The sequence below is a fragment of the Salvelinus fontinalis genome, chromosome 25 (genome assembly GCF_029448725.1).
Source record: "Salvelinus fontinalis isolate EN_2023a chromosome 25, ASM2944872v1, whole genome shotgun sequence".
NCBI classification, from domain to species: Eukaryota; Metazoa; Chordata; class Actinopteri; order Salmoniformes; family Salmonidae; genus Salvelinus; species Salvelinus fontinalis.
In genome coordinates, this window is record NC_074689.1 from 11,248,021 (window position 1) to 11,392,199 (window position 144,179).

The following is a 144,179-nucleotide window of genomic DNA, read 5'->3' on the forward strand; positions in this document are numbered from 1 at the left end:
GAGAAATAAGCTTTTTGTGCAAATGGAACATTTCTGGGATATTTTATTTCAGCTCATTAAACATGGGACCTACACTTTACAAGTTGCGTCTATATTTTTCTTCAGTCTACATTTCATACAGGTACTGGATATACACACGCATAAACATACACGTGTTATTTTGTCTGAAAGAACAACGTACCGGACTTACCCGTTTAATGCATGTCATTTTCAGGGTTTAGGCATTGTATGGAAGCACGGTGTCCCCCCAAAATGGTACCCTATTTTGTGCACTACTTTTGACCAGGGCCCATAGGGTTCTCTACTCAAAAGCAGTGCATTATAAAATGGAAAAGGTTACGATTTTGGGACATCCATTTAGACAAAATGTCCCATTTCAGGTGATAAAGAGGCAAAACAACTTCCTCAGATTTACTTTAAGTGTTTATTTCTCCAATATACTTTATATCACAAAGGGAGTCTTTATAACACAGACTACCGTCTTCCTGTATATAAAGTGTACATCAAAGCAAGGCACTATACATTGTTGAATTCAAATAGAAAGATCCTTCTCCTTTCTCTTTTTATTTCTGTCAATTCATGCCCGTAAAATATAACACTTCTCTTCAATCTGAGCACCTGACCGATGCAGGACATCCTCATAGCAATAACAACAGATACAACAGAATGCACTAGATACAGGATTTCTTCAATAAAATGGCGACATGTACAGTCTCTGGGGGAAAGGAGCATTATTGTCCCACTATTAACATATGACAACCTCAACATGAATAACACAAACATTTATTTCATTTCTTAGCTCACCGACTGAATACTCAAAAGGCTTTTTTATTCCTATTATATATGTCAATATAAATATAAATTATTTTTGGAAAGACAAACACACCAAAGAAACAGCTTACAGAAAGAGTCTGTTCGGAGTGTGTCGAGCAGAGTGGTTTTCCTGCTCCCAGAACAACTGACAGACCCTGTATGGTTGATACTGTAAAGGCATGGTCACACACACACACACACACACACACACACACGGACAACCACACATACTGTGTAGATTTAACAAGCCGGGTGCTGACATTACATAAACATCCACTCAAGAGTCCATTCACTCACACACACACACACGTCTCTGAATTATCTCCATTTATAATTATAATACAAATCAACAATGGGAACCAACAATACCAATAAAAGAAAAAAAGACTACAAGAGGCTTGCACACCTCTGCTGATCTTTCACTCCCTCCACCCACTGCATCTCTCCTCCTTCCTCCCTCCATCGTGGAGAAGGGTACTCAGAAGAGCCTGTTTCCGAGCTCTCTCCAGTCCAGAAGTGAAGGCGTTCTTGGTCAAACTAAAGAGTTCTCAGTGGCGGGTCCTCGTTCCAATCGAACCCCGATGCACCTCAGCGACCGACCGTCGCTTGCTGATGATGATGCTGCTGTCCGGTGGTTAAGCGTTCTGTCCAACGTACTAAAACAATCCTTTGGCTTTCTTCACATTCACCTGCTTCCAGCCTGGCAACAGCTCGTACTCATCCCTTGACATCTCCAGCCCTTTCTGCGAACATTGTGAGCACACAATAAAGACGAAATCTACCAACCACCATAACTCCTGTGTGAGATCACTTCAATGTGTGAGCTGCAAAAAACAAATCCATCATTCATCATAGGCCACACCATGATCAGTGATCCAGTTCATCACTCCAGCAGCTTATATTGAAAATCCACACAGCTATTACTTTGCGAGTGGAAACTGACCAAACCATGCAAGAGAGGTTCAGAGTGAGAGATTGTGTTGATCCACACACACAGTGAGGAGGGAGGTGAGACAGAAAGCAACACACACAGGATTATGATTCATCTAGTTCATCAGTCAAAGTGAGGATGCTGTGTACGTGTCTGGGACCCGCTGTGCTCTCAATTTAAAGAACTCACCTTCCCATAAGCCCCTACACCCTGGAAGGTGAAGTGAAGAGTTAAACACATGATGAGTCAGAGAGAGAGAGAGAGAGAGAGAGAGAGAGGACAGAGAGGGATGAAGGAGGACACATTTACACAGACAAAGTTAAAGACTGAAAAAAGTTAGACTTTTCTGGATTTTAGAGAGGTCCGTTTTAGACTCGTTTCCCTTGACTACCATTATACAAAACTCCATTGTGATCCATTGTCAACCACACATTGGAGAGGCTCATTAATTGTCCGCAAACAACACAGAACCACAGACTAAGTGGACATATAACATGACGGAGCCAAGGCACACCTAGAGAGGAAGCCGTCATAATTCTCCAGGGAGTTGGTGGTAGGTGTGGGAGTGGCCTCACCTCAAAGTCATCATTGTCTAGGTAGATCTCCAGGCGTAAGGGGTCCACTCCCTCGGGTAGGGGCCGCGCCAGCAGGTCCGCCAGGGGGTAGGTGGTCTTACACAGCCGTGCCAACACGTCCTCTACCAGGATGATTTGGTTACACACCTCCGCCTCCTGGGACACACAGCGATATGAATAGAACGTCACGCTCAGTACACACACTTTCCAAATCAATCCCATTGGGGTTGGCAGTAGCCTCGAGGCAGGCCAGTACCACCCCGATGGTGGCCGGGTTAGAAACATAGGGCTGACCGGGGGACAATCTGTCTGAAATAAGCCATCAACAGGAGGAGTTGGTGTCAATGTAGAATCTAGTTCTAATGGCCATTGAGGTTTATTTAAGGTGGGTGTAATAGGTATGGGATGGGAGACAGCCAGGTGACCTACCCTTTCAGTGATCTCAGCGATGTCCTCTCTGTGTTCCCAGCAGGGGAACATGTTGGTGAAGGTTAGAGGTTCAAGTCCCGCATGGATCAGATATGACTTGGGAGGCTTCTTCTCATTCTTCTCTGTGTGTGTGGGGTGGGGGGTGGGGGTTAGTATCAATGTAATGGTTAGTATCAATCAAGCAATTCCACATTTCCCCCCTCTAGAGGACGTACCGAGAAACACTATGCCAACAGTAACACTATCTTATAAGGGCTTATTTGCTTTCTTTCGGCATCTTGTCCATAAAGCAGTGTAACTAACTACCTCCTGACAGCTGTGGTGCCCAATACCTGTGCAGTACTGCAGCACCGTCTCCATGGCACACTTCCTGTCCGCGTCCCAGCGGATACGGGCAGAGCCGGGGCTCTCGCCATCCTGGGGCCACCAGCCCTGCCACAGGTACACCTCATGGTGGTTGTCTACCAGGAACAGGCCTTCATGAAGAGGAAGTGATGTCAAAACAGGGCTACAGGAAGTGACTCGGTGATATACACATACGGACAGAGGTCAAACCTATGTGGATTGTAGTAGTAGTCTCTAGTCATGCATACCTATGTATGTGTGTGTGTGTGTGTGTGTGTGTGTGTGTGTGTGTGTGTGTGTGTGTATGGTACAGTACCTGGTTGTGAGGCATTGTAGAGGTCCTCCTGTAGGAAGGGCAGTGAGTTGACCGCCTCTGTTACTCTGGCTGGGTAGAAGAACTCCACAGCTACAAACTCTCCAGACGTGCTGCTCAGCTGGTAGAGACGAGGGGTGAAATTGAACTTCCCTGGATCTGGGGGTCAAAAGGTAATCAAATCACAACACTTTCCTATTCTAATAATGCTATTTCTATATATACAACAATCAAATTATTACAGTCTACTAGCAAACGAGTACATTGCACTTACTCCATTGGAATTCAACATCAAAGACAGATTTATGAGTAAGCTCAGAATGAAGTCATAGGCTTTCCTGTGCGCGCGATTCCCACTAACCTTGTATCATGCAGTCGTAGGCTTTCCGATCTCTCCTCCCCAGAGCCTCCCAGAATCCCGTAGGCTCTGTCCCCTCGTCACACTCATGGATGGTCACCTTGCTGCTGCTGTGGAGGCCCGCCTCCAATGGACACCTGCAGACACACAGGCACATGGACCACTGCTATCATGCTGTTTGAAACACTTCTGACCCCATTCTGAACACTGACTCATACAGAACATTGTTAAACTTACTCAAATTGATCAGCAATAATACAAGTCTATACACTTCAAAACATTCCTAATCAATAATATCTGCCCTTATACTGACCCCTAAAATCAACTGGACAGCAACATATCTAGGACATAAACATGTCTTCTTATGCATCTAGTTATGAATGTGTCACCGCTCACTGCTCTTTGATCTTGTTGGCGGTGGTGCTCCCCACGTCGCGGGTGTGGAGCTGAGCCTTGCAGCCGTGCCACAAGTACATGGTTGCCTTGGAGACACTGAGCAGCACCATAGAGGTGCGGGAGCGCAGGCTGCTGCAGTGACACGCTACCTCCAGCAGGTGACCCTCCACAGGGACCTCACCACGCACACAGTACAACCGCCAGTCATCTGATGGGGCAAGAGGGGTTAGAGGTCAAGTCAGACAGATGACATTTCTCTCTATGAGGAGAGAACAGCAGGAAACAAATGGGACATAAATCATGCATTTGGAGAAAAACATGTTTTCATGGGATCCATTGGTGTTCCACACAGACACAGAGAGACAGAGAGAAAGAAAAGGAAGAAAAGAGTTGGATGATGGCAGGAGAAAGGAGGATAGTATTGATGAGAAGGAGAGGTAAGGATGGTGAGAAAGTGGATGGTAAAGATTTACCATCTTAATTTGACCCTGCTTATCACAGCAGGACAATAACAGAAAAAGTTAATGATGTGGATTATATTGAATGGACATTTTTGTAGGGGTTGACACATACTTCGTTAAGGCAAATCAAGTCAGCGATTTTAAAGGGGAAATTACAAACTTTAGAAGCCTTTTTAAATCAATTGAATACACTCCAATTAGCATTTTCCAGCGCCGCAGGAAAATTCTGCGACAACAGCGTGATTAAATGATGATAGCAGATCTGTACGCAATAAGTATGGACAGTGCAGCTTACTCTGAGAGTTCTCCTCCTCCTCTTCTCTCTTCCCTGCATGGACCACCATCCCTCCATTAAAGCACTGCAGGAAACATGGAGGCTCTTTCCCCTGCTGCACCTGGACCTGTAGGAGCAGAGGAGAGAGTGGTTACGCGCACAGACACACACACACACACGCGCGCACACACACACACACACACACACGCACACTACCTGCGCTCCTCTCTCCTCGTCCAGTTCGACAGTCATCAGAGCGGACGTTCCCTTCTCGTTGACGGTAGAATTCCGTCCCTGCCAGAAGAAATAGGAACACTTCTCCTTCCCAGCTCCTGCACTCCTCACTGCGTCCGGATTATGTCTCTTCCCAACTAAGGTCAGACAGACACACACACGGATTCACAAACGCCAATAAACAACTTTTCACATCATGAATAAACACCAGGGAGATCTATAAACAGCTGTGACACTTCTGGCAAACCAATAAATGATGGGGTTTTGAAAAAAAAAAAAAGGGCAAAAACAAAGCAGGGAGTTTCAGTATTTCCTGCCTGTCTGCCTGTATCAGTGTCTTATGTAAGGAAATGTGATACCCCATTGCTGTAATCAGCTATCCTCTTCTGCAGCCCATACTTTGGTACTCTGTGCAGAAGAAAAGTAGCCGTACTGCTGCTAACCAGTAGAACTCATCCCAGCTTCTCATCTCCACTTCTGTCCTACTAGTAATGATAGTTTGTTTGAAGTCTGAAAGAACATGGATTACTACAGCGAGCGAGGCTTTGGAACAGCACAGTCTGTGTCTATGAGTTTAGGTAATGGTTAATTATTACCCTAACGTAGCGAGGTAGGAGGGGCGGAAGAGAAGCGGGGAGGAAGGGTGATGGGGGCTCTCTCCTTACATGGTCTTCACATGGAGAAGATGGGTGTTTAAAATCAAGGAGGATAAGTCCCTCTGCTAAATAACGTAAAATCCCTACCTGCACTGCTTTAGGTGTGTCAGAGAGGGAATAAGCACGATGGAAAGAGTGATAGCAGCAAGAGAGTGACCGATAGAGAGAGAGCACGCTCTGTGGTGTGTGACAGTGTTGAGATGTCGGTCAACGGTGGCTCGAAACTAACCTGCGGTGCTCACCATGTACTTCCATTTCACCACGTACGTGTCTTCCTCATGGAACTGTCCGATACTCTGCTTGGGCAGCCGGCTGTAGGATAGAAGATAAAGTTTATTTCACAGTAAACAAATTGACAACAGAATTTCAGCATGCTTATAGGGAAGGACACTCAACAAGCACAGCACTTACACAAATGACTGATGATTGGCTGAGAGAAATTGATGATAAAAGGATTGTTAGACTTCAGTGCAGCTTTTGACATTATCGATCATAGTCTGCTACTGGAAAACTTGTGTTATGGCTTTACACCCCCTGCTATAATGCGGATAAAGAGTTACTTGTCTAACAGAACACAGAGGGTGTTCTTTAATGGAAGCCTCTCAAATATAATCCAGCTAGAATCAGGAATTCCCCAGGGCAGCTGTTTAGGCCACTTGCTTTTTTCAATTTTTACTAACGACATACCACTGACTTAGCAAAGCCAGAGTGTGTATGTATGCGGATGACTCAACACTATACACGTCAGCTACTACAGTGACTGAAATGACTGCAACACTCAACAAAGAGCTGTAGTTTCAGAGTGGGTGGCAAGGAATAAGTTTGTCCTAAATATTTCTAAAACTAAAAGCATTGTATTTGGAACAAACCACTCACTAAACCTCAACTAAATCTTGTAATAAATCATGTGGAAATTGAGCAAGTTGAGATGACTAAACTGCTTGGAGTAACCCTAGATTGTAAACTGTCATGGTCGAAACATATTGATGCAGTAGTAGCTAAGATGGGGAGAAGTCTGTCTATAATAAAGTAATGCTCTGCCTTCTTAACAGCACTATCAACGAGGCAGGTCCTACAGGCCCTAGTTTTGTTGCACCTGGACTACTGTTCAGTCATGTGGTCAGGTGCCACAAAAAGGACTTAGGAAAATTGCAATTGGCTCAGAACAGGGCAGCACGGCTGGCCCTTGGATGTACACAGAGAGCTAATATTAATAATATGCATGTCAATCTCTCCTGGCTCAAAGTGGAGGAGAGATTGACTTCATCACTACTTGTATTTATGAGAGGTATTGACATGTTGAATGCACCGAGCTGTCTGACTAAACTACTGACACACAGCTTGGACACCCATGCAAACCCCATAAGACATGCCACAAGAGGTTTCTTCACAGTCCCCAAGTCCAGAACAGACTGTGGGAGGCACACAGTACTACATAGAGCCATGACTACATGGAACTCTATTCCACATCAAGTAACTGACACAAGCAGTAAAATTAGATTGAAAAAACAGTTTAAAAAAATACCTTATGGAACAGCGGGGACTGTGAAGCAACAAACATTGGCACAGACACATGCATACACACACACACGATAACATACGCACTACACATACACATGGATTTAGTACTGTAGATATGTGGTAGTAGGGGCCTGAGGGCACACAGTGTGTCGGGAAATCTGTGAATGTATTGTAATGTTTTTTTAAATGGTATAAACTGCCTTAATTTTGCTGGACCCCAGGACGAGTAGCTGCTGCGGGATCCAGAATAAATACAAACACACTAAAATGTGTCTTTTTCCTTTATCACAACCCCACCACAACACACATAATATGCATCCCAAATGGCATTGTGTTCCCTATACAGTCCCTAAAGGCCTTGGTCAAAAGTAATGTACTATGTAGGCAATAGGGTGCCATTTGTATAGGGTACTACACACCCACCCACCTGTAATCGAACTCCAGGATGTGCCATACGTCCACGGCAGTGGTACTGATCTCAAAGTGCCTGCGGTCGTCCCCCGCCACAGGGCCGTAGCCCCGACCCACGTCCACCCCATCCAGCACCGTGCGCACCGGGGTCTGGAGTAACGGCAGCATCAAGGACGCATCGTAGGACCGCGGCGTATTCTGTTCCGAGCTCTGTTGCTCCTGGAAAGGAGAGGAAAGCGGGTTGAAAAACGGGTTGAGGAAGCCATCGGGACGTTGAGATGCGTGTGGTGGAGGAGAGGGAGTAGAGGGGGAGATGGGTAATGGGATGTTGGAACAGAGTGAGGTTTTGTTCCCTGTTGTCTAATAGTGTATAATTTGGCAAGTCTTATAAGGAATTCTTGAGAAGCTACAGGATAAACACTGAAGAGGAGATGAACAAAAAAACAAAACTATTAAAAACTATTTGGCGCTGTACCTTGTGTTCGTTGAGGTGTTCGTGGCCGTTTTTGGTTGTGCCTTTCTTCTTGGAGTCTGTCCAGTCCAGGAACTTCTCCTTGAACAGGGTGGTCTCATTGTGTTGTGTCAACCTCCCAAATACAGCCCAGTCCGGACGGCCCTGGCCCTTCCTGTACACCACAGAGGGAGAGAGAGGAGAGGTAGATAGGTAAGAGCTGGTTGGAGCCTTTTATATTTTATTGAACCTTTATTTTTCAAGGCAGCTCAGTTTAAAATTGTTTGCAATGACCATCTGGAAAGTCTGTTATTATTAAAGAAGCCTACAAACTGTCCATGGGCATAGAGGCAGGTTGTTTAGAGTAGAGCGGAGTGATGACATCCTGCCCATGTACGGCTTGTGTTCTGCTGAGCCTGGCCTTCGAGTTGTTTACACATACTGTAGTGGAATACTTATCTAGGCTCTCCACAGTAGCGAGGTATATGGTGTTGGCCCACCTGCGCTAACCGGAGCGGTTTTAATACGGACCGTTTGAAATTACCTCGCAACTCAAGTAAAATCCTAACCCTCACAGGGTCGTGGAATCACACTCTCAACCATACATGAGAAATGTGTTACGTTCCAGTACGTGCAACCTACATATCAGGATTTATTGTCAATACTCTGTATGTGAATTGGCTAGCTCACTGTACGGTTTGGCTTAGTGTGTGTGTGTGTGAGAGAGAGAGAGACATAATGTGTGTGAGCCACCCAGTACCTGGGTATGAGTGAGTTGCACTCTCCAGGGTCCAGGGGGTTGATGTCACAGCAGGTGTAGTCGAAGGTTCCGTTCCACAGGTGTTTAGCCAGCTGGAAGGCTACTTTCCTCTGGGCCAGAGTCACCTCCTTACCGTGCCAGACATACACCTCACTGCCAAAGTCCAACACCAACACCTGCAGGCCAAGGGTCATAGAGAGGGGCAGTCAGCACCAGTACAATGATGTACTTTCACTTTCAGCTCTGAAAATGGTCATTTGAAAGTGAGGAACTCACAGGTCAGAGTAGTGTACCTTTCATTGTCTAAATCTTGACTTACAGCAGTTTGATCAACCAGGTTTCTTTTTCCATCTCGGTCTTAACTTGATTGGAATCCAGTCAGAATGAAAATCTATATCCTCATACCAAACAATGTTAGTAGTAGTAGTAATGTCTAACCTGTTTGGGGCTGAGCAGGGTGCATCGGGGAACCTTCCCCCAGAAATCGTCATCGGGGACCAGTTTGTCATCCACTAGGCGGTAGATGCAGTTGGTTTCTACGATGGCGCTCTCATACAGCTCATCCTCGTCTGGCGTCCCCGCGGCTACAGGAAGTGTTCAAAACTGATGATGCATTCAAGGAATAACTGGGAATCATTTGTGGGTAACATTTCAGTTGAGGGGACCCATAACACATTCAAAATAAAATAAACTTACCTACATAGCCATGAATGTATCAAGCAAAAAGAAGGGACCCCAAAACATGACTGATTGAAGTATGTTTGCCAAACTAACCGACAGTTTGCCGTACACCGGTAGCTGGTAGGTAAAATGTTAATTCCACAGTTATAACCCATTAACTACTTCATCCTTACACTGGTAGCTGGCCTGTCCGCCCAGAATCTTCCAAAACTCCTTGGCAGCATAGCTGTGTGTGTTGATGCCCTCCTCGATCAGCTCTACATAGTTGGCACGGCAACCCAGATCTCTCTTGGTCTGAACGAACTGGGCCAACTCAGCAGCCTGAGAAGGAAAGACAGAAAATAAGCAAATTGTTAATTCTAGGCCCAAATCAAGTGCAATTCATTGTGCTACATAATTAATAGCTCAATGATTCCTGAAATGGACAATCTCTTTTTTCCCCACAAATATTTGTCTTAATATTAACATTTGAAATGTATATTTTGACAGTTTAAGCATACGTTGCAGAACATGGATTAAAATATTTCCGAATATTAATGATGGCGATACTCAAAAATACATTTTTGCCTCTAAAAATAAAAGATCAATACAAACATTTGTAAAATACGGAAAATTGTTAATTTGAAAATCCCCAATACAAACATAAGCATTCTAATCTGATCTTTCAACATTCTGACGAGTGGACATGGTATATTCAAGTGGTATAAACAGTAGCAATTGAGTTATTCCTTAGTTGATTTAACTCTAAAATCTAATTAAAATGAAACATATTTGAACCAAAATGCATATTCTATCAGGCAGATCGAGTTGACAGATCACAGTTGTGACCATGGTGATTCCAATATCGTTTGTTTAAATCTATCAAAAGTAGAGAACTTTCCAGACCATCAGTGGTCTTGTTGGACTACATGTAATGAGGATATGAACAAGGGGTCCTTATGGTATATAGCTGACCCTTTGCATTCCAGATTCATTTAGGATTTTAGACTAATCTCAGGACACATCTTTTAGGAATCACAGTTTTGGGAGAAATATTATTTAAAGTCAGAGGGATAGTGCACGAAACTACATACGATTATTGTTCAGTTAATATCCCATGACTTTTTGGGAGTTTGAAAGTTTGAGTTTGAAATTGGGATCTTTTTCTCCGGACAAGGGCATTTCCAGGCATAGAAATTAATAATATTTGGAAAATTCACCCCCAAAATATTCTCCCTCATAAAATTCCCCTAAATGTAATTTTTAAACTCAAAAAAAGCTATAACATCATTTGTTAAAAAAATAATAATAATTCCCTGCCGCACAAGGATTTTCCCGACTTTCAAGAATTCATGAGCTATTAAGAGTGAGGTGAATAGATGTCATCATAAAAAGCATATCCTGAGATAGACCTCTTATGCAAGTGTTGTGAACAAACCCCCATTGGGTTTTAGTCTGAATTATCCAGTTTATTGAGAGAGAGAATTTCAGAATCAGGTCAGTTTTCTTTCTGGTCAATCAGAGCTAGAGTCTGTTTGAAACAATAGCTGTAGGTCTGCGTTTGTCCCAGTGAGAGGCTTCCTGTTACGGCAGCTGTTCTCCCCTCACACACACCACTTCCTGTGTTGCTACGCCAACGCACCTTCCTGCACGTGACTTGAAGCAGCACACGCCTAATATTAACAGACCTTTAAAAACCCACTGACAGGGTTACACGCGTTCATCTGAGCATACCTACACAACGCTAACACTGTGTGGACAGCACTGCTTACAATTACATGTAACCTATGACAATGTGAGTGTATTTGATGCGTTTGTAATAGGTATGTCTAGCTGCTGAACACAGCAACAAGATCAACAGACCTACCTTAGCCTTCTCGATGACGTTGGCGAACTCTCCAGTCCAGACAAAGCAGTGATGAGGAGTGATGAGCAGAAAGCAATCCCCGCTGTTCAGAGAGGACACTCTGGGCTCCACTAGTCTGGTCTGGACGTGCCGTCGGCCTGGTTAATATAACAGACGGACACGGATAGATGTGGTATATTAGTGGTTGTTTTGATTTTGAATGGCAGTTAAGAGGCAGTTAAGAACACATAACTTTATACATGAAGAATGCATCCAAAATTGTTTATTGGATTTGGTTTGCCCAGGGTAGAGAGGTGACCTGGGTAACATGATTAAGCACCACAGCTGCATGGAAGTGGTGTGGAGGCTTAAAGGAACCAAAATAACTACAACAAACACCGCCTGTTTTTAAAATATCCTCTGAAAAGGAAAGGACACCCTGGAAGAGCATCCTTCGTGGCTTTGTGTAAAAATGTGGCTATTTTCCTCTGTGGACCTCGGCAGCACTAGGAAATGGGTTACTGTTGTGACAAATACTGTATGCCTGACCCACATGCAATAAGCAGCAAATAGGCACAATACAACAGTTTCTTCCTTTCCCAGACAACAAAAACTGGCAGAACAAAATAATAAGCTAATTTGGACGATTAGCGTGCAGCAGTCAGACAACGGAAGCACAACCAATTCCCTACACAATGGACTACTTTTAACCAGGGCCCATAGGGCTCTGATGAAAAGTAGTGCACTATATAGGGAATGTTTTGCTGCTTAGTGTTCTGGATGGTTAGCCTTAGCATGCTCGTTACAGTGTGTCTCGGCGATTCACGGAAGACGGAGGGCTTTCCTCGTCGGTCTATTCCAGGAGGCTGCTCTCAATATCTGTCTAATCTAGGCCATCCGGCATCCCAAAACGGCGCCCTATTTCCTACATAGTGCACTAGTCAAAAGTAGTGCACTACATAGGGAATAGGGAGCGATTTGAGACACAGACCAAGAAATTGGTCTCCTTAATGTGACAGTACGGTGAGAGAACGCCTTCGATCTTTGTGAAGGTAAACCATCGTCAGTATGCTGCAGATAAATGAGTGTACTATTGGAAGCACTTGTTGTAAAATACTGTCAGAGAGACTGTTGAGTATAATGTATTTGGGATTCCAGCTTAGCGCTTAGCCTATTAAACTGTTCCGTTTAGCATTGTTGATATGCATGTCTCTCCTAAGAACTACTAGCAGATGGTGGTGGGTGGTTAAAAGGTGAAAGCAGCATTCGTGTCACCATCTAATCATCTCTTTTCAGAGGGGTGTGTGTGTGTGTGTGTGTGTGTGTGTGTGTGTGTGTGTGTGTGTGTGTGTGTGTGTGTGTGTGTGTGTGTGTGCAGCCAACCCCATTCTTTCCCTGGGTTTCTTATCATGACTGATCCCAGAGTTGACTTTTAGTGAGCCAAGAGGTCACGAGAGGTCATCTGTCCGTCTCACCTTTGACCTGCATGAGCATGAGTTTCTTGTAGGGCACGGCGCTGTTGTTGGACATCTGCTCGGAGATGTTGACGCTCCGCAGGTTGACGCTGCTAAAATTCTCTTTACTGGCCAGCCCAGCCAGAGCCACCTCCGAGAATCCACTGTTCTTACTCACTGGAACAGAGACGGACCCGTCGGTTAGAGGAGTTATACACAGAAGACACAACTTTATGAACAGCGACAAAGACTGACCAGGTGAAAGCTATGGTCCCTTATTGATGTCAATCAGTGTAGATGAAGGGGATGGGACAGGTTAATGAAGGATTGAGACAGTTGAGACATGAACTGTGCTTGTGTGCCATTCAGAGGGTGAATGGGCAAGACAAAATACTGAAGTTCCTTTGAACGGGTTATGGTAGTAGGTACCAGGCGCACCGGTTTGAGTGTGTCAAGAACTGCAACGGGTTTTTCCACGCTCAACAGTTTCCCCTGTGTATCAAGAATGGTCCACCACCCAAAGGACATCCAGCCAACTGTGGGAAGCATTGGAGTGAACATGGGCCAGCATGCCCTGACTAATTGAGGCTGTTCTGAGGGCTGTGGTTGCAGCTCAAAATGATGAAGATGTTCCTAATGTTTTGTACACAGTGTAACACACACACAGTGCCACCTCTGAGAAACCAGAGTTCCTATTCACTGGAATACAGAGAGACCGAGTAGGAGGAGATATATAGATGCATCATATACACAGTAGACTTATAAACACACATATTGTACATTACACACAGAGACCGACTGCACACACACACAAACTACAGTTGAAGACTTTATACATACTAAAATGTAATGAGATTAAAGGCAACACAATACTCTCGACCCTGAAATACAAGAGTGTTCCTAACGTTATTAGAACAACCCCCAGAACCGCTCAGGGCCACCGGTCTCATGGAGTGTTTTTATTATTCTCCTAAGAGACGGGAAGAGGAAGTTGCGAGTAACGCGTCTTTCAGTTTGTAGCTTTAGTGACGCTGTTATCCCCGACACAGCCCGCTGCAGAGGTTACCCTACTCACAATGGTAGAAAAACAACAGTGAACTCTTGAGGATTGCTTTGAACAATACCAGGAAACAAGGCTGCGTACCGAGGCAAGGCTGCGTACCAAATGTCTATGGGCCCTGGTCAAACGTAGTGCACTACGTAGGGAATAGGGTGCCATTTGGGATGCAGAAACAATGCGTTTAAATGTCGATCCCCTTTTACAGCTTTTACGTCTGCTATCCCAGGATTCATTGTGTTGAACTTATTTATAGAACAGAACTACAAGCCCTGATTTGAATCAGTTTAAGCAGTGTGCTCTGGAGAGCTGGCTGTCGTGGGACGTACAGGAGAACACTTTCCCATAGTGCTGTTGTGGTTGTGATAACGTGAGTGTCAGTCACGCATATTGTAGAACAGCCTCCCATAGTACTACAAAGTCCACAAGCCACCTCTGCATAGCCTGGTTTTAACTTAATATACAACCGAAACGCCAGGCTTCTTTTTTTCCTCATCTTCACAGACAGCTGAGCCTCTTGCCAACCCTGCTCTCATTCTCAGGACCACTAGCATGACCTAGGCTACGGGTTGTTGTGCTGACTCACTCTTCTCCTCCTTCATCCTCTTGCTCTCCAGCAGGCCGATGTTGAGTCTCTGCTCCGTGTACTCTTGTCTGATGTCGTCTCTGGCCGCCAGCATCTTCAGAGGGTTCCTGGACGACTGGACGTTGCGCACCGGACGCACGGACCGCTTGTGTTGCACCATGGCGGAGGTCAGCCTAGGGAGGGGAAAGGAGAGCGGTCAAAGTTCAACAGGAGCCGGGTTTTTACAGTGTTGACTCAACCCTGACCTCTGCACTGTGTGTGTGTGTGTGTGTGTGTGTGTGTGTGTGTGTGTGTGTGTGTGTGTGTGTGTGTGTGTGTGTGTGTGTGAGCGCGCGCACGGGCGTGCTTACTTGGGCATCTGTGTACCACCGAAAATGTCGTCAAAGTCATCGTTGATGTCCACCTTGCTGTTCATGTTCAGGGGCATCTCAGCCACTTGGCGGTAGAACTTATCAAACATCTCATCATCCAAGTTCATGACCTCTTTGACCGTCTTCTCCGTCACCGTGATGGTGGACTCCCGCAGGCCACCCACTGACAGGACAACACGGAAGACGTGTTATCTAAGGCCTCAAAAGAGAGCCAGTCGGTGCCAATTCGTGCTTCTCCCCCTTGGCCCTAACTCTTCCATGTTTGCAGATCTGAAGGGTCTGGATAGGTATGAGCAATGTAGAGGTGGAGCTTCCGCCATATTGCTTCCACCTTACAGATCTGCAAACATCACAGGGTTAGGGTCAAGGGGGAGGGGCGTGTATACTAGAACAAGACACTGACCTTTACTGTTCAACCTGCCCAGGAAAGACTCCAGCTTATCCAACTTCCTGTCTGACTCCAGGTTCATGTCCGGTTTTGCCTCGATCTCTGCAAAGCAACATAATAGCAGAGTGACAGATGTCTACACTTAGTCACTGTCCCAAATGGAACCCTATTCCCTACATAGTGCACAACCTTTGACCAGAGTGTGCATTTAAATGAATTTAGAAGAGATCCATCCATAGAAAAATGTCAATCACAAGCACCAGAAATGTGTCAACTTGGAAGTGTGTGTGTGTTGATTGCAATGAAGTTGAAATTTAACTCTCGTGCATCAATGCTTTTCAGTTAGTGAGGACAACCAAACACTATCCCAAGGTTTACATTCTATTAGACATTGGTTGCCAGACAGAATTACAACGATCACAGTCACACCAATAATTACTGTCGCTATAGTGATTACACGTGCCGTTTAGAAGATGTACCATGTATACAACAAAAGCAGCACAACAGCAAAATCATTTTGAAAACACCTTCAGTATCAGATATTTCCTTAATTTCTCATAAAAGGAAAATAAAGATGACTGATTATAACCAGCTCTCAACATCGGGAAAATGATTATGTTCTGTAGGTCAGTCCTACGTTAATTGGTACATACAGTAGTTTTGTAGTGATGGGATAAAGTTAAGTGCTATTGACTTTTCAATAACACGGATGGGATAAACAAGACTTCTACAGATTTCGTTCATGGTGTTTACATTGGGACGGCATGTGTCTAATGACAGTTAAGGACACAACCCAGTCACAACCGTTTACCCCAAACGACACAACCCAGTCACAACCGTTTACCCCACACAACAAGGTGACTCAGACCCTCCATGTCATGACTAGGGCCTAGTAAATGAATAAGGTGAGGCCTCACATGACGGCGAAAGAGAGACACAGCAGAGAGGAGAGAGAGGTTCTTGCAGAATTATGATTTTATCCCCTTCTCACTGTGAACTCGTTCAGTCCTCCTCAAGAGTTTAAACGCTTGGACTGGTCTAATAAACATGCTAAACTATCTATCGTCACCAAGCCGATGCTTTTAAATCAATCAGGGCAAGTGAACGAGTGCACAGCCACATTGGGCTACTGACCTTCTAGAGGCTTGGAGATGGCAGGAGTGGTGTTCTTGGGTTTGGAGAGGAGAGACATGACAGGGCTGTTGATGAGAGCTGAAGGAGAAGCCAGACCTGAAACAGACACATAATATAAATGGGATGTTCCACTACGTGAAACAACAGACGTAAATGAGGGCGTGACTGTGGACAGTTAATACGTCTGTGACGGGTACCGCACCTAATGTAGGTCATACTGCTAATTGGATTATAGGGGGTCCATTAAAGAACTTCCTGCACGAGTGGAAAAAAATAAGAAAATTCCAAAAAATAAAATGGTCATACAGTATACACCGGATAGGTGCAGTGAAATGTGTTTTACAACTGCCTGAGTGAAAAAAGGAACTGCAGGATTATATGGAATGGGTGTAACAGAAGTGGGAATTGACACCGTAGACCACTTTCTATCTACTGACTATACAAACCCTAGCTCTGTGGATGCGTGATCGTATGCACGCACGTGGTTTGCAGCTGGGGTGCACGCGCGCGTGTATCATACAGCATTAGATGAACCCTGACCTTTCTTGACCATGCGTGCGGCCACGGTGAACTGCGTGGAGTCGTTGGCAGCCCCGAGGCCCTTGGACTTCCAGGCCTCCTCTCGGGCCACGATCAGCTGCTTCCTCTCCAGGATAGACATGTCTATACGGCGGCTCTGGGTCTCCTCTCCTCCACCCATCCTCTGCTAGGAGAACACACGGGGTTAGGGGGAACCGGGGTGTATTCAGTGATGTGAAGCACTGGTTGTGTCCCAAATGGCTCCCTATTGTGCACTACTATTGATGGACCCTGGTCTAAAGTAGTGCACTATAAAGGGAATAGGGTGCCATTCAGTGAGGTGAAATGTTCAGAACTTTGAAGATGGTACGACACCACAACCCCACAGATATTACTAATAGATCATCTCCATTCCACTAACTGTAGCAAACCACTGAACAGCATCAAACAACCCCCTTGGCTCAGAGTGGCCGACATACTCGCATGCCTCCGCATTAAAATAAATGCCCGGTGTCTACTCTCGCAGATCCACAGGCTACCCTTTAGAAGATGGCCTTCACCATCACATGAATGGACCGGTTTGACAGAGAGAAGTGAGAGAATGTAGATGAATGAATGCACAATACTCATTTACAGTTCATCTCCTGTAGGAGAACCCGATCACCACAGAAGCAGAACATGGGAGTTGGAAGACGTCACGACCAGCACAACACAAAGAGTCACAGGCATGTCGAGCACACACACACATTTTCACCTGTTAGAATTCTTTTTCAACCACACAAATGCTAACATCCGCAAAAAGATAATTTACCATAAGTATACACACACACACACCCTCAAACAAGGGTCCCCTAGACCCCAATATTCTGTAGCCAACATCCAAGTTCCGTATCTGTCCATACACTAGACCTACTGTATGTGAGTGTGTGGGTGCGTCACAAATAGCACCCTATTCCCTTCATAGTGCACTACTTTTAACCAGGGCACCTCACTCTGGTCAAAAGCAGTGCACTACATAGGGAATAAGGTTGCCATTTGGGATGTAGCCTGTGACTGCTGACTACTGGAGTGGGTGAATGTGTCACCTTCCGTCTCCAGGGGTGCCTCTCATCCCTAGCCATAGAGGGACTGGTCACTGTGGACGTGGGGGGGCTGAAGATGCTCGAGGTGGGGGGGCTGGTAGCCTTCATGTGACCCGGGAAGATAGGTGATGGGAGGAGGAAAGGAAAAACAGAGGAAGGAAAGAAGAGGGGGTGAAATGAGAGGAAAGAGTGGAGGACAGAGGATGCAGCCTAAAAAAATAAAAATTGCTAGCCAGAAGCATTTCATTTCGCCATCCCCATGAAGCGTCAAAGCTATGAAGCGTCAACATCACTACAACGCCTCCAAAAGCATGGCTGGCACTCTAGGAGTAAGAACAACTCTGGAGAGTCCTAGAACCTCAGGGTAGCGGATTTAACAGGAGAGTTGGAGCAGAAAACAGGCCGAGGCATTTTCTGGGAGAGTATACAGTGGATATTTTTCTATTTATTTATTTTATTTCTCCGTTATTTTACCAGATAAGTTGACTGAGAACACGTTCTCATTTACAGCAACGACCTGGGGAATAGTTACAGGGGAGAGGAACGGGGATGAATGAGCCAATTGCAAACTGGGGATTATTGTGAATATAGTGAACATGCCTTCATGAAGTAGATGAGCTCACCATGGTAAGACACTGTATGCCTACAGACACATCATGATCTTTGGTATAGATACTTGGTAATAAGCACGTTATCGCAAACTAACACTAACTGCATAAAGCATAAAGGCTTTAACAGCTTTAAAAAAATAACAAAAACAGCTCAGACCAGCAGGCAGCTAGGTTGGCTATGCAAGCAGGTACAGACCAACAGGCAGCTAGGTTGGCTATGCAAGCAGGTACAGACCAGCAGGCAGCTAGGTTGGCTATGCAAGCAGGTACAGTAGGAAGGCCATTACACCGGATGCATGGTCTCACCTGGCTGTACTGATCGACACTTAGATCACCGTCAGGGAGATCAGGAGGAGGAGAGAAAGGGGTGGAAAAGACCGGCTCCTATTGAGGGAGGGCCAGGGAAGATAGACAGGTTCCCACAGATGGACAGAAAGGACATAATCAACAACAGAGGGTGATTAACAGCAGATGGGGAAAACAGTGATACCGCCAACCTTGTGTTTTACAGCTGTGTAATTTGACAGTGGTTTGTAAAATGGGAATCGCCGTCATAGCTTGCACGCACACCTTCATCCAACACATTCAACGTCACGCAGTTCATACATTTGGGTTTAATGGCTGTATGGACAGGGAATACGAGCTGGTGAATTGGTTTCAGCATCAATCCACAATGAAATCACCACTACACACACACAATGAGACAGCCTTGAGACTTGAAGCTACAGCACCAACCACAGTTAACACGACACCTGATGAGCGGCAGGACTGAATTAGAGCAGGCCACTCACACCACGGTATTAAATAGAAAAACTGATAGGGGAAATTTCCCCAAATTCCCAGGGTTTCAAGTAATCCCAGTTGGAAGATTCCCGGATTCAGGCGGGAAGAAGCAGGAACCCCAGGAATCCTCCAAACCGGGATTTCAGGAAAAGCGGAGAACTTTCAGAAGTTACCGGAACGTTACAACCCTTCACCCGTAAAGCACCACTATTAGTGTATAACACGCCAGGGTGTGTGTTAGTGGGGAACCTAACACACCGGTCTTACCCAGAGCTGATCAGACACAGCCAACTCATCGATCATCATCATCCCTTCCTCCTATAGAAACACAGCAGGGAGAAAAAAAGGACAAGTGTTCTTTCCTGAGGACTAGGTAGGTTGTCATCCGCATGGCTGACCCAGAACGTCAACCCTCACCCTCTAAAACCGGCGCTGATATTTGGATTACTGAGAGGTTGAATTTGAAATGCAAACGATATATTCCAGCAGGTGTCATTCAAACAAAGTTTGTAGGATCAACACTTTTTTCTCACTTTCAGTCCCTGAAGTTGCTCTTTTTTTAGCTGTACCTTTAAGCATTTTAAAGCAGTGACTCAGTGTAGCTCAAACTCTTAATAAGCACGGACCAATGACAACCCAGATTATAATCTCATAAAGGGGTTGTTTTTCCCTAATCTCTCCAATTCCTACTGTACTGTAGGCTACAGTACATCTCTTTTGATCTCGGAAGGGAGGTGGTCTTGATTGAGCTCACTGGCCAGGCTGAACGGGAGGATAAAACCATTTAAAAAAAAGAAATAAACAAGCGAAAACAATAATATCCATCCTTCCTCTTGATTTCCTTTGAAGCCCTGAGCCTGGCCTGTTTCAGTTAATTCACTACTCGTTTCACTTCTATGCTTTGGTCTCAACTTTATACATTTAGTTTCGTCAGTGTTCTTAGTTCAATCTACAGAGGTAAAAGATCAGGGTGGTTAACCAATGACGCATCTCAGAGTAAGAGAGCTGATCTAGGGTCAGGCCCCCCCCTGTCCATGTAATCTTATTAATTGTGATTTAAAAGGAAAAACTGATCCTACATCAAAACACTTCTACTTTGAGATACTTTATGAATACGGACGCAGGCATTAAAAACCTTTTGGTTTCATAATTATTATTATTTTTTAAATATCCTTTAAGGGCGTAATGATTTGACAAGAGCAGTGTGCATTTTTTAGTGTCGTCGCATGTGGAAAACCGGGAAATATTTTCATTCAGTTATAGTCAATAAACACTCGTGTTACGACAAAGCTGAAAAAACATGGATTGGTGAGCCAAAACATGGTGTGTCTGCTTGCATGGACGGAAAGGTGATAGATAAAGTTGTGAATAGTTCTAAAAAGAGAGGTATGTGGAAAAATCACAAACCCCCACCCTTTAAACTCACACATAACATAACTACAGTGCGCATGCAGAGATTGAAATAAAGGTTTATTTTAGATGAAAAAAAGACATGCAAACATAAGGAAAGACAAATAGAGAGAATAGGAGAAGTTATATAGAACATGCATTGATTATAGTAGGCTAAAGACGAGACACACATGCAGGTCTGAAAGAAAACAGTAGACAAATTAAAGGTTTCAAATGACAGAATTCGATTCATAGCCTCGTGTTTGCCAAATAAATGTGCAAATCTAGAAAGCACATGTCTGTCATATCAATGAATACATTTCCTGATATTGCACAGGAAGTTCTCTTGGCTAGAAAACCTGATTTAGGGAAACTATACCAACCTTACATGTATAATCTGGTCTTCTAAGTACTACATTTACTTGGAAACAACCATACAATGTCTTCAGAATACACACGGTGACCTAGCAACTTAGACAACTTAGGTGTTAATACAGTACTACATATACTATACCTGAGTAAACACCAATGACTATCATATTTGAGTGTAAGTGCAGTTAAAGATATGAAAGGCAGTTCTGGTACAATAAATTGCCTCGGGAAGCTCATCAGTGTCATAAGTAGCATGCTTTATAAGTGAAAGGACAGACACACATACACAACACCTCTGTTTAGAGACACCCACAGCTGTGACTTAATATCCATTTACAACAAGTTCATATTGAACTAATCATTCCACTTTATTTATGGTTCATTGATACAAATGAAAGGTGTCTGAAGGCGATAAGGGAAGGAAGCAACAAACTCTGCACATAGGATTCATTCATTTAGGCAAGTGTTTTTACAATTTGCCCTTTTGGATTCACTTGATTAGAAAAGCAGGCAACAAATTAAGGTTTGTGATTTCCCCAAAACGATGGCTGAAAAACAGCCTGTTTGACTTGTTTTAATCGCATCAGTGTCAGCCAAAAGGCTAAGCATGTGTAAAGTCTATAGTAGAGGTATAGCTGTCTGACTGGATGTGTGGATAAAGGACAGCATATACAGTAGTAGTCAGGTTACCTTCTTGAAGCTCTGCTCCACCTCCCATAGCTGAGCGTGGCATTCTGACACGGCCACCTTCACCACGTCCTGCTTCTTATTAATCCTGTTCCTCCAGTCCTCCTCGCCACTCTTCTTCAATAGGGCCAGCCTGAGACAGAGACAGCCACAGCATGTTAATATTGGACATCTCCAAAGTAAGCTTTGGAAATATGTACATTGTTACGTCATGCCAATAAAGCAAATAGAATTGACAGACAGACAAGAGACATACAGACAGAGAGACAGAGGCGCCAGCACACAGCCACACACACACAGCCAGACACACACAGCCAGACACACACAGCCAGACACACACACACAGAGCCAGAGCCAGAGACACACACACACAGAGCCAGAGCCAGAGACACACACACACAGAGCCAGAGCCAGAGCCAGACACACACACAGAGCCAGAGCCAGAGCCAGACACACACACAGAGCCAGAGCCAGACACACACACAGAGCCAGAGCCAGACACACACACAGAGCCAGAGCCAGACACACACACAGAGCCAGAGCCAGACACACACACAGAGCCAGAGCCAGACACACACACAGAGCCAGAGCCAGACACACACACAGAGCCAGAGCCAGACACACACACAGAGCCAGAGCCAGACACACACACAGAGCCAGAGCCAGACACACACACAGAGCCAGAGCCAGACACACACACAGAGCCAGAGCCAGAGACACACACAGAGCCAGAGCCAGACACACACAGCCAGACACAGAGCGCCACACACACACACACACAGACAGACACAGAGCGCCACACACACACACACAGACAGACACAGAGCGCCACACACACACACAGCCACACAGACAGAGCGCCACACAGACAGAGCGCCACACAGACAGAGCGCCACACACACACACACACACACACACACAGAGCCAGACACACACAGCCAGACACAGAGCGCCACACACACACACACACAGACAGACACAGAGCGCCACACACACAGACACAGACAGACACAGAGCGCCACACACACACACAGCCACACAGACAGAGCGCCACACAGACAGAGCGCCACACAGACAGAGCGCCACACAGACAGAGCGCCACACAGACAGAGCGCCACACAGACAGAGCGCCACACAGACAGAGCGCCACACAGACAGAGCGCCACACAGACAGAGCGCCACACAGACAGAGCGCCACACACACACACACACACACACACACACACACACGAGAGACAGAGCCATCAGTTTTGGTTCTGCCCGGGGACCATGGTTGTGCAACACACAAAAGACAGGTTACACAGCATGCAGTGGATCCTTTGACCCAGCTGTCCAGTAAAGGTCAACTGGAGAAATGACAACAGGCTGTGTGAGAGCTGAACTCTGCCTCATGGAGGGATGGATGGTAGAGATGTAGGTCGCCATAGATGCCCCTATGGTCTCTGCTTAGTCATACATTTACAGTCCAGAACATCTCCTTAGCCTAGACCAAGCCAGTCACTCTACAAACTAGGTCCATTATTTAGAATGAAGAATCTCAACAAGGAGCCAATCAGAGAGCGTGGAAGCTCTGACACCATGTTTGGGCCCCTAAAGCTCTGGTCACAATGTGTGCACTACATAAGGAATAGAGTGCCATTTGGGGCGCAGAGACAGAGGGATGCTGAGGCTAACCAGAGCAGGTCACACTGCAGGCTCACCGTCAGCCTCAGTCTGGACTATAGCTAAACACACTGATGACACCAACAGCACAGTCAGGCTAAACCGTACTTACTAGTGTCTGTCATGCTGAAAGAGTCGGGAGTCTGCTACCAATGTCTGAATTAGTTTCACGTCAAATGTCCGAGCAGAAGGACCCTGAGGATAACTGTGTTATTATGGCCATCAAATATGTACCCGAATGGAGGTATTAAATAGACTTCAGAGGTAGAAAGACTATATTCAGGTAAATCAAATCAAACAGGCACATACTGTATCTTCTATATATACACACACTGACTTGACACGGACAAGACAGATCTATATTTCACTGTTAGTTGAATCACAGATGAATCCAGATCAAGGCCACAGTGAGTACGTTTACACGCACAGTAAGCATTCAATATAAAACCGGATTATGGCAGTAGGCAGATTATGCAAGAGTTACGTAAAACACCTTTTTTTTTGTTGCTCATCTTAAAATCGGGTTTACGGTAAAAATCCAAGTTAATTTACGCCAATTAAAACACCTGGTTTTCTGAGCACTCTCTCAAATGATTAGGACATGCCAACAACTCAATGGGCGTTCCAGCGGTGTATTTGATCTGTGTATGAGTCAGCACCAGCCGAGTGAGCCGCCCTCCTTCAGCGCGAATCAAGTGAGTTCGGAAAAACAACTTTACATACAAACTTTATATGTCCGAACTCCGAATCCAATATGCCTCCCAGAAATAACATGTTCGCTGTAGTAGAATGTTTATTTTGAATTGACGATTTTCCACGTTTATCAGAGTGCCGTCAGGTAGCCTGATTTCAGATGTGTCCACGGAAACAGGATTATTAGGGACATCGTTATTCTTGCAATGTAAACGTTTTAATTAAATTACTACAGTGCTCAAAAAAATAAAGGGAACACTTAGAAAACACAATGTAACTCCAAGTCAATCACACTTCTGTGAAATCAAACTGTCCACTTAGGAAGCAACACTGATTGACAATAAATTTCACATGCTGTTGTGCAAATGGAATAGACAAAAGGTGGAAATTATAGGCAATTAGCAAGACACCCCCAATAAAGGAGTGGTTCTGCAGGTGGTGACCACAGACCACTTCTCAGTTCCTATGCTTCCTGGCTGATGTTTTGGTCACTTTTGAATGCTGGCGGTGCTCTCACTCTAGTGGTAGCATGAGACAAAGGCTACAACCCACACAAGTGGCTCAGGTAGTGCAGCTCATCCAGGATGGCACATCAATGCGAGCTGTGGCAAGAAGGTTTGCTGTGTCTGTCAGCGTAGTGTCCAGAGCATGGAGGCGCTACCAGGAGACAGGCCAGTACATCAGGAGACGTGGAGGAGGCCGTAGGAGGGAAACAACCCAGCAGCAGGACCGCTATCTCCGCCTTTGAGCAGGAGGAGCACTGCCAGAGCCCTGCAAAATGACCTCCAGCAGGCCACCGCTTGCCTCAAGGTCGTGTGTGTGTGTGCGTGCCCAGTGGTTTGGTTGGTCGGCACTTCTTCTCAGCTACAGCTGCAGATGTCTCTCTGTGCCCCTATCCATTTCTCGAGACGTCATTCTCTGATCAGTCCCCCCAAAAACAGGACGTCCACTCATGGTTGGACACAGAGCAGTGTTTGTGAGCAGAGGGCGCCAGTGCCCCAGGCTTTAGGACCACTATGCCTGTCTCCTACGAGGAATTTATAGTCCACCCAATTTTACCGGAGTCTCCTAGAAAGCGCCCTCTGCCCTCGACGTTACATATAGTCTGAAGCTGGAGATAAACGCTGCTCCTCTTCGGTCTGAGTCTGAGGGACCGACTATGAGTATGGTTACATGCACACAATAATGCGATTGTTGTGGCTAGTCAGATTTAATATACACTGCTCAAAAAAATAAAGGGAACACTTAAACAACACAATGTAACTCCAAGTCAATCACACCGCTAAAGAATTTGTGACGCGATGTGACGCCAATGATAGATCCTTCATGCACTTCATGGAGGATTCAAAAGGACACACACACTTTGGAAGTCATTGGAAGCACATGTTATTCCATTATGTCATCAATCAATTTAAAAGCCAATAGTAGCCTGGTGGGTTAACTAACAGCAACCACTCAATGGCCAGCTTGTTGACCAAACTGACAAACTGACTGAAACAAGCTTATGTAATTTGATTGGATGTGTGAAACCACTGGTCGGTAATACTGTTGTACTGGAAACATTCCAATTCCCTAAAGTAGATTTAAATTAATACATCCACAGTCGGCATTCCCCAATTCCTCCAGAACATGACAAAACAACAACTGGCCCCGACTACAATCGACAGCTACAGTAGTTCATAAAGAGACCAGCCATCTAGATCCACTTCTGAAAATGCTTTTCTGAATAACTGAAGTCAACGGAAACGCCTCCGTATATTGCTTAGCGATAGACCTAGTTCTAGAGGATGACGGTACATTTCGCGGAGACCGAATCTCGTCGATGAGGTTAAGAGACCTATTACGACAGAGATGACAGTAGAGCTACATTCAAATCCAATTCAAACTCAATTTCTGCTGCCACTAGTAATATCACTCCGTAGAGGTGGCTAGCTACCGTGGCTATAGCAGGTTGATTTGCAGCAGCAGCGACAGGAGACAAGCTCACTTTCTCCCTCTAAAAGAGACTAGAGGAATGTTTTTTTTTAGTTAGAGCATCTCTCTCTCCATCTTTTTCTCTCGCCGACCTTCCTCCTGGGGTGCTCGGCACCAACCAACCTAACGCCCAAAATAGATTCCTTGAACTCACGTCAAAACGAACCCAACGGTCCCTTGCTTGCTCTCGCTCTCTTTCCTTCCACCTCATTTGCAACCTACATTCCACAGTGAGAGTCAAGGTGAGGCTCTCACTCTCACCATCTCTCAAAATCAAAAAGCAGTCTTTTACAGTCCTCAGAACAAACGCCGATACAAGTCGACAAGCATTAACACACCGACTGAGTCACGAGGGTCATTATCCAACACAAGTCAACAACTCAAAACAAAAATGAAACACAGCATTCACAAAAACGACACAGCCCGTTCAGACAATGATGTAATTTGCTCTCACATGTGTACACAAAGAATGAGCAAAGTTGCCTCGCAAATAAGAATTACCCAAACAAGCTGCACGGAGACGACTACTGCCTAGAGGCTTTGCCTGGTCAACCCAGTGTTTCTTTGATGAGAAAGCGGGGCTCACCTGTCTTTGATGGACATCTGTCTAGCTGACATGGCTTCGGAGAGCTCCATGTCCTCCTGCTCCGACTGGACCAGGCTGTGTGTGTGTCCCAGACCACTGCTGCGGTCCGTGTGCGTGTCCGCTCCGCCCAGCTCCTGAGACAGCTGTGTGTGTGGAGTGAGAGACACACTCCTTAGTGGCCCTGCTGTTACTGCTGTTCTCAGCGATGACACGCTGGGCTCCGGCAGGTCTGCACACACACACACACACACACACACACAAAGGCATTAGGAGAGCTCCAAGCACAATCAATAACCAGCAGGGAGAGCAAAAGCCATATCAAACACACAATCATGTTGACATGAACACACGCACACACACACCAAATCCACTCACTTATCAAGAAGCTGGAAGCGGCTGATGAAAAGCGGCCACTAAGTGTTAAAAGCCTCAGCCTAGTTTCTCCTCTAGTTGTGTGAACACTAACAGAGAGCCTCCCTCTACAGAAGCCACAACGTAACACAGTCCACTAACCAGTAAGTGTTCTTCTCTCTCTTCAGCTAGTTCTCCCTCTGTGGACCCCTGGACACTACTAGCCCTCCTCTCCCAGTCTTTCTCTCTATGCCTCTTTGCATCTAGCAACTGGCCTCTCCCTCCCTCTGTCTGTCTGTCTTGACATATTTCTTCTGACTGGTCCGTGCCCTAGCACACTGAGGGGATAAGTCAAACGCTGATGCAGACTGATGAGACAAACAGGGGCGAGCCAGCTAGCGTCTACCCACTGTCAAATAAGGGAAAGCTTGAAGGGAAACCACAGCCAGTGTGTGTGAACATAATTTACAGACAACAGGAAATGTGTTTTTTTTAACGAGAGATCAAGCCTCTGGTACGTGAAGTGTGGTAGTATTAGCTATGTTGACATATGAGTAGTGTAGATGGATTTACTATACAACAGGAGCATAGAAGTGGGTGCACCAAGACACAGACAGCTAACATGATCTGTCGGATGACCGGAATGGGAAATTAATTCATAAGACTCACACACACACACACACACCGATGATCACTCATATGAGGGAGAGAGGAGAGAAAGAATTTCTAAGAATTTGAAGTGGATTTTTAAAAAGTATGAGTGAACAAGAGGCAAAGTGAAAGAAACAGAAAAGACATCCTTCCTACGGTCAGGCTTGTTCCCCTAGAGGCTTATCTTACCAGTGCTGATGACCTTTGACCCAAGTCTATCTGGGTCCTGCAGTTCTTGTGATAACGGTCTTAGATAGCCCCTCTGCTCCTGGTGCAGTCTCTGGTCCTGGCTCTCTGATCTCATCAACGAGCGCTGGGGCTCCACACCCTCACCTCTCCTGGCTACACGCTGCACCTCCTCCCACTCCGTCTCCCCAGACCAGGCCGGAGGCTGGGACAGGGGCGCCTGTCTGACAACTCCCTCTGGAGAGGGCAGCTTCCTCTTCCCTCCTCCCAGACCGTGCTCCTCTTCTTGGGGGAGGACTGTGGTCGTGTCAGCCTGGTGGCTTTGGAGATCCAGAGAGGCCTGGTGGTGGGGGCCGGGCACAGACTTCCAGACGGCACTGAAGGGTTCTGTGATCTGGGTGGGAGGACTGGTGTGGCGGGGGATGGAGCTCTCGTAGTACCCAGGGTTGGGTGCAGCGAGAGCGGCCTCGGCAGGGCTACCCCCGCAATCCCTGGCCAGGTGGTTGTCCCCTGCGTGGTCTGTGGAGACCGTGGCCCCAGGTCTGAGAGCTGATGAGGACAGCTGGTCGAACCTGGCTCCGGCTTGGATCTATGTGGAGGGAAAAGAGGAGAGGGAGCGAGATAACAGAGAGAGCGAGTGATCAAAGAGCAGGGAGAAAGAGAGGAAAAAAACAAGGTCAGCTGGAGAGGACGGAAGTTCACTCAGCAGAGGCGCTCGAACGCCCGGTAACAGAGGCAGCAAGGCTACCAGACAGACAATGGATCTCTAGATAATCACGCTGACTAATCAGAGTGACTCATTGCACTTCCTGCCCGTGTGGTTCAAAAGAAGTGCAGTCTGGCTAGCCAATCACAGCCCACATCACAAAGCCATGCCCGACCAGTCATGTCGCCCGCCACCCCACCCCCCTGACAATCACAAAGCACAATGAGTCCAGGGTCATATTCACTGGTAACCAAAAAGAAGCAGACTGAAACAGGGAGTGACCTAAGAACCACTTGTTTTCATTTTTGGTTGCAAAACCTTTTGCTACAGTCTGCACTAATGAACAGAACCCAGATGCAGCCAACATTCTGAAGGGCAGGATGAGTTCAGCCACCCACTCTCGCTCTCTATTCACAGAATCATGCTCCAAGAATAACGCCGAATCAGTATTTTCAAGGACGAGGGGATACTGACGCAATCATCCATTAATTTAGCATTGATCCAGAAATGTCACTTCTCAACTGACAAAAATATGATAAAAAATCAACAAAAAAATTTGATGTTACTCAAAGCAAACACCTCAAGATGTTCCCTTTTAAGAACAGTCTCATCTTTGTGGTGACATCATTTCCACATCCTGTTGTGGTCTGAAGATGTCCTACACATGAGTAGTATTATGATTATTCAGTGGACAGCATCAAGTTCAAGGACATTCCTCATCTTCTAAGTCAAAGGACAGATTTCACTAATCACTTTTACGATGGACATAAAAACCGGACATAAAAACCCGTTTCCTCCGAGGTAAATCTGCTCAGATTACAACACTACTTTTAAGAGACGAGTTTGTTTTGGAGAGGAAAGTAGTCGGACCTCAAAGCTCTGTCTGAACAAGCTGTACTCGTACCTTGAAACCATTAAAGGAGTGAACAACGATAAAAGGTCCAATGGCAGCCGCTTTTATCGCAATATCAAATCACTACTGAGTACCGTACTGTGATCGTTTCTTTTTCAACATTTTGATTGAAAACAAAGATGGCTTCTTAGCAAGAGATGTTTCTCAAGCAAGTATTTTGCTTGGACTGTCGAATTAGGGAGGGGAAAACTGAAAAACGAGCTGTTACTGGCAGAGGTTTGGAAGTCTTTCTTGATTGGTCTTAGAACTAATTTGCCGCGTGGTGATGTCACCAGGCAGGCCAAAACTCCATCCCACCAAAACAGGCTGACATTTCAGGTGATCTTTTCAAACAGCTCTTACACATCATCATTTCCACAATTGAACACTATTATTCCAACCGCATAGTGTGGAGATATATTTAAAACACAGGAAAATCAGGTTTTTGACTGCGCGGAACCTTTAAGAGTTACTGTGCTTCAACCCTATAATGTATGGCATACTAACCAGTCCAAGAAATCCATTCATTCGTCTCGCTCTTTCAGCCACAACAACCTTGTTTCTAACACAGTGACTGGTGGGAGATGAACCCTGGCTGACAAATACCTGCATTCAGTCCGTCCCTCCAGTCAGAGAATGAACCAGGGATCAGCCCTTTGTTCTCCTCTCCTCCACCACAGAGGGTTCTTTCATGCCAAAGAGCAGCTCAGTGAAATATTGGGAATACGGTGCCATTTGGGACTAAGCCATTCCCAGCCTTCGTCCGCACATCACACAACAATGTCTTCGTCACAGGCCAATGAAGAACTAGCAGCAGAACGTGAATATTGCGTGCGTATTGCAATCGGGTTTTCTTCAAAAGCTTCTAGGGCATGCAATGCCACTGTACTCCACCTTCATATGAAGCAGCCCCAGATTAAATCAGAAGAGGATCCACACTCAAAACATTTCTCTAATGAAGCTGACGTTCTAATTTGGGTCAATGCACCAGTTCTGAGTGCAGTGGTTTCAAGAACCACATGAAACGGCCTCATGATAGACTGAAATGGGACGCTTGTTGCTTTCCCAGATAATGCTATTGCATGTTCTATAAATTGTTCAACAAATCGACTGCAAGAAGCACACGGACGATGCTGAAGTGTTGCCAAGAGCCAAGCCAGTTGCAGGTAAACGCAGAGACACTGGTGAGCCAAAATGGCCGCAGTGCCACGGTAGAGCCTTACTTGTGTAATGTCACTCTGGCCCTGAGGGACTTCTACTGGGCCCTCGTCACACAGCTCCTGTTCATCAAAAGTGTCTGTGTCTGAGGGGTCCTGTTCCAGAGATACATACAGTCTCACACACTTAGGAAAAAGGTGTGCGAGTTCGAGTGAAACATTTTTGAAACGATATTAAACAGGTTGCCACAAAAAAACAATGGGTTATGTTGAAAGTGGGATAAGAGGGTTGAATCAACGTTAGAACGAGATAAGGAACAGCCATCTAAGGGTTATAGTAAATGATTACAGCAATGATCACATCACACAGATACAGATAGAACCCCTCCTACCCGCACCATTTACTGTAAATAAATACATCTCTGTTCCTACCGGCACCATTTACTGTAAATAAATACATCTCTGTTCCTACCTGCTCCATGTCTCCCAGGGTTATGGGCTGGGTCTGGTAGCGGGCGTTGGCCCTGCGCCCCCTGGTATCAGGCCTGGTCCGGGTCACCCTGGTAGCAGGCTGGGCCAGCCTGTTGAACAGAGCCATCTTCTCTGCCAGGCTGAGGGTGGACAGATCTGGCTCTGCGTCCCCATGACCCTGCTGGGTTTTTGATTCGTTTTACAATTTAAAAACAATTCAACCACACATGTCGATACAACACATTTAAAATCATTGAGGATAACACAAAAAACACATTTCCATTGTGGTCCTATCATTCATCAATACATACATAGTGCTGGGCCTGGGTCTCCTCGGGGGGAGAGGAGGTGGTCTGGAGGAGCATGGAGGTGGTGTGCTGCCCCTCCCTCTGGACCTCCAGGGCATCCTGGACCCGCCGTGCCTCCCTGGCCTGCTCCTTGGTCGCAGCGCTCCGCTGTGAGGACGCCTGCAGGCTGGGAGGAGGAACACCCACAGAGGAGGAGACGGGGGGGACCGGAGAAAAACATGAAGGCAGGCCGGAACATGCAGGCCAGAGAGCCATGCTACACACAGAGAGACAGGGTGTACAGTCCAGTGCAGAGCCCACAGGGTGGACAAATACACTATCATTGTATTGCCCGGTTGACAAAGCACAATCTCTGTGCTACATCTTTTGAGAGGTTGAAAGAGATCTGGGATACCATGAATTTGACAACAGTGTAAGATCATAAAGGGTTAAGAAAATAGAAAATTGAGAAATGTTTGCAACAGGTTAAACATGCAGGTTGTTCCCTCAAAATACACAAGGGGGCGCCACACATCCAAAGACTACTCCAGACCTGGTGAGAACAAATTTATAGTAACGATTTCCACAAAACAAAGGTTAATATAACCAAACACAGACTCTGTTTGGACCAACTGCTAGTCCTCTTCCAAACACAACAACAACATTGAAAAACCAACCATGCATTCAACCAATGTAGCTGCTGTTAAATTGTAGCCTAGTCCCAGATCTGTTTGAGCAGTCTTACCAACTCTGACCATTTGAGTTGGAAAGACTGCATAAAACAGATTTGGGCCCAAGCTAGTGAGATTAGTGCCTGGGCCAGGTCAGGATGACCCCTAATCTCTAAAACACTATGCACACGCGTGTGCTGACGTGCGTATACCTGTACGGTGTCACAGTGCAGCTGACTAGTGTGGGGCTCGGTATGCGTGCTAGGGTCGTATCGACAGACACAGTTTGTGACGAGGGAGTCGGGACACTTTACAGTGAAGGTACAGACAGGGACAGACAGAGGGGACAGAGAGAGTCACACGGGGACACAAGTGACAACAGGAAGAGAGAGAGCACAGAAGGAGAAGAAAAGATCCAGAAAATTCTTTAAAAGGGCAAGGAAAACATAAAAATAATGGAATTCCTCTGTAAATGAAGATGGTAGACTTCACAATAGGACAGAGTATAGCGAGTATATTGTATAGTGGATATTTTCTAAGGATCAGTGGCAAGCCCGGTGACTTGTTAGCCACTTTCTCCATCCTCCCAGTATTAACCAACTGATTGGAACCAGCAGGCAAATCACATATCATGTTCTCAAATCAAAACACTGACTGTGGCAATCGATCAACAAAACGGCTCCGTCCCAAATGGCACCCTATTCCCTACACAGTGCACTACTTTTGTTTTGACCAGGGCCCACATGGTGCTGATCAAAGGTAGTGCACTGTGTCGGGAAAAGGGTGCCATTTAGTACGCATAAAAGGTGGTATATCAAATAGGAGAGATGGCCAACAGGCTAGGAATGTGAGAACAATATATTGGAACATACAGTATGCCAGAATTAACATAGCACCTGATTCACATTAACTGTGACTCAGAGAGCCAACAGTATCACCTCTCAGAACAGAGGGAGTGACACTTCCTAGAAAAAGGGCTTAGGTTTGAGGTTTGGGTTTTGACGGGTAACCCATTGCTATTGAGTCTGTTTCCTAACATGTTGACATCAAAGGTTGAGGTCACATTTGACATTTTACGGGTTCATGGATTGAGGTTTAAAACAACTAGCCCACACTCCTCTCCATCTCTTCCACCACACAGGCAGCTGAGAGAGAGGGGGGAGAGAAACGGTGGAACGGAAGGATGAGGGAATAAAGAGATGGAGGGAGAGGGAGGTGTACTTGGGACTTACGTGGCAGCAATGACCACCTCCTCAGTGGTGACTGGCTGGGTACGGGAGCGGTCCTGGATGCGTCTCAGTCGCCTCTCGATGGCCGAGTTCCGGGACTGGGGTTTGGGGGCTCCCCCGTCAGTGTTCCTCTCCAACTCCTGCGGAGGCCATGCACGGAGACCAAAGTAATGTGTCATAATTTCAACGCAAAGCTCAAACTATCAGTTAAGGGAACCCAATAGATCAAATATATATATATTCCAACATAGTTCCAATACAGACTAAAGAAACATGTTCAGTTAACCAGAGCCTCTGGAGATGCCCAAGTACCTAATCAAAAGAGCGTAAGAATTGGTTGTTGCAAGGTTTGTTTTTGTAAATCTTAAGGAAGGCATTTGCATAGAGAGTGAATGTGGACTTTGTCTTAAAATATGAGGAAAGAGTTAATAATGATGTAGCCCAAGATGTTAGCATGAGACAGATTGAAAAGAAAGCACATGATCACTGTGCTTGACCTAGCCCGAGTGCCTGCAAAGACGGTCTATCTACTGACAAGATACTAACGTCTCCATTCTAACACATGGAAATCAAGGTGTGCAAAGGCAGAAGGTGTCACCCGCGTCCACTTATATCAGTACATTCTTGCAAGCATTACAAAACGTATATTTGATCAAATAGGCCTCACATAGCAAATTAGCAATTACATGTTATGTTGACCGAACTCAAAACTCTCATTGACTTCCATACAAAAAATACACACTTCTAAAACTTCACGGTACATTTTTGGGGCGGGTCAGCTCTCTCGCTTCGCCTCGTCCCCTCTTGTGCCAGTGTGCTCTCTTGCCAACTCCTTGTGGAATTGCCATGCCAAGGACAGCAATGGAGTTGGCAAGAGCACAAAGGCTTGACCCGCTCTGCTTGAGCAAACTATGACTTCAGTTAAAAAATATGCTGTCTCTGTGTTATTACTATGACTTGGACAGCTATGCACTTCTTGACAGTATATTCCACATGCAAGTTGGCCAAAAGACGACTCCGTATGGAAAAGTAGACAGTTTCAATGCTTGTGTAGTTGATTAGTAGCATATTTCTCTCCGTCGGTATGTGTCAGGCCTAAATCAAGCTCAGAGTCAGCTGCTCCGCTCACAGCGATGTGTGGAGTAACTGAGTCACAGAGAAGGAACGCTGTGTGTGTGTCTAAAAGCTCATGTCCACGCCTTGCTACCCCGAAGCAAAGTAAACACAGGTGAGAGAAAACACCAAAGCAACATTGTGTTCTTTCGTACCCTGAAGAGAGACCGCTTGGCTGCAACACTCAACTTGGCCCTCTCATCCAACTTCTCTTCATCCGCTAGAGAGCGAGAGAGAGAAAAGACAGACAGAGAGAGAGAAACAGACAGAGAGGGGAGGAACCGAGAGAGAAAGATGAGCAAAAATCCAAAGTATCAAATAGAGCCAGATTCTGAGAATCTTGAAAACCAATTCCCATAATAAAACAGCTTGCTTGAATCATGAACAAAACAGTGACTTTAAATACCAGTCCAACGCCTAAAAATTGAAGTACTACAGGTCAAAGGTTAATAATCATCACCATCTGTAATGTGTATAAAACAAAGACAAGCTAAACCTGCACTGATGCAAGTGACCGCAGTGTGTTGAGGCAGACCGAGCAGCAGAGACAGACATACAGGTGTGATCTGAGAGGGGTACGGGGGGGGGACGACTACGTCCCAAATGGCACACTATTCCCTATGTAGTGCGATACTTTTCACCAGAGCCCTAGTCTGAAAGTACTAAACTATATAGGGAATAGGGTACCATTTCAGACACACTGCAGGACAGTATGACATCACCTTGAAAGCATCCCCTTTGACTGATGCCGCACTACACTGCTGACTGACTGAGGGTGGGTATTAAACCGTGTGTGTGTGTGTGTGTTTATAGGAACCAGATGGATGAATAGTACTCTGCTCAGTAAAACCGTAGCCATGTTATGCTACTGTGAACACCAATAATGACTCTATAAAACTAGTTCAAATGTTTTTATTTTCGACTTTTCTAAGCTAAGCTACTAAAGTCCTTTTATCTTTTCCCAGTGAAGTTCAAAAGGAACTTACCTTCAGTGCTGGGTAGATCTGGGCCCAAACTAGACCTTCAGGAGACAAGGCAAAGAAAAGGAAAAACCAGTACTGAAGCAGTGAAATTCACCAGGACTCACATATTATTAATCCATTATCAAGTGGTAAGAAATCGATGGTAAAGGACTGCTACCGTGAGTACAGCTACCAGAGAAGCAGTGGAGCGATTGAGAGCAGACAGAAAGCAGCAACCACAGGGGTAATGTGATGGGGTAGGTGGTGCTCAGAAAGTACACCGGCTAAGTCCCAAATGGCCCCCTATTCCCCATATAATGCACTACAATAGGCCTCTGGTCAAAAGTTGTGCACCATATAGGGAATAGGGTGCCATTTGAGACGCATGCACAGAAATCAGATTGCAACAGAGAGAGTTGTCCTGTCTAAGGCATTAGACAGCATTACAGAAATAAGTCTGCTGAGAGAGAGAGGACTGCTAGACCTTAAACAGTAAACAAAAGGAGTGATTCATCCGCCCGCGGGTCACATGAAATATCCACTGGCAGGATAGACTCAGCATGCAGGCGGCAGACCTTTGGGGTAAAAATCTGTTAACCCACTGTTCCCTGGGCGCCGAAGACATGGATGTCGATTAAGGCAGCCCTCCACACCTCTCTGATTCACAGGGGTTAGGTTAAATGCGGAAGACACGTTTCAGTTTTAGTTGTACAACTGACTAGGTATCCCCCTTTCCATTTCTAATCACCTGTCTAACTTTATAACCGCCTGTCTAACCCGGCTGAAGAGCGCAGAGCCTCCGCACATTCCACTGGCTTCCGGTTGAAGCTCACATCCACTACAAGACCATGCATGGTACTTACCTATGGACCAGCAAGAGGAACTGTCCCTTCCTACCTTCAGGCTACGCTACAACCCTACCCTCCAACCCGAGCCCTTCGTTCTGCCAGCGCAGGTCTCTTGGCCCTCCCACCCCTACAGGAAGGACAGTTCCCACTTAGCTCAAGCTCTTTTCTTTCCTGGCACCCCAATGGTGGAACCAGCTTCCCCCTGAAGCTAAGACAGCAAAGTCCTTTCCCATATTCCCAAAAAACATCTGAAACTGTACCTCTAACGAGCATCTTAAAATAATCCCCCCACCCCGTAAAAAAAAACACAAGTCTTTCCTGAACTAACATCGCACTTCACTTTTTTCACCTACTGATATACAAGTAGATAAAGTTGAGGTAAAGTGTACTTATTATGACTGAGATATTTGGTTGTCCCACCTAGCCATCTTAAAATGAATGCACTAACTAAGTCGCACTGGATAAGAGCGTCTGCTAAATCAGGGTTTCCCAAACTCTGTTCTGGTGTCCACCTGGCTGCACGTTTTGTTTTTTTGCCCTGGATAAGCCTGTGTGCCTATGTACATGATATGTGAACACAAACATGCTGTAGGCTAGTGTGTGTGATCCACGGTTGATTTAAGAAAACTCATGGTCTAGGGTTGCAAAGCTACCTGTAATTTACCAAAGTTACCAGAATGTTTAGTAATTTTGGTGATTAACAGAAAATCGAATTATACTTGAATAACAAACATTTTTATTCATATATAGTATACCTTTTTATATCCATGTCCATAAGTTTGTATTATATAGACTATATAGTTCAAGAAAAACTAGCCTAATTAATGAAAAAAAAACAACGCCATTATTTTGGGCTATTGCCTTTTTCTGAAACTGCCACCAGTTTGAATACATGTGATAAGGCCACACAGAGGGCCAGAAATAATTAGCCACCTGCGATAACCTGAAGTAAAGTTTCCAGTAATGTACCCTCCCTTTGCAACCCTACTCATGGTCTAAACTAACACTTCCTTATACGACCCTCTCTGTAGTATTTTCCTAAGGAAATAAGGACTATATTCGCCATGCATGAACACACCCACACGGCCTACAGTACATGCGGCCTGAGAGAGAATGCATAGGTTTCTGGATGAGCCTGTGAAGTGTGTTCCTTCACAGCAGACTACTAGCCACTCTCTCTAGTCTTCACCCATGGGAAGCGAGGACAAATTCTGTTTGTGCCATGCGTTAAAAAAAACACAGTACACACACTGTACCTATCAGACAGCTGTCTCTCAGCCGAGGTGATGGGCTGGGTCCTAAACCTCTCGGAAGTCTTTCTACTCTCTCCAGGGGAGATGTAGAGTCTGGGCCTGCGCCCCCTGTCTCCCCTCCACGGGACATCCGTACTGTCCCGCTGCCCTCTCCAGGGGACCCCCGTACCCCCCGGGTACACCCAATCTACCTCTTCCTCCCTTCGGGGCGCAACGCAGACAGGGAGAAGGGGCGATGATGAAAGGAAAGAGAAAAATAGCAAGGTGAGGGAACGAAAGAAAGAGCAAGGAAAGATATGCAGTCATTTAACAGAGGCGAGCTTCCACACAAAATCCCAACCCCTGATTTTTTACATTGGAGGAGCAGTGGAAGCCATTGGCATGCAAAGATTTGCTTGGTTGGCGACTACGTCGTGTTACACACAACACACACCCCATATTGTCCATCAGCTAGTCCAGGCACTCAGCCCAAGAGAAAGCAGCAGTCAACCCCCCCCCCCGTGAAACGCTCTACTGCTAGCGTTAGTGATTGGATGAGTGTTTCTACTATGCGTTAGTAGAAGAAACCCTGTTCAGAATAATCACACCGATTATTTCAGTCAGGAGGAGGTTGGTGTTAGCTAGGCAGGGCAGGGCAGCGAGCGAGTTCCTGATAGAAGCCAGCAGCAGCTCCTAGCAGAATGGATTGTAGAACAGCACTGTACTACAGAACACAACCACCTACAGCTTCGGTTTCCTGACGACTGGGGCAGTAGCAGTCGTAGCACCCTCCAGGTAGGAGTGGCGAAGCTTGGCTACAGATACACGAGCGTCCCTGGTCTCTGGTGGGCTCTGGTCTCCGTTACTGACCCCATCCTCACTGGCCCATTGTTGCAGGACTGCTGCCTCTCTGACCCACCCTGGCCCTGGTTCTTGGGTCTTGGGGATGGAGCCTCTAGGGGCCCCAGTGTCCGACGTGGGGCGCCTGGAGGAGACGGGAGCGTCTGTGGTCATGGCTCCTCCCCTGGTCTGAATGTAAATGGCGTCGTCATTCCACGGTTGTTGGCGCTCCTCTGAGGCTCTGACCTCTGCGGCCAGCAGGCGGGAGACATGTTCCCCTGTAGGTCTGATTGGTTCAGGGTCTGGTTCCTCCAGTCTCATCCTGGTTCTCCCTCCTCCCATGCACCCTCCTCTGGGCCCCTCCGGCTCAGCCTTCCTCCCGTGTCCTACTCCTTGCCCTTCTCGGGCCCTGCTGTAGCCAGCCTGCTCCTCCTCTCCCCTGCTGCCCCTCCTGGGGCCGCTGCCACGCGGGTCCTCTGTGCTCTTCTCCCTGCGTCTGATCTCCGATGGCAGCACAGCTTTCCTGCTCTTCAGTAGTCCCTCCGTCCTCACTTCCTGTCTGCCCTCCCTATGGGCGCCCCTCCTCTCCTCATCCACCTCTCCCTCTATCTCCTCTTCCTCCTCCGGCTGAGGCTGTTGGGGCTGCTGTGCCTTTGGACCGGGGCCGGTGTCCATGGACAGATAGCTGGGGTCATCAATCAGCCCAGAACGGGTGAGCTGAGGCTGGGGGTGAGAGTAGGCTGGCTGTGGGCCTGGAGGGTTGGTGGTGGTGTAGGGTGGAGCCTGGGGGTCATGGTGGTGGGCTGTGGGGCAGGTGGTGGCCCGGGGCTGGGGGTGTCTCCTGTACAGGGGGGCCTCAGCAACACGGTGGCCCAGCTCTGGACTCTGTCGGATTCCCTCCTCCCTGACGAGTCTCTCCCTAACTCTGATTCTTCAGGGAGAGACCGAGAGGGTTAACAACTCGCTGCAGTTTGTACTGAAACTCAGAGTGCAGCGAGAAAAGAGAAATGGTGAAAGCCCAATACATCCCTTTCCTCAGCCATAAATCATTCCCTTTCCCCTCTACCCCTCCTCCCTCTTATTAAAGTGTTTCTCAATTTATTTATTTATAGAAAACGGTCAAAATGTCAACAGTATCACAGATATCCCCAGAGAAAATACAGTCATATGAATGTACTGTAATACCATCTGACCAGTGAGATACTAATGCAAAATGCATGAAGAACTAAAACAAACAGGGAATCAATTGGCTGCAGAGCACAGTCGGACCACATGCTGAATGGTGGTGGGGGTTGGTTGGTAACATGCTAGGCTAGCTAGCAGCCGTTTCTCAGGTGGTGGCTAATGCAACGCTAACAGTAGCACTCGCATGTGATGGTTGTGGGGTTCTGGGAGTAGTCCCTCCCTCTCCTCTTCCTTCTCTCGTCACCCGTCTCTACTCAAGGTCAGGGAGGACTCTTCCACAACAGTCTTCCACAGCTGAGTAGGCCTGTGCCTGGATTCACAGAACACTTCATTTCTTAACTGCCATTTTGCCCTTACCTATAGACTTAAGAAGAAAGTTAAGCAAAGTTGCTATTGCTTGTATTAGATTGTGTTTTGTGAATCTGGTGGGCAACAGGGCCTAGCACTGACTGTGGAAGGTTAGCTCACTGCGTCTGCTTTTCTCCTCATCTTTGAACGACATTCCTTTATGACTAAATCCAGAAGTCCTCGCTAGAGGTTCAGCTGTTCTTCATTCTGTTAGGCTCACAATTCTAGACTGATATCTGATGTACTGCAGAGAATCAGACAATACGTGACTTTACTGGCATCACCCTCACTTGTGGCTTTTTTTGAACGCCGTCTATTTACAACCCATTTGGGATTTGTGGCTGATTGTAGGTTGATCTGGTCAGAAATGGATCATATATCCTACCATAATAACAAAGCCTTGTCAATTCCACGAATAAGGATTGACATACACTCAGAATCTCTTTTGGACTGCTCTGTCGTACCCATAAGAGTACTACTGATCTGAGCCCAGTTTAGGGTTGTAAAATGGGCCGGTTTTCCAGGAATCCTGGTTGGAAGATAACTTGAGTTTACAAGGGAATAAGCAAGAAATCAGAGAACCCTCGAACCAAAAGTTAACAGTAATTTTGCAACCCTAGCCAAGATCTAAGGAGATTTAGAGTAAATGTTTTGGGGTGAAAATGGAGCCAAGTCAGCAATACTAATAATAATTGCAGCTCTAATTTCAAGTTCCTCTGACTGTGTGTAGGCCTGAGGGATATAGACTGTACAAGATCTATTTGCTGAGTCAAGGCTGGGAAAGGATTGGGGGATGAGCCGCGACTAAAGGGTTTTCTCTCACGGTCCGACTCCCAGCATCATCCTTCATCCTCCCTTCTCCCTGAGACAGTCTGGCCTAGTCAGTAGAGAAACAAGAGGGAGACTCCTGCAATAGAGCACTTACTGTAAGTAACGCGACAACTCTATAAGGCATTGAGATAGAAACGGCTTTAGAGTCACTGGACAACACGAACAGGGGCGGGGAGGAGGGGGGGGGGTAATTTGGTCAGTGAAATGAAAACACAGCAACACACCCATTAATGTTGATGAGGAATGAGGTCTGATGTGACGGTGGCATAACGGGCTCGGTTAAAAGATGGGAATGTGGAGGGAAGGGAGGGAGTGGTGGAGGGAAGGGAGGGTCAAACACCCTGTACCTGGAGGGCCAGTTGATAAGGGATTGGGTGTTGCCTTCTGAATCGGTCTGGAGGAACCAATTGCTGGTTAGTTTCACCTCCGGGCTGCACCAATGGGATGGGAGACGCAGTGAGTCAGCGACACTGGGGGCGGCATCCAAAAGGGCGCCCTATTCCTTATGTAGGGAATAGGGTGTAATTTCGAACGCACCCTGGGTGAGTGAGTGGCTAGGCCGCCCCGAGCATTTCACTTGTAGCACAAACACAACTGACTTCACATTTAGCATGAACAGGAAACATCCATCCATCTGCCTTGTACTTCAGTGGATATCCCATTCTACTGGGAGCTCAGTTATCATTCTGGTATTTGGAGAGATGTCAAACTATGAAACAATGACTCCTGTCCGGGAATGTTCATCGAAATGAACAATGAAGAGACATCAAATGGGGCTTGGGAAAATGATAGGACACAAAGACATGACGCACACAGCAGCATGTATCGCAATGCACAGTACCACACGTCTATGGAAACTTTGACCTGCAGTAGATAGTTTGTGTACCGATATGTAGGCTACGTATGCCTTTTTTAAAGTGATGTACTTCTGTCCTTGAAATGTTCTGGTCTATTAAATGTTCTGTATAATGTCATGTTTCATGTGGACCCCAGGAAGAGTAGCTGCTGCTTCAGCAACAGCTAATGGGGGTCCTAATAAAATACCAAATAGTAGACATTCAACTGATGTATTGTGTACAATGTGCAGCAGTAGTCCTGCGGGTGAAAACAGCTCGTTGATGAGAGGTCGAAGGACAACGGAAAGATTCGGGCAAGCTAACAGGAGGGCAAGCTAACAGGAGGGCCACAAACAGGAGGGCCACAAACAGGAGGGCCACAAACAGGAGGGCCACAAACAGGAGGGCCACAAACAGGCAAATAACAGCATATTGCAACAGTGGTGTGCCGAACACCATTTCGGATCGCATAACTCGTCGATCCTTGTCACATATGTTGCATTGCTGCAGATAACCACACCGGGTTCCACTCCTATCAGCTAAAAACAAGAAGTAGCGGCTCCAGTGGGCATGTGATCACCAACACTGGACAACTGAGGAGTGGAAAAATGTTGCTAGGTCTGACAAACCCCGGTTCTTGCGTCATGCTGATGGCAGTGTCCGGATTTGGCGTAAGCAGAATGAGCCAAATGGACCCATCCTGCCTGGTGTCAACGGTACAGGCTGGTGGTGTACTAGTGTGGGGAATGTTTTCCTGGCACACGTTAGGTCCCTTGAAACCAATTGAGCAACGACTGAACAACACAAAACTGGCCACTGAGTGCATGTCCTTCATCTGTCCTACCAGACATCCAGAGCCATGCCCTCACCCAGCAGAGGGCAACAGCATGTGACTCAGAGGGTTTTCTAAGAGAGCGAGCGAGAGCACGAGCGCTTGAACGAGAGAGAGAGATGGAGAGCGGAGAGCTGCTCCGTGTCTTAAACTCTAAACTCTTTCTCCAGGTGGGCGGTGTGGCCTTGCTGGCTTTCATCTGTGTCTCTGTATGTGCTCATAGTTCTGACCGAGGAGTCACGGCGCGCCCCGTAACCCAACACCCATCCTGATGGCTAACGCAACACAGCCGCTGCCAAGTTTTGAAAGCGGAGAGAGAGAGGGCGGAGAGAGAGATGCAGGTGCCTTGTGGGATGTGGAATGGGAGCATGTGTCTCTAATCGTTTCCCCTCAGTGAGTCAACGTTTAGCACCAGCAGGCTACAGCTAGCTGGCTGTTAAAATTAGCCTGAGGGACTGAGGAGAGAAAAAGTCCATGTCTCCAGACTAGACACAACACTGCATTGGACCATGAATCCCAAATAAAGTATCCCTTAACTAACATCTAATAGTGTCGTTGTTGGAATTGCATTGTATCAGCAGTCTCATAATCTGGGCTTTTGTTGACTTTGGCTCAAGTGGGTTGTGCAACTGTTCAGCGAAGCAACAAATAAAGTTGCTCCTTTAGTTTGATCAACTATATCCTACAAGTCGCTTTTCAACCACCTGAATATTCTGGCACAGAAAGGAAATACATGCAGTGCCTTCAGAAAGTATTCATACTCCTTGAATTATTCCCCATTTTGTTGTGTTACAGCCTGAATTAAAAATGGATTCAATATATTCTCACCCATCTACACAAAAATGTGAAAACTTAAGACGTTTTTGAAAAATGTATTGAAATATAAATCTCAACTAAGTATTCACACCCCCGAGTCAATACTTTGTAGAAGCACCTTTGGCAGCGAGTACAGTTGTAAGTCTCAAAGCTTTCCACACCTGGATTGTGCAACATTAGCCTATTATTATTTTCAAAATTCTTCAAGCTCTCTCAAATTGGTTGTTGATCATGCTAGACAACCGTTTTCCGGTCTTCCCATATATTTTCAAGTTGAGTTTTGACAAAAATAACTCGACACCGAGGGAATTCACTGTTTTCTTGTTGAGCAACTTCAGGGTAGATTTTGCCTTGTGTTTTAGGTTATTGTCCTGCTGAAAGGTGAATTAATCTCCCAGTGTCTGGTGGAAAGCAGACAACCTGGTTTTCCGCTAGGATTTGCCTAACTCCATTCAGTTTATTTTTTTATCCTGAAAACCTTCCCAGTCCTTAAAGATTACAAGCATACCCATTACATGATGCAGCCACCACTATGCTTAAAAACTTGGAGTGGTACTCAGTAATGTGTTGTATTGGATTTGCCCTAAACATAACAATTTGTATTCAGTACAAAAAGTTAATTGCTTTGCCACATATTTTGCAGTATTACTTTAGTGCCTTGCTGCAAATAGGATGCCTGTTTCCGAATATTTTTATTCTGTACAGGCTTCCTTCTTTTCACTATCAATTAGGTTAGTATTGTGGAGTAACTAGAATGTTGTTGATCCATCCTCAGTTTTTCCCCCATCACAGCTATTAAATGGTGTAACTGTTTTAAAGTCACCATTGGCTTTAGTAGTTTCCTTCATCTCTGGCAACTGAGTTAGGAAGGACGCCTGTATTGTTGTAGTGACTGGGTGTATTGATACACCATCCAAAGTGTGATTAATAACTTCAACATACTCAAATGGATATTTCATGTATTTTTTTTGTTCTCTCACCCATCTACCAAATAGGTGCCCTTCTTTGCGATGCAATGGAAAACCTCCCTGGTCTTTGTGGTGATGGAAAGTCACTGCTGGACTGAGGGACCTTACAGATAATTGTATGTGTGGGGTACAGAGATGTGGTAGTCATTTAAATATCATGTTAAACACTATTATTGTACACAGAGTACATGAGTCCATGCAAATTATTATGTAACATGTTGAGCACATTTTTACTCCTGAACTTATTTAGGCTTGCCATAACAAAGAAGTTGAATACTTAATGACTAAAATACATTTCAGCTTTTCATTTTTAATTTATTTGTAAAAAAAAATAAAAAATGAAAAACATAATTCCACTGGCATTGTGTGTAGGTCATTGACAAAAAAATCTGTAATTCATTTAAAATTCAGGCTGTAACAACAAGAAGGTGGAAAAAGTCAAGGGCTATGAATACTTTCTGAAGGCACTGTACATGCAGCAACATCAAACACGATGCAGCAACAACAAAAACTGGACCTGGGAGGACTTCAGCTGTGTGTAAACCCTGTTGGATTGACTGAGCCTGCTGCTGCATGCACAGATTGCTCTTCCTTTATGCTATAAATTATTGTGTGCATCCCAAATGTTACCCTGTGCCGTATTTACTGCACTACTTTTGACCTGGTCAAAATAAGTGCACTATATAGGGAATAGGGTGCCATTTGGACGCAGAAATGCTCCTGCCAAGAGGACGACCTTGTGAGAGTTCTGTTAAAGGGATCAAGGAGACTGAGTGCGTGTGAGAGAGAGGGAGAGACCGATGATCCCTCTCCTTCTCTCCATCTGTTTTATTTACAGTAAGGGAAAAGATACTGTACAGAGAGAGAACCTTAACAATAGGAAGAGAAAGAGGACTAGACAGTGTAGTAGGTCGGTCCACTCACCCCTGTCTGCCGAGGATGTTGTGGGCCTGCTGCTCTATGAACAGATCCCCAGGGGACACCCCCTGTTTGGGGGAGGGCAGCGAGGACTTCCGGGTCGTCTTGGGCGAGCTGGGGGGCACCCCTGTGATGGTGTAGTCGTTAGCGACGGGCACCTTGGCCGAGGTGGGCGACGATGACGTCACATCCATGTAGCTGGCTGAAGAGGGAAGCGGCGGCTCGAGGGCACTGATGTTCCTCTCCTGCTGCCCCGCCCTGCGCTGGTTCTCCAGGTTCATCACCCTCTCCCTCTCCGTGAACGAGTCCACCCTGGGTCGCCCCTGGCCAGGCTCGCCGGAGCCTTGTGGCTGGGGGGCCACTCTCCCCACCCTGGAGCTGCCTGAGGTGTAGGAGGGTTCATCCCCCACAGACTCCGCCCTGGGGCGTGGCTTGACATTTGAGTAGCCCTGCTGCCTCACCGAAGAGATGTCAGACTCCTTGCGAACACGGGCGGAGCCAGATCGGGAGGAGAAGTGATCGGTGGTGGCGTCTGGTTCCTGGTCCAGAGACATACCGTAGCGCTCGGCCAGCTGTCGACGCCGTTCCGCCTTGTAGCGAGCAATCCGATCTGCCTTGGAGTCCAGGTCGGTACCTGCGGAGTCAGAGCTGTAAATGGGTTCAGTTGGGACGGTCTGGCCCTCAGGCCGGCTCCGGGCTCTGGACTGCCTCTCTGGAGCAGTGATCTGCTGATGGGTCATCATCTCTGGACTCTCCAGGTCCTCCCTACTGTAACACTGCACTGTGGCAGGGGATAGACAGAGAGAAAATCTTTAGACCAAATCTACACAAGTAATACACAGTGTACAAAATATTATGATAATACAATAGCTAGCAGCATTAGTTCAACGCTTTCATATCTTGACAAATTTTGAATTGACAAATGTAGGATGTTCTGAGGGCAAAAGGCGCAACAATTTTTGTAAGGTGTTCCTAATGTTTTGTACACTCAGTGTATATAATGCATGAATTCAATGCATGTCTTTCAAATGACCAAGCTCATATCCAAAAGCGTGGGTCGGGTTTCGATAATTATATACTATATGGAGCTCTAGCAATGTCAAGTTCTGTGATTCTGTGGGTCGTGCAAGTAGCTGAACACTAGGTACAATGTGTGCGGGTTAGTGATCCTCACCGACACAGGGGTCACAGGTGTCCGAGGCACGTGTGTAACGGGGTGTGTCTTCCTCTAGCAGCCGATTGGTCACTAGGCCGGGGCAGCTGGGTAATATGGCGGGCTGCACCTCACTTTCTATACCCTCCAACCTCCGGGCAATCCTCTCTTTCCTACACACAGAGTCAGACACACTGACTGACATGACAGAACACCCGTTTGAATGGCCACATGCTGAGGACACACACACACGTTGTTATTCATCACAGTCACCACTACAATAACTGCTTGCTTCATTACATGGTTGAAGGAGCTGAATGTCGTAGTCGTACCTGTTCATTTCCCAGCTAGTGCTTGGGCTGATGCTTTCAAAACGCTTCCTCAATTCTGAAACTGGATGGATGAAAACAAAGTTAGGTACAAGAGGAAAAATGTGAGAGTTATCACATCGAGTTTATCAATTCCCAATTCAGTAGTCATGATAGGAGAAAGGCATCACAGCAGATGAGGTTGGACAGTTTGAGCTCATTATCCAACAGAGTTGAATGTAGAGTTTAAACAGATCTGGGACCAGGCTACTTTCACATCTAGATCTGTTTGTTTGTGGGTCTTGTTTTTGAACTATAATGAGGTGACGATTCCTCCAGCTACTCTGTTCTCTACAACACAGTGACAAATCGCTGATAGAGACATTCACAAGGAACTGACAAAATCTGCACGCCGCCTCAACAATAAAAGATATGAAGTCCAAACTGCAACTGACTAATTGACGGAGCATAGGAAGTGGTTATACATACGTGCAGTTGAAGTCGGAAGTTTACATACACTTAGGTTGGAGTCGTTAAAACTCGTTTTTCAACCACTCCACAAACTTCTTGTTAACAAACTATAGTTTTGGCAAGTCGGTTAGGACATCTACTTTGTGCATGACACAAGTACATTTTCCAACAATTGTTTACAGACAAATTATTTCACTGTATCACAATTCCAGTGGGTCAGAAGTTTACATACACTAAGTTGACTGTGCCTTTAAACAGACATTTACATTTACATTTAAGTCATTTAGCAGACGCTCTTATCCAGAGCGACTTACAAATTGGAGCGACTTACAAACAGCTTGGACATTTCCAGAAAATTCGTCGCTAATCAGAAGACACCTGCTCCTTTTCTCATACCCTATCACATCCCCTTTCCCTTGGTTTAAAAACCCTGTCAGTTGTTTTCTTGAGCTCGATCTCTCTGTCATGCAATCTCTCTGTCAATGCCATTTCTCTCTAGATCTCTTGTGTTTTGCAACTACATGTCACTTTGTCCGTTACCCTGTGAGTATTGATTTGTTATGTTGTTTGACTGTTTGTTTGATGGTGGTAAAAGGGAGTACCAAGACAAGTCGCCCATGGGCATACACTACCCGTAGGAATACTTTGTCTAAGAACACTAGTTAGAACTGGGCGGACCACCCACTGTATTTTTGGTTAGTTAGCTAGCTGTTGTTGAAGCAGGTAGTCTAGCTTAGGGGTGTTCTTGGATATTTGTTTCTTTCCTTTGGTCCAGCTCCCTTTTCTTGCCCCCCTTTACCGTGTGTTTACCAAATAAACCTTGAGTGTTTGACGGTAATTTAGTTGTCTGTGGTTATTTCGTTCTCACTGTTACCTTTTCACTACTATAATTTGCATGAGTTATGTTACAGGTCTCGTTACCACCACCCCTAGACTGCCGGGCAAAAGGGATTCGTAACATTATGGCTTTAGAAGCTTCTGATAGGCTAATTGACATAATTTGAGTCAATTGGAGGTGTACCTGTGGATGTATTTCAAGGGCTACTTTCAAACTCAGAGCCTCTGTTTGACATCGGAAAATCAAAAGAAATCAGCCAAGACCTCAGAAAACAAATTGTAGACCTCCACAAGTCTGGGTCATCCTTAGGAGCAATTTCCAAGCGCGTGAAGGTACCACGCTCATCTGTACAAACAATAGCACGCAAGTATAAACACCATGGGACCACGCAGCCGTCATACCGCTCAGGAAGGAGACGCGTTCTGTCTCCTAGAGATGAACGTACTTTGGTGCGAAAAGTGCAAATCAATCCCAGAACAACAGCAAAGGACCTTGTGAAGATGCTGGAGGAAACAGATACAAAAGTATCTATATCCACAGTAAAATGAGGTCTATATCAACATAACCTGAAAGGCCGCTCAGCAAGGAAGAAGCCACTGCTCCAAAACCGCCTTAAAGCCAGACTATGGTTTGCAACTGCACATGGGGACAAAGATCGTACTATTTGGAGAAATGTCCTCTGGTCTGATGAAACAAAAATAGAACTGTTTGGCCATAATGACCATCGTTATATTTGGAGGAAAAAGGTGGAGGTTTGAAACATGAATACTCCTAGCTCCCATTCGAAAAATTGACTGGAAAAATAAGCTCAACTGTGTCTGCTGCAGACGTGATACCCTCTTGTCATGGCTTTGAAACGCCTGCTCAACAAAACTGCCGACAGACTGTGGTGTTAAAACTTGCAAAAGTACTCTACAAGAGGCTGTGAACAAGCGAATCGGTGGCATTCTCTCTGAGCCTCTTTACTGTGGCGCCACCATGCTCAACACTAGGTACAAGGACCACCTCTTCAATGCAGACAAACAGGGTTTTACGTGAAATGTTAGACACAGCTGGACAAGATGGAAACAGACAGTGACAGTGCGCACCGAGGAAGAGAGGCAATGGACAGACAGAGCTGAAACTTCACTGCTTGACATGCATGATAAAATCCTGGTAGAGAATGAAACCACTGAACTAATTAACAACAAAACAGCAAGTAAGTGAAATAAATAGATTTTGATTACGTATGTCCCCATTACCAGTAAAACATAAACGCCAACAAAATAACCTTTTGGTCAGTGTGTGTGTGTGTTTCAACTATTTAACTGTGCTAGAATGCTTAAAAGGCCGCAAAAATTTTTAATAACGGTTATCGGTATTGGTTTTTCTGGCAAGGAAAATATTGGATATTGGTGTCGGCCAAAAATGTCATATCAGTGCATCCCTACTTTTACCAGAGGGTTACTGCTCCTGTCAAGAGTCTTCAAACTCCAGTTCCCCCATTTGAACCAAACACAAACCTCCAGGACTACACACACCATGCCCTCCTAGCACACACACACACACACACACACACACACACACACACACACACACACACACACACACACACACACACACACACACACACACACACACACACACACACACACACACACACACACACACGCTGTTCATTTAAAACCCCACAATAATATCTCTAACTGAACCTTATCAAGGCAACAAGTGCCATCAAACAAACCTTCCAACCAACACAGTCGCACAATAGAAACCACTTCCCTCAGCCACATAACCCTGGGAAGTCTGTCAGAGAATGCATCCCAATGGCTCCGGATCAAAAGTACTGCACTATGAAAAGCAATAGGGTGCCATTTTGGATGCAGACTTTGTCAGATAGTCATGCGTTTCATGCAGCACAGCAAGCTCAAACCACGAGTCACCTTTGGGGAGTTTTGCCAAGAGCTTGACATCTATATCCTTGGTGTTCTTGGCTGGGTCGTCCTTCCCCTCGAACGAAAACTCTTTCTGGAAGCTGCAGAGGGGGCAGAAATAAAAACTGAATAACTCAGTCAGAACAGGTTACGTTTCAGTAAGGAGAAATTAACAATCTGATTATACTCTGGTGGCATCCCAGGAGACTGAAAAACAGCTTCCATCTCAAGGCCATCAGACTGTTAAACAGCCATCACTAACACAGAGAGGCTGCAGCCTACATACAGACTTGAAATCATTGGCCACTGTGATAAATTGATCACGAGTCACTTTAATAATGCCACTTTAATAATATTTACATATCTTGCATTACTCATGTATATACCGTATTTTATACCATCTATTGCATCTTGCATATGCCACTCTGTCATTGCTCATCCATATATTTATTTGTACACTACCGTTCAAAAGTTTGGTGTCACTTGAAAGAAAAGCACATTTTTGGTCTTAAAATAATATCAAATTGATCAGAAATACAGTGTAGCCATTGTTAATGTTGTAAATGACTTGTAGCTGGAAACAGATTTTTTTTTACAGAATATCTACATAGGCGTACAGAAGCCCATCAGCAACCATCACTCCTGTGTTCCAATGGCACATTGTGTTAGCTAATCCAAGTTAAGCATTTTAAACGGCTAATTGATTATTAGAAAACATTTTGCAATTATGTTAGCACAGCTGAAAACTTGTGCTAATTAAAGAAGCAATAAAACTGGCCTTTTTTAGACTAGTTGAGTATCTGGAGCATCAGCATTTGTGGATTCGATTGCAGGCTCAAAATGGCCAGAAACCAATTATTTTCTTCTGAAACTCGTCAGCCTATGCTTGTTCTGAGAAATGAAGGCTATTCCATGCGAGAAATTGCCAAGAAACTGAAGATCTCGTACAACGCTGTGTACTACTCCCTTTACAGAACAGCGCAAACTGGCTCTAACCAGTTAATGTTGTAAATTACTATTGTAGCTGGAAACAGAAGTGGGAGGCCCCGGTGCACAACAGAGCAAGAGGACAAGTACATTAGAGTGTCTAGTTTGAGAAACAGACGCCTCACAAGTCCTCAACTGGCAGCTTCATTAAATAGTACCCGCAAAACACCAGTCTCAACGTCAACATTGAAGAGGTGACTCCGGGATGCTGGCCTTCTAGGCAGAGTTGCACAGAAAAAGACATCTCAGACTGGCCAACAAAAAGAAAAGTTTAAGATGGGCAAAAAGAACATACACCGGACAGAGGAACATCCCGGAGTCGCCTCTTCACTGTTGACGTTGAGACTGGTGTTTTGCGGGTACTATTTAATGAAGCTGCCAGCTGAGAACTTGTGAGGCGTCAATTCCACCGCAATTGTCGCATAATCTATTATTTCAGACCAAAAAAAGGTAACATTGTTTAGTGCATTTTATTTCTTCAATATTGGGAAGCTTTACCGCAAATTTGCTTTCCATAAGGACTGTCGTGACTTTTTTTTATGCATCAAGTCATTCGTCCACATTAAATGGTTGGATGGAAACCTGATAAATACGTCTGCTGTTTTGATCATTAAATGGAAATAAATGTGCTGAAAACATGTTGTCTCACCATTTAAAAAAAGACTGAGAACCATCTATAGGTCTAGGATGAAAAATACCGGAGGTTTGGCGCAGGTACAGGTTTGAAGCAGGTACATGCGACTAGCGCTACCTAGCAAAAAAAGTCAAACTATCTATATAATAAGATTTCCAATATGCAACTAGCGATTCTTCCCCCCCATTCACTAATTGTCAGAGGTTATAAGGGGATCCAAATGTAAAAATGTTTAGCATCTTCAGAAGTGAGATTATTTTTGAAACATTTAAGAATCTAAATAGCGACCAGTGAATCCTGGTCCAAGTTGCTCATACTATCAACTAAAATGAAATTCTTTATCAAAAGTTTGTGCATTAATTTTTTTTATTATACTGAACAAAAATACATGCAACAATGATGGTCCCATGTTACATGAGCTGAAATAAAATATCACAAATGTTCCATATGCACAAATACATATTTCTCTCAAATGTTGTGCACAAATTTGTTTACTTCCCTGTTAGTGAGCATTTCTCCTTTGCCAAGATAATCCATCCACTTGACAGATGTGGCATATAAACAGCATTATCATTACAAAGGTGCACCTTGTGCTGGGGACAATAAAAGCCCCTCTAAAATGTGCAGTTTTGTCATACAACACAATGCCACAGATATCAAGTTGAGGGAGAGTGCAATTGGCATGCTGACTACAGGAATGTTCACTAGAGCTGTTGCCAGATATGGTAGAGAAATGAACATTACATTAAGTTGCCTCCAACGTCATTTTAGACAATTTGACAGTACGTCCAAACGGCCTAACAACGCATAATCACGCCAGCCCAGGACCTCCACATCTGGCTTGTTCACCTGTGGGATCGTCAGACCAGCCACACGGACAGCTGATGAAACTGTGGGTTTGCACAAGCGAAGAATTTCTGCACAAACTGTCAAACCATCTCAGGGAAGCTCATCTGTGTGCTCATCATCCTCACCAGGGTCTTGACCTGACTGCAGTGGGAAAATGCTCACCTTCGATGGCCAAGCTGGAGACGTATGGGGTCATGTGGGCGAGTGGTTTGCTGATGTCAACATTGTGAACAGAGTGCCCCATGGTGGCGGTGGGGTTATGGTATGGGCAGGCATAAGCTACGGACAACAAACACAATTGCATTTTATCATCTATGGCAATATAATGCACAGAGATACTTTTACAAGATCCCGAGGCCCATTGTCGTGCAATTTGTCTGCCGCCATCACCCCATGCTTCAGCATGATAATGCACGGCCCCAGTTCGCAAGGACCTGTACACAATTTCTGGAAGCTGAAATTGTCCCAGTTTTTTCCATGGCCTGTGTGATTCCCCAGACAGCGTGTTCCAGTTTCCACCAATATCCAGCAACTTAGCACAGCCATTGAAGAGGAGTGGGACAACATTCCACAGGCCACATTCAATAGCCTGGTCAACTCTACGCGAAGGAGATGTGCCATGCTGCATGAGGCAAATGTTGGTCACACCAGATACTGACTGGTTATCTGATCCACACGCCGTCTTTTTTGTGTTAAAGGTGTCTGTAACCAACAGATGCATAGCTGTATTCCCAGTCATGTGAAATCCATAGATTAGGGCCTAATGAAATTATTTCAATTGACCGATTTTCTTATCTGTAACTCAGTAAAATATGTATATTTGTGTTCAGTGTAGAATAAATCACATCAAGGTCGTAGAATCTGTTGGTCTATTCACAGACTCAAATCTACAATATGCCACACTAAGAGCTGTTAGCAAAGCATTACAGTGGGAAAAGAACATTCTTGAGAAATATCCTGAGGGCTGTTTAATGGAGTGGGTTGGACATCTTCACCACAAACCAGTTCTGGTATGAAATATACCACTAGAATATCTGAGGGAAGGGACCGTTGGGATCTAGCTTATTACAGGGCTAAGAACACACGACACACCCATTCTTAAGTAATTCATCATTTGAGTAAATTATGACAAATATACCTTATTTGGGGGTAGCCTACAATTGATCATTCCTTAACTATGAATTCAACTGGACAACTAAATCACCCTCTTATACATAGAATGAGTAGACGTATAGAACTGTAAACGTATACTGTACTCTCATACTGTAAACATATAGAACTGTAAACATATACTGTACTCGTACTGTAAACATACTGTACTCGTACTGTAAACATACTGTACTCACTAAACGTATAGAACTATACACATATACTGTACTCACTGTAAACATACTGTAGTCATACTGTAAACATATAGAACTAAACATATACTGTAAACATACTGTACTCATACTGTAAACGTATAGAACTGTAAACATATACTGTACTCATACTGTAAACGTATAGGTGTGGATGGATGCTGTATGCAGAGCTGTGGAGTCATGAATGTTGGAGGGTGGAGTACTTGACACCAAGCCAAAACGTTGACACAACGCAATCACACTAATGCTGCAGTGGCGTTCACACTAGTGACCTTATCCTTCACTTTCTCACTTCGTTTGGACACTGTCCCAACAGGCCTGCTGCAGTATAACACACACACACACACGGCAGCATAGTGGTATACACAGGCTGAAGAGACTAATAGAAGTGCAATGGTACCATACACAGAACAGATACAGTACACAAATACTGATGATATGTGACAAAAACATCTTACCCGAGAGCCGTCTTCTGTAGAAGTCTTGCGTTTCCAAGTTTGATGGGGGTCTCACTCCCAAGTCCTACAGAAGGAGAGAAACCACAAACACAATCTTCATCAGTTGCGTGAGAGAAGAGTTGACAGGCAATTTTGAATGACCAAACTAATTGCACAGTTTTTAAATCAACAAAAACACAGTGGAAGGCAGAGTGTATGAGAGGCTTCTAAAAGGTCATCCAACAACATCTGAGGATGACTCGGCACGAAGCACATTAATCAAGTAGACTTACCACACCACTGGGGATATAAATTAATAACGTGAATAAATTGGAAAACAAAAACCTTTATTGAATCATGTTGAACAATAAAAGATGTGCAGCCTTAAGGTTGTAACAGTGAGAACAATGTAACGGCGTGTGTCTCAAATGGCCCTCTATAGTGCAATACTTTGGAGGGAAGAATTTGGAGGGAAGAATGGTGTTTATTTGAAGAAACCAGGTGACAGTTCAGACAGTGGTCTCACAGGACACACTGTAAATTGCACTATGGATCCATCTAAAGTGGCTTGGAGCTCACAGCTCAAGGCAATAGAGGATTGATTGCGTTGAGACGGACGCACGCTTTAAAGTCTGATCACACGTCAAGGTCGTCTGTGTGCATGTAGTGTGTGTTTAGTGTGTCTCTGCGCAAGTGCGCACGTGTGTGGCAGCGCCAGTGAGGCCTACCAATTCCACCCAGTAGAAGCCTCTCTCGGAGAGGCAGAATACAGAGGAGCGATATAAGCAACTCTAAAATGTAAAAACACGGGTGACTAAACCCTCACACACAGGTGACCGATGAGCCTTTTCTAGCTTGTCACCACACCACATTATGCTCAGCTAGCAGCGATGCGAAGACCGTCGTCAAGCTCTGCCCTAATAAAAAACACACAACCCTCAGAGTTCCTACGATGACAGCAGCAGCCTTGGACACATTCAACACAAAATCCTAGGCATAGGAAACTGTTTAATGTCAATGTTGCAGTACCACGGCCATCAAGACCGGTCGTGAATTTTCCTTGACATAAAACAGAGACCGTTAATGCCCATCTCCAGTCTATTAGCAGGCCGATTAGAAAATGGGTAGCTATTGTGAAGTAAACGGCACACCCTCCTCAGGAAAAACCAACCCGTATTACTGCAAAGTAAAAGCCTAATATAAAAGTGGGTGCTGGATGTTACCGTGCCCTTTTAAAGAACGCTCAATGCTTTGTAGAGTTCTAGACCTCAGTGTGGTTGGTTATAGAGCAGCTGTTCACTAGGTTCAACGCTGTGGGACGTTGCCGATAGAAAACGCCACAAATAGACCTGACATGGTTCATTAACATGTCAAGTAGAACAAACATGTGTCTCTAACATATCTGGATCTGAACGTTCCCACAACACTGTGCCCCTGGGTCATATTCACTGGGTGAATCTGGAGGTGAAAGAAACGCACGCGTTTAGACGAGGTGCTGGCTAGCGGAGTAGAACAGTTGAAAAAAAAAAAAAAAAAGGAGAGCCTCACACTCCTGGAGCGCAGACGAAATCATTTAATAACCAACGTTTCGACAGACAAGCGGTCTTCATCAGGGTATATCAACGTTAATGGGTTATTCAATTATTGCATCTGAGCTCCTAGAGTGTGCGGCTCTCCTTTTCTCTTTCATATTCACTGGGTACCAAATGGAAGAAAACTGACTGAAACACTACCTGAACAATAAGAAATACTTGTTTTGTTTCCGTTGCACAAGGTTTTGCTTTATTGTGCCCTAATGAATATGACCCTACTGACCGCGGACTAGGGCTGGACTGACTGACTGACTGACTCACTCAGTGGGACAGAGAGAGAACACATGTGTTTCCACTTTGCCTGCCAGCCCCCACCCCTAACCCCCCGCCATTCCAGATCTGTTAGTCCATATTAAGGATATTTGGATGATGTTTAAAATCCCCCCGCTTTGGGAAAACATCATTTGAGAAGGGAGGAGAAGAGTCCCTACGCCTAGATGTGTTTTGGTACGAGACTAGTATTATTTCAGCTGGGGAGTATCCGGTAAACACATACTAGCTCAGGCCTTAGCCACCCTCCTTACATCGTAGCCTACAGGTCATCTTACCAGCTGATAAAGTGACAGGGATAGCGTGATATCAGAGAAGGAAAACAACAATTTATGTAGGTACACCTCCACTAATCTTGTCTATCAATGTAGGCAAGAGAATTCAAATGGACTAATATAGATATTTGTCCTTACTGCCTACCACACAGTTAGCCTAGTTTCTGGTGTTCGTGCTGAATAGCCAACTCCTGCGGTCATTGACAAAGCTTGATAACGACCATAGGAATGGGCAAGACGGCACAAACAGATCGGGGATTAGCCTTTATAACCCAGTATCCCTGTAGCGCAAAACAACACGTAGCTGTTGAGGGCATAGTGCTAAAGGTGCTGGATGAGTCAACACGTTGAGCCCTACAGGGGGAATGGAGGACCAGCCGATCAGAAGCAGCCCTACGCAATAGAGCAGAGGAACCCTTACAGAAAGGAGGGTGCTTCCTGCATTACACGTTCCACACACAGGCATAAAACCACTACAATGATCACAGATGTCCCAAACCCTTTGGTGTTAAAAGAACGTGAAACATTCTTCACACATGTAGACTGAGCTATTAAAAGCATGTGTCAAACACAAGGCCCGCGGGCCGAATCCGTGACACATTTCTATCCGTGCCGCACAATGATTTGGGTTCGTCAAGTCATTCTTGGCCCGCTTCCATACCGCCCACGATGCACTGCACTACAAGTCACAGTAAGCACTGCCAACATTGCCACACACCCCTCCTCCCAGACCCATCCAGTGCGCTGTATCATGTCATCACTAAATGGCATCTTCTACCGGACCGAAAGTTTAAACGTGTTGTAAGCGAAACGTCCATGCAAAGTTTGGGTTCCAATGGGTCAATGCTGTAGCCTACAGAAAATGTAATCTTGGTTGTCAATAAGTTAGAAGTGTGGGTATAAATTACTACTAAAGGACAATAGGACACACAAGCGAGTATAAATGAGTCAACAGCGGAGTCATCTACTTCATGAAGTTACAGCATGATGCATTTGTGTCGGTGAATTCAACATCAATTGCACTGCTTTCGTGTTACCAGGTAACTTGACAGAGCACTCTTATAGCAACGAACTGGGGAATAGTCACAGGGTATGAATGAGCCAATTGGAAGATGGGGGTGATTAGGTATGAGGGGTATGAGCCATGATGGCTATGACCCATGACGGGTATGACAACCAGATTAGGAATGTAGCCACGACACCGGGTTTAAACACCCCTACTCTTACGATAAGTGCCCTGGGATCTTCAGTGACCACAGAGAGTCAGGACACCCGTTTAACATCCCATCCGAAAGACAGCACCCTACACAGGGCAATGTCCCTAATCACTGATTTTAGGCATTGGGATACATTCTTTTTAATAGAGGAAAGAGTGCGTCCTACTGGCCCTCCAACACAGCTTCCAGCAGCATCTGGTCTCCCATCCAGAACTGCTTAGCTTCAGAGGCAAGTCAGCAGCGGGATGCAGGGTGGTATGCTGCTTTCATGTGTCCCATTTACAGCGCACAGCAGAGGGATAGTGTCCAGGCACATGTCACAGTCCTAGCCAGGCTACTAAAATGTTGCAGTCTGGTCTTCAGTTTCTAAAGCTTGCCAATGAATAACCAAAAAACAAAAAACTTGCAAAAAAATTAAATAAATAAAATATATAGGCCTATTACAGCAACATTAGAGCAGTAGCCTAGGCTGACTACTCAACTAGGCCTAAGACATTGTGAGTGCACCATACAACAATGCTGCAGTCCACCACACTGGTGATCCACGCAATGCAAAGAAAAGAGGTTACAACGTAGCTGCGTTTTTGGTATTTACAGTTATTAAAACACTTTTTGATTAAGGTGGACAAATTATTTATCTGGTTTTAATATGTTAAAATGCCATATAGAGCATCCTATGTACATAAGTGGACATTATAAAAAAGGCCATTTCCCCCCCACCCCCCTCTAATAAAACAGCCAGTTTGAGCCAGTTGTACATAAGTGTTATGTAAAAACAAACATAGGCCATGTCTGGCCCAAAAATTAGTTGTATTTTTTCCAATATGGCCAGTGTGCTGATTGAGTTTGATACCCCTGTCGTAAAGTGAAACATGGGGATCAAGTGCTTTCATTCATCAATGAAGGGGTCTAATCCTGGATGTTCTAGCAGTGGTTTGTTTCATGATAAACATACTGTATGTCACTATGAGAGCGAAATGACCGTTTACTGTTCCGAGTAAGTTCTTTCTCCTTGTCATTTACAGACTTAATACTACAGGTTCTATACACAAGTACTAATACTTGGAGAAGGCAATAAAACCACATGGGGCTGATCAATTAAGTGTGTGCAGAAATGACCATTCAAGAGCATATGTCCCTGTTTAGAGGGGATTACCCTGAGCAGAGCAGCCCCGAACTAGAGAGCCCAAAAAGAAATGTCACTAAAACGACGACGGGATCACTTACATCACAACTCTTACCACCCCCATCTTCTACCACACACACACACACACACACACACACACACACTGACCTCCCTCAGCATCAGAGATAAAGTAAGGGAAGGGTTTAGTTTAGATTTATAAATACTAGGAGCGGTAGCTAAGTCAGGTGAGCCTGAGACAATCAAAGCCTTAAACCCCTTAGCCTACGGTAGATACTAATACTGTATGCCAATCAAGACAATGGATGGCTAACCAAGCCTAGTCTCATTTAATTCGCAAGAACATTGCACTTGTATTATTATTTTTTAAATTGAACCTTTATTAGCCATGGTGGACTCGTTAGTGGTGCGCTAGTAGTCAAAAGTAGTCAAAAGTATTGGTCTGGACACTGCTGTGTGTCAAATTTATGCTAATAACACACACATCAACCCTCCAGACCCCAGTTGTGTCCCAAATGCACCCTATTCCCTAGTGCACTGCTTTTGACCATAGGCCAAACGTGCACTATGCAGGGAATAGGGTGCCATTTGGGATACAGATTCTTCTACTGGGTTGTAATGGCTGGGAACCAATGGTGTTGGGGCACCAGGAACACCTGTTGTGAATTCTCAGCCAGTTAACCAAGCAGAACCACCACTCAACACCCAGTTCCACTCTCTGGACGGATTACTGAGAGTGGGAATTGTGTACAATTGTGAGAATGAGAAACATAGGCCACACACACAGAGTTCTTGTCACACAGTCTGACGCAAACACACTCAGGCATGTGCAACTAACTACACACAAGAAAACATAATATCTCTGACATAACTGTCCAAATAAACTGGAGACAGAAAGTAGAGCCCAGAAATAACTCTCCCTCCTCCTGCAGTCAGAGAGAGTCCCTTATCAACTGTTACGTCCTTGGAGGCTACAGCTGCAGACAACGCAAGGACAACTGGAATCGGGGCCAGTTAAGAGACAATTTGCCTCACTTTCCTTAGCCTACAGCCCCATCCTCCTCCTATCCCCAGACCCAAAGCCCCATCCTCAGTCCCAGACCCAAAGCCCCATCCTCAGTCCCAGACCCAAAGCCCCATCCTCAGTCCCAGACCCAAAGCCCCATCCTCAGTCCCAGACCCAAAGCCCCATCCTCAGTCCCAGACCCAAAGCCCCATCCTCAGTCCCAGACCCAAAGCCCCATCCTCAGTCCCAGACCCAAAGCCCCATCCTCAGTCCCAGACCCAAAGCCCCATCCTCAGTCCCAGACCCAAAGCCCCATCCTCAGTCCCAGACCCAAAGCCCCATCCTCAGTCCCAGACCCAAAGCCCCATCCTCAGTCCCAGACCCAAAGCCCCATCCTCAGTCCCAGACCCAAAGCCCTATCCTCAGTCCCAGACCCAAAGCCCTATCCTCAGCACCAGCTCCATCTTACCTTGTCTGCAGAACTTGACATGGCTCAGGTAGTTTGAGATCCACGGGTTTGCGTTCCGATACATTCTTGCAAGACCAGGTAGGTACAGAGGACAGATAGAAGAGAGGGATAGAGAAAGAGAGCAGCGCTGAGGTCCGACCCGCAGGCAGGCAACTGACTGCAAGGTGATGCAGAGAAACAAAAAACGCAGTCAGTCGGTGCCCCGGGACGAGCTGCCCTCAGCACAGAGAGAGAGAGAGAGAGAGAGAGAGAGGCAGAAGGAGAAGGGAGGGAGGACCCAGAGTCAGGTAGCGATAGAGAAAGAGGGACAGGGAGAGAAAGAGGAGAGTGAGGGAGCTGATTCCCGATCAGCAGTAGTAGCGCGTGGTAGAGGCTGCAGTGCAGTGTTGGTTCTCTCTGTGCAGTCAGAGTGGAGCAGAGTCTCTAAACAGCTCCCCTCTAGTCTCCAGCAGTAACGCTAATAGCAAACTGGCTAACGGCTAATACTAAACAGACATCCCCTGCCTTCCTCCAGTGCAGCCTAACTAAAGCTGCTCAGTACCTGCTAATCTGATTACAGGCAAGAAATGAGCTAGGCCCCATGGCTATGCTCACAGATTGGACCCGAGAGGCTGGGTGTCCCTCTATCTCCTGCAGACAGACTCAGAGAAAGGTATATACTGTAGAGTGGAAGTACTGAGAATGTGCTGCTGTGTTCCCTTGGCCCAGTGACAAGGCAGCAGTGGGACGCTACAGAGCAAGGGGAGGGCGAGAGAGAGAGATGAGAAGACAAAATTACAGTCTCAGCTAGATGATAAATTCCACTCATCTCTCAGTGGTGACAAAACGAAGGAGCAGAGAGAGAGAGAGCTAGCGAGCGAGCAAAGGAAAGGGAGATGGAGAGGCTAAGAGAGAGAGACGGAAGGTGAGAGGGGCAGAGAGAATCTGAAATTGGCGATTATGGAGCTCCAGTCATGGGATTGTCCATCTGACTAACCGTATCATTATGGTAAATCTATATAGTGTTAGAGATCACAGAAAGTGAATGAGATCGTGTAGTCAGAGGGATAGAGAGGATACAAGTTCAGACATGCAGATTTACACTGAGGGTACACACACAGGGAGACAGACAATTACTTTGATTCCTCAGCCAATAAATGATGTCACCAACCCAACACTGCAGTAGCAGTGTCCAAACACATCCTACTTGAACCCAGGTGTGACGTCAGATCAGTTTATTAGAGGTGGCAGGTTTGGACTCTTCCCTCGCCCTCCGTGGTGAGCTCCTCTGGTCTGGGCACACCAACACACTCACTGCTAAGTAACACGGCAGGTGAGACAGCTATACGTTTGTCTGTAGTCTACTATACACTAATAACAGCATTAACCGCAATAAGAGATTCCATCTGACCAACACTGCCTACCTTGGAGACCCAACGTGGGAATTTATTTTTAGATAATTATCAGTTATATTCTAATATGTAGATTGAAATACAAAGCATTGAAACCAATTAGTTGTGGAAATACTTAGAGAAACATGTCTCCTACACAACAAGCATGTTCTTGAATGGGTGACACATTATAGCTCTCTACTGTCCCTAGTGGCAGCTCAGCCATAGGATAACCATAACCACCGCAAACCCATCCTCACTCTTAACATTCATCCCCATATAGACAGAGGACTGGACTCTGTCACTGGAGGAATGCAGTGTTGAGTCTGGAGAGAAGCCTGGGAAGAAGCCGACATTGTGCTCTGCTCTGATGTTCATGCCTCTCCTGCTGGGTCCAGACCTGGGTTCTAATGTTACCGTTTACTTTCCAAAACGTTTAGTGTTTGATTGAGACTCTCTGGAGTGCCAGATAGGGCAGGGATTGCACTTTTGGGACTATACCATTGGCCCCATTACATCAGGTAATCTCAATCAAGTGCCGCTGAATTAATTCAAATAAAAAATCAAACACAGGTGTGGGTGGGTCACACAGAGGGGCTTGGTGGGGCTAACAGCCTAACAGAACAGGATACCAAAGCCTTTACACAGCCTGGAGGTGTGTTTTGTGTCATGGTCCTTTTGAAAAACAAATGATAGTGGGACTAAGCCCAAACCAGATGGGATGGCGTATCGCTGCAGAATGCTGTGGTAGCCATGCTGGTTATGTGTGCCTTGAATTTAAATCAATCACAGACAGCGTCACCAGCAAAGCACCCCCACACCTCCATCCTTCACGGTGGGAACACAACATGCAGAGATCATCCGTGCACCTACTCGGCGTCTCACAAAGACACTGCGGTTGGAACCAAAAATCTCACATTTGGACTCAGACAAAATAACAGATTTCCTCTGGTCTAATGTCCATTGCTTGTGCTTCTTGGCCCAAGCAGTCTCTTCTTCTTATTGGTGTCCTTTGGTAGTGGTTTCTTTGCAGCAATCGACCATGAAGGCCTGATTCACACAGTCTCCTCTGAACAGTTGATGTTGAGATGTGTCTGTTATATGTCCACTATAACTATTTTGACAATTGGATTGGTCCCCTCTACCACACGGAACCCCACTAATCTACCAACGAAAATGCACGGGGTGGCTAAAAACCGACATCCATCTTCTGCTAGCTTGCTACCCATGGCTCGGCTAGCTGTCTGAATTGCCATGACCCCAACCAACCTCACTACTCACTGGACCCTTATGATCACTTGGCTAAGCATGCCTCTCCTTAATGTCAATATGCCTTGTCCATTGCTGTTCTGGTTAGTGTTTATTGGCTTATTTCACTGTAGAGCCTCTAGCCCTGCTCATTATACCTTATACAACCTTTCAGTTCCACCACCCACATATGCGATAACATCACCTGGTTTCAATGATGTTTCTAGAGACAATATCTCTCTCATCATCACTCAATGCCTAGGTTTACCTCCACTGTATTCACATCCTACCATACCTTTGTCTGTACATTATGCCTTGAATCTATTTTATCGCCCCCAGAAACCTGCTCCTTTTATTCTGTTCCGGACGTCCTAGACGTCCAATTCTCATAGCTTTTAGCCGTGCCCTTATCCTACTCCTCCTCTGTTCCTCTGGCGATGTAGAGGTGAATCCAGGACCTGCAGTGCCTAGCTCCACTCCTATTCCCTAGGCGCTCTCTTTTGATGACTTCTGTAACCGTAAAAGCCTTGGTTTCATGCATGTTAACATTAGAAGCCTCCTCCCTAAGTTTGTTTTATTCACTGCTTTAGCACACTCTGCCATCCCGGATGTCTTAGCAGGGTCTGAATTCTGGGTTAGGAAGACCACCAATAACTCTGAAATCTCCATCCCTAACTACAACATTTTCAGACATGATAGAACAGCCAAAGGGAGCGGTGTTGCAATCTACTGCAGAGATAGCCTGCAGAGTTCTGTTTTACTATCCAGGTCTGTACCCAAACAATTTGAACTTCTACTTTTAAAACTCCACCTCTCTGAAAACAAGTCTCTCACCGTTGCCGCCTGCTATAGACCACCCTCTGCCCCCAGCTGTGCTCTGGATACCATATGTGAACTGATTGCCCCCCCCATCTATCTTCAGAGCTCGTGCTGCTAGGCGACCTAAACTGTGACATGCTTAACACCCCGGCCATCCTACAATCTAAGCTTGATGCCCTCAAACTCACACAAATTATCAATGAACCTACCAGGTACAACCCCAAAGCCGTAAACACGGGCACCCTCATAGATATCATCCTAACCAACTTGCCCTCTAAATTCACCTCTGCTGTTTTCAACCAAGATCTCAGCGATCACTGCCTCATTGTCTGCATCCGTAATGGGTCAGCGGTCAAACGACCTCCACTCATCACTATCAATCGCTCCCTGAAACACTTCAACGAGCAGGCCTTTCTAATCGACCTGGCCCGAGTATCCTGGAAGGAAATTGACCTCAACCCATCAGTAGAAGATGCCTGGGTATTCTTTAAAAATGCCTTCCTCACCATCTTAAAATAAGCATGCCCCATTCAAAAAATGTAGAACCAGGAACAGATACAGCCCTTGGTTCTCTCCAGACCTGACTGCCCTGAACCAACACAAAAACATCCTGAGGCGTACTGCATTAGCGTCGAACAGCCCCCGTGAAATGCAACTTTTCAGGGAAGTTAGAAACGAATATACACAGGCAGTTAGAAAATTCAAGGCTAGCTTTTTCAAGCAGAAATGTGCGTCCTGCAACACTAACTCAAAAAAGTTCTGGGAAATTGTAAAGTCCATGGAGAATAAGAGCACCTCCTCCCAGCTGCCCACTGCACTGAGGCTAGGAAACACTGTCACCACCGATAAATCCACTATAATTGAGAATTTCAATAAGCATTTTTCTACGGCTGGCCATGCTTTTCCACCTGGCTACCCCTACCCCGGTCAACAGCACTGCACCCCCCACAGCAACTCGCCCAAGCCTTCCCCATTTCTCCTTCTCCCAAATCCAGTCAGCTGATGTTCTGAAAGAGCTGCAAAATCTGGACCCCCAAAAATCAGCTGGGCTAGACAATCTGGAACCTCTCTAAAATGATCTGCCGAAATTGTTGCAACCCCTATTACTAGCCTGTTCAATCTCTCTTTCGTGTCGTCTGAGATTCCCAAAGATTGGAAAGCAGCTGCGGTCATCCCCCTCTTCAAAGGGGGGGACACTCTTGACCCAAACTGCTACAGACCTATATTTATCCTACCCTTCCTTTAAAAAAAATAGATATATATTTTACCCCCTTTTCTCCCCAATTTTTGTGGTATCCAATCGCTAGTAATTACTATCTTGTCTCATCGCTACAACTCCCGTACGGGCTCGGGAGAGACGAAGGTTGAAAGCCATGCGTCCTCCAAAGCACAACCCAACCAAGCCGCACTGCTTCTTTAACACAGCGCGCCTCCAACCCGGAAGCCAGCCGCACCAATGTGTCGGAGGAAACACCGTGCACCCGGCCCCCTTGGTTAGCGCGCACTGCGCCCGGCCCGCCACAGGAGTCGCTGGAGCGCGATGAGACAAGGATATCCCTACCGGCCAAACCCTCCCTAACCCGGACGACGCTAGGCCAATTCCCAACCCTCCCGGTCGCGGCCGGCTGTGACAGAGCCTGGGCGTTTTCTACAATGTAGAATATAGTACAAATAAAGAAAAACCCTTGAATGAGTAGGTGTGTCAATTTGACGGGTACTATACAGTATATATATATTTTTTTAAACGTTATGAATATTGCTAGCAACAGAACAAACATGTTGAATTACATACAAATATTTTTTCTACTGTAGGTAATGTCAACTTTATTCCTCAACTCCTAATATTGAGCCAATGGTCGCGGTTGCATGCATCAACCAATGGTTGTGTGCCACGTCATCGACTGTGCCTTTCAGGAACCAGATTGCTATAACATATGCTGGTAGCTCATACATAAAATACCTATCCATGCGTTGTAAGATCTTGCATGCGTCAGCAACGCCTGGGCAGAGGAATGCAGCCATAGGCTTTAAAAAGGCATCCGCGTGTGCCGCTGGTTGCTAGGAAGCTTTGACTGAATGAATTTGCCAACCTTTATTTAGCTATTAGCAGAAACGTGTTCGAGTTAGCTTTTTATCTAATAGGCTACGTTAAAAGTTCAGACTTCCTCTTCTAAGGGTGACAGGTACCCTAGTGGCTAGAGTGTTGGGCCACTAACCAAAAGGTCGCTAGTTTGAATACCAAAGCCAACAAGGGGAAAAAGATGATGTCCCCTTAAGCAAGGCACTTAAACCTAATTTGCTCTAGGGACGCTATACTATTACGGCATTTCACTGCACCTATCCAGATATGGTGGGGGTCTCTGGGTCGCCGGTTTGCCTGGAAGGGGGTCCCTGGGCTAGAAGGTTGAAGGCCCCTGCTGTACTAGCTCTATGATTACAAATGCAGTTTGGAATCAGAGGCAGTCAACTAGCCCATTCCCAGATCTGTTTGTGCTGTTTAGTCACAACATGACAATGCATGAGCATAGGAATTGGCAAGACTGTACAAAACAGACCAAGCTAACACTTACCAGTATTTATGCACACACGCACAAGTATCTGGTAACCAGTCCTGTGGTCCAATGGAGAGGCACTAACTTGTAATTACATGCCTGGCTGCTGATATGGGGACAGTCAAACATTGTTGCTCCGCATTATGCAGGATTACACTCAAAAAGGTAACCAATCTGGCAACTGCATCTGCAAAACAAATCTTCAAGGTAAACCACTAGAGATTAATGTTATAACCTTTTCAGACATATGGAATGTGTTGCCTTGAAAGCGTCTCGGCTATGGCATGTTTGTTTGTCTGAAGAGTACACGAAGGCTTTTTAAATGCAAACACGAAACCGTCTCTGGATATGGTGCCACTGAATGGGCCTTTTATTTGTCTAAAAGGAATGCCGCTTCTGAAGCGGGACCATCGTCAATCACTAAGCAACCAGAACTGTCAATCAAATAATCTTGAGTTACCTGTGTGCAACCACTCTTTAATAAAAAAGTATATTAAAATTCATTTGTTGTTGTCGGGGAAACAAAACCAAACATTCTATGCCGAAGCAGAATTCTACTGTCTGAAAAATGTAGAGGCGCATGATGCTGCACATTTTTTGTTGTTGTCTGAAAGGTTATAATCCTCTCTAATAATATCTTCTAAAAAAAAAAACTGTCATTTAATCTTTGTTAGTACGGTTACTGATAAGGAGACGAGAGGGAGGAAAAGTTTATAATACTAAACAAACACCAGTAATTTGACAAATTCTGAATTTGATCAGTACTGAAAAGCCAGCTCTGAGACAATCCAAGCAAATCACTTTTTTTGGATGGTGAACAAAAACAGGCCAACGATGAGACCTCGATCATCGTAACAGCAGCATGTCCACACCTCCCCACCAATTATACACAACACAGATGCCTGGGTGTCAAATTAATTCAACATAAGAATTGAATTACTGTATACAAACACTTAAGACATCCAGTGACCGCAATAGCACTTTAAATGACCCCAGCGTCTCTCCTCAAGCCCGTTGATAGAGTGTGTATGTGTGCGTGACGTGGAGAAGGAGAGCAGGAAACGTTAGCAGGTTTCTCTCAAAATCCGGGCCCAGAACTCAACCTCTCAACCTAGGCCTCCCCCTCAGAAATAAAGCCCAGATTTACTGTTTCTCCCACAGGAAATACTGTATATCCCTCTCTTCTGGCAAATTAACTATGGAGGGGTCCAGCACGTTTGGCCATGTTGTCTCTACAGACACATAGCAGTGCTCAGCCCAGAGTCCATCGCTCAAACAGAACCATAAACGTATACAGAAGGTAGGCATAGCATGAAGAGGTAAAGGTAGTGTTCCCCTTTAACTTAGCTGCCACTGCAAAAAAAGATATATATATATTTTTCTGCTGAGACTGCTTTTAAAGGGATAGCGCAACATTTTTGTAATTATCCCACTTTCTGCTCTCATGGATTCCATTTTTAGTTCCCTGCATGCAATTTGAAGGAAGTTGCTAACTAGCATTAGCGCAATTGCTAACTAGGGTTACCATGCTAGCGGTTCTTGTAGACTTCCAGTTATTGCCCACCTTCAAGTTCATTCCAACTGCACACAGAGAAATAAAAATGTTAACCGTGAGTTGATCGGACTCTGGGTAAGAAGAAAAAGGGCTCGATTGCCAAAAGTTATCCACTTCATAGGGAATAGGGTGCCATTAGGGACAGTCCACATGGGGAAGTATTTGGGAGTGCTACATTTCCTCTGACACTTGTAGAAGGACCAAAGGTCTAAATTTACTGTCCCAGTTTGCTGTCATAACAGTCATTGGTCCTTGGACAGTCAGAAGTGCACAAGGTCAGACACATTCCCTTCATAACACGCATGCACTCTGACACACTGGAAGATAGGTTGGCCTTGTTTGTAGCCAGCTCACTCTGTTCAATCTACCCTAATAAGGTGAGGTGTTAGCTGAGTGGCTGGGCAGCAGAGGTCACCGACTGGGTATTTACCGTCACAGTTCACTGGCTGGTACCCAGGCCTGGTCTGGACTTACCCAGACCATCTCTATTGGGACCAAGGCCAGTAATACCCAAGAACAATGTGTATCAGTCCAAAAGACCAGACCATGGCAATGTCCAAGGCAGTACACACAAACTTCAAACTTTCCAAACAGATCCTGGCCTCAGCTTACTGTACAAGCCTTTTCTCAGATACAACTGCCACAAATAGGAGGACCAAGATAACTTAGTCCAACTCCATCCGTAAACACTAGCTAGCTCTGCCCTGTTGCCCCACCCCTTGACAGACTTACCCAAGATAACCCAGATAAAAGCGTCCCTAAGAAGTGGCTCTCAATGGCTCAAGGTGGAATGCTCTTTAGAGATCACTAACAATGTGTGCCGACTACCCCCACAGTGTTGGTCAACAGCGTGCAGCTCGAGAGTTGAAACCCGCCATGAGATTTGAATTTACTGTAGACCCTGAGAGAAATATTTCCATAGAAAGAGAGAAAAAGGTGGAATGCAACCACCAGCAAAAGAATACTTCACCAAACCCATTTTTTATTATTATTTTTACGCCTGTTTTCTTCACCAATTTCGATCTCGTCTCGTCACTGAAACTCCCCAACGGGTCCTCCAAAATGACCCGCCCTACCACGCCGCTTAACCCGGAAGCCAACCACACCAACAAAGCTGGGTCTGTACTGACACCTCTAGCATTGCGCCGCAGTGCCTTAGATCACTGCGCCACTCGGGAGGCCCCCACCGATCCCATTTGCCAAAGCATTCCTGGTGTTCTTCCCATTCCATTCCCACCCGGCAATCTTCCCAGGAACTGTCATCCCTTTTTGTTTAGTGTATGGGAAAAGCTGGGACTAGGACAGGTGCCGATTTTGGAACCCTTTACTTAGTATCTTTAATTTTGCAGCCACTGGTCAGCCAGAATCAAGGCCATAACAGTCAAAAGGTATGCCAGCAGGTAGGAGGTTGTGCCATTGGAAGACAAATCGACTGAAACACCAGAAGATTCTGCTGGCCAAGACCGAGAAGCTGTACCTATTCCCAGAGAAATGGTGGAAACTCAATACACAAAAGGAAAGGTTTTAGGGTAGATGCCAGAATAGTACACTAATATACCAGAAAGTCGGCATATTTCATATCCCCATGAACCTCTGACCGGTTACTTTGACACTATTTACTCAGCTCTCTTCCTATGGCGTTAAATAACCATAAAAAAAAAGGGAAGGGCCATACTAATTCAATGGGATGTAGGGCACAATAAGTTACACCAATTTAAAATGGAGAGCTCAAATAAAGCTCCATTGGAACGTAGACATGTTCCCAATTCCAGTCCTCCTCTCCCTGTCTGTTCCTAGACCTTTCTCCCTTTTCTCTCCTTGTTTGTTTCTCGAATGAATCCTCCTTTAAAAGCCCTGTGCAGCTGGTGAAACTTAGATGTATTTTTATTTTTATAGAATCACACAGTACATTCCAAATTCCAAATGACTCTAAACAGTGCAGCCATGACCCAATCAACACATATCTGGTAAGGGTCTGTTCCATTTATAAGCAGCAGGGCTGACAGTTCTGATGTTACTGTTAGTACTGGAATAAGTGCTACCAGACAGGAGGCTAAACCCCAGGGGATCCTGGATACAGAGATAGATCACGCACACTGGAAGGCCCTTCCTCGGAGCTCTGCTCTCTCCCTCCACACCTGTAGGAAAATGTATCCTAGCTTCCCGAGACTGTCCAATCTCCCTCTCTGTGTGTGTGGTGACTATCGGAGTCAGTTGTCTGTGCTATGGCTTACATGCCATTTAAATCAGTCTACGACAATTGTGTGTGTGCACGCATGTGTGCCACAGCTGTTTATAGATCCCTCTATACATCATCGCTGCTGTCTACAAGAATACAGTATGACCGCTCCCCTCAGCTATTCTACACAGCGCAATGTTGACACTTCTGCTGTTCTACGCAACCTTACAGTCCAAATGTCACCAATATGTTTCAAATCACAACACACTCACATTGATATCTTAGATTACAAACAGCTCAGTGTAACAAGCACATATGAAGTGTGTTCTACCCTCTCGTGGCTTTGAGTCTCTGACTCTTGTCAAGGAGTGAAATTTAAGTTACAAGCAAAGGACTTTGCTGATAACTACGTTGAGGAAAATTGTACTTACTATGCCTGTGACATGTGGTTGTCCCACCTAGCTATCTTAAGATGAAAAAGCTAAGTCGCTCTGAATAAGAGTGTCTGCTGAATTACTAACATGTAAATGTAGGTCAGAAAGCACAAATAAGGTACAGGTAATTAGGTGTCATGCTATGGGAGGCTAAAAGTCAAAAATTGGTTAGAATAAATTATATACACACACATACAGTTGAAGTTTACATACACCTTAGCCAAATACATTTAAAACTCAGTTTTTCACAATTCCTGATATTTAATCCTGGTAAAAAATTCCTTGTTTTAGGTCATTTAAGATCACCACTTTATTTTAAGAATGTGAAATGTCAGAATAATAGAGAATTATTTATTATTCCAGCTTTTATTTCTTTCATCACATTCATAGTGGGTCAGAAGTTTACATACACTCAATTAGTATTTGGTAGCATTGCCTTTAAATTGTTTCACTTGGGTCAAATGTTTCAGGTAGCCTTCCACAAGCTTCCCACAATAAGTTGGGTGAATTTTGGCCCATTCCTCCTGACAGAGCTGGTGTAACAGAGAATGATTTATTTCAGCTTTTATTTCTTTCATCACATTCCCAGTGGGTCAGACGTTTACATACTATTTGAGTGTATTTGGTAGCATTGCCTCATGAAGCTGGTTGAGAGAATGCCAAGGGTGTGCAAAGCTGTCATCAAGGCAAAGGGTGGCTACTTTGAAGAATCTCAAATTTGTTTAACACTTTTTTGTTACTACATGATTCCATATGTGTTATTTCATAGTTTTGATGTCTTCACTATTTTTCTACAATGTAGAAAACTAAAAATAAATAAAAACTATTGGATGAGTAGGTGTCTAAACTTTTGACTGGTACTTTATGCATGCATGCACACACACACACTGAACAAAAAATAATGCAACAATTTCCAATATTTTACTGAGTTACAGTTCATATACGCAGTGGTGGAAAAAGTACTCAATTGTCATACTTGAGTAAAAGTAAAGATAACGTAATAGAAAATGACTCAAGTAAAAGTCACCCAGTAAAATACTACTTGGGTAAATGTCTAAAAAATATTTGGTTGTAAATATACTTAAGAATCAAAAGTAAAAGTATAAACCATTTCAAATTCCTTATATTAAGCAAACCAGACGACAATTTTCTTTTTTATTTATTGACGGATAGCCAGGGGCACACTCATACACTCCGCCAGATCAGAGGCTGTAGGGATGATCTCTTGATAAGTGTGTGAATTGGACCATTTCTGTCAAAATGTAACGAGTACTTTTGGGTTTCAGGGAAAATGTATGGAGTAAAAAGTCAGATATTTGAAATCAGTCTTGCCTACTTAAACTGCATACTGTGTACTAATCGTGCTACATACTACTTAGAACATATTGTATAGTAAAATCAAATGCAGTAAATAATATACCATGCTCATCCACATTGAGAACGCATCACCTATTGCACAATTGCATGGATTCCTGCTATTCGTTCATTTTGGTACAGCGCGTCACCATATCAGATTATCAGCTGTTGTCTTCCTCAATAGTGTGCAACGAAATGTACTAGATGAATAGCCAAAATGAGTATAAGATCCTGGCATACTTAAGATGCCTATCATTTAGTATCTAGTCATTTATTAGGCTCCCCATTTGCTGTTGCCAAGGCAGCAGCTACTCTTCCTGGGGCCCAAAACATTAAGTCATACAAATTTAAATTGCACCATTATTACATTACAATACTACATTACTAAGAATAATGTGTGGGTGTGTAATGTGTGCGTGTTTATTCACAGTCCGCGGTGTGACGTGGGGTGTTTTGAGGTCATTTATTTATCAGATTTTATTGCTAGTTTGAGTTACCTGAGGTGGGAGAGCATTCTATGCAGTCATGGCTCTATATAGTACTGTGTGTTTCCTAGCCTCTGTCCCGGACTTGGGGACTGTGAAAAGACCCCTGGTGTCATGTCTTGAGGGGTAATGTATGGGTGTCAGAGATGTGTGCTAGTCGTTTGAACAGACAGTTCGGTACTTTGAATATACGTCAATACCGCTCAAAGACCAGTAGTGATGCAGTCAGTCAATCTCTACTTTGAGCCAGGAGAGATTGACATGCATGTTTTTGATTTAAGCCCTCTGTGTACTTTTAAGGGCCAGATGTGCTACTCTGTTCTGGGCCACTATAAATTTGCCTATGTCCTTATTTGTAGCACTTGACCATATAACAGGGCAGTAATCTAGGTGTGAAAACTAGGGCCTGTAGGACTGGTTTGGTGGATTATGATGTCAAGAAAGCAGAGCTTTATTACAGACAGACCTCTCCCCATTTTAGCTAGCATTTAAATCAATATGCTTAGACTATGTCGGTTTACAATCTAGGGTCACACCAAGCAGTTTAATCTCACTTTGCTCGATCGACACATAATTCATTACTAGATTTAAATGAGGTTTGGCAAATGTTTTGTCCCAAAACAATTTATTTAATTTTCATGTATTTAAGATTAACCTATTACTAACCACCCATTCTAAAGAAGGCAAGTAGTCTGACATGGCCAACGACTTGCGTGGTCAGGCCAGACAGATATGTTAAGACTCTCCTCTGGCTTTGGTCTGAGGCTTCTTCCTGCATGACTGGCTCTGGCTCAGGTCCACTTCTGTGTCATTGACCATCAGGCTGTTGGGATGTTGGATGTGTCACTCAATAAGCTGACCCTTAACCTCAGGACGGCCATTAGAGATCCTACAGTACACAGTCAGGTAGGGCAGGATCCAATTCAATAGGGAGACAGACCCACGCTTGAAACCGAGTGAAACAGGGGAGGTCCAAGCAGAACAGATTTCCTATTGTACAACATTTAGCTATTGTGTGCCACACTCAACACAACCCTGATGTGAACACGAGGCCTCCCCAGTCCCAACCCATCTTAAATAACAAGACAGACCAAAACAAATGTTGTCGGTTGCAACGGTTGGACGCTCTGTCGTCTCTGAACTTCCTTTTAGGTTGGTTTTCTAACGTTTACACGCCTAGCAGGTGATCTATTGCACATAGCAGTAGTTCTTGTTAGTCTCACATGTCCTTAAGACCAGGCGACTTGTTGTCAGTGCTCTGGAACATTCTGTTCTGCTGCCAGCCTTCTCTATGGACACCCATCGCTGGAGAGACCAAACAAGGCCGTCAAAACAAACCTCTTATTAATAACAGACCTATTGGAGTGTGTGATGACAAAGATATCACCAAGCTAAATGAAGAGAAGGTCAACAACATGAGACATGTTGGAGTACTCTCCTGTCCACAACAGTGTGTCTACTTCCTCACGTAGCTGAGAGATGCATGGTGATAGGACTCACTCCTGTTCCTGGCAGGGCCGGAGTGAACAAGCTCTACATCCAGTCTGCATCCCCATCTATCCTCAGATTGTATGGACACCTTTATTACAATTGTAGAGACATGCGACGGTCGTCATGTCAGCACTCATTGCAGTGGGAGACTATTTGCAATCTTATTGTCACTAGTATAACACACAACACATCTAGTTCTTTCTCCATCTCAGAAGGATCCATTTAAATGGACTTCTCCCAGGGTCATCACATGAAGTGATCGGTGTGTGAAGAAACAGTCTCTGCCAAGACAACAGCTACAGTATATAAGTGCTTCCAGTAAACGTCTGAAAAGATTGGATGGTCACGGAGGGTGAATCCCTGGGGCTCGGACTCTATTACAAATAGCTGATGGTAGATGCCATGGCAACAAAGTAAAAGTGGTGAAAGGCTTATTGGGGGGGGGACTGAAACCTGGATGGATGGCATCAGGACTCTCCTTTCTCACACGCAAGCCTGAAGCCACCCGGAAATTAGATCACAGTTAGCCTATTAGATAACGCTTAAACTGGGTATTTATGGAACGGTGCTAAATAGACACTTAGCCAACAGTTGGCCCCATTTAAATGACACATGTGGAAACCGTGCACAAACATACACTTAAGTACACAGGATACTACACACACTTAAGAGGTGTCTTGTCCAGACCACAGGGGATATCCATCTGAGAGATGTTAAGTAAATAATGAAGCGCCCTCACAGGTGTTAAATCGGCCTCAAGATCACATTTCAACTCTGGATTTGTATACGCAAAGCCATCTTAATGTGGTACTGATCTATGATGAGATAAAAATCTACATTACACAAATAAATGAATATTTTTTTGCCACGGTAGCGTTAGTTGGCTGTACCTGCGCTAAAACTCGTGTATTTTTCATCCTATAGCTCGTTCTCCATCTTCTTAAATAGTGAGCCAACATGTTTTCAGCACAACATCAAATCACAAAATTACAGTACCGAATCGCAATACATACAGAATTGATACTAAGTATTGTGATAACGTCGTATCATGAGGTCCCTGGCAATTCCCAACCCAAGATTAGTTTGTGTTGCCATAGTCCTATGAGCAAGCATGCGCGCGTTCCTTGTCAGGGCAGTTGTGCTCTATTTCTGTCCTGTGTATTCTGATCCTGACCGAGAGAGAGCAGAACAGGTGCAGGACAATGTGCAGCTGTAGTGTCAGGTCATGACAGAGCTATGTCCCAGTCCTTTACGGTCTTACACACACACACAGACAAACCAACTACACAAATCGCAATTTCACCTATTCTAAAGCTTTTCGCACTTCACCACATTCGTCTGTGGTATAATCCATCTGAAGCAGTATACGAGCGTGGAAATATCAACAACATCTCACGAGAAAGTGGATCGGACATGTCATAGGTCTGTCACCTTTACAGAGCATTAAGAATCTTCATAAGGATTTTATAAAACGCTATACTGGTCAACAAAAGGTGGCCAAAAGATCAGCATCAAACTGACTATGGACATTTTCTGACTTAAGCTGAAAATCTGTGCATGTCGTCTACTGCTAACGGGTCTGGGATGAAGAGTCCTGGACTAGGTTAGGTAGGTCAGTGGCTGTGCAGGTCCAAGTCAAACAGGCAGGTACCAGAATGAAATTGGGAATGTGAGGAGAGAACGAGAATGGAACAGTCCTTGTTGGAACCCAATCAACCAGAATGGGGATACGGACTATTCCAGAATACCATTGGGTTCAGCAACACCCCATTTTGCTGCAATCTCGCACTTCCTCATGGTCCATCATCAAACCAGTTCACTTCCAATAGATAGGGGTCATCCAGCCAGCGATCATATCAAATCAGACCACCTCTTCACTGAACACGTCATAAAATAAAATACCCAACGACAGCCCAGCTAGCATTCCATTCAAACCGTATAAAGGCTTTTAGAAGCCAGTCAGTATTTCAATCTTCTCCTCACAAAACCTTCCCCCAACATTTCCCCAACTCAACTCCTTACTTAAGTTTTCCTCTCAGATTAGATGTGACAGTGTATTGCCTGGGCTGGGGTAGGTCTTCTGGGGTAGGTGTTCCTGGGCTGGGGAAGGTCTTCTGTGGTAGGTCTGTTGGTAGTAGTGCCTAGGTTAGGGTAGGTCTTCTGGGGGCAAGTCCGTGGGGGTAGGTCTCTAGTGTGTTGGGTCTTTGGGGGCCGGATAGTTCCACAGTGGGTCTGGGAGAAGATCACAGCTAAGCACAGGAGGGCTAGTAGGACACGACTGACATGATGCACGAGTTGCCCGCACCGTTAGAACGACGGCCGCCTCCCCCCTCTCGCTCCCCCCTCCCGCATGTGTGGCAGTTATATCTGCAGCAGGCATGATTCAGGGAGCTGACAAATTTAGAACGGTGCTTTCCCACTCAGGCTCGATCAATCAAACACAGAAGAGAGGAAAGGGTGAGCGAGAACATTTTGAAGCAATGACAAGGGGGTAAAGGGGTGGTTGAAGAGGCTGTTAGGGATGTGCATCTTTCCCTTTCAAGATGATTGGATACGCATCTAGATACATGGGCTCCGATACGGGAAAGATGCATTTTAGTTAGAAACGATTTGGTGCTTTTCGGTTTGATTAGAGAAAGAATCGATGCAATAACATTTGTTGAATAAACACATTCACTTTCCATTCTAAATTAAAATCTGCTGCTGATGGAGCTCATGAGCTGGGCCTCTCTGAGCTGGATCTGTCTGAGCTGACGTGTGTGTAAATGTTGTATGTACTATGTAGGGACCTGAGCCATACGGGGCACACTAAGCATCTACCACCCCACTATCAGATTAGGGGGAGAAATGTAGCCTGTATCCCCCCACACTAATTCACTTGTCATTTTTGCAGATGAAGTGTTTGAGGTAGTAATGTATCCATATTCCTCAGCTGTTGAATATATAGCACAACTTCGGATCCCCCCCGCAACTCAAAATCAAAATGTTTTCAACCCTTTGGAAATTTAGAGTGATTTTTTCTTCTCTCGCATCGGCCATGCAGTGAACCTTGCAAAAGTGAATGCTGTGTTCGTTATGAAATTAAAGTCAACTTTACATCAAAAAAAATGACCATCTACACTGATTGTTCAAAGCAAAACGACCCAAACTATTGCCGATGGTGTACCTAAACAATCAAAATAGAATCTATTGTAAGCCCCGTTCAGTAGGTATAGCCAGAATAGAGTTGTCTCCGGTAACTTACTTTTTAAATCAGGTAAAAACTATTTAACATCACATAGATAACAATAACCTAGCAAATTACACAGGTTGTCACTCAACTAATAAAGCCTAATATCATACAAGCCATTTTAGCAGTGGCTTGCGTGATCAGGAACAAGCCGCCTCCCTCGCATTGGCCAGCAGGCGAAGCTGAGCACAGTGTGCAGTTTGACTAGGCTACTGATATTGCCTGGGGTTGTTCCGCATGCACAATGACATGTAGATCAATGACTGTCAACGCAGTTCGACACTGACGGAGAGGACGATCAGTTGTCACATAAGACAAGGTATTTTCAAAAGGTAAAAATAATGTACTATGAGCAGAAACACCGATGCGCTTGAAAATTAAACATTTTAAACATCGGGGAGCGATGCCTCTCCGTTGATCCTTACATCCCTTGAGGCGATCTTGATTCTCGTCCCAGGTGTATGTCTACTCAGACCATCAACCAGTCACAATCTACAGATAGAAGCCACTTGATACAACACATCTACTAAGAGTACCAGTGTCAACCCACAGCATATACACCACACTAAAATAAAAGTTAATTTGATACAGGACGTGGAAAAAATATTCAGTCAATGTGACCCCTTGACTTTAGGTGCCAGTCTGTCTTGGTATCCCGGCATTTCTATTTATCCCTGGATGTTTACCTGGCTGGGACAATACATTTACATTTGAGTCATTTAGCAGACACTCTGGACTTACAGTAGGGAGCGCATACATTTTTGTACTCGTCCCCTGGGGAAAATCAAACCCAGAACCCTGGTGTTGCAAGCACCACACTCTACCAACTGAGCTACTTGGGACAACCTGTATCATGCATGTCATCTAGGATCAGTTTCCCCTTTTAGATCACAACAAATAAGATTACAGGGAGGGGGGAGGGTCAACCCTCCTATTCGAAGACGCTTGATACATACGGCCTGGCCTTAGACCTGACATGGCTGTGGGGGTCTGGAGAGGAGGTCTGAATTCCACCTCATCGGAGGGTGGTAGCGTCCGCAGCCCAAAACCAGCAGGAGGTAACTGGAGACGCTGGCAGCCATTTATGGCCTCTTGGCTGGTGCTTTGATAGCACTCAATCTCCCAGAAATAGAAATTGACTTCACTCACTCTGTCTCTCTCAACTCACAGGGATCAAGTCAGCTGTCACAGGGCAACAATCCCCTCGGATACCTAACTACCTCGACACACGCAAACACTTTGCGCCAACTTATCTAAAAAAATAACTGTAGCTAGGTAATATTCTCTCAATGTTGCTGGTTTCGTCATTAAATAGTTGGTAATGTCGAAGGATAAGGCAGTCCCTTTGACATGCATGTATTAATGACTAGTGGAAACTGACAGGGACATTCTCCAGAAGGTGTAGGGGTGACAAAATCATGGCAGTCAAGGTTTGACATGGAGCACTAGGCTATTCTAAGATGCTCATCATATCAACATACAGTATGAGTAACATATAGGAAATGTAGTATCGGGTTGATGTGGGGAGTTAAATCTGTCCTCTGTGTCGATGACAGGGTGAGGGAATGTTCTGGATGTAGGCCAGTAGAATGAACGCTTCTGTCCTGTCAACAGGGCAGCCAACGAGCCATCCTCCATGGTTTAGGCATGACATTCACATGACAGTACATATAGAGAGCAGTTAAACACCTTGTCACTCCCACTAACAGAGAGGGGGGGGGGGGGGATTATCATCCCAATGCCATCATGTCTATATTTACTCTACTAGAATCAAGTGGATGAAGGTGATGAAATAAAAAGGAAAGATGAGCAACTGACGGTAACGAAAACTCAGTGAGGACGGCAGTTCGGTCTTCTGTGGACTCACACTGGGACAATACACCCATTGAATGAAAGACCTGTTGACCGTTATGGGTCCAAATCCCAGAAAAGATTGTCTTCAAATCAGCAACCAACACAGATTAGTCACCAGGACACAGAGCTGAACTGATTCCCATCAACTGCCACGTAAAGAGCCCTTTTCCTCAACAAACAGTACCCTCTAGTGTTTATCACCAGGTACTGACTTAAAATCCCCTATGGGAGTTGAGAAACTCACTTCAAACTCATTTATTTAGCCTTTTCTCACTCAACAATAAAATGAATAAGCTGTATATCAAAACTGTATTAATTTGTTTACCCTGTGTTACAAAAGTAAACCGTGAAGATGATAAACGTTTTGTCAGTTGGTTGGGACATGGGGTACTGGGCACGAGGCCAGAGCTTTGAGGTTGGTCAGCGGAGAGCGTTGAGGTGCTTTGTGCTTTCTTTCAGTGGATTAGCAACCGTTAACTTTGAAGACAGAGGAAAGGAGAAGAGAAGACCTGGTGACTCACAGGCTAATTAGCTGAGGGGAACCATTACCGCTTTATCAGCCAACCAAAACTATGACAACATGGTAGAGAGAGGAGCAAATGTGATTTCAATTTAGCTTTGTTGTGTGGCAAGGCAGAATGTTTATTACAAACATACCGAGTCGACCACATTGAAACAGTCAGCACAACAGACAGAAACTGTGCAGACAAAGCAACTAGCTAGCTAACTACGTTTCTGTTTTTCCATAAACACCAGCAAATAGACCACAATGCCGGAGACGATGAAGGAAACGTGGAAATATTTGCACTTGTAAAACCACTGCTACACTCCATGCAAAACCCTCCAGTGTGCGCTCTCCCACACTTGTGTGACATAACCCTATAGCGTTAACACAAAACCCCTCAATTAAAACGTTCCTCTTTGCAGGACCTTGATCTTCTTCACGTCCGTCTGGTTGTTCCATTGTCCTTGGCCCAAGCAAGCTCAACCCTCACCGCTCTCCCCCCTACTCTCCTCAGCCTCACCAAGCGCAACACACACTATTCATCACTACTGTACTTTCAAATGTTCTACTCAATAATACAGGTTTCACTACATACATGAGTGGTAAGTCAGTACTGATAAAGTAGATTTCCTTACATGAACTGTAACTCAGTAAAAGCTTATATTTTTGTTCAGTGTACATAATATTACATTGGCTTTAAATTTAAAAAAAGTAGCGAACGAAACATTTACATTTTAGTTATTTGGAAGGCGCTCTTATACAAAGTGACTTACAGGAGCAATTAGGGTTAAGTGCCTTGCTCAAGGGTACATCCGCATGTTTTTCACCTAGTCAGCTCTGGGATTCGACACAGCAACCTTCCGGTTACTGGCCCAACGCTCTTAACTGCTGGGCTACCTGCAAGAAGAACAAGCGGCCATAAACGCTCATGAAAAACGCCAACAAATAAAACGTGATATTGCGATACAGGCATTTGGAATATCACACAAAAACAAAAGAATTCTATAAATCCCCCAAGCCTACGTCAACCCCAAATAAACAGACACCGAAGAGATAAGGCTTCAAAGAGTCTGGTGCTTACAAAGGGGGCAGAGAAAGGGAGAGAGAGTTCTGGAGCCATGCGTGTCAGAGCCCCTTATCTGAACAAGTTTCAATGCTGACAAGAGGCTCCAGGCATGGCCTGGCTAGCTGCTGTGCTCTTTCCTCTCTCTCGTCGCTCTAATTTCCCTAGCCACCCCCCCCCCCCCCATCCCTGTACCCCTCTATCACCCACCACCCCTACCCCTCTCTGACCTAGTTACACAAACCAGATCCCCTTCCCATCCCACCCAGAGTCACCACAGCAAATAAATTAGGATTTACACTGCATTACCAAGCAGATATGTCAGTGCAGGATATGAATGAACAGTAGGAACAAGACAAAACACAGCAAAAGAGAGGAGGAAGGCCCAAAGAGACTTGTGCCTGGCAATCCTACAGAGCCACTGAAGCCTACCTTTCATGATGCCCTCCCTCTTCTCTGAGTGAGCTCGTGTCTGCACTGTAGATCTAGTTCCTCTGACAAACAGCCTCCACAGCCAGATGGGACCAGAGTTGGGCGAGAGAGGCAGGTAGGGTTGGAGTGGAACTAGTCACATGACTACCAGACTGGGGGAGACACTAACTGCCGGTTCTCAGTTCCTGGTTGCGTCCCAAGTGACACCATATTCCCTATATAGCGCACTACTTACAGTGCACTAAGTCTTGACCAGGGCCCATAAAGGGAATAGGGTACTGTTTGGGACAACCTGTGGCAGCCAGGGCTCCCCACCAGTAACCACAGCCACCAGGACCCACAAAGCCACGGGGCGGAGACTGGGTTTGGTGGTGACAGGAAAAAGGTTGGCCTATTGGTCGCCCGTTTTTACAACAGCCTGTTTGAGTCCCATATAGCACCGTATTCCCTATATAGTGAAAGGAGGGAGGAGGAATATGGGTCAACTGTAAGAGAAGAGCCAAACAGAGGGACAGTAAAAAGGAGGAAAACAATGTTCCCACATGGATGGATGCCAACACCTAACTGACATACACAAATAGTCGACACTCACTATCCTGCAGACGGTCAGATGTGAACAAAGCTTTTCTTCCAGGTTAATAGGTCAGAGGTTATGTTAGACAAAAATCGACCTTGCAATAAATTGCCTGAATTGCTGAGATAAATATAATGATACGTTTCTAACAATATGCAGCAGTTTATTATCCTTTAAACAACTAGTTGGATGGTTGTAGCCATCAATTGTCCCATTAACAAATCACCCATATAAGCAAACTTATTTTATTTCAAACTGCACATTTCTCTAGTATAGGCTACTTATCCTAATAAACTATAAGCAAAATGCCTGCAATAGGTGATCAGTATGGTCGGTGTTGATCATTTTTGGTTTACCGTACCAGCTCTACGCTCATATCTATCCATCTCATACACAAAAGTTTGGGGACACTTAGAAATGTCCTTGTTTTTGAAAAGCACATTTTTTGTCCATTAAAATAACATCAAATTGATCAGAAATACAGTGCAGACATTAGTCATTTACAACATTAACATTGTAGCTGGAAACGGCAGATTCTATATGGAATATCTACATAGGCGTACAGAGGCCTATTATCAGCAACCATCACTCCTGTGTTCCAATGGCACGTTGTGTTAGCTAATCCAAGTTTATATCACTTTAAAAGGCTATTTATTATTAGAAAACCCTATTGCAATTATGTTAGCACATCTGAAATCTGTTGTCCTGATTAAAGAAGCAATAAAACTGGCCTTCTTTAGACTAGTTGAGTATCTGGAGCATCAGCATTTGTGGGTTAGATTACAGCCTCAAAATGTCCAGAAACAAATAACTAATCTTGTTCTGAGAAATTAAGGCTATTCCATGCGAGAAATTTCCAAGAAACAGAAGATCTGTACAACGCTGTGTACTTGTCCCTTCACAGAACAGCGCAAACTGGCCATAACCAGAATAGAAAGAGTGGGAAGCCCCGGTGCACAACTGAGAAAGAGGACAAGTACATTAGTGTTTAGTTTGAGAAAAACGCCTCACAAGTCCTCAACTGGCAGCTTCATTAAATAGTACCCGCAAAACACCAGTCTCAACATTGAAGAGCTGACTCCGGGATGATGGCCTTCTAGGTAGAGTTGCAAAGACAAAGCCATATCTCAGACTGGCAAATAAAAAGAAAAGATTAAGATGGGCAAAAGAACAAAGATACATACAGTTGAAGTTGAAAGTTTACATACACCTTAGCCAAATACATTTAAACTCAGTTTCTCACAATTCCTGACATTTAATCCTGGTAAAAATTACCTGTCATAGGTAAATTAAGATCACCACTATTTTAAGAATGTGAAATGTCAGAATAATAGTAGAGAGAATTATTTATTTCAGCTTTATTTCTTCCATCACATTCCCAGTGGGTCAGAAGTTTACATACACTCAATTAGTATTTGGTAGCATTGCCTTTAAATTGTTTAACTTGGGTCAAATGTTTCAGGTAGCCTTTCACAAGCTTCCCACAATAAGTTGTAAGGTTCAAAATTCACAATAAGGTGAATTTTGGCCCATTCCTCCTGACAGAGCTGGTGTAACTGAGTCAGGTTTGTATGCCTCCTTGCACGCTGCTTTTTCAGTTCTGTCCACAAATTTTCTCTAGGGTTGAGGTCAGGGCTTTGTGATGGCAACTCCAATACCTTGACTTTGTTGTCCTTAAGCCATTTTGCTACAACTTTGGAAGTATGCTTTGGGTCATTGTCCATTTGGAAGACCCATTTGCGACCTAGCTTTAACTTCCTGACTGATGTCTTGAGATGTTGCTTCAATATATTCACCTAATTTTCCTTTCTCATGAAGCCATCTATTTTGTGAAGTGCACAAGTCCCTCCTGCAGCAAAGCACCCCACAACATGATGATGCCTCCCCCTTTTTCCTCCAAACATAACAATGGTCATTATGGCCAAACAGTTCTATTTTTGTTTCATCAGACCAGAGGACATTTCTCCAAAAAGTACGATCTTTGTCCCCATGTGCAGTTGCAAACCATAGTCTGGCTTTTTTAAGGCGGTTTTGGAGCAGTGGCTTCTTCCTTGCTGAGCGGCCTTTCAGGTTATGTCGATATAGACCTCATTTTACTGTGGATATAGATACTTTTGTATCTGTTTCCTCCAGCATCTTCACAAGGTCCTTTGCTGTTGTTCTGGGATTGATTTGCACTTCTCGCACCAAAGTACGTTCATCTCTAGGAGACAGAACACGTCTCCTTCCTGAGCGGTATTATGGCTGCGTGGTCCCATGGTGTTTATACTTGCGTTCTATTGTTTGTACAGATGAACTTGGTACCTTCAGACGTTTGGAAATTGCTCCCAAGGATGAACCAGACTTGTGCAGGTCTACAATTGTTTTTCCTGAGGTCTTGGCTGATTTGTTTTGATTTTCCCATGATGTCAAGCAAAGAGGCACTGAGATTGAAGGTAGGCCTTGAAATACAGGTACACCTCCAATTGACTCAAATTATGTCAATTAGCCTATCAGAAGATTCTAAAGCCATAACAATTTTCTGGAATTTTCCAAGCTGTTTAAAAGGTACAGTCAACTTAGTGTATGTAAACTTCTGACCCACTGGAATTGTGATCAAATCAAATTTTATTTGTCACATACACATGGTTAGCAGATGTTAATGCGAGTGTAGCGAAATGCTTGTGCTTCTAGTTCTGACAATGCAGTAATAATCAACAAGTAATCTAACCTAACAATTCCACAACTACTACCTTATACACACAAGTGTAAAGGGATAAAGAATATGTACATAAAGATATAAGAATGAGTGATGGTACAGAACGGCATAGGCAAGATGCAGTAGATGGTATAGAGTACAGTATATACATATGAGATGAGTAATGAGGGTATGTAAACATTATATTAAATGGCATAGTTTAAAGTGGCTAGTGATACATGTATTACATAAAGATGTCAAGATGCAGTAGATGATATAGAGTACAGTATATACACATATGAGATGAGTAATGTAGGGTATGTAAACATTATATTAAATGGCATTGTTTAAAGTGGCTAGTGGTACACTTTTACATCAACTCCCATTATTAAAGTGGCTGGAGTTGAGTCAGTATGTTGGCAGCGGCCGCTAAATGTTAGTGGTGGCTGTTTAACAGTCTGATCGGATCTGATCGCTGGATCGGATCTGATCGCCGGCTAATGAAGACATCAAAACTATAAAATATCACAAACGGAATCATGTAGTAACCACAATTTTTTTTAAATCTAAATATATTTGAGACCATTATTCCTCATCCACCAAAGTTTAGTTGGCAATATGCAGTTAGGAAGGTAGCGTTTTCCTGGCATCAGCCAAAACCAGATATGTCCCTCGGACTGCGTGATTCATCTGTCCAGAGAACGCGTTTCCACTGCTCCAGAGTCCCATGGCGGCAAGCTTTACACCACTCCAGCCGACGCTTAGCATTGTGCATGGTGATGTTAGGCTCGTGTGCAGCTGCTCGGCCACGGAAACCTATTTCATGAAGTTCCCGGGGGAACAGTTCTTGTGTTTACGTTGCTTCCAGAGGTAGTTTGGAACTCAATAGTGAGTGTTGCAATAGAGGACAGACAATTTTGGGGCGCTACGCTGTTCAGCACTCGACAGTTGTAATGGGGAGATGTTATGTCTTGGGGGTATGGTATTTGTGCTTCTAACTTTCTCACTCATTGTTCACGATTCATTCAGGACTATCCATAATCATTAAGGATGGAGTAAGAAGTCTACTTAAGTCACAGTAGAAATACCAGACCTCTTGCTCTGTCTCACAAGCAGTTTTTGTCCCAAATTACACCCGTTTCCCCTTTATAGTGCACTACTTTTGACCAGAACACACTAAATAGGGAATAGGGTGCTATTTGGGACACACAGGCTCGATCTGTAAAAAATATTTTTTTTAAACAGTCCTCTCGTGCAGTAAGTAACAGTGTGGATAAACAAGCACGAAAACTGCATAAGCATCTAACACTGCACAGGACTTTGTGCTAATCTTCAGGCAAAAGTTTGTCAAGGACAAAGTCTAAGCAGCAGACCAAAACATACAAACATTACCATGTATGGTTCTGTAAAATGGATTAAAAGTTCAGGAGTTTGGATTTGTTGTGTTAATGAAGCTTGGATAGGACTGTGTCCTACAGCAACACACCATTCCCATGTGAGCAGGAGGCATGTATCAAAACACACACACTCACGCACACATAAACAAACGCACACATCTGGTATCCCGATTCTTCTGTGTGTGAATGCTTTTCTTTAAAAGGCAAACTGTTAGCTCAACGGTGGCAGGGAACCAAGGATAATGATGAGCAGGGCCAGGTGTATGTGTGTGTGTGTGCACGCGCATCTCAGCATGAGTCACTGCAGTATGCAGCTACTCAATCAAACAGGTATTCTGTGTGTCAGGTCAGTTAGACCTTAGTCACTAAAGCCTTGTTCACACTGCAGGCCTTAATGCTCAAATCGGTTTTGTTTTTCAAATCAGTTTTGAAATACTGACTGAACAAAGAGCAGGTTACACGTGACCAAATCGGATGTGTGTGTGTGTGTTCAGAGAGCAGTCATTTGGCTATGCTAGTTGTCATAGTAACATCAGGTGTGTGCCAGATGATTGGTGGTGGCGCTCGTGCTTCCCATCACTCAGAAGTTGTGTAGTAAGCTAAGGTGACAATGCCTGCCATGGATGTTCCCCAGTCGCTTTGAATGTTCAAAATCAAAGTGTAAGAACACTAAAAGCCTAAAAGGATAAGATGATCCAACTTACAAAACAAGTCCTTTTCGGCTAGCCGCATCAGTCAACTACCTGGCTGTTCAGCTTTCTAGCACATTCGCCAATTTTCTTGTAAACAATGAACAAGCGAGTTGCTACCACATGCTCTTATCAAACTGTCAGAGTAGCTAGCAAGCAATAATATATGGCAAAATAGTCTACAAACCAATTAAGGGCAAATAAACCCGATTTGAAGGTTCAGACAAGTCGCATGGACAGGAATCAGATTTGTATCCACCTACGAAGGTGGCTTTAAATATCTAATTCCATGTGCTATTTGGCTGGTCGGACTGCAGGGGGAAAAAAGAACAGATTCAGATACACACACACACACAACCCCCCCAAAAGGATTTCAGTCAATTCAAAAACTGCCAATGTGAACAAGGCTTGAGGCAAATTCTAGATTCCTATAGAGGCATAAGTGTATTAAGTACAGTCTATAAATTATATTCATCCATCCTCAACAGTAGGCTAATGCCCTTCTTGTAGTTTGTTGGCCTGTAGTTTGTTAGAGACTGGGGTTAATGGGAAATGTAACCACGCAATCCAGCCTCTTTACAACGTACCAATTGCTTGTGTGCGTGTTAATGTTTCTGACACCGTCGGGTGTAAAACAAGGAGACACCTTATCACCGACTTTGTTTGAAATTAAACAGTTAAATACTGGTGTAAGATATGAAACAAAGTATCCTTTTGATGGCAGAAACTGAACAAGACCTGCAGAAACTCTTAGTTTACAGTCAATTGGTTCAAAAGATGCTAGTGCTCAACCAGACAAAAACACACCTACTGCATTTTAGAAAACCAGGTACGAGGAAAAGTGTTTCTCGTTTTGGTGAAGACATTCTTGAGTTTACTAGCAATTGTAAATATTTGGGTATTTTTATTGACGAACATATTACCTTTGTATACGGACTGTCAGCAAGAAGAGCTTTTGGGGGTTATAAGAACATTTTTTTAAACTCACGTGTGCCCTGTTCTGGACTATTCAGCAGGAGTGTGGGGTGCTAAGAGGTGTCTCAAAAACAAACATGTCCATAACAGAGCAGTATGTTACTTTTTAGGTGTTCACAAGTTTGCACCTACACTTGCTATAACTGGGACATGGGCTGGGAACCCTGTGAGGTGAGATGGAAGGAGTTTATGGTGAGACTTTGGAATAGACTGTTGGGTATGCCAATTGCCAGAATAGCCAGTAAAGTTTTACAATGGTATCTATCCATAGGAGTCTGGACAACTGAAATGACAGACCTTCTTCAACAGTGTGACTGAACATCTGTACAGAAACCAAATTAATGGAGACATGGATATTAAAAAAACTGATGCAATATAAAAAATAAAAAAATGGGTGGAGGAGATTAATCACAAATTCGTGTATGAGAGATGTATCTTGTACAACCTACCTAAAAGCAAGAGATCCCTATGTGCACACTGAGATCAGGGATAATGAAACAGGTCGGTACTATGGTGAAATGTTGCTATTATGACCTCCAAGAAATACAGAATGAAACTAATTTCATCCTCTATTGCCCTTTCTACCACGATATACGCTTGCCCTTATTCCAGAAAGCCCACCAGATATACCTTGGCATTATGTGGCTGAGCCATGAGGAGAAACTGAAAAAAAAAATTGTCCATTGTGTAGTTCCGTTTGCAGAATATTTAGATGAAGCCTGGAATAAAATAAAGGGCTACCTATAATTATACAAATATTTAGCTTCTATGTGGCCAATGGCACGTGTGTATATAGATTGTGTGTAGGCCTCTTCCCCCACATTGCACAGGTCTCGACCCCGTCCTGTGCAACTGGGTACTGGACTTCCTGACGGGCCGCCCCCAGGTGGTGAGGGTAGGTAACATCTCCACCCTGCTGATCCTCAACACTGGGGCCCCACAAGGGTGCGTTCTGAGCCCTCTCCTGTACTCCCTGTTCACCCACGACTGCGTGGCCATGTACGGCTCCAACTCAAATCATCAAGTTTGCGTACGACACTACAGTGGTAGGCTTGATTACCAACAACGACGAGACGGCCTACAGGGAGGAGGTGAGGGCCCTCGGAGTGTGGTGTCAGAAAAATAACCTCACACTCAACAAAACAAAGGAGATGATTGTGAACTTCAGGAAACAGCAGAGGGAGCACCCCCCTATCCACATCGACGGGACAGTAGTGAAGAGGGTAGTAAGTTAAGTTCCTCGGCGTACACATCACGGACAAACTGAATTGGTCCACCCACACAGACGGCGTTGTGAAGAAGGCGCAGCAGCGCCTCTTCAACCTCAGGAGGCTGAAGAAATTTGGCTTGTCACCAAAAGCACTCAAACTTCTACAGATGCACAATCGAGAGCATCCTGTCGGGCTGTATCACCGCCTGGTACGGCAACTGCTCCTCCCACAACCGGAAGGCTCTCCAGAGGGTAGTGAGGTCTGCACAACGCATCACTGGGGGCAAACTACCTGCCCTCCAGGACACCTACACCACCCGATGTCACAGGAAGGCCATAAAGATCATCAAGGACAACAACCACCCTAGCCACTGCCTGTTCACCCCGCTATCATCCAGAAGGCGAGGTCAGTACAGGTGCATCAAAGCATGAACCGAGAGACTGAAAAACAGCTTCTATCTCAAGGCCATCAGACTGTTAAACAGCCACCACTAACATTGAGTGGCTGCTGCCAGCATACTGACTCAAATCCAGCTCACTTTAATAATGGAAATTGATAAATGTATCACTAGCCACTTTAAACAATGGCACTTAATATAATGTATATCTATATACTGTACTCTATATCATCTACTGCATCTTGCCATCTTTGTAATACATGTATCACTTGCCACTTTAAACTATGCCACTTTTATGTTTACATACCCTACATTACTCATCTCATATGTATATACTGTACTCGATACCATCTACTGCATCTTGCCTATGCCGTTCTGTACCATCACTTATTCATATATCTTTATGTACATATTCTTTATCCCTTTACACTTGTGTGTATAAGGTAGTAGTTGTGGAATTGTTAGGTTAGATTACTCGTTGATTATTACTGCATTGTCGGAACTAGAAGCACAAGCATTTCGCTACACTCGCATTAACATCTGCTAACCATGTGTATGTGACAAATAAAATTTGAATTGATTTAGTTAGTCTTGTCCCATCGCTGCAACTCCCCTACGGACTCGAGAGATGCGAATGTCGAGAGTCATGCTTCCTCTGAAACACGACAATGACAAATCGCACTGCCCGCTTAACCCGGAAGCCAGCCGCACCAATGTGTTGGAAGAAACACCATCCAGCTGGCGACCGAAGTCAGCTTGCACAAGGAGTCGCTAGAGCGCGATGGGACAAAGAAATCCCAGCCAGCCAAACCCTCCCCTAACCCGTACAACGCGGAGCCAAATTGTACGCCGCCTCATGGGTGTTGGCTGTTGCACCACTCGGGAAGCCTCTTTTCTGTATTTATTCATCTTTGTCGTTTTTTTTTACTGCTCTAAGGATATAATTGTTTGGGATAACTTTATAGTTATCTTGATTTTTTGTTAAATATAAAATTACTCTTTATGCAATGCGCACTGCAGAGAACACCAAAATAATGTATAGCCGTAAAACATGGTTAAAACTATCATTTTGATATCATGATGGCAAGTCCTTGCATCCATAGCTCTATGAATTTGAGAGTGGTTACATTTCTCCAGGCCCATCCCTCAGCTTTTTACCAAAACAGAGGAGTGTCGCCCGCTTTGTCATCGTTTCAATTAACTTTAAGTCAAATTGCAATTTAGTCAAACATTGATGTCAATAGGAGACTAAGTGAAAATTAAACTTAAGAATTGCCTTGGACTCTCAGAGCACTGGTCATGAAGGAGGACTAGATCCATTCAAAATGCCACACTGATGGCTAAAAACAAACACACATCCATGTCTCCGGTCTTAGTGGGGAAGCACCGCAATTCAAAATCTCCTCAAATCATACAAGCTAACCTACGTAGCTAACAGTTCAAAACACTTCCAGGGGACACAAATCACTAATACCACAAAATGATATGGCCCCAATCTGCTCCTCATTCAGCTGAGATGGGAGGAGAAGTGTTTATTTATCTATTCAGGATGTAAGCAAAGCAGGCTTGAATGGTCCTGATGATGGAACGGGTGGTTTGGGGAACTTGATGTTATGATTTAGGCAGGCAGACTTGCGGCTAGCTAAGCAGCGGGTGCCTGTGAAAATCTTGTCAGCAGATATCCCTCAAAGCTGTGTGGGTCTGCCCTTTGTGTCCCTCTCCTCTCATTTGTCAGCTTGATCCAATGGTTTTGGCAGTGTTGCGAGTGTAGGACAGCAAAAGTGTTCCAATAATGTTGTCATCTTCAAAAATTGGCTAACTCTAAACAATAAATAGGCTACAAAACTCCACTGAAACTTGGGATTGCGACTTGAGTGCATAGAGACAAAAGGAATCCATGTGCACAAATTGTCAAAACAGTGCCTTCCGAGAGTATTCATACCCCTTGACATATTCCACATTGTTTTATTACAGCCAGAATTCAAAATGGATTAAATAGATTTCTCAACTATCTACACACAATACCGGTCAAAAGTTTAACACCCACTCATTCAAGTTTTTTATATTTACTATATTGTAGAATAATACTGAAAACATCAAAACTATGAAATATCACATGGGATCATGTAATGATAATGCCGCCAGTGGAGATGGATGCCGTTTTACGATCTCCTAACCAATTGTGCTATTGTGTGTGTTTTCGCGTTATTTGTAACTTATTGTACATAATGTTTCTGCCACCGTGTCTTATGACCGAAAAGAGCTTCTAGCTATCAGGACAGCGATTACTCACCGCGTACTGGAGAAATACCTTTTATTTAACGAGTCGGATGGGAAGGATTTACTTCAGACGCCCAACAAAGCCCTTGTACCCGTCATTCTTAGGAAAAAGCGAGAGATATCGGGGACAAAGATCATCGTCGGATCCTTACAAGGCACCCTGAGTGGGTGATCTGCCTTTGTACGTTGGCTAATAGGACTGACGGTAATCATTGGATAATGAAATAGACGAGCTACAAGCACGCGTACCCTCACAACGGGACATAAAAAATTTAAAATCTTATGTTGTTTCACCAATTCGTGGCTAAACGACGACATGAATAACATACAGCTGGCGGGTATTAAGCTTTTTCAGCAGGATAGAACAGCGGGCTCTGGTAAGGGGTGGCGGTCTATGTATATTTGTAAACCACTGCTGCACGTAAGTCTCAAGGTTTTGCTCGCCTGAGTTAGAGTATCGCATGATGCACAATTGAGAGCATCCTGTCGGGCTGTATCACCGCCTGGTACGGCAACTGCACCGCCCACAACGCTCTCAAGAGGGTGGTCCGGTCTGCACAACGCATCACCAAACTACCTGCCCTCCAGGATACCTACAGCACCCGATGTCACAGGAAGGCCAAAAAGATCATCAAGGACATCAACCACCCGAGGCACAGCCTGTTCACCCTGCTACTATCCAGAAGGCGAGGTCAGTACAGGTGCATCAAAGCTGGGACCGAGAGACTGAAAAACAGCTTCTAACTCAAGGCCATCAGACTGCTAAACAGCAATCATTGGCCACTTTAATAAATGGATCACTAGTCACTTGAATAATGTTAACATACTCATCTCATATGTATATACACTGTATTTTATACCATCTATTGCACCTTGCCTATACCGCTCGGTCATCCATATATTTATATGTACATATTCTTATTACATCCCTTTAGATTTATGTGTATTAGGTAGTTGTGGAATTGTTAGATTACTTGTTAGATATTACTGCACTGTCGGAACTAGAAGCACAAGCATTTTACCACACTCGCAACCATGCTAACCATGTGTATGTGACCATGTCTATGTAGACCACACTATTTACCAAGAGAGTTTATCTATATTCTTCTTAGCTGTCTATCTACCACCACAAACCAATGCTGCCACTAAGACAGCACTCAATGAGCTGTATACGGCCATAAGCAAACAGGAAAACGCTTACCCAAAGGTGGCGCTCCTAGTGGCCGGGGACTTTAATGCAGGCGAACTTAAATCCGTTTTACATAATTCGTACCAGTATGTTAAATGTACAACCAGAGTCGGAGAAAAAAACAACAACATTTAGACCACGTTTACTCCACACACAGAGACGTGTACAAAGCTCTCCCTCCATTTGGCAAATTTGATCATAATTCTATTCTCCTGATTCCTGCTTACAAGCAAAAACTAAAGCAGGAAGCACCAGTGACTCGGTCCATAAGAAAGTGGTCAGATGAAGCAGATGCTAAGCTGCAGGACTGTTTTGCTAGCACAAACTGGAATATGTTCTGTGATTCTTCATCAATAAGTACATCGATGACATCGTCCCCACAGTGACCGTACGTACATACCCCAACCAGAAGCCATGGATTACAAGTAACATCCGCACTCAGCTAAAAGGTAGAGCTGCCTCTTTCAAGGAGCGAGACCAACTTATAAGAAATCCCGCATTGCCCCCGACGAACCATCAAACAGGCAAAGCGTCAATACAGGTCTAAGATTGAATCATACTACAGTCTCCGACACTTGTCGGATTTGGCAGGAATTGCAAACTATTACAGAATACAAAAGGGAAGCACAGCCGCGAGCTGCCCAGTGACACGAGCATACCAGATGAGCTAAACTACTTCTATGCTCACGTCAAGGCAAGTAACACTGAAACATGCATGAGAGCATCCGCTGTTCCGGACGACTATGTGCCCATGCTCTCCGTAACTGATGTAAGTCCTTTAAGCAGGGCCTCTGGGCCAGACGGCTTGCCAGGACGTCTACTCCGAGCATGCGCTGACCAACTGGCAAGTGTCTTCACTGACATTTTCAACCTGTCCCTGACAGAGTCTGTAATTCCAACATGTTTCAAGCAGAACACCCTAGTCCCTGAGCCCAAGAACACTAAGGTAACCTGCCTAAATGACTACCAACCCGTAGCACTCATGTCTGTAGCCATGAAGTGCTTTGAAAGGCTAGTCATGGCTCACAACACCATTATCCCAGAAACCCTAGACCCACTCCAATTTGCATAACGCTCCAACAGATCCACAGCTGATGCATTCTCTATTGCGCTCCACACTGCCCTTTCCCACCTGGACAAAAGGAACACCTATATGAGAAGGCCATGCATTGACTACAGGTCAGATTTCAACAAAATAGTGCCCTCAAAGCTCATCACTAACCTAAGGACCCTGGGACTAAACACCTCCCTCTGCAACTGGATCCTGGACTTCCTGACGGGCCGCCCCCAACACATCCTCCAAACTGATCCTCAACACGAGGGCCCCTCAGGGGTGCGTGCTCAGTCCCCTCCTGTACTCCCTGTTCACTCATGACTGCACGGCCAGGCACGACTCCAACAACATCAAGTTTGCCGATGACAACAGTGGTAGGCCTTATCACCGACAAGACCGTTTATATTGAGGAGGTCAGAGACCTGGCCGTGTGGTGCCAGGACAACAACCTCTCCCTCAACGTGATCAAGACAAAGGAGATGATTGTGGACTACAGGAAAAAGGTCAACAGGGCTGTAGTGGAGCAGGTTGAGAACTTTATGTTCCTTGGTGTCCACATCACCAACAAACTATCATGGTCCAAACACACAAAGACAGTCGTGAAGAGGGCACGACGAATCCTATTCCCCTTCAGGAGACTGAAAATATTTGGCATGGGTCCCCAGTACATCACTTGGGCCAAGCTTCCTGCCATCCAGGACCTCTATACCAGGCGGTGTCAGAGAAAGGCCCTAAAAATTGTCAAAGACTCCAGCCATCCTAGTCATAGACTGTTCTCTCTGCTACCGCACGGCAAGTGGTACTAGAGCGCAAAGTCTGGGTCCAAAAGGCTTCTTAACAGCTTCTACCCCCAAGCCTCCTGAACAGCTAATGAAAGGGCTACCCAGACCACTCTTTTACACTGCTGCTACTCTGTTTATTATCTATGCAGTCACTTTAACTCTACCTACATATTACCTCGACTAACCGGTACTACCCCCTGTATATAGCCTCGCTATTGTTAATTTACTGCTGCCGTTTAAATATTTGTTACTTTTATTTTCTATTTTTTACTTAACACTTTTTTCTTAAAACATCTTAAAGCATTGTTGGCTTGTAAGTAAGCATTTCACTGTAAGGTCACTGTTGGATTCTGCTCATGTGACAAATAACATTTGATTTGATTGTAACCAAGTGTTAATCAAATCAAAATATATTTTATATTTGAGATTCTTTAAACTAGCCTCCCTTTGCCATGGTGACAGCTTTCCACACTCTTGGCATTCGCTCAACCAGCTTCATGAGGTAGTCACCTGGAATGCATTTCAATAAACAGGTGTGCCTGGTTAGAAGTTAATTTGTTAATTTCTTTCCTTCTTAATGCTTTCGAGCTAATCAGTTGTGTTGTGACAAGGTAGGGGTGGTATACAGAAGATAGGGCTATTTTGTCCATATAATGGTTTCCCCCTAGGATTTTGCCTGTGCTTAGCTCGATTACAAGCATACCCATAACATGATGCAGCCACCACTATGCTTGCAAATATGAGGAGTGGTACTCAGTAATGTATTGGATTTGCCCCAAACTTAACACTTTGTATTCAGGACAAAAAGTGAATTGTTTTTCCACATTTTTTCAGTGTTGGAAAAAGAAATTGTAACCAATTGTCATACTTGAGTAAAAGAAGACACTTTAATCGAACATTTCAAGTAATTGCTAAAATATACTTAAGTATCAAAAGTAAAAGTATAAATCATGTTGGAGTGTGGATAGCCAGGGGCACACTCCACCATAATTTACAAAAGATGCATGTGTTTAGCGAGTCCACCAGATCAGAGGCAGAAGGGATGACCATGTGTTTAGTGAGTCCACCAGATCAGAGGCAGAAGGGATGACCATGTGTTTAGTGAGTCCACCAGATCAGAGGCAGAAGGGATGACCATGTGTTTAGTGAGTCCACCAGATCAGAGGCAGAAGGGATGACCATGTGTTTAGTGAGTCCACCAGATCAGAGGCAGAAGGGATGACCATGTGTTTAGTGAGTCCACCAGATCAGAGGCAGAAGGGATGACCATGTGTTTAGTGAGTCCACCAGATCAGAGGCAGAAGGGAGGACCATGTGTTTAGTGAGTCCACCAGATCAGAGGCAGAAGGGAGGACCATGTGTTGTCTTGATGCGTGAATTGGACCATTTTCCTGTCCTGCTAAGCATTCAAAATGCAGGTAATATGTGTGGAGTAAAAAGTGCATTATTTTCTTTAGGAATGTAGTGAAGTAAAAAAGTTGTCAAAAATATAAATAGTAAGGTAAAAAATACCCCAAACACTACATTAATATATTTTTTACTTATGTACATTACACCACTGTAGGCAAAATCCTTGAGGAAACCTGGTTTATTCTACTTTCCAACAGACACTGGGAGATGAATTCACCTTTCAGCAGGACAACCTAAAACAAGGTCAAATCTACACTAGAGTTGGTTACCAAGAAGACCGTGAACGTTCCAGACTGGCCAAATTATAGTTTTGACTTGAAAATCTATGACAAGACCTGAAAATAGTTGTCTAGTAATGATTAACAACCAATTGACAGAGCTTGAAGAATTATGAAGATAATAAAAATACAAAGGGTAATTGTTGCACAACCCAGGTTTGGAAAACTCTTAGACTGTTTATCGCTGCCTACGGTGATTCTAACACTCAGGGGGTTGACTACTTATTTAATCACGATAGCGTTTTATTTTTCGTACAAATGGCAGAGTAGTTTGTGTAGATAGTTGACAAAAATACAATAAAATCTATTTTTATTCCACTTTGTAAAAACAAAATGTGGAAAAAGTCAAGGAGTGTGAATAGTTTGAAGGCACTGTAAATCAAGCCTACTATTTGAAAGTGATGCTGTCAGCAGTAGATAAATATGGCTAAACCATTCAGCCATTAACAGAGAGAGACAGAGTTGAGTCCATTAGTGTCTTCTCTCAGATCCTGTACACTCCTCTCTGTAGTCTCTCACTGACCGACACAATTAGGCCAGTCACAGACGATCAAGTAGCTGTGTACAAACTAGTGTGTGTGTTCAGGACTGCAATATAATATTGTGGACTGAGCAATACCGCTAGGCTCCAGTCAACATATAAAAAAATATTTATATATCAACTCCCAGAAATGTATTGGGTAAAACACCAACGTTTCGGCATCACTGTGCCTTCTTCAGGGTTAAATAAAATCCGGCAGATGGCTTAGATATTGCACCATAACAGTTATCAAATTTGGTCAGTTAAGTCTCCTGGGTATTTGTGTTGTCACTGAAGAAATAAAGGGGCCAATTTTTTAACCTTGAGGGTCTCACTGAGGAAGGGGTGGGTGTGCCAAGATCCCTTCAGTCCAGGGGAGGTAGAGAGAAAAAGAAAGAGCGAGAGAAAGAGTAAGGAAGAGAGAGAGCGAGGATGGAGGAGAGGACTGCCAATTACCACCAGTAAAAACAAGCATGCAGCTGTTTCCAGTTCCCTTCATGTTGTTAAAACTAACAGACATTCACTCAGCAGAAGGAGCGAGACAGAGTGAAATATGGATGGAAGTCTTTGGCAGCCCACCTCATGTGTGTCCCAAAGGACACCCTATACCCCATGTACTGCACTACTTTTGACCAGAACCTTTATGGACTTTGATCTAAAGTAGTTAACTAAATAGGGGTAATTTGGGACGCATCCCGTCTTCGTCATGTAGTCCTGCCTGGCCCTACCTTCCTTTGAGGAGAGGAGCGGCCCTTCAAACAAACAGTACACCGTCCACACTGTGCTGCCGGCTACTACTACACAGTTAATGGTGTGAGAGAGAGACCGAGAGAAAGAGAGAGCACAAGAGAAAACAAGAACTGACAATCTAGGGAAGGAGGGTGATGAACGGAAGGGAAATAGTGAAACAGTCAAGGAGAAGAGGAATGTGTGCATAGTTTCCTGCTAAAGCAATGATCCCCTGTTCCTAGGAGAGAATGTACAAAACAGGAACATAGATGGAGAGAAAACAGGGAATTCCCTAAACCCCCTCCCCTCCTTATTCCAAATCCGATTAGGATGTGTCCGGAATGGCACCTTATTCCCTATATTGTGCACTACTTTTGTCCAGAGCCTATGGGGCTCTGGCCAAAGGTAATGCACTACATAGGGAATAGGTTGCCATTTTGGACACAGCCTACATCCAACTCACTCTTTTTCCACTTGCATTAGTCATTATGACAGACAGACCAGTCCAGAATGAAACAACGTTCAATAACACAAACTAGACAGATTTATATCCCCTCTCATTTCCATCAATCACAAATCTCTAAGCCAACTCATTCCTCCAAGGTCTATGAGAGGGTGTGGGTATGCAAGAGTCATTTAAGGCATCGCTTCTGTCCAAGCCTTCAGCTGCAGTCCAGTGGATAGGTTTAGGTTGCATCCCAAGTTCTCTAGCTGTTACAAGTCAGATCGTCTAGTCATACAAAGGGATAGGGGTTAGGATAGGATAGGGGTTCAAACTGAGTCCAGATCCATCAAGTAAAGATTCAATAGGATATCCCCACCACATTCCCCATACATAGAATATGATATCCCATTCCCCACTGCATCCTATACATAAAACATACAACATGACCAGATCCAGTTAAATCTGCAGGGGAAAAAGGTTAAATTAAGAAGGAGGTTAGTGAGTTAGGCTTTGTGTTTGTGGGGGGCATGTAGGTTTGGTCATGGACCAAAAAGAGCTCCGTCAGACTTGGGAGGACACAGTAATTGAAAAATCATGTGGAGGTTCTGGGCTGTGCTCAAGGTGGAGGCTGACACACACACGCACGGCTCGTACAACCCTTCTGAACAGAGTCCCCCACCTCCACCCACCCCTGACATACAGCAGTGGTGGTTGCCATGGCGCAAGGGTAATGTTTAGAACCCTGATCCACATGGCTGAAGTCTGTTGTTGATCCACTGACCGCAATACCACGAAGACATGCCATGATGTCATTGACGAATGTAGTGACTGACAGACATGAAACCGCGAAACTGGGCAACGGAGCTACACAGAGAGAGGCTTTCTACAGTTCAACCCAGCCGTGACCATAACAAGATGATTTAACCAATTCCTACTGTGTAGGGTGTTCACTCACTGCTGTGCAATGTAGAGAAAGAGGGCAATTCAAGAGGAAGCTACAAAATTAAAATGTCAAAACGTTCTTTACCCCATGTCATAAATTACATAGAATTATTCATTTGATTGTTCTCTACAATATTATAACCTTAATATACCTGTACTGAACAGTGTTGATGAAATAAGAACGTCCATTTGCTGTGAGTGTCACCATTTCTATGGCGATTTAAAGGGAAAGACAATGAAAACAGGAACAGATTGAAATTCAATATCTACCCTCTGCGAAGACAATCTGCTAAGCTTTATAATAAATATACATTTAGTCCCTATTTAGTTTGGTATTGACGATTTATTTTAGAAAAAGCGCATGTTTTCGCTCACGAACCTGCAGCCACTAGTTAGCTTGTCAGTTGATGTTCAAAGTTAGTACCGTTAGCTCCCTTGAATGAGATGTTTGCTCCTCTAAATGCAGCAAAAGTCCAAATTTGACCAATTTAATCATTCTCCTTGTTTAAATATGCTTTACAGTGGAAAATAAAAGCTTCCAACTGAAAAAAAAACCCAACTCATGGTTTAAACCATTTATTTATGTGGCATCACTGTCCACTCAGTAGTGCAGAATCTCAGTTGAGCTCCTTTGTACTTGATAAAAATAGCCTTGCAATTAAGCATAGCCAGTTCAGAAGGGAAACCGGAGTGTTTACGTCAGCTGATATCACACCAATTGTACTCACACTAATTACATGCAGTCTATTTATGTTGACCAGTTTCATACATGCTTCTACAACGCCGGATGTCACGCACTCGCTGGTGTCTCTTGCTGCTGTAACCTGCTGTTACTCGTCATGCTTGTGGTTTCTGATCATTCTCGCTGGTATTGTTTGAACCTTGCTCCTGTCATTCAATATGTGACTCGTTTCAGGAAACTAGTCGTATGTCGCAACTTCACAGGAGGCACTTCTAGAACATGTGAACTTTCATGAGCTTTAATAATGTAAATACAAATAAATTGTTAAAATGAAGAGACTTTGGTAGGTATAGCCACAGTAAAAGACAGGAACCTTCCCGCTAGCTATTACTGGCTGAGATAATGGATGGGCTGGACATGCCGAGAGAGGAGTTCGGATAGGTCTACCATGTAGCTCGCTTCTGTCTATAACAGGAGCTGCTTAGTATGTGTAAGTAATCCTACACATACAGCGTTAGATAGCTTTTTTGAAAGAAAGAACTGCAAAAGTGTTGCTAAGGCTCTCCACTTTCTGGAGGCACCAGGTTTTGAAATCCGTTGCATGCCCAGTAGAAGCAGAGTATGACAGCTAAGGAGATGGCGGAAATTCAGGCATTTGATTCCAAACACAGAGGGAGTTGAAAAGAGAACATAGAAAGCAGTTGAATAAAACACATCTCCAGATTATATTTTCAAACTAAAAAAGGCCACCATGGCATCCATGACAGAGTGGGAGAAGCATTCATTCATGTATACGGGCAAGAGAGTCTAGCTAGCTACATTCAGATATAAGCTTCTAATTTTGTCAGAAAGTTGTTTTCATTGCAAGTTAAAGCTTACTGTTAGCATACATTGAAACTAGTTGGTTAGCTCTAGCTACCTGTAGATTCATGCAGTGTAGTAACGTTATAAATTAGGATTATGGTTCATTGTTTAGCTAGCTACGTCTAAACAAAAAGACTCCACTATGCAAGTACCCATTTCACTGTACCGTTTTTACCTTCTGTATCCTGTGCATGTGACAAATAAACATTGATTTTATTTGATATACTGTGCGTTTACCAGAGACCGTAATGTGAAGAAAAAGAAATGACATGCATCAAAGTCAAATTAGGATATAACTTTATGCCAACGAGACAGTGTCCAAGTTCTAAAATCCCCTGCATTTTTTCCCATCACTCACACAACAGTAAGCTATTTTCTGTAATTATACTGCACAAGAATATAAACGCAACAATTTCAAAAATGTTACTGAGTTACGGTTAATAAGGAAATCAGTCAATTTAAATAAATTCATTAGGCCCTAATCTAATCACATGATTGGGAATACAGATATGCATCTGATGGTCACAGATACCTTTAAAAAGTTGGACCTCACAATGGCCTCAGGATCTCGTCACGGTATCTGTGCATTTACATTGCTATTGATAGAAAAATGAACATTCAATTAACTGGCAACAGCTCTGGTGGACATTCCTGCAGTCAGCATGCCAATTGCATGCTCCCTCAACTTGAGACATCTGTGGCATTTTATTGTGTGACAAAACTGCACATTTTAGAGTGGCCTTTCACTGCCCCCGGCACAAGGTGCACCTATAATGATAATGCTGTTTAATTAGCTTCTTGATATGCCACAGCTGTCAGGTGGATGGATTATCTTGGCAAAGGAGAACTGTTCTCTACCAGGGATGTAAACAAATGTGTGCACAACATTTGAGAGAAATAAGCTTTTTGTGCAAATGGAACATTTCTGGGATCTTTTAATTCAGCTCATGAAACATGGGACCTACACTTTAGATGTAACATTTATATTTGTGTTTATTGTAGATTATTATTTACAAGTTTAATGGCAATCTTGTTGGGAGTTTATTTTCCTGTACTAATGAATACAAATGAACTAAAGTTAGGACTTTGTCAGCTATATGATATGGTCATTATTTGAACTGGCTAGCCATCTACTGTAACAAGCTAGAAACTAGCCAAAACATTGTTTAGAAAGTTGCTTTTAGTTGCCTGGTTTAGATTGACATATACAGTCATTTTAAAACAGATGGGTTTGTTGGTGTTAAAATATACCAGATATGCTATTTTGTACCACCAGGCAGCTGATGTCATGCTATACTTTTTCATAATGACATGTTTAATGTCAGACGACAACTATGCTCATGATGTCACTGCGACAACTGTATACAGACATGATAGATGTAGTATAAACCAGCCTTTAGTCTTGACATTTTTGGTTGTTTAGTACACTACCATACTCACTGTTTAGCACATGGCCTCATATGGCCTGTTTAGCACATGGCCTCCTTTAAGTGAATCCTTAAATAGATGGGTGGGGCTTAAGAGGGTGTTACCGATGCTGAATGGGTGTAGACAAAGAATAGTTCTCCAGTAGGTGTAACAAAATATTCAAGGGCCATTTTATCAAAAGTGGGGCTACAAGTTTATTTACTTTCAAAGCAGAATTACTTTCCCATTGTTCCTCAACTGTACCGTATGATACCACATTTTATAGCCCTGAGTCCGTACTTTAATTCAATGTAAAAAACACAATTTCAAATGTTGCTGTATAAGACCAAATCCAGCCGGTCGGTCATATTTGCTTATGTTGCCATGTTTGGCTGCTGCGGGGATGTCATTGATTGTGAGGATCAACCATGTTGCTGCTCTAACGATTACTGTCGTCAGTCAATAGCCAGCAACTAGTTAGGTCAGTACATTAGTCTCGGGAGTAATCTATTGTATTTGTTGTTCCTAATGCCAGCTTCGGTCAGTGTCTGCGCGCTCGGTTAACCTACACCCAATCACAGGTAATCATACAAGGAAGCTTACAGTACAGTATGCTTGGCTAGTGAGAGACTATGCGTCCAGAATCATTGCTACTCACTACTTATCAAGACATGAGCAAGGAGATGGTGCTTATCGCGGTAAATCTATCCTATTTCGGTCTCTATGCGGCCGGTAATTTCTAAATCCAGCAAACTATCGATAGTAGCCATCACTGCGTGTTGCGCAGCTCACGAGACAGATGCAAGGTTCACTATTAGCATACATTTTATGGCGTCATCTCAGTCAAATTAGTTAATGTGACTTGCGAGGGAGACATCCTTCTCAATTATCTGCCTTATGGTCATGTCTGAACGTTACCATTTACCGTTTTAGCTAGAAATGCATTCACTTTACGTGCATACTGGTCTGGATTAGTATGATTGTCTAGATACACCTTGATGCTTTCTGCTCTGAGCAACCAGAGTATTTGCAAGCTCATTAGTGCATACTGTGCAATGAGTCACCCTATTTTCATACATTTTAAAAAGGTATCATTCAGTCAGTTTTATTTCATCTTATCTGCAGCAGTAGGTTAGGCTGATTATTAGCCATGGTTATATCATGCGTCATGCATTTGACATACGTAGTATAATTCTAGTGACCATCTAGTCATAGGCTATTGTCATGGTCACTTCGTCCTAGTCATGTTTTAGCTCTTATTATTCATCTTCAGCTTACATTTTGTCATCCTATCTTAAATTATAGTTCGTTTTGTTTCACGCTGCAATTTCCTTTTACGTGTGGTGAATACTTGCACATTCAGGTGTTGGCTGATATTTGCTTCATTATCTGCGCACACAGTTTTGCATTATGGCATGGCTGCTGATATTGCTTTTATGGGAACACGTGCCTGTTTAGACTCTATTCATCGCCTTGCCGAGGCTCGTGCTATTCATGCATTTATGTCCTGTATCATCTGCACATAGTCGTTATGGCATGGCGGCATTATTGCCAAGAGCACAGTGAGGTCGTGGTGACAGGGGGAACACCAGCCACCTCTTGCTCAGCATCTGCTGGAGCATCACCCTACGATAAATTCTACCCAGGTGCAAACAGTATGTTTCACAGTTCTTACCCACATACATCAGGCTTTACATGAACATCTATTTTACTTTATGACGATGTGCTGCTTTAGTGTCGGTGTGTCTTGGTGTTTTGAGTATTTATTGTAATGTATTATTGGCTGGTGCAATCAATTTCCTCCATGGGATTTATATTACCATCTTATTTACAATGCATTATTGGGTTACTGTCATCCATAGCAGTCTATGCCAGATTGCCCCTTAAGGATAAAACGTGCATTCTTACAGTATATTAATTGGTTTGTCATCGTTCATTCACGCCGTAGTGATCATGAAACGTCAGATAAGGCATATTTTAGGAGTATACTATACTACGATAGTAGTTAGCAAGTAGTGCATGATCATGCATATGCAAGGCATTTTATACGCTGATGCAGCGCACTCTGCTACAGTCATTTAGCTGGGCGTGACATATCTACCGCCATCGTGCTGGCCCAAATGCTGGGGGCCGTTACAGTACATGTGCTGTCCAGCAGCGAGATATCTTGCGCAACTGGAATGGCGTCAGTTTGTCGCTGGCTTAACGTTTATGGTTCTTTTCATCATTAAGCATATATTCACAGAAGTACCAACCTTATTTTAAATTGATTACTACTGCTAACCATCTCGAATAATTTGTTTTTCCCCCTCAGATTTCAAATGATCACCTTGGACCTTGGTGATGACTATTCAAGGCTCGAGAACTTCCAGTCACGTTGGATTGGGCGGTGATGCTAGCTTATTTAAAAAAATATATATATTTTCACGTGGAGGTTAGTCATTTGAGAAATAAACCCATAAGAGGACATGGATTTTCAAAATCTTTGACATTTAACAATACTCAAAAATACACCAAAATATGAACATCACATTTACACATTTTGGTTAAATGGTCAATTGAAAAGAAACATCCAGATATCGTATTTCTGCATAAAAACATGTATAAAGCGGGTTTAAAAAGTCAAACAAATTTATGAAAATAAACCAACATGATTAGTAAACTAAAAGATCAACTGTAGTAGCTCAAGAAATATGCATCCATTCAATATGTGTATTAATTCCAACTTTATTTAACTAGGCAAGTTAGTTAAGAACAAGTTCTTACTTTCAATGACCGCCTAGGAACAGTGGGTTAACTGCCTTGTTCAAGGGCAGAACGACAGATTTTTACCTTGTCAGCTTGGGGATTCGATCTTGTAATCTTTCGGTTACTAGTCCAACGCTCTAACCACTAGGCTACCTGCCGCCGACTTGATAAAATATGAAAAAATATGATCAATAAAATAAACAGAAAAATACAAAATTGCATAAATGTTCTGACTAAAACCATTTCAATAGAGGCTTGCTAATTCAAAAGTAGAGTAAGGCAACATTTCAGAGAAATAGACTAGAAACTTTGGTAACCAGCAACAATTAGACCATCACAAGGTTACAGAGTTTGCCCTCTAGGATATTTATATTCTATCTCGGTATGTGGTGGCTGGACCTGTGTAGGCTACCATCAGAGAACAGGAGTAGCAAGTCAAACATACAATCTGGACTATAAATAATATGACTCAGCACCTTTATAGTTCAGCATATTTGTAGAAACGGAATGGTATTAAAAATGTCAACATTAAGAGTCATTTCTAATCACAATATAAGAAAATGCTCCACCCTATTACAAAGAAAAAAATGTAACGAAGACATTGAAAGAAAATGAACATTGCCAACACTAGGACACACTACTAGCATGAAGAAATCTGGTGTGTTTGTCTTTACCTAGCATGCTGTGTGGGCTTGCTAAACACCCAAATGGACATCAGCTGTTGGCGAGCAAGCATTCATTACCTCTATTTCAACTTTCTGTTAGAGAACCTATTGCAGACACACATGCTTATTCTAGTAATCTATGGGGTCTATTTTTCATTGTTAAGGAGTCTTTTGGTTCTAGACTTGGCGCTCCGGTACCGCTTGCCATGCGGTTGCAGAGAGAACTGTCTGACTTGACTCAGGTCATCCATCTTCTCATGGTTTACCAGCATATAGCTCCAGCTCAGGTAGACTACATTGTAGGCCTAGGTTTTAGATTATCATGCCACTCACCGGCACGCTGGCATGCTGCAGATGTTCAGCTACTGCCGAGCTGTATTAGTAGTGACATTAGGCTTTGGATAGCACAAGTGGTTAAATGTAGCTACTGTTTTAGTTGCGCTTGTTCGTATACTCTTGTGCTATGTGATGGTACATGATGTCATAGCTGGGCAGTGGTGAGCTAGAGGAGTCATTGTCTGCTCTTTTCTCTGTAGGATGGCTGTTAATAACCATGTTGCATTTGCCTTCCTGAAATTTGTAATAAAGGGCAGCCTTCCTCATGGTCCGATAGCAGGGATTCAGTTAATCTCGGCTGTCAAGACCTTCAGAGTGTAGTCCGCTCAGGAATCCATCGGTTCGCTTGAGTTCAGTTAAGGTGATGTGTTAGGTTTACATTAACCTTAGCTAGAGGTCTGTCTGATGGCTTCTTCAGTCTTAAATGCCCTAAAATGTTCCATCCTTTAATCTTGCATGATAACATGCAAGTGTCCATAATACAATTGAATGGCTAACAGTATTTATGCACTCAGTAATGAACAATTAGCAATGGAACATCAGTCGTCATAACAAGAACACTGCCTAGTCCTCTCATGCTGAGCACAGGCGGCACCTGGCTAACCTCTGTTCAACACTGATGCTGGCAACCAATGACAAGATCCTGGAACTTCTCACGGTTCTGGTTCCTTCGTCAGTACTGCGGGTCAGCTCTGAGCTATGGGCTGAGGAGGTCCCACATATGCTGAGCACTTGTTGGCTGCTTTTCCTTCACTCTATGGTGCAACTCATCCGTGACTTGCTTCAGGAGAGCCATTTGAACGTTATTTTTTTTATTTTTTTTTAAATAAGAAAATGCCTTCTGGAACATGAACTTTCATGTCCCTTAAACTTGTATGCCATCTGTAAATTACGAGCCTAGTTGGTTAAGCTACAGAAAGACAGCAACCTTCCCACTAGCCATGATTGGCTAAGATAATGAGTGGGCTGGACATGCCGAGAGGGGAGTTCGGATTGGTCTGCCATATAGAAGGCTTTTGTCTATTTGAGCTGGCCAGTCTGTGTTGAAAATCCTGTCGAACGCGGCTTTAAAAAAATAATATTGTGTAGTGGAGCTGCATAAATGTTGATCTCCACTTTCTGGAGGTTCGAGTATTGAAATCAGTGGAATTAGAGTATGATAGCTATGGGTCTTCCTTTCCTGTGGCGAACCTCATGAGAGCCAGTATCAAAGCGCTTGATGGTTTTTGCGACTGCACTTGAAGAAACGTTCAAAGTTCTTAATTCTCCAAATTGACCGACCTTCATGTCTTAAAGTAATGATGGACTGTCATTTCCCTTAGCTTATTTGAGCTGTTCTTGCCATAATATGAATTTGGTATTTTACCAAATAGGATCATCTTCTGAATACCACCCCTACCTTGTCACAACACAACTAATTGGCTCAAACGCATTAAGGAAAGAAATTCCACAAATTACCTTAAGGCACACCTGTTAATTGAAATGCATTCCAGGTGACTACCTCATGAAGCTGGTTGAGAGAATTCCAAGAGTGTGCAAAGCTGTCATCAAGGCAAAGGGTGGCTATTTGAAGAATCTCAAATTTAAAATATATTTTGATTTGTTGAACACTTTTTTGGTTACTGCATGATTCCGTGTGTAATTTCATAGTTGATGTCTTCACTATTATTCTACAATGTAGAAAATAGTAAAAATAAAGAAAACCCCTTGCATGAGTAGGTTTATCCAAACGTTTGACTGGTACTGTATATATTACACCCACGTATGGACACCCTTTCAAATTAGCAGAGTCGGCCATTTCAGCCACACCCGTTGCTGACAGGCATATAAAATAGAGCCATCAAATCTCCATAAAACAAACATTGCCAGTAGAATGCTCTTACTGAAGAGCTCAGTGACTTAACGTGGCACGGTCATGTCTTCCCTGGTAGAGCTGCTCCGGTCAACTGTAAGTGCTGCTATTGTGAAGTGTAAACATCTAGGAGCAACAACAGATCACCCGCGAAGTGGTAGGCCACACAAGCTCACAGAACGGTACCACCGAGTGCTGACACATGTAGCATGTAATAATCGTCGGTCCTCAGTTGCAACGCGCACTACCGAGTTCCAAACTGCCTCTGGAAGCAACTTCAGCACAAGAACTGTTCGTCGGGAACTTCATGAAATGGGTTTCCATGGCCGTGCAGCCGCACACAAGCCTAAGATCACCATGCGCAATGCCAAGCTTAAGCTGGAATGGTGTAAAGCTCTCCGCCATTGGACTCTGGAGCAGTGGAAACGCGTTCTCTGGAGTGGTGAATCACACGTCACTATCTGGCAGTCCGACGGACTAATCTGGGTTTGGCAGATGCCAGGAGAACGCTACCTGCCCCAATGCATATTGCCAACTGTAAAGTTCTGTGGAAGAGGAATAATGGTCTGGGGCTGTTTTTCCATGTTTCGAACTAGACCCCTTAGTTCCAGTGAAGGGAAATCTTAACACTACAGTAAATGACATTCTGTACTTCCAACTTTGTGGCAACAGTTTGGGGAAGGCCCTTTCCTGTTTCAACATGACAATGCACAAAGCGAGGTCCATACAGAAATGGGTTTGTCGAGATCGGTGTGGAAGAACTTTACTGGACTGCACAGAGCCCTGACCTCAACCCCATCGAACACATATGGGATGAATTGGAATGCCCACTGCGAGCCAGGCCTAATCAGTGCACGACTTCACGAATGTTGTTGTGGCTGAATGGAAGCAAGTCCCCGCAACAATGTTCCAACATCTAGTGGAAAGCCTTCCCAGAAGAGTGGAGGCTGTTATAGCACAGGGGACCAACTCCATATTAATACCCATGATTTTGGAATGAGATGTTAGATGAGCAGGTGTCAACATACCTTTACTCAAGTATGACAATTGGATACTTTTTCCCACCACTACCTTTTTGCCTCCGTGGATCAAAACTTTCTGCCTGTTCCCAAAATCATTTAGAGTGTAGGTCATTTGGCACAGGCACAGTTAGGCCCAAAATGATTAGGCACTAATGCCAGAGCCTAAAATAAAGAAAAACCTCAGACTATAGATATAAATTGCACAATAATTATACAATTATGTATAAGGAAGCTATTGTTTTCCTTTTATTCACCCCGTCTGACACCCACCGGCCCTTCATCCACACAATATTTAATAACCCTAAACCCCACACAGATATAACCGCAGGGTCTGTGGGTTATGATTCAACCCGCGCGTCACTAGTGTACCTGTTTTTCTCAGGACAGTCAGACCCATCTGTGGTCACGACCTTTCAGGCTACAAAAAAAAAAAAAAAGAGGTACATTTATGAACAAGACACATCAATTAATGTAGGCCAAATCGATGGCAATCGCTGAATGTCATTATGCACACTGTTTTTGTAAAAGTCAATTTCTTCAAATGATGCGAGTATACATGCAGCTTGGATGCTAGAATTACTGAATAAAAATATAAAAACAACATTTTCAAAGATTTGACTGAGGCACATAAGGAAATGAGTCAATTGAAATAAATTATTTTGGACCTAATCTATGGATTTACTGGGAATACAGATATGCATCTGTTGGTCACATATACCTTAAAAAATATTTAAAAATTGGGGTGTAGATCAGAAAACCAGTCAGTATCTGGTGTGACAACCATTTCTCATGCAGCATGACATCTTCGCATAGAGTTGATCAGGCTGTTGATTGTGGCCTATGGAATGTTATTCCACTCTTCAATGGCTGTGTGAAGTTACTGGATATTGGTGTGAACTGGAACACGCCGTCATGTGTGTTGATCTAGAGCATCCCAAACACGCTCAAATGGGTGACATGTCTAGTGAGTATACAGGCCATGGAAGAACTGGGAAATGTTCACCTTCTGGGAATTGTGTACAGTTCCTTGCAACATGGGGCCATGCATTATCATGCTGAAACATGGCGGCGGATGAATGGCATGACAATTGGCCTCAGGATCTCGTCAAGATATCTGCCTTCAAATTGCCATAGATAAAATGCAATTGTGTTGGTTGTCTGTAGCGAATACCATAACCCCACCATGGGGCACTCTGTTCACAACGTTGACATCAGCAAACTGCTAACCCACACAACGCCATACACCCGGTACAGTTGAAACTGCGATTCATCTGTTAAGAGCACAGTTCTCCAGCATGCCAGTGGCCATCTAAGGAGAGCATTTGCCCACTGAAGTCGGTCCCGACACCGAACTGCAGTAAGATCAAGACCCCAGTGAAAACGACGAGCACGCAGATTAGCTTCGAGACATTTGACAGTTGAAGAAATTCTTTGTGCATATGGAAAATGTCTGGGATCTTTTATTTGAGCTCATGAAACCAACACTTTACATGTTGCGTTTATATATTTGTTCAGTGTATTTTGGGGTAGACGAACATGCCCAGTTAGCCTACTTTCTGAAGTGATTTGTTTGACATCCAGGGGGAAATATCAGGACTGGTTGTGTTCATGCCACATTAAAAAGTAATACATTTTTACAGGTTAAATGACATCTTTGTTAGGCCCATAAAATGTTATGTCATGGTGTAATTCGCACTCTGCTTAAATGGCTAACAACTACTACTCTCCATCTGGCCATCCACAGATCTCTACCCACTCAGACAACTTATGCTCCTAAAACGATTATTGATTAGATATATTACTCCATTACACTGATGTCCATTGATTGCCATTAGTGCTTAAACCCACCTCAACCACTCCAGTACCCCTGCACATTGAATAAGGTACTGGTAGGGCTTTGCGATTTACCGTATTTTACTATATACACACACACACACACACAGGTATTTATGCACGGACCGGTTTGGGTTTTTAACTTTACCTTCTATAACTATATTTTAATGTTTGGTTTGTTAAAATGTGATACGCCGTGTTTAACATCCATTTTTATTGTTTACTCAGCTACTGGAGTGATCCCTCCGCTCTCCATGCTGCTTTCCACACAGACCTAGTCCCACCTCCTGTTACTCAAGGAGTGCATTGGTTGCTGCTTGACCACCAGACACTTTCGTTTAGTCTGCATAGTCAATGCAGCACAATGTTGATGACAACGATGTTTTTACTTTGATCTTAATATAAATCCATAAGCGTTCTACAATTACAATATTAGCTTGTATTTTCTTAGCAAGTTGAACTAAATCGTTTTAGCCACTAATGCTAACCACTAGTTAGCTGAATAGCTAACTAGCTAATAAAAGTAGTGAGTCAGCGCAAACGTAGCTAGCTAATACATCCCGATACCAGTACTGGTGGAGGCTTAAATCAGCATGTTTGTGCAACATCTAAAATCAAGGAGGAATATATTGGCTATATGAATAAAGCTTTAATGTAGCCAAAGATTATAGGGTCCCTCAGGAAACACTTATCACGTGGTTCCTACCCTGTCACAATAACTCGTCCATGGCATTTTCATTAGTTGTCATGTCAAACACTATTCAAAGTGCCCACTATAGAATTATAATAAACATTCTATTTACAATAATTCCAAAAATTCACTCGAGTGTTTTGATCTAAATCGCAATTGCAACATTTGGTAAAAAAATAAGGCCTAGTATTTTTGCCCATATTGTGGCAGTGTGGAATTGATCTCAAATGACTGCAGGAAATGTAGAAATGGATGAAAATGCAGAACATTTTAGGTTGAAGTTGAATTGAACAGTGTAAAACAATCCGAATGGAGAAAGACCCATTGAAATCACTTAGAATATATATGTCATGCCACCCTAGGGTCACACACACTACTCAAAACAAATTCAGAAGTTTATTCATCAAAAACATAAAATACTGTCATCAATGTGAAAAATACCATGATGATATTTTGGCCATATCACCCAGCCTTAGGTACTGGCACAGACCTGTATTCTCGTGTTTAAAAAAAAAAAAAACGCATCGTTTTAACAATATTGTTTTTCTATCATTATCTATATTAACAATATCACTGCATTGTTGGGAAAGAGCTCTCAAGGTAAGACTTTTTTGCATCCCGTTTGCATCCTGTGCCCCTGGTGAATAAACCTTAAACTTTAAACACTGAAGCCTGCAGGCTATAGGCCTCAAGTCACTAACAATGTTTTGATGTTTAAATTCTGATGTAAGCACTTAATCAGATTTATGGAAACAGAGGCAGACACTACCACCCATTTATGCAGTGGGCATTAGGCATTACAACCCAAACATCTGAGAAGTGCCTTCCAGCCTGAGCCCAAGAACTGTTTAATTGCCTTTGTCCATCGCATTAGTTAACACTTAGTCTACTCTATCTTAGTGCAAACTCCAGATTGTTTGGGCTTGGGAGGGAAATACGGCTTGCAAATCAATGGCATTTTATCCAATGATGTGAATACTACACAAATGGATGGGCCTGGAATTAGGGCACTCGGGAATTTCCTGGATTTAAGAAAGTCTCCAAATGAGATATACATTAAAATGTTTCCTTTGAATAATATTTTAAAAAATGAAACGTTGCACTTGGCACTCTACTGCACATCCCCGTCAATGCCGCTGTTTGTTCAGTAGTTTCAGCAGATCAGGAAATCCCTCAGTTATCGCTCTAACATGTAATCTACTCCATGCAGTTCCTCAACGTATAGTAATCTCACTATAAACCAAGTGAGTTCATGTGGTTGGTTTTATGTGGTAGCTTGGGTAGAACTGAGAATAATAGTTTCTATACATGGTTGTAAATCGGTTGGGGGCGATTTAGTTTCCATGCATTATACTTGTTTAATCAAGAAACCAGCTGCAGGATTGATTTCAGCATCAACTTCGGATCTGCTGTAGCATTGATCATAAATTAAGTATTTGGGATATCGTTGGACATTTGGAGAACACTGAGGTGCGATTGTTTGAGGGATTGCATTACATCTGTATCAACAGTGTTTGAGACACGTTTTACTCGTGTCTCCATGGCAACAAAGCCAACCCAAAACATTATGTCCATCGCATCACACCATCATCAGAACCTAATAGTGAGGGGGCCCAGAGGGGCCACAGCACAAAGTGAGAATCAAAATGGCACCATATTCCATATAGTGCACTACTTTTGACCAAGGCGCCATTTGGGACGCACTCAGGCATCATCCAGCTCTGCATCAGGTGCATTACACACAGGTGGAACCCCGCTTTACCACAAACACTGACTCTTCACAACAGGGAGACGGAGCTGAGCAAAACACCAATTACAGCGCGTGCGCTCCCCCCCCCATCTGCTTTCAATCCCCCCAAAGAGGGTTAGAGGCCCCCCAACTCTGGGCCCCTAACCCTGTGAACCCACTCCCCAGCCCCTAAAACAATGTAACACCCAACAGACCTTATGTAACACCCAACAGACCTTATGTAACCACAGCAGGAGAGCATTTCTCACTCTGAAATATAGAGTTCGGAACTCTGGAAACACAGTGGGTAGGCAAACAGAGAGGCCACATCCCAAAGTGTACCAGATGCGCTATAAAGTGCACTACTTTTGACCAGAGCTTTATGGGCCCTATTAAAAAGTAGTGCCTACATATAGGAATAGGGTGTCATTGGGAACGCATCCACAGACAGAGGCCGAGCACTTATTAGACGCTGTTGGCTTGTCCTGGGGGGGGTTTTAGATAATCATAGCCAGCTGTGAAAGGATAAGATCAGTCCAGGAAGCCAATTATGGGATGGATAGACTGCGATGGTCCAAGTACTAGGAGGGGTCCGGTTGCCAAGGTGATACGATGGTCATACAACACAATATCTGAGTCCCAAATGGTGCCTAACAATGGTTGCCATTTGGGACAGGCCCTACAGCTCTCCTGTTGCTACCATCATATCACAGACAATTAGCATGTTATCCAACACAGTGCTCACTATTCATTCATACCATGGCCAGTCCAGTCCAGTCATCGATTTCATCTAACACCCTACTGCTAATTTTCTGTTCTTCAAATCAACAGGCAACCCTACAGATGTCAAGTCAAGGACAACACCAGCACCTGATTTTAGTGGAGAAAAATGGTGCCAATCAACTTGTATATACTGTATGAGGAATAGAGAAGCCAACAGTTTGAGCAGTTTGGATTTGAATGTGAAGAAAATCTCTTTGGTAAGAACATGACTCATCTCCAACGGACTCACTTTTTTAATCTTTGAGAGACATTTTTCTTCATGTTTTTGCACTTTCAAATTTGAGCAATCATTTCTTCCATAAGGTTAAATACATTCTGACAAAACAAGGTTCATTTTGTAATAGTCCAATTATTATACTTTTTAAAAATCATAATTTGTTCATTAGACAAATTGTACTGTACGACAAACACAATGCCAGTTTCATAATCCTCTGCAGACATCAGAACATGGAAATTCAGCGAGACAGATTAAGTTCGTATCCAAGATGGCGTAGCAGTGAGACATCTTTTGTCCTCGTCTTGTCATACACACACATATATATTCTTATTATTTTAAATCATTCTTAACCGCAACATACTCTCCTGCAATCCACCTCACCCAATGTGGTATGGATCTGCTATTTTCTTTACTTTTGAACTGGAACCCCCAACAGAATAGCTACTAGCTATTAGTCAGCTAGCCATTGCTAGCGGTCATCAGCTACCTTTAGCCCGGACAACTCCCGCCAGTCTGCACAGCCCGATGCAAATCTGACTTATTTTTCTCCATATCTCCGGATTCCTACCGCAAGCTCTGAACCTTTTCACATGAATCATCGCAGATAGCTAGCTGCTATCAGAGTGGCCACTCCTGGCTAACGTCTCTGTCCCGAAGCAAGAACCAATTAGCCTGGAGCTAGCCTTTGCTAGGCCCATCAGCCACTCCTTGGGCTTCAATACCTATTTTGCCAATTGGCCTGGACCCCTTTACCTGCCGACACAGAGCCCCGCCGACCCAACACGACTGGACTACAGACATAAAACCCCCTCGGGCGAATTTCAACTGGCTTTTCCGTCGCGACGTCCCCAGAATGCCCATCTGCTAGCCGCGGCCCACTAGCTGACTAAAGCATATCGGACTGTTAGCTGAAGAGGCCCATCGGACAAATTCTTTGGCCACTATACCAATTTTACCAATTGGCCTGGACCCTTTTCCAACACGGAGCCCTGCTGATCCATGACAACTGGTCTGCCGACGTAACAGCACAAGGGGGCTACAACAAACTTCTTCCGTCGAGACGGCCCTCTAACGCCTTTCTGCTAGCGCCGGCCCGCCGAGCTTCACACTGGACCCCTTCGATCACTCGGCTACGCATGCCTCTCACTAATGTCAATATGCCTTGTCCATTGCTGTTTGTTAGTAATTATTGCCTTATTTCACTGTAGAGCCTCTAGCCCTGCTCAATATGCCTTAGTTAACCCTTTAGTTCCATCTCCCACACAAGCGGTGACCTCACCTGGTTTGAATGATGTTTCTAGAGACAATATCTCTCTCATCGTCACTCAATGCATAGGTTTACCTCCACTGTATTCACATCCTACCATACCTTTGTCTGTACATTATGTCTATTCTACCGTGCCCAGAAACCTGCTCCTTTTACTCTGTTCCGAACATACTAGACGACCAGTTCTTATAGCCTTTAGCCGTACCCTTATCCTACTCTGTTCCTCTGGTGATGTAGAGGTTAATCCAGGCCCTGCAGTGCCTAGCTCCACTCCCATTCCCCAGGCACTCTCATTTGTTGACTTCTGCAACCGTAAAAGCCTTGGTTTCATGCCTGTTAACATTAGAAACCTCCTCCCTAAGTTTGTTTTATTCACTGCTTTAGCACACTCTGCCAACCCGGATGTCCTAGCCGTGTCTGAATCCTGGTTTAAGAAGACCACCAAAAACCCTGAAATTTTCATCCCTAACTAACATTTTCCGCCAAGATAGAACTGCCAAAGGGGGCAGAGTTGCAATCTACTGCAGATAAAGCTTGCAGAGTTCTGTCTTAATATCCAGGTCTGTGCACAAACAATTTGAGCTTCTACTTTTTTTTAAATCCACCTTTCCAGAAAACAAGTCTCTCACCATTGCTGCTTGCTATAGACCACCTTCTGCCCCCCAGCTGTGCCCTGGACACCATATGTGAATTGATTGCCCCCCATCTATCTTCAGAACTGGTGCTGTTAGGTGACCTAAACTGGGACATGCTTAACACCCCGGCCATCCTACAATCTAAGCTTGATGCCCTCAATCTCACACAAATTATCAATGAACCTACCAGGTACAACCCTAAATCTGTAAACATAGGCAACCTCATAGATATCATCCTAACCAACCTGCTCTCCAAATACACCTATGCCGTCTTCAACTAGGATCTCAGCGATCACTGCCTCATTGCCTGCGTCCGTAATGGGTCTGCGGTGAAAAGACCACCCCTCATCTGTCAAACACTCCCTAAAACACTTCAGCGAGCAGGCCTTTCTAATCGACCTGGCCCGGGTATCCTGGAAGGATATTGACCTCATTCCGTCAGTAGTGGATGCCTGGTTATTCTTTAAAAAGTGCTTTCCTCACCATCTTAAATAAGCATGCCCCATTCACAAATGTTACAACCAGGAACAGATATAGTCCTTGGTTCACTCCAGACCTGACCAGCACAAAAACATCCTGTGGCGTACTGCATTAGCATCGAAAAGCCCCCGCGATATTAAACTTTTCAGGGAAGTTAGGAACCAATATACACAGGCAGTTAGGAAAACAAGGGCTAGCTTTTTCAAGCAGAAATTTGCATCCTGTAGCACAAACTCCAAAAAGTTCTGGGACACTCAAGTCCATGGAGAATAAGAGCACCTCCTCCCAGCTGCCCACTGCACTGAGGGTAGGAAACAGTGTCACCACCGATAAATCAACGATAATTGAGAATTTCAATAAGCATTTTTCTACAGCATGCTTTCCACCTGGCTACCCATAGCCCGGTCAACAGCCCTGCATCTCCCACAGCATCTTGCCCAAGCCTCCCCCATTTCTCCACCCAAATCCAGATAGCTGATGTTCTGAAAGAGCTGCAAAATCTGGACCCCTACAAATCAGCCGGGCTAGACAATCTGGACCCTCTCTTTCTAAAATTATCAGCCAAAATTGTTTTAACCCCCATTACTAGCCTGTTCAACCGCTCTTTCGTATCGTCTGAGATCCCCAAAGATTGGAAAGCTGCCGCGGTCATCCCCCTCTTCAAAGGGGGAGACACTAGACCCAAACTGCTACAGACCTATATCTATCCTATCCTACCCTGCCTTTCTAAGGTCTTCGTAAGCCAAGTTATCAAACAGATCCGACCATTTCGAATACCGTACCTTCTCCGCTATGCAATCTGGTTTCCGATTTGGCCATGGGTGCACCTCAGCCACGCTCAAGGTCCTAAACGATATCATAACCCCCATCGATAAGAGACAATACTGTGCAGCTGTACTCATCGACTTGGCCAAGGCTTTCGACTCTGTCAATCACCACATTCTTACCGGCAGACTCAACAGCCTTGGTTTCTCAAATGACTGCCTCGCCTGGTTCACCAACTACTTCCCTGACAGAGTTCAGTGTGTCAAATCGGAGGGGCTGTTGTCCGGACCTCTGTCAGTCTCTATGGGGGTGCCAAAGGGTTCAATCCTCGGGCCGACTCTTTTCTCTGTATACATGGCTCATGCTGCTGGTGATTCTCCGATCCACCTCTACGCAGACGACACCATTCTGTATACATCTGGCCCTTCTTTGGACACTGTTAACCAACCTCCAGACAAGCTTCAATGCCGTACAACTCTCCTTCTGTGGCCTCCAACTGCTCTTAAAATGTAAGCAAAACTAAATGCATGCTCTTCAACCGATCGCTGCCCACACCTGTCCGCCCGACTAGCATCACTACTCTGGACGGTTAGGACTTAGAATATGTAGACAACTGCAAATACCTAGGTGTCTGGTTTGACTGTAAACTCTCCTTCCAGACTCACATCAAACATCTCCAATCCAAAATTAAATATAGAATTGGCTTCCTATTTCTCAACAAAGCCTCCTTCACTCATGCTGCCAAACATACCCTTGTAAAACTGACTATCCTACCGATCCTCGACTTCGGCGATGTAATTTACAAAATAGCATCCAACACTCTACTCAGCAAATTGAATGCAGTCTATCACAGTGCCATCTGTTTTGTCACAAAAGCCCCATATACCACCCACCACTGCAACCTGTATGCTCTCGTTGGCTGGCCCTCGCTTCATATTCGTCGCCAAATCCACTGGCTCCAGGTCATCTATAAGTCTTTGCTAGGTAAAGCCGCGCGTTCTCAGCTCACTGGTCACCATAGCAGCACCTACCCGTAGCACGCACTTCAGCAGGTATATTTCACTGGTCACCCCCAAAGCCAATTCTTACTTTGTCCGCCTTTCCTTCCAGTTCTCTGCTGCCAATGACTGGAATGAACTGCAAAAATCACTGAAGCTGGACTCATATCTCCCTCACTGGCTTTAAGCACCAGCTGTCAGAGCAGCTCACAGATCACTGCACATAGCCCATCTGTAAATAGCCCATCCAACTACCTCATCCTCATACTGTATTTATTTATCTTGCTCTTTTGCACCCCAGTATCTCTACTTGCACATTCATCTTCTGCACAGCTACCATTCCAGTGTTTAATTGCTATATTGTAATTACTTCACCAGCATGGCCTATTTATTCCCTTACCTCCCTTATCCTACCTCATTTGCAAACACTGTATATAGACATTTTCTACTGTATGTTTGGTTATTCCATGTGTAACTGTGTTGTAGGTGTCGAAATGCTTTGCTTTATCTTGGCCAGGTTGCAAATGAGAACTTGTTCTCAACTAGCCTACCTGGTTAAATAAAGGTGAAATAAAAAAATCAATTTTAAAAAGTTAACTTCTTGAAGGACTGAAGTATGGAGAAAAACTATTAAAAGCATTTACTGCTACTTGACTGCATGTTTATGGTGCATTGGTGATGACCTATACTAACAGTGCAGTTGCTTGTGGTACAAACAAAAATAGAATCTCATTCTTGTTCCGTGGTACACAGATTAGAGTTATCAGCATCATATGGTTTGCAAAACTGCCCCATAGGATAGGGCCCTGGTCAAAATGAGTGCACTATATTGGGAATAGGTTGCCATTTGGGATATACCCATCGTCTTCGCCAGTTACAATGGAGGGTCATGGCTGGGTAGGTAGTCACCCCACCACTAGTGATGAAAAAATTAAATAGTTAGAGATACTTCTTGACAATATCTGTTTTTTTTGCTAGGTAGCGTTAGTCTGCTGTACCTGCACCAAAACACCTGTATTTTTCATGTTTCCAGCACTTATTTCCATGACTGATCAAAACTCATTGTCGTTCGTCTCTCTGTAGCAGGCATATAGTGAACAATATGCTTGGAACGAATCGCAATACATATAGAATCTTGAGAATCGCAATACATACGGTATCAGCAGTTAAGTATCGATTTAATATCGTATTGCAAGGTCTCTGGCAATTCCCAGTCCTACCCACCACCCATTCCTTAGTAATACGATTACACAAAGGTAAATTCTTGTAATAGTTTGGCCCTCATCACCAAACCATCCATCCCATTCCCCTGCAATGTTCAAGAATAATGTTCTTCTCATCTCTGACTGAGGCAGATCTACTAGTTTCACTGCCTGCACTGAGCGCACAAGAAATGATTATCCTTCAAGACCACTTCCAAGTGAGAGGTAATTAGGAGGAGGGAGTCTTCGTAATTAGGGTATGGAGCAGGTCTTTATTTGGCAGGTACTTGTATACCTACCCTACCTGCCAAATAAGGGAGGATTAACATAACACTAGTTTATTGGTCTTGGTGTTCTACCTTGAACCGACAACACTGTCTGAAATAGGTTATGAAAACAGGCCTAATGAGCATTTAGGCTAGTCCGCCGGCGCCATCTACAACAGACGGTCAGTTAATGACATGCTCAAAAGCCAGACAGAATGAGAACATGAGGTCAGGGACACTTACAGTAGATGGGGATGAGTCCCAAATGGCACCCTATTCCTCATATAGTGCACTACTTTTGACCAGGGCTCATAGGGCTTTGGTTAAAATGAGTGCCCTACAGTGTATATATGGAATAGGGTTCCATTTGGAGTCACGGACCGTGATCGATCTGTATAGGCTGGCCATAAAGATGCTTCATAGGAGTAAGATCCATGACAAATCCTACATGACAGACAGTAATCCGGCTACTTTACTTGGGTAATAGATGGGCATTAGACCCATGTATAGGCTACTCCATCCATAGGCATATCTTCTCTTAGTCCTCTAATGAGATTTCAGCTTGACCATGAATCATTGTAGCCTGAATGTAGATTGTTTCAAGAGACTTGAAAAAGACCAAAATAATCCTATATAAAGAACCCATACAGCAGAGCAAACACATTAAACAGTGGGTGGAGTGGGCTTTGGGGGTGATAAAAACAATGTTGTAGTACACTGACCGACATGGACAGGTGTGTGTTTACCACAGCCTCAAAAGAAAGATCTGCCGACTACAGTATCGGGCCATTTACACTAGGAAGCTGCATCGCACAGTGAAACATCGGAAGCCATTCAAATTTAATGAAGGAAAGCGAGAGAAGCGGATGGACCGTTGAGCGATGCGAGCATGGGCGAGGGAGCTGACTGGGCAGGACTAAAGTTGGGGAAAGCTGAACTTTATTCAAATCCTCCACGATATTGCAACGCGAGTGACCAATCAAAGCTCACCATAGCTTCCAACCCCTACATGATTGGCTGACAATGGCTGTTGATAGGTAGCACTACCTAGCTAGCTAAAACCCACATGAGGGTGAGGATAGTGACTAGGCGGCACTGAGGTCCAGTTTGTATGGATGCCTTTAGGTGTGGACCACAGCAACGAAAATCAAAAGTATAACATGCAGTATTCTCCCAAGTGATAAAGTCTACCATCCTATTGTTAGGCCCGTTCTCCTGGCCTCCTGTCCTGGATGTTGAGCTATTGGGTGACATGTTCTAAGGGTAACGTGATCTATCATTTAGTGATAAAGTATTCTGCCCTGGGCGCCAATGTGCTGGCCGGGCTCTCCAGTTTCACAACCTTAAAAAGGTCCCGCATAGTCAAAATTATATTATCCATGAAGTTGGATGATATTTGATGAAACGAGATCAAAGTATGAAAAATGTCCGTCGCTTCTTCATTGATAAGGTTTGATCATAAAAAGTTACTGGTCCCCTCCTGTGTCAAACATGTTAAATGTCATTTTGCAGACGCTCTTATCCAGAGCAACTCAGAGAGCAATTAGGGTTAAGTGCCTTGCTCAAGGGCACACTGACAGATTATTTTTATCTAGCGACCTTTCGGTTAGTGGTCCAAAACTCAAACGCTAGGCTACCTGCCACTCCACTTGGATTCAGGAGGCAGGAATATTATCGGGATTTTATGACTTCACAAAATCCTCATTTTAATACGCCAATGATAACATCTTATTCTCTTAACCAATTTAAATAAGTACTGTGTATGCAGAGGGGCTTGTTTTGCATGGCTAGGTAGCTAGTCTACTGGTGCTAAAATTTTACTGCAGCATGTCTGAAAATATAATTATAGGTTTCCCCTATTCATCAAAGGCAAATATACTTACAGGATTCTGCGTTCATCCGTGTCTGGTTTTAGCTAGTAACTGTCTAGCTACTGTAGGTCTTCAGCCAGCATTGAACAAAAAGTGGAGAAGGGTCGCCCAAAACTTTGACGCAGTTGTCATGTTATTACATCAGACATGCCAAACGGAAGAATCATTCAAACTTCTTGACATCATTTATAGTCATGATATATATATATTGTAATGAAAAGTAACCAGACCTCACCCTGTAAAGTTTCACCTGAAATTGACCAAGATGAGTACGCTAGCTTGATAAACATTGCTGACAATTCCATTTGGGCTAGCTAGCTATATTGATGTTGGTACAATAACCAAACAGTTGGATATAGGGCTGTGACGGTCTTGGAATGTGAGGTTATGGTAATTAGCCAGGCCAATGTACAGGTCACTGACGTAACCTTATACAAATTTAGAAATGTCAGATTGGAGACGATTGTCACAACTTAACGCATAGGCAGGCTATCAGACGCAAAATAAATTTGCATTACGTTATTGGTTTTTCCTTTTTGTATATGTGTCCATTTTGTTTACATGCATGTTACTGTTGTCTTAGGCCTATAAGGCCCTATGTAAAAAATTATATATTTTTTTTAAAGAGGTCACAATTCTGTTTGTACACTTGTTCACAAGAATATGAGTCTTAAAACAAGCCTTTACACTTTGTTATTATCATGGCACTTCAGTCATCATTATTAAGGTTATTACTTAAAAATATAGATCTACAAATTATGAGATGCCAGGTTGGAGAGGACTCCATCGCATGTGTTGACAACATTAACGCATGATAAAGATATGCCTTCCTCGTCTGTTGACTTTTCTGCAAAAAATCAAATACCAATCCCACGTCGACCCACATACATTGGCGTGTGAAAGTATTCACCCCCCTTGGCATTTTTCTTATTTTGTTGCCTTACAACCTGGAATTAAAATAGATTTTTGGGGTGTTTTGTATCATTTGATTTACACAACATGCATAATATTACACAACATGCATAATAATAATATAATAATAATGCAAAATATTTTTGGTGAAACAATCAAGAAATAAGACAAAAAAAACTGAAAAAACTATTCACCCCCCAAAAGTCAATACTTTGTAGGGTTTTACCTTTTTATTAACAATACCTTTTGCAGCAATTGCAGCTGCAAGTCTCTTGGGGCATGTCTCTAGAAGCTTGGCACATCTAGCCACTGGGATTTTTGCCCATTCTTCAAGGCAAAACTGCTCCAGCTCCTTCAAGTTGGATGGGTTCCGCTGGTGTACAGCAGTCTTTAAGTCATACCACAGATTCTCAATTGGATTGAGGTCTGGGCTTTGACTAGGCCATTCCAAGACATTTAGATGTTTCCCCGTAAACCACTCAAGTGTTGCTTTAGCAGTATGCTAAGGGTCATTGTCCTGTTGGAAGGTGAACCTCCGTCCCAGTCTCAAATCTCTGGAAGACTGAAGCAGGTGTCCCTCAAGAATTTCCCTGTATTTAGCACCATCCATCATTCCTTCAATTCTGACCAGTTTCCCAGTCCCTGCCGTTGAAAAACATCCCCACAGCATGATGCTGCCACCACGCTTCACTGGGATGGTGTTCTCGGGTGATGAGAGGTGTTGGGTTTGCGCCAGAAGTTGCATTTTCCTTGATGGCCAAAAAGCTACATTTTTGTCTCATCTGACCAGAGTACATTCTTCCATATGTTAGGGGAGTCTCCCACATGACTTTTGGCAAAACCAAACATTTTTGCTTATTTTTTTCTTTAAGCAATGGCTTTTCTCTGTCCACTCTTCCGTAAAGCCCAGCTCTGTGGAGTGTACGGCTTAAAGTGGACAGATGCTCCACAGCGGAGATTGGAGTTTTGCAGCTCCTTCAGGGTTATCTTTAGTCTCTTTGTTGCCTCTCTGATTAATGCCCTCCTTGCCTGGTCCGTGAGTTTTGGTGGACGGCCCTCTCTTGGCAGGTTTGTTGTGGTGTCATATTCTTTCCATTTTTTAATAATGGATTTAAATGGTGCTCTGTGGGATGTTCAAAGTTTGAGATTTTTTTTATAACCCAACCCTGATCTGTACTTCACCACAACTTTGTCCCTGACCTGTTTGGAGAGCTCCTTGGTCTTCATGGTTCTGCTTGCTTGGTTGTGCACCTTGCTTAGTGGTGTTGCAGACTCTGGGGTCTTTCAGAACAGGTGTGTATATATACACACACACTAAGATCACGTGAAAGATCATGTGACACTTAAATTAAGTCCACCTGTGTGCAATCGTAGGAAAAACAACATAACATAGGAACAACTTCAAGGGGGATGAACACTTTTGCAAGGCACTATCTATTCACACGAACTCCAATGTTTTTCCCCAAATTTCCCTAACTATTAGCATAATGTCACAAACTCACTGCTGCGTTCATTTGATGGCAATGGTTTATGTTCTTCAAAGAAAGGACGCTGTAATGAGAAATAATGTAGTCTAAGCTACTGAAAATAGGCCTTCACAAGATTAAATCATGACAGGAGCATTCGATTCTTAAAGAGATGAGTTCTGACAGGCTACTTTAGGAAACTTTCTGAATGGACATAATTAAATAAAAGGTTAAATAAAATAATATAGGCCTATAGAGAGAATCAGCAAACTCCTACACACCCGTAAATGGACCAGTCAATCAAAGCAACCAGAGTGTCAGACAACAGAAAATATTTATGCTTTCCTTAAAATAGAAACAAATACACATCCATAGCCTATTTATCAGTGTTGATTAGCCTATAAATTAAGAAAAGACTTATCATATTATACCATGCCAGTTTGGAGAGGAGTGGCGCATTGTCTGTTTGACACAATAATGGCGCATTATTAGGCCTCAGAGAGAACAACCTTGTCGACTACTGTTGAATAATTCATGAATAGTCAGACATATCCAGCCTTCTTTAAAATTACCAATTTATTTATTTAGTAGCAAGCAATGAAAATGTGTATTGTATAAAAGAAAGTCCACACAATGGCCATAGCCTATAGGCTTGTGCTTCTACAACACCTCACATCTAGCGGTTCAGCTGCTTGAGCATCAAACGATAGTTGGAGGAGATGTAGACGGTTTAATATACTAAGTAAGCAAAACAATTGATTATAATCATTAGCAAATACTCCCGCTATTAGGTAAAGTTTATCTACATGAAAATAAAAGTTAAATGTTATTTTTCCAAAATGTCACCTAGGCCCATTTTAAACAGTTTTGACAGTTATTTTAATGACGGTCTTCATTCATTACAGTCAGTTACACGGTTATTCAATTACCATCACAGCCCTAGTTGGATAAACAAAATAATTTGTGAAACCATGATTTGATGCATGACAGGTTTTTGTTGTTGCATTGTGTAATAGCAAATTTGTTTGAGCATCTCACTGCAACACCGTCCAGGCTTGACATGGGTGTTTTCAAAGAACTGTCAGTCAAGGTGAGCTCCCTGCCCACTCAGTCCGTCTTTTCAGACTTCCTGGTTGTTTGACATGAGAAAACATTTTTCTAAATGCAAAAAAATATATATATATATATATATTTTTTTATATTGTGGCTAATGTTTTAACAACTCAAAATGCAATTTTACATGGGAATCAGAATGACTGTTCGGTACTTTAAGTCCCAAATGGCACCCTATTCCCAGCTCTGGTGAAAAATGTGCATTATCTGGGTGCCATTTGAGACGTTACCAACCTCTCCAAAGGCGCAGGCGCTGTAAATGCGAACCTTTTACTTTAAACCTTATGTGCGGGGAATTAAGACCGTTTGATCAGATATACCAATGATATCATGTCAGTGGACTGTTACTTGAGAATGAAGGCAATAGGCTACGTGACAGTGATGGACTGCAAAGGATAATAGGCTACAATACGCAATCAATGGGGAACAGGGTATGTGTTTTTTTTTTACACGCTGTGCAACGTTAATTGATTAATTGTTAGCACAGATGAACAAAATGAACATCCCGAAAAATAATGCATTATAACGGGGAAGGAAATGTCGAAACATTTAAAATTAGTAATTTGGTGAGTGCAAAAACATGCAATGAAATGAACTTACCACTGGCACCTTTTGTTAAATTTTAAACGATATGACAATTAGCCTATGGATGACGTCTTCGAATATTCTGAGGGAAAAGTTCTTTGTCATTCGCTAATTCTTGAAGCACTCATGTTTGCGAGAGAAATCAGACGATACGATGATCAATGTTCCGAAGTCTTTAGAATGTCAACTGTCCATACGTTCTGATGCTTTATTCTAAACCCTTAAATAATCGCCTAAGACACTGTTTATTTTACAAAAGTAAATAGGAACGCTGTCCGGAGAGAAACAAACGCCGCTGACAATTCCGAATGGTCTTGCTCAAGTGCAACCTCTCATTGTATGCATAGAAACGTACACTCGCCTGCTTTGTAAACTTATCCGGAGTTGCCTTGTGCTAGTAGCTTCCGCACGACGTGAACCAATTCTTAAAGGACAAGACCCATCTGGGCATGGTCCAAAGTAGCCCTTGAGCATGACTCTCAGGGCGCCTTTACGTACACTACATGGCCAAAAGTATGTGGACACCCCTTCAAATGAGTGGATTCGGCTATTTAAAGCAGGTGCATAACATCGAGCACACAGCCATGCATTCCCCATAGACAAACATTAGCAGTAGAATGGACAATACTAAAGAGCTCAGTGACTTTCAATGTCGCACGGTTATAGGATGCCACCTTTCCAACAAGTCTGTTCTTCTAGAGCTGCCCCAGTCAACTGTAAGTGCTGTTATTGTATAGTGGAAACGTCTTGGAGCAACAACGGTCAAATGTAAGTGCTGTTATTGTGAATTAGAAATGTCTTGGAGCAACAACAGCCAGCTGCGAAATGGTAGGCCGCACAAGCTCACAGAAGTGGACCACCGAGTGCTGAAATGCGTAACTTGTAAAAAAAAAAAAAATCTCCTTGGGTGCAACACTCACTACCGAGTTCCAAACTGCCTCTGGTAGCAATGTCAGCATTGTAGGGAGAAGGCAGGAATTCCACCTAGAGTTTGATACCTAGGTCCAAAGTTGTGGACATTTTACAAAGGCACTCAAAACCACCTGTACAGATACACGCCTCTTAAACCAACAAACAGAATCATTCAGATTTGCCAGGTTGAAAAGCAGCCAATGTGTATACATTATCTATCCATTATCTTTGTTATTCATACACAAACACACAGAACCAGCAGATGAGAGAGTGCCTGAAATGACTTATGGGGACAATGCTGATTCGAATATCCAATCAATTTCAGTCTGAGTTAATGGGAATAGACCAAAGGTCCTCTGTCCATTACAATGACCATGAATACACTGAACAAAAATACAAACACAACAATTTCAAAGATTTGACTGAGGTACAGCTCATATGCTCTAAAAAGTAGGGGTTCAACGAGGGTTCTTCTAAGATCCTCAAAGTTCTTCGAAGAACCTTAGGCTTCTTGGCACTGGAAATTGCATCCAAAAGGTTCTTCCAAGAACCCCAAAGGAGATAGGGTTCACCGAGGAACCTCCTTAGTTGGTGGGGGTTCTTGCAGGAACCTAACTGTCCAACTGAAACATTTGGATTTTAATTTGAAAGAACAGCAGGTGCAGGAACTTAACTGAAAAGTGTAAAGATCTCTTGTATGATCTAAACTGATATTGCTTTATGATGATACCGTCTATCTTTTAATATTTGTGGAAATCTTTCTAAAACAGAAAATGGACCCAATTCAATAGATATCAATCAACAAAAAGGTAAGAATATGCTGAAGGCTAGCTGCATTGGGTGCAGATGACTGAACTGCTCACTTTTGTGTCTGTGTCTGCAGGTATACAGACGGGGATTCATACAAAAGGTATTTCTATTGGTTTGTTATGCAGATCACATTTACCATCCTCCTCCCTTACCTCTTCAATAAAAATCCCATAGGCCTCTACATTATGGACAAGGTATGTGTATGAAAACCATTATCAAAAGTGTTTTTCACATTTAACACAAAAACCAAGTTATGAATACTGTCGTGTGCATGTCTTGTTAATCATCTGTATAATTACTATTTTTTTGAATTCACAGACTTCACCCTCCCTACACCTCTTATGAATATAACAGGAAACCTGTTCGATCACCATGCACTGCAAAATCATTCTGGCTGTGGATACGGAGAACATCAACACATTAACATCAACACGCCAGAGGATATACCCATTGGACTTGGGACTCTCCTGGGACTTTTCCTCATATTTAGATTTTTTTATTCTGTTTTGCCACTAAAATCATAATAAACACTGACAACTAAAATATTGTGTTATTGTTATGCGTATTATTATTAATAATAATAGGGGAGGGGGGTAGTTAAATGAACCCCAAAAGGTTCTTCAAAAGGTTTTCAGAGGATCCATTAAGGGTTCATCAAAGAATTTATCGGGTTTCCCCCACAGTTTCAACTTGAAGATCCCCTAAAGGATACTCCAGGAACCTTTTTTTTTTTTTGACTATAACGAAATCTGTCAATTTAAATAAATTCATTAAGCCCTAATCTATGGATTTCACATGACTGGGAGTACATATATGCATCTGTTGGTCACAGATACCTTAAAAAAAGTAGGGGCATGGATCATAAAACCAGTCAGTATGGGGTGACCACCATTTGCCTCATGCAGCTCGAAAACATCTCCCTGGTCAGGCTGTTGATTGTGGCCTGTTGAATGTCGTACACGTCAGTCCAGACAATCCCAAACATGCTCAATGGGTGACATGTCTGGTGAGTGTGCAGGCCATGGAAGATCTGGGACATTTTCAGCTTCCAGGAATTGTGTACAGATCCTTGCGACAAGGGGCAGTGTATTATCAAGCTGAAACATGAGGTGATGGTGGTGGAAGAATGGCACGACAATGGCCCTCAGGATCTTGTGCCTTGTCATGGTATCTCTGTATCTCATAGGACCATCCTCCTCAGTCAATTTCATAAAAATGTAACATTTAGAAAGTTATAATTTTTAGATAAAAATAATCACGGCACCAAATAATTTATTAAAACACACTATTTTCCAAAGAAGGTCTGTAATAGCCTCCACAACACTCTGGTGTAGCCAGAGGAGAGCTAGCTTCTGACCTCCTCTCGGTACATTTACTTCAATACAAAACCTAGGAGGCTCATGGTTCTTCCCACCTTCCATAGACTTACACAGTAATTACGACGTCCTCCAACCTATCAGAGCTCTTTCAGCATGAGCTGACATGTTGTCCACCCAATCAAAGGATCAGAGAATTAATCTATACCTGAAAAAATAAGCTACAGATAGCTTGCACTGTAGTGCAAAAAATGTGGTGAGAAGTTGACTCAAAGAGAAAGACAGTAGTTAAACAGTTTTGAACAAATTAATTTCTTCCAATATGAAGGAGAAGCAAAAGAGAAACAGAGAGAGAGAGAAATAAGGCCATGCTCGTGAAATAATCTTAAACGGCACTGACCGCCACTGCTGTGCATTCAAATTGCCATTAAAATTAAATTGTGTTCGTTGTCCGTAACTTATGCCCGCCCATACTATAACCCCATCGCCACCATGGGACACTCTGTTCACAACGTCAGCAAACCACTCACCCACACTACGCCAAACATGTTGTCTGCCATCTGCCCTGTACAGTTGAAACCATGATTCATTCATGAAGTGCACACTTCTCCAGCATGCCAGTGGCCATCAAAGGTGATAATCTGCCCACTGAGCTCGGTTACAACGTCGAACTGCAGTCAGGTCAAGACCCTGGAGAGGACGACGAACACGCAGATGAGCTTCCCTGAGACAGTTTCTGACAGTTTGTTTAGAAAATATTTGGTTGTGGAAACCCACAGTATCATCAGCTCTCTGGGTGGCTGGTCTCAGACGATCCCGCAGGTGAAGAAGCCGGATGTGGAGGTCCTGGGCTGGCATGGTTACACGAGGTCTGCGGTTGTGAGGTCGGTTGGACATACTGCGTTGGAAGCGGCTTATGGTAGAACAATTAACATTAAATTCTCTGCAACACCTCTGGTGGACATTCCTGCAGTCAGCATGCCAATTGCACGCTCCCAAAAACTTGAGACATCTGTAGCATTGTGTTGTGCGACAAACTGCACATTTTAGAGTGGCAAGTGCACCTGTGTAATGATCATGCTATTTAATCAGCTTCTTGATATGCCACACCTGTCAGGTGGATGGATTATTTTGGCAAAGGAGAAATGCTCACTAACAGGGATGTAAACAAATTTGTGAACAGAATTTCAGAGATATAAGCTTTTAGTGCAAATGGAACATTTCTGGGATATTTTATTTCAGCTCATGAAACATGGGACCAACACTTTACATGTTGTGTTTATATTTTTGTTCAGTATACATTTATCAGACACTCTTATCCAATTTACAGGAGCAATTAATGTTGTGCATTGCTCAAGGGCACATTGACTGATATTTCAGTCACTGGCCCAATGCTCTTAACCTCTGCAGCATACTTAGAAACTGCCAGTCTGCCACATTCTTTAGATCTTCCTCTGTCTCTGTGCTATGTATGATGGTTTGGTATTACTGGCCTGTAAAATGCATGACTCTGGAAATAGACTAGATTGACTGTCCTGTCTTGTTGTAGCATAGAGTCCTATTTGCAACAAGGAAACATTGACACATCAAGACATCATACTAGTTTCAGCCATAACATGTTTCTGGAAACAATGTTCTTTCATCCATTTTGTTTCCATCAGAGTGATTCGCATCAGGCTATTGTGAATAATGTCTGTCCACTCCACTCCCCTGGGCAGAGAGAGAGAGTTTCATTGTGGCTACTACAGGAGAGGGGGGTGTTGCTAGGAGCAACAAGCTGGTGGCAAACAAATGGAGTCCATTGTGAAGACGGCACAGCATTGGCTAGGCCTCTTACCCTTGTCAGAGGGTAAGACTTTACTTTTAGATATACTTTAATGTATTGACAGTCTGGGTAACAATTTGACTAGATGTTCAGGTCTTATGTCTTGGGGGTAGAAGCTGTTAGAAGCCTCTTGGACCTAGACTTGGCGCTCCAGTACCGCTTGCCGTGCGTTAGCAGAGAGAACAGTCTATGACTAGGGTGGCTGGGGTCATTGACAATTTTTAGGGCCTTCCTCTGACACCGCCTGGTATAGAGGTCCTGGATGGCAGGAAGCTTGGCCCCAGTGATGTACTGGGCCGTTCGCACTACCCTCTGTAGTGCCTTGCGGTCGGAGACCGGGCAGTTGCCATACCAGGCAGTGATGCAACCAGTCAGGATGCTCTCGATGGTGCAGCTGTAGAACCTTTTGAGGATCTGAGGACCCATGCCAAATCTTTTCAGTCTCCTGATGGGGAATAGGTTTTGTCGTGCCCGCTTCACGACTGTCTTGGTGTGCTTGGACCATGTTAGTTTGTTGGTGATGAGGACACCAAGGAACTTGAAGCTCTCAACCTGCTCCTCTGCAGCCCTGTCGATGAGAATGGGGCGTGCTCGGTCCTCTTTTTCCTGTAGTCCACAATCATCTCCTTTGTCTCCCGTCAGGAATCCAGGATCCAGTTGCAGAGGGAGCTGTTAAGTGCCAGGGTCCTTAGCTTATTGATGAGCTTTGAGGGCACTATGGTGTTGACAGCTGAGCTGTAGTTAATGAATAGCATTCTCACATAGGTGTTCCTTTTGTCCAGGTGGGAAAGGGCAGTGTGGAGTGCAATAGAGATTGCATCATCTGTGGATCTGTTGGGGTGGTATGCAAATTGGAATGTGTCTAGGGTTTCTGGGATGATGGTGTTGATGTGAGCTATGACCAGCCTTTCAAAGCACTTCATGGCTACATACGTGAGTACTAGGGGTCGGTAGTCATTTAGGCAGGTTACCTTAGTGTTCTTGGGCACAGACACTATGGTGGTCTGCTTAAAACATAAAATCGGGTTAGAGTCCCGCTCCTTGAAAGCGGCAGCTCTAGCCTTTAGCTCAGTGCGGATGTTGCCTGTTATCCATGGCTTCTGGTTGGGGTATGTACGTACGGTCACTGTGGCGACGACGTCATCGATGCACTTATTGATGAAGCCAACGACTGATGTGGTTTACTCCTCACTGTCATCGGAGGAATCCCAGAACATGTTCCAGTCTGTGCTAGAAAAACAGTCCTGTAGTTTAGCATCTGCTTCATCTGACCACTTTTTTATTGATCTAGTCACTGGTGCTTCCTGCTTTCATTTTTGCTTGTAAACAGGAATCAGGAGGATAGAATTGTGGTCAGATTAGTCAAATGGAGGGCGAGGGAGAGCTTCGTATTCGTCTCTGTGTGTGGAGTATAGGTGGTCCAGAATAATTTTTCCTCTGGTTGCACATTTAACATGCTGATAGAAATGTGGGAAAATTTAAAATGTAAGATTTAAGTTTCCTTGCATTAAAGCCCCCTGCTACTAGTAGCGCCGCCTCTGGGTGAGAGTACCAGTGGGGGTACTTAGCTAAAGCATACAGTCAATTCATACACTGTAGTTTGGGAACTGATATTCCAAAGTTATGCATGGTTGTGGCTTTGACTGCATTCCTCATTCTGGGAATTCTATTATGTTGATGACATGATGGCATAGATAGAGAACCCTTTGTTTGCAGGGAATTCTAATTCTTAAAGAGAACATTGGTGCTAGAGTTACATGGCAAGGGCCATCAAAATGGCATGGCGATAAACAATAAGAGATCAAAGGAAAATTATACGTTGCTGATATAAAATATTCCTTGGCGTCCTGTAAGTATAAGGGGACCTGATGGACTGCCTATGTATGTGTGTGTCCACGGGTGCATTCGTGCGCGCCCGTGTGTGTATTAGGAGCCCCATGGACTGCCTCAGGCCGTAAACTGAACCCCCCAGGATCTGTAATCCCACAGGATGTTACGAGCCAGACAAGGATTTCAGACACTGTCATCTATAGTTTAGTTTCCTTTGAGGTCTATCTTCTCTTCAGTGGTTTATGTCAGATTGTGTTACCTATGTTTTACAGTTGTATTTACAACGTAATATACTTCCTCCATGTCGTATGGTTTTGTTTAAACTTCTAGGATACATTTTGTTTATCTAAGGTAATATCACACAATGGGCAAGGTTAACTTTCCTTTCAGTCCTCCATTTAGCTGTGTGCATGTCTGCAAATGATTTGGCCCCAAAAGGCTTCTATAAGGGTCGTAATATTTATGTCCGTAAATCTTCCTTTGAGTAAAATAAATGATAATGACATTAAATAGTATTTTCTCAAATGTCACTTATCATAAGATCTATTCACTGTCTTTCTAAGTGAGAGTCCCAAATGCCACCGTATTCCCTATATAGTGCTCTACTTTTGATCAGCGCACATAGGGCTCTAGTCAAAAGTAGTGCACTATGTAGGGAATAGGGTGGCATTTGGGACTTTTCCTGTGTTTCTAAATCTGTAAGAAATACACTCAATTAGATGCCGTAAATAAGGTCAGCCTTCAAAGCTATGACTCTCATGCGGCTAAGTAGCGATTGGATAGCAATTCCATTTGGCATTTAATACACAAGAAACATATGTGTTCCACAAGCAATGGATTTGAGGTTTTCAGCTATGTAAGATGACGTTGCATGGATGGAACCCAAGCAGTCTGAGCATGAAGAGAAAAGGGAACCAGACACGCTGAGACACTCCAAGGTACTGTGAATGTTTTGGAACACCACATGTTATCACCACCTTTTCACATGTGAATTGCAGATTCATTTTCACATGTAAAAAACTTTCACATGTGAAAACCTAACTCTCACATGTGGAATTGTATCTTCACATGTGAAAACTTTTGCATTCCCATGTTGTTTATTTATTTCACATGAGATCCTTTTCACGTGCTCAAATTTGTAGTTTCACGGTATCACATGTTGAGATGTTGCATCACCATGTTGTCACATTTATTTTAAACCGAAAGAAAATATAAACACAAAAATTAAAGTGTTGGTCCCATGTTTCATGAGGTGAAATTAAAGATCCCAGAAATGTTTCATTTGCAAAAAAAACTTATTTCTCTGAAATGTTGTGCACAAAGTAGTTTACATCACTGTTAGTGAGCATTTCTCCTTCGCCAAGATAATCCATCCACCTGACAGGTGTGGCATATCAAGAAGCTGATTAAACAGCATGATCATTATACAGGTGCACCTTGTGCTGGGGATAATACAAGGCCACTCCCAAATGTGCAGTTTTGTCACACAACACAATTCCACAGATATCTCAAGTTTTAAGGGAGCGTACAATTGGCATGCTGACTGCAGGAATGTCCACCAAAGCTGTTGCCAGAGAATTTAATGTCAATTTCTATACCATAAGCCGCCTCCAACGTTGTTTTATAGAATTTGGCAGTACGTCCAACCGGCCTCACAACCGCAGACCACGTGTAACCATGCCAGCCCAGGACCTCCACATCCGGCTTCTCCACCTGCGGGATTGTCTGAGACCAGCCACCCGGACAGCTGATGAAACTGAGGAGTATTTCTGTCTGTAATAAAGCCCTTTTGTGGGGAAAAACGAATTCTGACGGCTGGGCCTGGCTCCCAAGTGGGTGGGCCTATGCCCTCCAAGGTCCACCCATGCTGCACCCCTGCCCAGTCATGTGAAATCCATAGAGTAGGGCCTAATGAATTCATTTCAGTTGACTGATTGTCTTATATGAACTGTAACGTTGCATTAATATTTCTGTTCAGTATACATGAGATCATGTTTTCACATGTGTAGTTTCATGTTATCACATGTTGCTTTTACATGTTGTCACATGTTATCACATTAACTTCACATAAGATCACATTTAATTTGGGAGTAGGGAGTAGATCAGCTTTAATATTGCAAATAGATTGTGGCTTTCATCAATATAATTTTCTGCATCATTTCCAATCCCCCATATATATTTTTTGTAAATATATAAAATTATTATATATTACTAGTCTGTCTGTCTCTCTGTCTGTCACCCTGAAGATTTTCTGATGACCTCAGACCACTGTGTCTTATTAGAGTTTGTGCGAGTGTGATTTATTGGAGACTGGGCTCGAATAGCCCGGAGCCTCGGCTTCACAGTTCCAGATAAGAAAACAGAAGACGTCACACACAGGACTGCAAATTAGATCTGTTAGTCCCCATGGAACGCAAAGGCTGTTTTCAGCCTGTCTTAACCACCTCTGGGGGGGGTAACACAACAGACATATAACTGTGTCCTTGTAAAGATTTAAAACAATAACACCTGAACAAGTCAACATTGCATATTTAAAGACTATTGACTATGCTGTCTTTGAAGTGGTATTCTTAATATCTTGCTGTATTATAGGCTACTGACCAATAGAATCTCTGACCCTTAGCCATAGTTCATATTCAACTTTTCTTGCCCTCCCTCTTTTGTGTAAACTCGTCATCACATGTTGTACCAACTTGTGTAGGGTTTAATTTCTTTAATGGGTACGACTGTGTCATTTAGGAACCACAAAGTTTCAGAGAATTCAGGTCAGCAGCTGCATGGGATTGAGTGGGCAGCATAACTTGGCATGAGGCTCTCATGTCTAAAGAGGGCATTTATCAAAGCCTGTCCTCCTCCCTATTCGCTCTCTTTCTCTCACTTGTGTACATTTTAGTCATTTAGCAGACTTCTCGTTCTCCCTCTCTCTCTCTCTCTGTCTGTGTATGTATGCGTGCACGCGCGCTCTCCCTCCACATTCTGTTTCTCTCTGACTGACTGGTAAGCTCCAGTAAGGAAGTCTAGCTAGCAGTTCTGGCTACACAAACACCTCTTTCATTTCAGGAGTTCTACTACAGTATGTCAAGCAGTGAGCACTGTTATTATTTACCTCATATTACAGCCTCTTACGTTAATAGTACACATCTTATACAGAGCCATACATAGAGATATATCTCTGATCTAATCACTTGTTATCTCATACAAATGATGAAAGAAGAAGCCTACAAAGAGCTGGCAGTGGTAACATCTGCTTCCCGACTCACACCCTCAAACACGTAGATCCCCTGAACGCAGCTCACTTTCCAGCCCACTTTCCAGCTCACACTCTCAAACACCCAGATCCCCTGAAACGCAGCTCACTCTCCAAATCCCAATCACCTGAACTCTAATCACCTGTTCACACACCTGTATGTCATTATCACACACTATTTAGTTCAGTTGTTTGTTTTGCGATACACGTCTTTCTGAGTGCTGTGGTTACCGTGATTTGATCCTCCCGTGTATGATGCATTTTGCCTATCGGATTTCCTGTTGTCTACCTATTGCCTGATCTCCCGGACTACGTTACTAGCCTTTCCCTCCCTGTACTGTTGACCTTTTTGAACCTCTGTGTATGACCTTCTGCCTGCACCTGGACACAACTACCTGCCTCCTGTGGTCCTTTGCAATAAACACCTGCTGCGCCGCGCCCTGCGCTTGAAACCTGCTCTCTGTCTCCCCTCGTTTTCATTACAGCAGTGATGGTGGTGATGTCATAGTTGCATCCCCAATGGCACCCTATTCCCTATTTAGCACACTACTTTTGACCAGGGTCAACAGTAGTGCACTGAATAGGGTCATAGGGCTCTGGTCAAAAGTAATACACTATATAATGTAGGGAATAGGGTGCCATTTGAGACACAACCATGGACTTCAACCATTACTTTACTAAATCGTGCTTAAACAAAGTTGAGAATCAATAAATATGTGTTCCTAATTCTCATCTTTCCCCTTTGTTGACAAAGACACGACCCAAACAAGGTACGGGGGCCATTTATTTCCATAGTGTCACTGAACATTGTGATAAACAGTCTTTTGTTTTTCATGGCAGAGGACTGAGGAGAGAAAAAGCAAATGGTGTGAAGCAAAGACATTGCTTCTGTGGAGAAAAGCCAGTTGGTAAAGTTTTAGGACACCCACCTCAACGTTTGAAATGCTAATGAAACACTTGTGCTTCCTCTCTAAACTCGAGAGCTGAATTTACTTTGCAGAGTGTTCAACAATACACTGCCCACTCAAGGGCCAGAGAAATATGCATCATCGATGTGTATCTTTTGTTTTATTTACATGAGCCGAAGAAAACAAAATGAGACGTGGTTTGGGGCCAATAAGGTACTGTGATGAGTATAATTCTGAATAAACCCAAACTGTAATTATACAGTAATTAAGATTGAACTTTGTCTTTCCATTGTGGTGTTATTCTGTCAGCCAGATGCTGTTCTTTTACATCAGTCACAGGATGAAGCAGTATTTGATCTCTGGTAAAAAAAAAAAAAAAATCATATCCCCTGTTTATCACCAGGAATATTTGTAGCTCTGACTCTTCAGACCCATGACACTGCTGAGGGTAGTTGTCACTCTCCTTAGAGATTACGTCTCTCGTCTCTATTTTTGCTCTGCTGGCGCCCATACTTCTTGATGGATCTGGACCTTGATGTACCGGCTTTCCTCCTCCTCTTCATCAGAAGAGGAGGAGCAGGGATCGAACCAAAATGCAGCTGAGTTTGTAGACATGATTTATTAACGAAAAACACGAACTCGACTAATACACTAACAAAACAAATAAACGGTGTAGACAGATCTGAACGACGGACTCACATAACACACGAGAACGCACGAACAGGGAAAAAAGCCTACACATAAATGACACTGAACAAACAAACCGAAACCAGTCCCGTGTGGCGTAATGACATACACAAACACAGGAGACAATCACCCACAACGAACACTGTGAAAACACCTACCTAAATATGACTCTTAATTAGAGGAACGCCAAACACCTGCCTCTAATTAAGAGCCATACCAGGCAACCCATAAACCAACATAGAAACAGAAAACATAGAATGCCCACCCAACCTCACGTCCTGACCAACTAACACATATAACAAACTAACAGAAATAGGTCAGGAACGTGACACTTGAGTGGACTTGACCTGAGTGTAGCTGGTGCTGTGGAAAGTTAAAGGGCACATTTGGACACATTGGTTGAGTCCTAAATGGCACCCTATTCCCTGGAGCCTTATGGGCCCTGGTCAGAAGTAGTCAACTTATAGGGAATAGGGTATCATATGGGACTCAGTCATTGAGTAGGGAGGTGGATGAGGCGTGCTGCATGTTGACTATGACACAGGATGGATGGATGTGGGGCCTAACAATGTTCACTAATTACAAATAAAACTACATTCAGGGTATTTATTACAGTTAACTAAGACATAAACACGGTTGTAGCATAGTCCTATCAACTGTTACCACGTCATCACAAGTCTAACTTCCATCCAGAGTGTCACCCACTTCCGCCGAAGTCGGCCCCTCCTTGTTCGGGCGGTGTTCCGCGGTCGACATCACTGACCTTCTAGCCATCGCTGATCCATTTTTCATTTTTCCATTGGTTTTCTCTTGTCTTTTTTCACACCTGGTTCCAATCCCATCAATTACATGTTGTGTATTTAACCCTCTGTTTCCCCTCATGTCCTTGTCGGAGATTGTTTTGTTTGTATGTGATGTGCTATTCAGTGTTGGTGCGTGACGGGTTTTGTACATTTTGGTTGTTTTGGTTGTTTTGGAGTTTTGTAATCATTTATTATAAAACTCTGTTTATACCAAGTTCGTTCTCCTGCGCCTGACTTCCCTGCCACCAACACGCACCTCTTACACAGAGACCCCAGTAATTGCCTATATTCTTTCTGTATCCAGGTAACAAACAATATACTGTAGAAACCTTCACAGAGGAGACATTTTGTTGCCTGACAGATCTATTACATAATAATGAATTGGCTTGGTCTGACATGTGTATCCTATAGCCAGCGGCAACTTACTCACATCCTCGATTGATTGCGTCATCACTGATGCACTGTTGCTGTAACCTTCTCTAGCAGGATGGAAGTGACTGTTACCATAAGCGGTAATAGATTAGGTGGATGGTTCAATCCTGGGAAGGTGACCAAGCATTGTCTTATTAGATCATGATGATGACTCATGGTAGAACTATCTATCCCATGGCCTCTAACAGAAGGTTCATCTATCGCTTGATGTTATTCGTCCCCAAAATCCCATTTGAGAAGTGTTTGAGGTACCGTATGTAACCAACCACTGTCCCAGAATGTGTTTTCTTGTAGCTGTTCTACATTGTACATTGTGTGTTTGTGGCCGCAGACAGGCACCGTGGTCCCTCCATTACATCACTGAAAATAATGTCACTTTTTCAAACCAAAACTTTTAGACAGAATTAATGTGACAAAAAAAACAAATAGAAAAGTTGAACAATATTTTTGGAAAACTTCCACAGTGCAAAATTAACAATTATGACAAACATTATGAATAATTCAAAGGTTCTGAAGGCTCCAAACAATACACTTTCATAGAACAATGTGCTCAGTACAGACAACTCTGAGCTTGTCTGGAAGCAGAACAGATTGGGCTTAGGGCAGAGATGGAGAGAGAAGGAGACAACTAGAACAGACAAGGATGTGAGGAAATTGAGCTGAGAAAGACACTCGGCTGAGCCAATGATCAAAGCCAATAACACATGAGTGTGTATGTCTTTATTGACACGGATTTGTGTATGTACATACAGAAGTGTGTGTGTATGTGTGTTTGTGTCACAGTGTGTGCTCTATGTGTGTGCCCGCTCTCGTCATGTGTGTCTGCAGGGGGATAAGATAGGGGGTTAATGGGGTTGAAGAGATTCTGTCTGGCTCCACCACATTTGGGCTGTAAGTGTCACATCTTGGCTGCTAGCGTGCCCCTCTCTGCCTCATTGTGGTGTGGTGAGGTGCCAGGTCCAGGGTGGGCCAGACATCTCTCCCTGTCAGCACTCCACTGTTGTCAGGGGAATTAGGCAGATTTATGGGGGAGGGGGGGGGGGGGGGGGGGGGGACCTCAGGCCCTCTCCTCCTCCTCCTCCATCCCTAATTGTATCTTTTCTCCTCACCCTCCTCCTCTCCTCTCTACTGTTCTCTCCTCTCTTCTCTACTGTTCTCTCTTCTCTTCTCTACTGTTCTCTCCTCTCTTCTCTACTGTTCTCTCCTCTCTTCTTGTCACGCCCTGGCCTTAGTATTCTTTGTTTTCTTTATTATTTTAGTTAGGTCAGGGTGTGACATGGGGAATGTTTGTGTTTTGTTGGTTTTGGGTGTTTTTTATGGTAAAGGGGTTGTTGTATATTATATGGGTTTGTGTGGAGTACATGTATCTAGTGTTGTCTATGTATGTTTAGTGGTCTAGGAGAGTCTATGGTTACCTGAATGAGTTCCCAATTAGAGACAGCTGATTTCGGTTGTCTCTGATTGGGAGCCTTATTTAGGGTAGCCATAGGCTCTCATTGGTTGTGGGTAATTGTCTATGTAGAACGTTTGTAGCCTGTGTGTGTATGTGCACAACGTTATTTAGCTTCACGGTCGTTTGTTGTTTTGTATAGTTTGTATTAAGTGTTTCGTGTTTATTTTTCGTCATCTTTTAAAATAAAAGGAGATGGCTTATTTTCCAAGTGCTGCGTATTGGTCCGTCAATCCTCCACACGATCGTGACACTTCTTTTCCTTTTTTCTTCCTCCTGATCCTCCTCTATCCCCTCTTCTTCCTCCTCCTCTCCATCACCTCTCCTCCTCATCCCTTCTTTTGGCTATGGTATGCTGATTGCTTCCAGGAATACTCCAGTTGTGTCTGTACTTTAATGCCACTGATATAATGCCCTTTCCAATCAAGTCTGAAGGGCAAGAAATTCACATTGAAGGATTATGGTCTGTCTTTCAACCTCAAACAAACAATGTAATTATTGTAATGGCTGGCATTCAACTAGAAAGCATATGAGAAAATACTTTATTATCAGCAATCGTTAGTTCTATTAGTAATGTGGATTGTAGAAAATGTCCTCTTGAATTACAGTCTCCTCTGGTTGTTGGCACGGTATGGCATTTACAGTTTAGATTTTGATAGGTGCTGCTCAGAGTGAGTGGGCTCTTTGATGTGGACAAGGGGCCAACCAGGCTCCATTGGCTGTCCAGCATAGAAATAGAATTACTAGAATGGAAATCCTTATTCTGAAGGTCTTTTTCTCCATAATGTTTTTCTCCATTCTATTTCTATTACGGGGATCCTGCCTCAGAGTGAGCTGCTTGTGGGTGGTCACCCCCACTAAATGATCTTTATAACTTCTTCTGTGTGCGATTTTAAAATAATCCTTTGAAGGACATACATCTAGTGTATCACAAGCAATTATTGGTATCATGATTGTCTTTGAAATGTGTGTTTATTTACACAAAGATTGACCACGAAGATTGCCATTTTCCCGCTCACTAAAACCTGACCCCAGGCAACAGTGACTAGGGTCTGGTTTCAATTATGGACTCTTTTGGCAACTAAAATAAGGGGGGGGGGGGTCCATGTTGGGTTCTCTTCAGACAGACAATTCTCCCACCGAATCACGAGGCAGACATGCCAGAATGTCACAATTCAAAGCCAAAGTTTGCAGACAAAACCTTTGCAGTGGTTTTAGTGAAGGTCGTTGATGCAAACTAGCAGTTACATAGCTTCTCTATGCTAAAAGAGTCCATCATTGAAACCAGACCCTAGTCACTGTTGCCTAGGGTCGTGTTTTCCAGACTAATATAATGAGGGATCCTGTTTTCTGCAAACAATGCCTGCAGTACAGCGTTCGGCCTTGAACTTCCGCGGCTTCAATGAGAGGGGGCAGTCGTTCTCCCCCGGGCCAGACCTGGGTGGACGGCTGACTCGAAACACTGAACGATTGGCTCGCTCACAGCACTAATGATCCACTCCTGCTGTTGACTGTCGCTACCATGGTAACACGGGCTGATCAGTTCATCTCAGCGCAAGGTGTGGTCTTTTTGGAACTCCTTTTATAAACAGTTCAGGTTTAGGAGAACTCGACGAGAAATAAGAACGGAAAGAGCTAAAGCAGCTTTCAGAAACAGTACAAACTGATGATACCCATTACTCATATGAAAAGTTATTTGAGTGTTAACTTTTTTGCAATGGGAAGTCATTGCGACGGGCAATTTTAGATTGACTCCTAATTTCCTGAAGTAAAAGCCGGAGCAAAATAAATGCCATTTGGGATGCAGACGAAAACCCCTAAAATAGTCGACTTAGACAACATTCTCTGCAGGCACTGGATGAAGCAGCCAGTCAGATCATATAACGCTTTGTCACGATCGTGTGGCGGATTGACGGACCAAAATGCAGCTTTTGGAAAATAAGCCATCTTTATTAAACACAACACGAAGATGAACACGACACAAAAACTCTATACAAAATAACAAAACAACAAAACGACCGTGAAGCTACAAACGTTGTGCACATACAAACAGGCTACAAACGTTCTTACATAGACAATTACCCACAACCAATGAGAGCCTATGGCTACCCTAAATAAGGCTCCCAATCAGAGACAACCGAAATCAGCTGTCTCTAATTGGGAACTCATTCAGGTAACCATAGACTCTCCTAGATAACTAACCACCATAGACAATGCTAAACATCTACACTCAACACAAAACCATATACTACACCCATTAACCCCTTTACCAAATAAACACCCAAAACAACAAAACATAAACATTCCCCATGTCACACCCTGACCTAACTAAAATAATAAAGAAAACAAAGAATAATAAGGCCAGGGCGTGACATAACCCCCCCCTTGAGGCGCGAACTCCGGGCGCACCATACACAGTCTAGGGGAGGGTCTGGGTGGGCTCCCCTCCACGGTGGCGGCTCCGGCTCTGGTCGTAGTCCCCTCGTCACCACAGTACCTAACCACCTCCTAGGCTTTCTCCAAACGACCCCCCTCCACATTAACCCCATTGCATTAAGGGGCAGTTCCGGACTAAAGGACAGTACCAGGGTAAGGGACAGTACCAGGATAAGGGGCAGTACCAGGATAAGGGGCAGTACCAGGGTACGGGGCAGCACCAGGGTACGGGGCAGCACCAGGGTAAGGGGCAGCACCAGGGTAAGGGGCAGCTCCAGGGTAAGGGGCAGCTCCGGACTGAGGAATGGCAGCTCCGGACTGAGGAATGGCAGCTCCGGACTGAGGGACTGCAGCTCCGGACTGAGGGACGGCCCATGGCTGGCTGACAGATCTGGCTGCTCATGGCTGGCTAACGGATCTGGCTGCTCATGGCTGGCTAACGGATCTGGCTGCTCATGGCTGGCTGACGGATCTGGCTGCTCATGGCTGGCTGACGGATCTGGCTGCTCATGGCTGGCTGACGGATCTGGCTGCTCATGGCTAGCTGACGGATCTGGCTGCTCATGGCTAGCTGACGGATCTGGCTGCTCATGGCTAGCTGACGGATCTGGCTGCTCATGGCTAGCTGACGGATCTGGCTGCTCATGGCTAGCTGACGGATCTGGCTGCTCATGGCTAGCTGACGGATCTGGCTGCTCATGGCTAGCTGACGGATCTGGCTGCTCATGGCTGGCTGACGGATCTGGCTGCTCATGGCTGGCTGACTGATCTGGCTGCTCCTGTCTGGTTGGCGGCTCTGGCAGATCCTGTCTGGTTGGCGGCTCTGGCAGATCCTGTCTGGTTGGCGGCTCTGGCAGATCCTGTCTGGCTGGCGGCTCTAGCGGCTCCTGTCTGGCTGGCGGCTCTAGCGGCTCCTGTCTGGCTGGCGGCTCTAGCGGCTCCTGTCTGGCGGACGGCTCAGTGGGCTCATGGCAGACGGACGGCTCAGTGGGCTCATGGCAGACGGGCGGCTTTGCAGGCTCATGGCAGACGGGCGGCTTTGCAGGCTCATGGCAGACGGATGGCTCAGATGGCGCTGGGGAGACGGATGGCTCAGATGGCGCTGGGGAGACGGATGGCTCAGATGGCGCTTGGCAGACGGGCAGTTCAGTCATTGCAGTGCAGACGGCAGACTCCTGCCGGCTGAGGCGCACTGTAGGCCTGGTGCGTGGTGCCGGGACTGGTGGCACCGGGCTGGGGACACGCATCTCAGGGCTAGTGCGGGGAGCAGCAACAGGACGCACAGGACTCTGGGGACACACAGGAGGCTTGGTGCGTGGTTTAGACACTGGTGGTAAAGGGCTGGAGACACGCACCATATAGCTAGTGCGCGGAGGAGGCACTGGTGGTACTGGATTGGGGCGGGGAGGTGGCGCCGGAAATACCGGACCGTGCAGGCGTACTGGCTCCCTTGAACGCCGAGCCTGCCCAACCTTACCTGGTTCTATGCTCCCCGTCGCCTGACCAGTGCGGGGAGGTGGAATAACCCGCACCGGCCTATGTAGGCGAACCGGGGACACCATGCGTAAGGCTGGTGCCATGTACGCCGGCCCGAGGAGACGCACTGGTGACCAGATGCGTTGGGCCGGCTTCATGACATATGGCTCAACGCTCAGTCTAGCCCGGCCGATACGTGGAGCTGCAATGTACCGAACCGGGCTATGCACGCGTACAGGAGACACCGTGCGCTCTACTGCGTAACACGGTGTCTGCCCGTACTCTCGCTCTCCACGGTAAGTACAGGGAGTGGGCGCAGGTTTCCTACCTGACTTCGCCACACTCCCTTTAAGGCCCCCCCCAAGAAATTTTTGGGTTGTACTCACGGGCTTCCAGCCTTGTCTCCGTGCTGCCTCCTCATATCGCCTCCTCTCGGCTTTCGCTGCCTCCAGCTCTTCACGAGGGAGGCGATATTCTCCAGGTTGATCCCAAGGCCCCTTACCATCCAGTATCTCCTCCCATGTCCAGAAATCCTTTGTGGTTAGGTCCTGTTGCCGCCTTCCATGCCGCTTGGTCCTATGGTGGGTAATTCTGTCACGATCGTGTGGCGGATTGACGGACCAAAATGCAGCTTTTGGAAAATAAGCCATCTTCTTTATTAAACACAACACGAAGATGAACACGACACAAAAACTCTATACAAAATAACAAAACAACAAAACGACCGTGAAGCTACAAACGTTGTGCACATACAAACAGGCTACAAACGTTCTTACATAGACAATTACCCACAACCAATGAGAGCCTATGGCTACCCTAAATAAGGCTCCCAATCAGAGACAACCGAAATCAGCTGTCTCTAATTGGGAACTCATTCAGGTAACCATAGACTCTCCTAGATAACTAACCACCATAGACAATGCTAAACATCTACACTCAACACAAAACCATATACTACACCCATTAACCCCTTTACCAAATAAACACCCAAAACAACAAAACATAAACATTCCCCATGTCACACCCTGACCTAACTAAAATAATAAAGAAAACAAAGAATAATAAGGCCAGGGCGTGACACGCTTAATAAGACATTAAAAGGGTGAAAGGTGTGATATGGAATTGCTCTGAATGCTATAGTACATGGCTTGCTGGTGAAAGAGGGTTGTAATACGGGGTCAAGGAAAGGCCGTCTTTTCCAACATGTTTTGCCGCTTGGTTTAAGAAAAATTGTGTATAATAGTTCCAGGTTCTGACATTACATGTCATATCTACTTACAGTACATACGCAACAGAAACCATGCAGTTATAGCAACAAAGCCTGGATTGTATCAAATCTAGAAACAAGACCAAAACATATTAACACGTACAGGCCCATTTCCAAACATCAGTAGGGAAAGTTGTCAGGCTGGTTAGTCCCGTCAAACTGTATGGACTGTGATGGAGTTACACTCCACAGCAAATCACCTTTCCACCCATGAATCCCGTTTCTCTTGAACCT

The 144,179-nt window shown here is 44.1% G+C and overlaps 1 protein-coding gene across 5 annotated transcripts; it reads right to left on the reverse strand.

Moving 5' to 3' along the window:
- Positions 1-405: 405 nt before the first annotated feature.
- On the reverse strand, positions 406-60,710 carry LOC129822836 (supervillin-like). Of its 5 annotated transcripts, none has more exons than XM_055881281.1 (45): positions 60,037-60,710; positions 54,085-54,148; positions 49,805-49,896; positions 46,598-46,658; positions 46,287-46,438; positions 45,119-45,893; positions 41,090-41,173; positions 38,284-39,309; positions 37,563-37,760; positions 35,483-35,517; positions 34,652-34,716; positions 33,387-33,523; positions 32,367-32,462; positions 31,508-31,670; positions 31,198-31,374; positions 30,792-30,881; positions 27,974-28,559; positions 26,783-27,011; positions 21,871-22,000; positions 19,687-19,737; positions 18,943-19,020; positions 18,029-18,127; positions 16,965-17,130; positions 16,425-16,520; positions 15,306-15,392; positions 14,882-15,065; positions 14,532-14,704; positions 12,910-13,065; positions 11,456-11,592; positions 9,783-9,930; positions 9,367-9,512; positions 8,929-9,104; positions 8,193-8,343; positions 7,734-7,936; positions 6,015-6,097; positions 5,112-5,266; positions 4,917-5,022; positions 4,161-4,368; positions 3,768-3,901; positions 3,410-3,565; positions 3,081-3,224; positions 2,749-2,870; positions 2,320-2,475; positions 1,934-1,954; positions 406-1,556 (listed from the first exon to the last, which is right to left on the reverse strand). In XM_055881281.1, the coding sequence occupies exons 1-45, from the start codon at positions 60,098-60,100 to the stop codon at positions 1,470-1,472; spliced, it is 7,647 nt and encodes a 2,548-aa protein (XP_055737256.1). In that variant the 5' UTR covers positions 60,101-60,710; the 3' UTR covers positions 406-1,469. The 5 variants fall into 5 exon arrangements, with proteins under 5 accessions (XP_055737256.1, XP_055737255.1, XP_055737257.1 ...); XM_055881280.1 differs by having other exon boundaries at positions 31,198-31,377; XM_055881282.1 differs by lacking the exon at positions 41,090-41,173 and having other exon boundaries at positions 31,198-31,377.
- Positions 60,711-144,179: the final 83,469 nt, after the last annotated feature.

Coding starts and splice junctions, on each gene's coding strand:
- LOC129822836 (XM_055881280.1), bottom strand. CDS start 60,100: ATGTATCGGAACGCAAACCCGTGGATCTCAAACTACCTGAGCCATGTC. Junction 8,344..8,928: donor TGCAACTCACTCATACCCAG/GTACTGGGTGGC, acceptor TGTGGTGTACAG/GAAGGGCCAGGGCCGTCCGG. Junction 7,937..8,192: donor AACACCTCAACGAACACAAG/GTACAGCGCCAA, acceptor TCTCCTTTCCAG/GAGCAACAGAGCTCGGAACA.